At 46.6% G+C, this 114,691-nt stretch overlaps 5 protein-coding genes and 2 long non-coding RNA genes across 8 annotated transcripts; 1 reads left to right on the forward strand and 6 right to left on the reverse strand.

Annotated features, from left to right (window-relative positions):
- Positions 1 to 26,929: 26,929 nt before the first annotated feature.
- Positions 26,930 to 29,845, reverse strand: LOC146759300 (uncharacterized). The gene is made up of 8 exons (XM_085510346.1): positions 29,751 to 29,845; positions 29,450 to 29,569; positions 28,800 to 28,923; positions 28,386 to 28,472; positions 28,198 to 28,302; positions 27,747 to 27,886; positions 27,502 to 27,569; positions 26,930 to 27,023 (listed from the first exon to the last, which is right to left on the reverse strand). Exons 1-8 carry the CDS (start codon positions 29,802 to 29,804, stop codon positions 26,930 to 26,932), a joined length of 792 nt encoding a protein of 263 aa, XP_085366472.1. The 5' UTR covers positions 29,805 to 29,845.
- A 10,965-nt stretch (positions 29,846 to 40,810) lies between these two features.
- LOC146759301 (uncharacterized) lies at positions 40,811 to 41,847 on the forward strand. The gene is made up of 3 exons (XR_014932250.1): positions 40,811 to 40,959; positions 41,235 to 41,305; positions 41,719 to 41,847. It is a non-coding gene; the product is annotated as an uncharacterized LOC146759301 (long non-coding RNA).
- A 4,303-nt stretch (positions 41,848 to 46,150) lies between these two features.
- Positions 46,151 to 52,241, reverse strand: LOC146759302 (kinesin-like protein KIF20B). 2 transcript variants are annotated; one of them, XM_085510199.1, is made up of 4 exons: positions 51,783 to 52,241; positions 51,219 to 51,280; positions 50,004 to 50,199; positions 46,151 to 47,549 (listed from the first exon to the last, which is right to left on the reverse strand). In XM_085510199.1, exons 1-4 carry the CDS (start codon positions 51,973 to 51,975, stop codon positions 46,798 to 46,800), a joined length of 1,203 nt encoding a protein of 400 aa, XP_085366325.1. In that variant the 5' UTR covers positions 51,976 to 52,241; the 3' UTR covers positions 46,151 to 46,797. The 2 variants fall into 2 exon arrangements, with proteins under 2 accessions (XP_085366325.1, XP_085366324.1); XM_085510198.1 differs by having other exon boundaries at positions 46,151 to 47,552; positions 51,783 to 52,232.
- Positions 52,242 to 55,510: 3,269 nt separating this feature from the next.
- LOC146759303 (obscurin-like protein 1) lies at positions 55,511 to 56,834 on the reverse strand. Its single transcript, XM_085510202.1, has 2 exons — positions 56,504 to 56,834; positions 55,511 to 55,860 (listed from the first exon to the last, which is right to left on the reverse strand). Exons 1-2 carry the CDS (start codon positions 56,751 to 56,753, stop codon positions 55,715 to 55,717), a joined length of 396 nt encoding a protein of 131 aa, XP_085366328.1. The 5' UTR covers positions 56,754 to 56,834; the 3' UTR covers positions 55,511 to 55,714.
- Positions 56,835 to 58,237: 1,403 nt separating this feature from the next.
- Positions 58,238 to 81,953, reverse strand: LOC146759304 (muscle M-line assembly protein unc-89-like). Its single transcript, XM_085510347.1, has 8 exons — positions 81,836 to 81,953; positions 81,610 to 81,671; positions 81,407 to 81,490; positions 80,109 to 80,208; positions 61,106 to 61,267; positions 60,368 to 60,481; positions 59,194 to 59,465; positions 58,238 to 58,511 (listed from the first exon to the last, which is right to left on the reverse strand). Exons 1-7 carry the CDS (start codon positions 81,951 to 81,953, stop codon positions 59,314 to 59,316), a joined length of 792 nt encoding a protein of 263 aa, XP_085366473.1. The 3' UTR covers positions 58,238 to 58,511; positions 59,194 to 59,313.
- Positions 79,700 to 83,431, reverse strand: LOC146759305 (uncharacterized). Its single transcript, XM_085510348.1, has 3 exons — positions 83,409 to 83,431; positions 82,852 to 83,365; positions 79,700 to 82,018 (listed from the first exon to the last, which is right to left on the reverse strand). The coding sequence occupies exons 1-3, from the start codon at positions 83,429 to 83,431 to the stop codon at positions 81,953 to 81,955; spliced, it is 603 nt and encodes a 200-aa protein (XP_085366474.1). The 3' UTR covers positions 79,700 to 81,952.
- Positions 83,432 to 109,672: 26,241 nt separating this feature from the next.
- LOC146759306 (uncharacterized) lies at positions 109,673 to 112,426 on the reverse strand. The gene is made up of 3 exons (XR_014932254.1): positions 112,361 to 112,426; positions 110,817 to 110,891; positions 109,673 to 109,905 (listed from the first exon to the last, which is right to left on the reverse strand). It is a non-coding gene; the product is annotated as an uncharacterized LOC146759306 (long non-coding RNA).
- Between the last annotated feature and the right edge of the window lie 2,265 nt (positions 112,427 to 114,691).

Raw genomic sequence — 114,691 nt, forward strand, 5'->3', positions numbered from 1 at the left:
AGGTCATTACCAGGACTCACGTCAGTCCATGGGATGCAATTTCAGGTGTTTGGTACAGTCAGTGAATGCCTACAGCCCCACTTCTAATCATCAGATCACAGCAACTATGCCTTGACTGTAAGAGGAAAGGAGAAGGATCAAAGCAAATACCTCTCACTCTCATCTTGCTGCTGACATCAACATTTTTGGCAACAAATTTCACTTCTGCTCCATCATCGTTCTTGGTGACGTTCTTTATGATTAGGCTGTGAGTAGTTTGGGTTCGCTTGATGATGCAGGTCTCGCTTTCCTGTAAGACTTTACCATTGAGGCATCAAGTGCCGCAACACATTGTTGTAAGGTCAATAGTAAACATGGCATCCCCTCCAGGTACAGCTTCACCAGCTGTTAGGGGGGATTTCACAGCCAGGACTGGGTCTGAGGAAGAACAACGTTTGTCTTAATGCTCTTTAGATGCAAGTCTGGTATCTCATTTAGAGATGGAAGATTAAATCATAGGTGCATTTCTACTTCTCCCTTTGCATGAGTGCTGGAAGAAGCACTTCTGTGCTTAAGATCTGTTACAGAAAGTTCTGCCTCTTGCACATGTGACATATCAAAAGATAAGGATATTCATCTCTCTGTCACAGAAACATAACTCGTATCACTTTAGTGGTATCTGGAGATTGATAGGAGATAGGAGAACTGGGAATAAAGGAAAGCCTTTGGTGTGTTAATGCACTACTGTCCTTAAAGTCAAAGGAAACATCTTTAGGGAACCAACACAGCTGCTCAGCACACACTGACCCATTTCCATTGGGGTTTTTGTGCTTACCAAGGTGCACGCTCCCTGGGAATTCCAGAGACGGGCTCTGTGCATGCGCATTGACTGCAGACACTCGGAACTGATCATCAGCCTCTTCAGACAGATTGCTCACCGTGAACTCTGGGACGGGGACATGAGACTCGTGGCACTCACCCACGTGAAGCCAGTTAGTTTATTGGGTTCCACAATGTAGCCATGGATTGGAATGGGGAGGTGCATCTTCGGAGGGGACCATGCCAGCGTCACTGAGGTTTCTGTTTTATTTTTCACCACGGGGTCAGCTGGGGGCTGGGTGGGAGGTTTTCTGGGAGCTGAACAGAAATAAATACAGAAATATTAGCAGAAGGTCATGTAGGCTGGAAAAGACCTTCAAGATCAGCAGACTCAACTTGCAGCATGACCTACTGAGTCCCACCATTAACTACTGTGCTACCTGAGAACATACATGACAAGCTTATTCCTGCAGGTATTTGCATAGTGAATATATTGACCCTCTGGTTGCTTTGGAACATTTTATAGGTTAAAATCCCATCAGACTTTTTCACTGTGTGCAGCCACTGATACAGGCAGGAGGCTGGGAATTACCTGATAAGCTCTAGTTACAGACTACTGACACAGTAAAGGATTGATTTCATTTCATTTTGGCCATCAGAAAGTTTGGTGTCTGGTTTAAGTCATTCATCTAGACTCCAATTATAATCATATGGAGAACAGCACATTTAGAAGAACTCATCTCATCTTAATAAACCTGAATGAAATCACAGAATCATAGGATCACAGGAGGGCTTGGGTTGGAAGAAAACAACAAGATCATTAAGTTCTAAACACCCTGCCATGGGCTGGCTGCCCACTAACCAGCTCAGGCTGCCCATCACCCATCCAACCTCGCCTTCAACACCAAGGACAGGCATCCACCGCTTCTCTGGGCAGCCTGAAATGGAAGCAATGAGCCACATGTTGAAGATACTCAAATATTCATGACTGTAGAGAGAGCCAAATACTCCATACATATTGCCTGCCTGGTAAATGGCATTAAAATGCCAACAACAGACTCATCCAGCTCATTGAAAATGGTGTGAACATGGCGTACAGGATTCTTCCAGCAGCTAGTTAGACCTGCAAAGTGTAAAAACATGAAATCTCAATGCGATACCATTTTCCCTCATAACATAAACAGACACATAACTGCTTTGGGGTGCACTGTTACCAGCCTGTCAGTTGCTGTTGGTCAGTGCTAGATGCCAAAGGTCCCACTAACACAGCATGAAGCCGAAAGCTAGACGCTGGAATCAGATCTCCTGACCTTACCATCAGAAACTGAGATGTCATATTTTGCTCAGAGGTGCCTGCTTGTAGGAGGGACAGCTTCCGAGCTTTTTCTGCTCCAGGAACCAGCTCGAGCTTCAGAATTTAAACAGCAGTCAGAAATTAAACTGAGCTTTGTCACCTCCATCAAATAGAAGGAGTGGTTGGGTGGTACAGCTTTCCAAATCACTTAGAAACTGGCACAACAATCAGATGCCTACCTTTTCTTTTTGAACTTGTTAATACATAGAGCTTAATAGCATCAGAATGCCCCAAGCACTTCAGATAACACGACAGCTGTAAACCCTTCTTTAAGGATTCCTTTGTTTAACCACTGAGTAACTGTAATTCAGTGGTGCTGGTGGGAGAAGGGAAGTCCTAATCTTCCCAGATGGTGAATGGAGTTGATGTTCACATGCAGACTGGTGCTGCAGCAGAGCCAGAAACCACTCATTTGGGAAACACAGCACCAAGAAAATAATGGGAATAGCTTCATAAAATCAGGCAGCTTCACCCAAATTTCATGTCAGGTCCATTATTCTTCCTATTTTCAGGAAGAAATATTTTCCCTTTTTCTTGTAGTTTTATTTTCTTTTCCTTTCCAGCAAGCAGCTTTGTAGCTTACAAATTGTTTTCTAATCACCTCCTGGTGTGGACAAATCACACAGGTTTGACTCCATGTTTTACATAGTTAGCATTTTATATTTGTTCCAGTATGGGACTGTACAGTCATAGAATGGCCTGGGTTGAAAAGGATCCCAAAGATCATCCAGTTCCAACCCCCTGCGATGTGCAGGGATGCCAACCACCAGACCAGGCTGCCCAGAGCCACATGCAGCCTTTCCTCACAGGAGAGCTGCTCCAGCCCTCTGATCATCACAGTGGCCCTCCTCTGGACCCACCCCAACAGCTCCACATCCTTCCCCGGCCTGGACACAGTGCTGCAAATGGGGCCTCACAAGAGCTGAGCAGGAGGGGACAATCCCCCTCTGCCCCCCCACAGCCCCACACCCCCCTGTCCTCCCCGCACTCCCCATCAGCCCATCCCACCTCAGTGCTGCCTCTGTCTCTTCTCTCCTCTCCCCGTCCCAGCGCCGGCCTCCCCCGGCCTCCCATTGGGCAGCGGCAGCTATGCCGGCTCCGATTGGCTGAGCTGCAGTGCGCGGGAGTGGCCGTTGTGGGGGGGGCAGAGGGGGATGTGGGGCTGCAGTGTGTCAGCGTCAGGAGCGCAGGTGAAGGCAGCTGAGCTGTGTGAGCAGTTGTGTTTGAGTCTGGCTGCAGCTCTCTTAGACCCCACTGAAGGGCTGAGTGCCACTGGGAAAGGATCTCTGTGTGGAGATTGCTTCTACTAGAGGTAGTTCTGTAAGACTGTTCTATAGAGCTGTGCAGGGGCTGTAAAGGGAGTTGAGGGGGACTCTAGGGTGGATATAGGGCTGTGGTGGGCCATAGGAGGACTAGGGGCTCTAGGGGGCTCTGAGGGTGTGTAGGGGTTGTGGGGAGCTATTGGAGGATATGGGCAGGTCTGGGGCTTTAAGGGGTGGTGTATGGAGAGATAGAGGGTTGTGGGGGCCTTAGGGTGATATGGGGCTACTGGGGGCTGTTGGGGGCAAATATGGGAAGGAATATGGATGAGTACTGCTGCCCTGCAGCCAACAATAGCCTGAATGAGATCCTGGAGTCCCAGACGCTGGAGGATGAGCTGGGAAAGAGCAGAGGCTCCCCACAGAAGGGCAAATCACGTCTGATAACGTGAGTGTGGAGCACAGCCAGCCCCTTCCTCACATGTGTGGGGCTTCCATGTTCCTCTGTGCCCATTGCAGTGTGCCACCCCAATCCTGCTGCCCAGCCAGGAGTGGATGGGATGAGCAGGTTGGGATGCACAGAGCAGTGCTCAGACATTGCTGGGACATTTGTGCACTGCTGTTGAGCTTCCCTTTGTGCAGCAGGGGAGAGGATGGAGGTTTACAGGTGGATGGTTGTTCTTTCTATGGCATTGCACAGGTGGTAGAACCTTGTCCATTCCCAAACTTATTCCAGGGCATGCGGGAATTTGTGCAGTTGTAGTTCCTGAATTGTGCTATTTAAAACCCTCCTGTAAATGGGGATGTTTTGTAATGCCTGCTGGGGCTGCAGGCAGCATTGCCTTCCTCCTTAGGGGGCAGGTTTAATCACAAACCTCCCTATTTCCTCTCACAAACATCCTACAAACCATGTCTGGGCATTGCTGTCTCGGCCTGGATCTCAGCTCCTGAGACTGTCAGATGTGAAGCAGCAGCAGCTGGGACAGGGCTGGCTCTGTGTGCCCTCTGTGGGTCTGTGGGCACAGAGTGGGGCAGAGGGATGACTGTGAGAGGGAGGAATTGCCCAGCCACTAGAAAGAGGAAATCAGCTGAAAAGGGGAGATTTGAGAAGCACTGAGGCTGTGGCTGCTTTGACAGTAAGAAGAAACCAAGCTGTCACTGTGCAGATGGGAACTCCAGTAGGAGAGCTGTGGTGGCTTTACAGATGGCAGACAGCAGCTGGAGTGTAGAGCCAAGGGTAGGGGGGGGATTTTCCTCTTAGCAATGCCATGCAAAGAATGACGCAGACTCCTGCAGGGTCGGCTTTGCTGTGTGACCCTGGGTGGAAGCAGCTGGAAGGTCTCAGCCCTTCTGCGTTATCCCAGGAGCTGGGGCAGTGCTCGGTCTCATCCCACCTCTGCTAATAGCAAATGCAGAATCCCTTATCTGAGTGCCCTTTTCTCTCATGTAGAGTCACCGACCCTGGGAAGTTCAAGAAAAGTTTGGATGTTGTGTTGAGGGATATGATTTAACTGGGAAGTATTGGTGATGGTTGGTCTGGATGATCTTATAGGTCTTTTCCAACCTTGATAATTCTATGGAGTTGTAGCAGATTGTGGGGGTGTAGGTGTGGTATGTATATGTACATCTATGGGAATATACGTATGAAAAAGATAGATCCATGCACATAGCAGGGGGTTGGAACTGGATGATCTTTGAGATCCTTTTCAAACCAGGCCATTCTATGACTGTACAGTTCCATACTGGAACAAATATAAAATGCTAACTATGTAAAGCATGGAGTCAAACCTGTGTGATTTGTCCACACCAGGAGGTGATTAGAAAACAATTTGTAAGCTACAAAGCTGCTTGCTGGAAAGGAAAAGAAAATAAAACTACAAGAAAAAGGGAAAATATTTCTTCCTGAAAATAGGAAGAATAATGGACCTGACATGAAATTTGGGTGAAGCTGCCTGATTTTATGAAGCTATTCCCATTATTTTCTTGGTGCTGTGTTTCCCAAATGAGTGGTTTCTGGCTCTGCTTCAGCACCAGTCTGCATGTGAACATCAACTCCATTCACCATCTGGGAAGATTAGGACTTCCCTTCTCCCACCAGCACCACTGAATTACAGTTACTCAGTGGTTAAACAAAGGAATCCTTAAAGAAGGGTTTACAGCTGTCGTGTTATCTGAAGTGCTTGGGGCATTCTGATGCTATTAAGCTCTATGTATTAACAAGTTCAAATAGAAAAGGTAGGCATCTGATTGTTGTGCCAGTTTCTAAGTGATTTGGAAAGCTGTACCACCCAACCACTCCTTCTATTTGATGGAGGTGACAAAGCTCAGTTTAATTTCTGACTGCTGTTTAAATTCTGAAGCTCGAGCTGGTTCCTGGAGCAGAAAAAGCTCGGAAGCTGTCCCTCCTACAAGCAGGCACCTCTGAGCAAAATATGACATCTCGATTTCTGATGGTAAGGTCAGGAGATCTGATTCCAGCATCTAGCTTTCGGCTTCATGCTATTTTAGTGGGACCTTTGGCATCTAGCACTTAATGATCTTGAAGGTTTCCTCCAACCCAAGCCCTCCCGTGATTCTATGATTCTGTGATTTCATTCAGGTTTATTAGGATGAGATGAGTTCTCCTGAATGCGCTGTTCTCTATATGCTTATAATTGGAGTCTAGATGGGTGACTCAAACCAACCACCAAACTTTCTGATGGCCAAAATGAAATGAAATCAATCCTTTACTGTGTCAGTAGTCTGTAACTAGAGCCCATCAGGTAATTCCCAGCCTCCTGCCTGTATCAGTGGCTGCACACAGTGAAAAAGTCTGATGGGATTTTAACCTGTAAAATGTTCCAAAGCAACCAGAGGGTGAATATATTCTCTATGCAAATACCTGCAGGAATAAGCTTGTCATGTATGTCCTCAGGTAGCACAGTAGTTAATGGTGGGACTCAGTAGGTCATGCTGAAAGTTGAGTCTGCTGATCTTGAAGGTCTTTTCCAGCCTAAATGACCTTATGCTAATATTTCTGTATTTCTTTCTGTTCAGCTCCCAGAAAACCTCCCACCCAGCCCCCAGCTGACCCCGTGGTGAAAAATAAAACAGAAAGCTCAGTAATGCTGGCATGGTCCCCTCTGAAGATGCACCGCCCCATTCCAATCGATGGCTACATTGTGGAACCCAATAAACTAACTGGCTTCACCTGGGTGAGGTGCCACGAGTCTCATGTCCCCATCCCAGAGTTCACGGTGAGCAATCTGTCTGAAGAGGCTGATGATCAGTTCCGAGTGTCTGCAGTCAATGCACATGGATAGAGCCTGTTTCTGGAATTCCCAGGGAGCGTGCACCTTGGTAAGCACAAAAACCCCAATGGAAATGGGTCAGTGTGAGCTGAGGAGCTGTGTATGTTCCCTTAAGATGTTTCCTTTGACTGTAAAGATAGTAGTGCATTAACACACCAAAGGCTTTCCTTTATTCCTAGTTCTCCTATCTCCTATCAACATCCAGCTACCACTAAAGTGATACAAGATATATTTCTGTGACAGAGACATGAATATCCTTATCTTTTGATATCTCACATGTGCAAGAGGCAGAACTTTCTGTAACAGATCTTAAGCATAGAAGTGCTTCTTCCAGCACTCATGCAAAGGGAGAAGTAGAAATGTACCTATGATTTAATCTTCCATCTCTAAATGAGATACCAGACTTGCATCTAAAGAGGATTAAGACATAGTAATAGTAATAGTAATAGTCTCGTGCGGGTTGGAAGGGACCTTAGAGATCATCGAGTCCAACCCCCGGGATTCGAGCCTCTGTGCTGCAGACCGGCACTTCTACCACTTGCGCCACAGGGGGGATTCGAACCCGGGGCCCTGGTGTTGCAAGGAAGCATTCCTACCACTTGCGCCACCGGGGCACACTACATGTTGTTCTTCCTCAGAACCAGTCCTGGCTGTGAAATCCCCCCTAACAACTGGTGAAGCTGTACCTGGAGGGGATGCCATGTTTACTATTGACCTTACAACAACGTGTTGCGGCATTTGGTACCTCAATGGTAAAATCTTACAGGAAAGTGAGACCTGCATCATCAAGAGAACCCAAACTACTCACAGCCTAATCATAAAGAACGTCACCAAGAACGATGATGGAGCAGAAGTGAAATTTGTTGCCAAAAATGTTGATGTCAGCACCAAGATGAGAGTGAGAGGTATTTGCTTTGATCCTTCTCCTTTCCTCTTACAGTCAAGGCATAGTTGCTGTGATCTGATGATTAGAAGTGGGGCTGCAGGCATTCACTGACTGTACCAAATACCTGAAACTGCATCACATGGACTGACGTGAGTCCCGGTAATGACCTAAACATGATAGCACTGAGTGTAGGGTAAGCCAATCTACCCAGCTGCTTGGTATCTGAACCAGATTGCTTCATGCCAGCTGATGAATGTCTGCAGTTCACAGCTATTGGCCAGTGCATTCAGTCACCATGTTTACCACTGCATCACCATAGGGCAGTACTTTCAGCTCCAGGTTCAGACAGCCTTTCTGATTGCACTGGAATAGTTTAGAAGTAGGGGAGCAATCATTCCAATAATATCTCTATCAATCAGCTTTGCATGACAAAATAGAACAAATAAACATTCATGATGGGAGGAGCTGTTTGTCATTGGGTGGAAACCTCTGCAGAAGCATGTTTAGAGCATTCTTAATCAGTAGAAGGAGATGTTTGGTTGATTTTTACTTAGTAAATCCGGCAAGAAGAGCAAATGAAATATCTTGAATTGCTCAGCAGTGACACAATGATGAGTGCAGGAACAGAAGGTGATACTTTTTCAGAGATGTTGCAGCAAACATTGACCACGTTAGCCTGATATCAATTGAAATAACGAGGCCTTTGCTCCTGACAGGTGCTGCAGTGAGATTTACCAATAAGAGCAAAGATGTAGAAAAGATCTGCGCTCGGCTGCGTGAGGAAGCCAAACTGCAGGCTGAGCTTTCAGACACAGGTGCTACTGTGGAGTGGATGAAGGATGGGAAGGAGCTCAAGGCCAGTGGAAAATATGAACTGCAAATTGTGGGGAAGAAACACACCCTGAAAATTCACAGCGTCTCAATGGATGATGCTGGAAGTTGTCAGTGCATCTGTGAGGGGGATAAAATGCTCTATCAGCTTTCAGTGAAAGGTATGTGACAGTCTGGGCTGTGCTCTTCCGGCCCAGGGCCAGCAGACTGCATTCACCTGACTCCCCGACAGTCCAGCTGTTGTCAGACAGCATCTAGGGTGTTTTCAGTGGCTGTTTTGACTTGAACTGGCCAATCTGCTTTGTAGAGCCATTTGATTTCTGTGCTCTGTCCTGTGATTCGTCCTTAAGATATAGAGGAAGTCAAGGGAAAGAGAGGAAAAAGAGCATCCCAGCCTTCCTGCTCTTCTCTCAGGGTGGCCACGAGAGATGATGTCCACAGCTCTTTTTGTAGCAGTGATCCCAAATGTAGAAGAGACCTGTGAAGTGTATACACTTTGGCATTGGAGAGCTTACTTAATTGCCTCTTCTCAAAGAACAAACTCCAGAGAGGCATGGAGACAGCTCCCAACAGAATTGAATAATGGGACTAAATTGATGGAGAGCAGAACTTCCTGCCAAGGCTTGTCAGCTAGTCTTAATTTTGCTTTTCTTCTCTCTCTTTGTCATGTTAGCATAATATTTCATACTGGCAGGTCTGCCCACAGAATTAACTGGCACAGGCTGCCCAGGTAGGTGGTGGGATCCCTGGAGGTGTTCAGAACTGTGGAGATGTGGCCCTGATGGATGTTATCAGGGGACATGGTGGGGTGGGTTGGGGTTGGAATCAAAGGAGGACCCCCATGTATTTCATCAGGAAGCACTACTGGTAATAAGACCTTTGGAGCAAATCCTGGTAGGGCCACGCTCAGCTGGTCCAGTCCGGAGGCTGTTCCTCCTTACTGCAGTATCTGCAGTGAAAACCAGCAGCTGCATTTGTGTGGCTGGGCTCACATCCAGCAGTGGTGAGGGGACTACAATGATAAGAGACAGTTCCTGAAAAAATGAATGAAATTTGACAGTATGATAGAATGGAGTTAAATGTATTGACAGGATCTCAGTCATCCCAGTGTCCATCAGCTGGCTCTCGAGCTCCTAAATACAGGCATTCTGTAGAACGTTGTTGAATTTGTATTATACATGCGTGTTCTTGGAACTGCAGAACAAATGCATGCATAATCCAGACTTTGATTTTAGCAGCTCTGACTGCGCTGTCTCAACAGACCCAACTCAGTTGTGTGCGCTGTTTTGAAATGATATGTTAACAAGAAGTTGGAAAACAAGCTCAATTACCCTCAGTAAAATAGGACCGTGGACTTAGGCTTATACTTTTGGCTAAGACAGTGGTGAGATTTTGAATCTTTGAAGTCAATTATTCCACTGTGTGTTAATAGGGGCCAGTTTTATCATCTAACTTTTGCGCTCCAATTAATTTCCATAAAGGAATTCTGTTTTTCTTTTCAGTCCTAAGTGATATCTCCATCTTTTAGGCTCGATTTGTTTGCCAGGGGGTTACAGTGCAGTAATAGATACCCCCTCCATTGATTTCCTTCTAGTTTGCTTGTTCCAGTTCTTTCCTCAGTTTTCCTATTTTAGACATTTTCTTGAAGCCTTGGGCTTCTTCCTTTGGCTCTGTCCCCTGTCCAGTGTATGTCCTTCAACTTGTGGAGATAAGGTAATCTGGTACGTGGTTTATAAAAGCTGCCAATTTGCCAGCTTCTGAATTAGAATCTAGCAATTAGAACTAGGATTAAACGTGCACGTTTGATCTTATGATAAATGAATGCCTCATGGTCACAAATGTCCCTGCAGTTCTTTACCATCATACATATTTTGTGTGTCCATATTTTGTTTCAGCACTGGCAAACTTTGTAATCAAAGAGACAACTGGAGGAGTAATCAGGGCCGTTGCTGGAAAGCAAGCTGAATTTGTTTCTGAGACCTCTGAAGCCAATGTCATGGTGAAGTGGTACAAAAATGGCAAAGAAATCACGACCAGTAAGAAATTCACAATGGAAGATAAAGGGAAACTGCATAAGCTTGTGGCTTCAGCTGTAACGAAAGAAGACGAGGGAACATACATCTGCAAAATTGGAGATGACACTCTGATTTTTGATTGGAAAGTCTCAGGTAAGTTTGTGAGGCAAACACAGGATCACAATCCATATAAAGCACTTCAGACTTAATTCATTTGATTTGTCCAACCCTGTGGGTTTCCAGTATTTAGGACAAAGATTGCATATCTCTATTGAAGTAATTCTGACCTTCCTGTTGTCCCTGTGCAAATCCACAGTATGAGCAAATCATGTAACTGTGTTGTGATGAATTCAGGACAGCCTTAGCTCCAGCTGGGGCTGGAGTCACGACTTGAGCCCTGACATCTGGGCTTCATTCTTCTAGTTCATGAATTGCCTCAGCACTTACATCATCTTTAAACCTATGACTGAAATGTTCCTAAGTTCTTAGCATGGGAATCCTGTCTCCTCTTTGGACAAATTAAACTCCACATTTGGAGAGTTGAGTGTCTCCTGCTGTACCCGAAGGACGTTGTGATCTCTGAGGTGTCTCCCTGAGGTGCTGTAAGCACAGCCATTAGCTCATAGTGCAAGTAAAGCACTGTCAGGTCAAGCCTGGAGGAGTAATGCTTGTCACTGACATGTTCCTGTTCAGGGTGGAGCTGGAGGGTAAAATAACACAAGAAATTGTCATTGAAATTCAATATCTGTGAAATTCAGCTGGCTGCATTCACAGAACCTGGTGTTAAGATCTGTTTTCTGTTTTATATCTTGAGCCTATTTTCCATAACCCAGTTTTCATTTATGAACTGAAGCTCTACTGAAAGCCTTTCGCTGTAATCTATCTATGTGATATTGATTGATGCTATTAGTTCTTAATAGCTTGACTCTAGAAGGACTGTTCTTCTTTGGTCACCTAGTTTTAAAAGAATAGATGGCTCCTGTCTATTACAATTTTTAATGCATTATTTGCATGCATTATTAACCTGGCGTTAAGATCTGTTTTCTGGTTTATTTTCCATAACCCAGTCCTCATTTATGAACTGAAGCTCTACTGAAAGCCTTTCGCTGTGTATGCTCATGCTGCAGTGCAGCTCTTGTGACCTTTAACAGCACATTCACGTTCCTCTGATCACAGGATCCTTAAGGTTGATTAAGACCCTCTAGTCCGACTGCTCACCCATCACCACCATGATGCTCACCATCAGCTAGCTAAAAACTCAGCAGAGATGATAGATCAAGCACAACACTGGATTTGGGATGGCTAGAGATTCCTAAGATATTGAAGGATTGCTTGCAGGTGGTGTTGGCTCAGGTATTCACCCTGCATCCCACCTCCCGTTCTGCTTGGTTGAGAATCATGCATTCTGCAATTTCACTTTGTAATTCAAAGACCCTGGCTTTACCTGTTGACAAACTGATCTAAAACAAGCCAAGAAGACTCCGTTGGAACTGGTTGATGCAGAACAAAGGCATCCCCAAAGGACAAGTTGCACTGTTTGATGAACATTATTGGATGAGAGCTAAGCTAAGATTTAAAAGGTTCTGGGGCTGTCTCTGAGCATCAAATACAGAGGAAGCCTGCATGATTCCCTGAGAATGGATACCTCCTACTTTGGTGTTGGGTTAAGGGAACACTAGCAGTAACTCCTATCACAAAATCTCACATGGCTCAGACAAAATGCCATCAAGAGTGCTTAATTAGAAGCACCAAATGGTCACAAGATGGTCTTAGGGCAGGGAAGTAATCTATCTATGTGATATTGATTGATGCTGTTAGTTCTTAACAGCTTGACTCTAGAGGGACTGTTCTTCTTTGGTCACCTAGTTTTAAAAGAATAGATGGCTCCTGTCTATTACAATTTTTAACGCATTATTTGTTCACTGATGCCATAAATGTGCCTGGCATAGTAATTGGCCTTGGTATATTCAGTGACTGAAAGCAACAGTTGTTGCTCTAAGAAATGCAATACTAAGCTAGGTCTGCCTGTAGCTGGCAGCCATCAGCTTGCTCCTCAGGCAGGTTCTGTGTGGATGGAATGAAGGGCATGAAATACTGATGTGCTCATCAAACGCTGCTTGTTAGCTTAGAGACAAGGTGTTGAATAGGTTTGTTCATGTATTGCAAACACGTTACTTAGCTGCCTTCATTTTAGCTTCAGAAGAACATGTGCAGAATACAGAATTGATTAAAAGAAATAAGAACTGTCTGCATAGAACTTACTCTTTCCTTACACAGGAGAATCAAGCAGATGTTTGTATGTGAGTACCCCCAGAGGTGAAACTCGATCCCCCAGATGTAATGAGCAGAGACATTACAATCAGCTCTAACTGTATCTTAATGCTATGCTCAGTAAGCCTGAGTCAGGATGTAAACCACTTTCTCTTTTTTTCTTCAGATGAAGCCATTAATTTTGTCAACAAGCCCAAAACGACTCCAGAAATATCAGTCAGTCCTTCTGAAGACCTGGAGCTGGTGTGTGAGGTGTCACCTGCAAGCGGAGCTGTCGTATGGAAGAAAGATCAAACAGAGGTGAAGCAGGACCAGAGGACAAGCATCATCTCCCAGGGGACGCACCGCAAGCTCATGGTCAAATATGTGACCCTGAAAGACCAAGGGAGCTACAGCTGTGAAACAAAAGATGACAAAGCAACATTCCAAGTGAAAGTCAGAGGTGAGAAAATGCTTGAAATCCCGGAGATAAAGGAATGCTTCATTTTGTGTGTCTTGCATTGGGAGGATCAACTGACAGCCTCTCTGGTGCAAAACATTTTGGCTATAGGACTTTCTTTGTCATCTAGTGTCATAGCAACACTTTTCTACATGTGCTTTTCCATCCAGGAATGAATTACTGCAACAAACAATAGGCAAGGAGGGTAACTTGTGCAGCTCTTGTAGTCAGCTTGTGTCTGCAGGGTTACAGTGCAAGAGCACACGAGGCATGCAAGGAGTGAGAAAAGGGGAGGTGTTTGAAGAGATCTGGTTACAAAATTTGAATGACACAATTAGGTGGAAAATGCCAATAATCAGACTCATAAATGGCCTGGGTTGCAAAGGCCCACAGCACTCATCCAGTTCCAACCCCCTTCTTCCTATGTGCAGGGTTGCCAAGCAGCAGCCCAGGCTGCCCAGAACCACATCCAGCCTGGCCTTGAATGCCTGCAGGGATGGAGCATCCACAGTCTCCTTGGGCAACCTGTTCTAGAGGGCCATTCCCATCTGATTTACTGGAAATGTAGAGAGACATCAGAAGAAAAAAAGAGAAGGGAGGAGGTTCAGCAGTGCATGCAGGTGTTCTAAATCTCATGTCCAAATCTGCTATCAGACTGCAAAATGTTTAGCTTTGTGATATGATGTGATATGATATGATATGATATGATATGCCTATCATTTCCCAAAGCAAAATAGAGGGGAAAGTGTTTTCCTGCCTTAATGAGGCATCACGATGCTCCCTGTGAAGGGCAAGTATAGTGAAAACGGGGAACTGGAGTAAGGTCTGCAGCAGACTACAGCAAAATGGTGTGACTGTTGTGATGTCCCTGCAGAGAAAGAAGACCTGTTTACAAACAAGGACAAGGTACAAAAGGAGGTGAAGGCTGTACTGACTCAAAATGCCACGCTGAGCTGCGAGGTGGCCCAGGAGAAGACGGAGGTGAAGTGGTACAAGGAGGGGAAACTGATCACCTCGAGCAAGAAGTTCAAGGTGGAGTCAGAGGGCAAACAGCGTCGGCTGGTGGTGAGCCAGGTGGAGAAGAAAGATGCAGGGGAGTACAGCTGCGAGGCTGCTGGCCAGAAACTCACCTTCATGATTCATGTCACAGGTGAGAGAAATTGTTTTGACTGTATTGAACCCCCCAACAAAGAAGGAGGGGAAATTTAAGTGGTTTGACACATTCAACCCCAGCATTCAGTGATGTAGACGGTGCTTAAATTCTGTTTAATTCGTGTGCTTTTCTGTTTGCCTTCTGTAGCTATGAACACAGAGGACTTGGGTAGCCTCAGCTTAAGACAGGCTGGAAATAATTTGGGAATTTCCCTGGGGATCTCATGTAGATGCAATGATAGCAAAATGAGAAGTCAATAATTACAAGGGAAATTAAAGGTTATTAAAGATATCTTCAGGGCACAAGCACACCCCTGCAAATGCTTCTTCCTAAATAGTCTCAGAGACAGCATTTGGTCACAATGCTAGACGGCAGCATTGGTGGTTTCTATTAAATTAAAGAAACCTGCAACTAAGAACGTTTACCCATATTGTCTTTTGTTTTCTTCTCTATAGCAGGTACAAAAGAAATGCTTAAAAATAGAAAGCCTTCAAGCTGGTGCTTTTCTTTCCAGAAATGGAGGAAGACAGGCGTTCTATTTATTATGAGAGTCTGATAAGAAAGTGGAAAAAGGCTTTTTACCAGGGTCTATAGCAACATAACAAGGGGCAATGGTTTCAAAAGTGAAGAGGGTAGACTCAGTTTGGACATGAGAAAAGTTCTTTATGATGAGGGTGGTGATACACTGGAACAGACTGTCCAGTGAAGGTTGTGGGTGACTCATCATTGGAGTGTCCAAGGCCAGGCTGGATGGGGACCCTGGGCAGCCTCATTTAGTGAATGATGTCCCTGACCACGGCAAGAGGTTGGATTGGATGATCTTTAAAGCTTCCTTCTATACCCAAACCATTCTATGATTCCATTGGGGTAACCATTTTATTACTGCAGCAAACAGCATGGGCTGGTGGTGAGCCAGGTGGAGAAGAAAGATGCAGGGGAGTACAGCTGCGAGGCTGCTGGCCAGAAACTCACCTTCAAGATTCGTGTCACAGGTAAGACAGGTGTTGTATGAAATACAGCAGAGAACAGTAAAGTAAAATCTAGTTTCTATTATACAGTAATCCAGGTGCAGTAGTCTGTGCTGAGGTTTTTTCCCTAGACTTGATTGCCTGGGTTTGTAGAAAGTATTTGGTTTCAGTATGAAACAAAGACCTGTTTCAGTCTGTCTGTAGAACAATAATTAGTAATATATGTACAGTGGAAGCAATATTTAAGATATTATTCAAATCTCTCCTGTGCCTGAGATCCCAAACTGTAATTCTTGTTCACCGAAACATTTGACTAAGATAAGTATGTGCAGTGAGGCTGGAGTGCATGTTGTACGTGCAGCCTTTCATGGCAGGAGAAGCAGGAACTTCTCCTAGTAGTACACTGCCTTTTTACTATGCCTTTATGTTGGAGGCTGCATCTGGATAGGTGAGTCTGCTACTCACAGTAAGAGACCTGGTAGAGCTGACTATTCCCAGAGCTCAAAGTAAGATAGATATCTGCAAATCACACACAAAGAACAAAGGACTGCGTTGGTGAGCATATTTCCTTTGTGCCTTTGACAATCACAGTTGTGGCAATGGTAGAGGCCATGAGGAGTCTGTTCAGGAAGCCAGGAGTACTGTTCTGGGTCATGAAAAGGCAGCCAGTGGTTTGACTATCACACGTTTATGTGTTTTGATGTTTCACAGTGGGTCTTAAGCAAAAGGAACTCAGGTTTTGGTTGCCTGCAGGACAGATGTTCTTTTGGGTTCAATATGTTTGCATAGTGACTTGCAACCATAGGACTGGTGTTCAGGACCCTCTTGGTTCCTTCAGTTCCTAGGTTCTTTCTTGCCTAGATTTGACAATTTGTTTCAACAGAAGAGCTGATATTCTCTAGTGAAGGCTATTAGTTTGGGCACAAGTGGTAACCTAAACCTGTTCCAATTTGTACATACAAACCAGCAAGATGGTTTCATTTCAGTCCCTCAGTCAATACTTTTTCTTTTCTTCCCTCAGAGCCAAAACCTGTGTTTATAAACCAGGAGAAGGTGCAGAAAGAGGTGAGTGATTTTGTTCATCTTCGCACGCCTAATCACCTGATCTGTGTCAGTGACCAGTAGCTGAAAGCAGGCATGGGACGTTCTAAAGAGCAGAGAAAGAGATAGGGAGGAAGGTGATTAAGACAATCCCCTCTGCTGCTGTGTGTCCCAGAACTGCCCAGTTCTGTGGCAAAGCGTTGTACAAGATGAGGAGGCCAAGAGAACGGGAGTAGAATGAATAGAAAATATGCCTTAGTTAGGCCATGCTCAGCATATTAATACATCTTATCTCTTCCTAAAGCATTTGGTAGGATGTGTTCAGAGCCTCAGCTCTTCCTGGCTCTGCTAAGACATTGGAAGGTAGTCTTTCAGACTCTTTAAGGCACTGTTCTTACATTGCAGAAATATGATAATATAATTCCATGCTGATAATATCTCCAGATTTCTGTCTTTTGGGTTTCTTTCAGCCTGCCCTGATCCCTGAGTCTGTCTGTTCATGGGGTTTTTTATTTGGTTTTGTAGAACATGTTTCTTAGCTTCTGCATTCTCATAGTTCCTTTCTTTTTTCTGCGTCTTTAGAAATCGCAGTAAAGTTCACTAAGAAGCTCGAAGCTGTTAATGCTGAGATTGGAGGCACAGTCACTTTAACCTACTCACTTTTTAAGTGAGCCATGCCAAAGGGAAGGTGGTGTGGAGCAAGAATGCAGTTGAGGGGGGTTGGACTCGATGATCTCTAGATGTCCCTTCCAACCCCTACAATTCTGTGATTCTGTGAGATCAAACCAAGCAAAGGTTTCCGGGTTGATGAGGAAGGGGTCAGAAGAACCCTGACAGTAACAGGGATCCGGGCTGAGGATGAGGGAGAGTACTTGTGTGAGTCCAGAGATGACAAGAGCAGCATTACCATCACCCCCAAAGGTATGTCTCTGGAAATGAAGGCTGACAGTGTGGAAGGATCCTTGGCTTTCCTCATCAGCCATTACAACACTGCAAAGCTGAGTTCATTTGTGTGTTTATGCTGTTCTTTGTGTTAACAACCAAGTACAAAACTTGTCTTTCTCTCTAAATAACTGTGGAACAACTGCTTCTGAAGAGCACAGCTGTTAAGTGGGCAAATCAGCCTTCAAGGCTGGAATTAAGCATCCCAAATGTAAGATGGGATTTATTTTACCCCTTCTTTGCCTCTTTTCTTCTTGCATCTTTGTAGATGCAAGGAGGATCTCCTCTACAGGCAGGAGATGTGAGTGTGAGTTATGGTGATCACTTCCTGCGAGTCATAAAATCTGATGCTTCCAATGAAATCATTGACTCTGTTGGCTCTTTGAAGGTGCTCATATATAATATGATAGCAGGCTTTGAGTATATAAAAGGCTCTTAGAAAGTGGAAGCAAACAATCTGTTCTCTGTGCAGAAATAAGGGACTTCAATTGCAATGACAAAGATGCAAGTTCTACAACAGAAAAGCTTTTTAATGGCTGGATGACTGGATAAGTCATTTGGAGGGGCTTTGAAGCCTTCACGGTGGATTTCAGAAAAGGTTAGTGAAATATCTGGGGCACAAAGAGCTGAGCATGTCCTGGAGCAATGGAGAAGGGCTGGATGATTTTTGCGGGTATTTTCAGCCATAGAATTTTGTGTTCTGGTGGTGTCAGTACATTCCTTCGAACTACATGGACGGGTTGGTTTGTTGCATTGGTTCAGACTTTTGTACTAGGAGCTCAGCAGTGGTTAAAGCTCACACTTCTGCAAAGTAAACAAGCTCCTGCAATTCGTCTCTACTCTGTTTTAGCTGTGGATTAGCTTGACAGTTCCCTTCCATAAGCTTTATGGTTCCCTTCTGTAAGTCTACTTACATAGAGTGAGTTGCTTAACTTGAAGTCTTGCTCCAGGACTTTAAGCATATTATTAGCAAAAAATATCGCAAATAATTTCACCAACAATTCTCCCCACCCATCTGTAGCTTTCTTTTTTTTCACTGGAAGGGTTTACACTGGCAGATAGGGTGGGCATGTAGAAACAACCGCATTAATTCTGACGAAGCTCTGATTTCTCTGACTGGCCTTTGTTTTGTGATTCTGCATGCATGCCCTGTAGCTAAAGCCTGGATGTCTTCCCCAACACCTTCAGTCTCCCATCCTTACTTAAGTTACTCCATTGTAAATCTCTCTGCTAGTCCAAGAGAGTTTTTATTTTACCCCTTCTGTGAGGCAGCAGCTGGATGGGAAGGATGAGATGAGGACTAGGTTGTTTGGGTGGCTTTTTTTTTTTTTTTGCCTAAGAGCCAACTGGGAATCAAAGATACCAAAAATTGAAGACAAACTGTGTCATACCGAGCAGGGTTTGTCAAATCACTGGCATGCACTGTTAGGACAACTTCATCATCAACATATTCCTGGCTGACAGTTGTCACAAAATTCTGCTTCTGTGTCCCAAAATGTGCACTTATCACTTCTATTGGCAGTTGCTCATCTTTTCTCCAAACTGAATGGTTGTAGGAAATAAAACAGACAAGCAAACAAACCAAACAACCCGCAGATATTAACTTGCAGCTGATTGTCAGTGCTGATCGTTGGGCCATGTGCATCACTTCACATACTTCTGCGGCCAACAGAGATTGGAAAATACAAAGACCTTCAGAGACTACTTGAATTTCTAGATGCACTGAATTACCCTCTAGAGTGTCTTTCTGAATATATAAGGAACCACGGGTGACTATGATCCTGATTTATATCTAGGTTCAGGCTTACTGTTTCAGTTAGGTTAGATGAATAATAGTTCCAGAGAAGATAGGGAAATACAGCACTTCATTGATACCACATGTCGGAAGAATGCAGCTCAGTGCTGGGCAGTTTGCTGCTTCATTCCCTCTTACAAGTTGGACCCAAGGCTGGAAAAGACCACTGAGATAGCTGAGCCCAACCCAGCCCACCCTCACTGGACTTACTAACCACGTCCCCAGTGCCACATACCCGTGGCTCTTGAGCACCTCCAGTGACTGCGGTATATCAGCGTGGTTGCTTCAGCTGTGTGAGTTTTCACCACTGGATGTTGTTCTAGCGAGGCAAAAAACCCAAACTGATGGAAAAGTGTCTATACAGGAAGCAACTGGCTGTCCTGATGGCTGCCAACAGTTTTGCACAAGGTGTGTCATGCAAGCTTGCATGAGTCTAGTTTAAAAACTTGCTGTTCTGATGGAAGGAGAGGATGTTGGTACAGGATAACTGCGGGATTTGTGCTCTCCCGACATCCAGTTGCAATCACAGCTTATTGTTGCTATAGAAAACAGCTTATCTGTAGACAAACTGAGTTAGTACCATTAAGTGGCTGAATCCCTAAGTGATCCAAGGTGAAGCATGATCCAAACTGGAATTTAGCTAATTGTAGTAGGAAATCCAAGCCTTAATGAGCTGAGTTATTTAAAGTATGAGTCTTCCATCTAAAACAGCATTGAACTGTTACCCTGGTTGATGATAGAAGTGAGAGTTCAACAGCAGAAGTCTGAAGTTATGCTCCATATTTCTCATCACTCAAGAGAATATTTGAATATGTGAATTCCTTTGGCTATGTTAGAGCTCATAATGAGGTAAGCTGATGTTCTTTAAATGCTCGGAGTCTAGCAATGTGGGCAAGTGGACTGCTATTTGCTGTTGAGCTTTAGGCTAAGAAGCCTGATTTTAGAGGACAGTGGACTTCCCCTTTCCCTTCCCCTCTCCTCCCCTTCTCCCTGGACTGATCCCGCATGGTTTGTGAATGAGTTCAGAGCAAGGTAAATGAGGAATAGCCATGTGAAAACCTGTTGTTTTACTGCACTGTAAAAGACACTTAGTCAAAAGACAAGTGTGTGTTCCAAGCTTGAGATTGCAGGAGATCCTAGAAACAACTCAGCTGCTCAAACCTGTAGTCTGGCTGAATATTTTATTGTCAGTTTTGGTCAGGAGGAGATGCTTGAGTAAGACAAATAAAAGGTCATGGGTAAGTTGGTCCTTCTTGTGATATACTTCTAGGCTTTCATCAGGGAAAAGCTTAATTAGTCCAAATAATTATAGCAGAAACATCACACCAAGAACATGTGAGTGATATTTCAAATTTCTTGACGTGACGGTAAATTTTACCCCATTCTGCCATTCCCCAAATGTTTGTTTCCTTATGACAAGAAGAACTTTGCAAAAGTAATTTATTTTCAGTCTTGTGTGCAACACAAAAAGGGGTAAAATCTAGGAGGCCACCTGAAATCTTTTTTCCATCTGGAAGAATCCATTTAAGAGCACCCATGGACCTGGTTATGAACAAGTTTTCTTCTTTGCAAAGGCTGTTGCTTAATTAGCAGATACTGTACCTGGGAGAGGAAGAGGGAAGTAACTTGTTTTGGAAGTCCTGATGCTATTCAAGCATTCAAGGCCAGGCTGGATGGGGCTTTGTGCAATCTGGTGTAGAGGGAAGCATCCCTGCCTAAAGCAGGGGGGGGTTGGATCTGGACGATCTCAAAGGTCCCTTCCAACCTAAACCTTTCTCTGATTCCTTTGATGATTCTATTTCTCAGCTGCTGGTGTGAGATCTCCAACCTGTCCCCATTGTCTTTCAGTGTGGCAGATGAAGCTGGTGAAAGGTCTGCAGCCCCTGGAATTCCCTGAGAAGGGAACTGTCACCTTTTCGGTGGAGGTGTCCCATGAGGATGTGGAAGGGACTTGGCAGAAGGACGGCGTGCGGCTGAAGCCTGCACCAAATATCACGATGGGTGTCCAGGGGAAGAAACATTCCTTGACACTTTCTTCTGTGACCCTTGAAGATGCAGGACTCATTTCCTTTAAAGCAGAAGGCATTAATTCATCGGGGAGGCTCACTGTGACCGGTATTGGTTGGTGCAAGGTGTCATTATCTGCTCCTGTCCCAGATTACTTGAACAGCAGAACCAGCTTTCCTTCCAGCTGCAAAGAATGTTATGCACTGGGCCATTGCCACCAGAATATCCCTCCAATATGAAGAGGATTGTTGTAACATGATTGTCCCTAGCACAAGTAATGATAATGGGCTCAGAACTGCAGGTTTTATTGTTGTGAATTACAAGTTCTAGTAAGCATGGAGAGTAGGCACTGCCTTTCATTATTCCTTATGCCAGATGCTCCTAGAGACCTCATTCCCAACTAAATCCACATCCTTCTTTCTACTTCTCAGAATTGCCTGTGAAAATCAGCAGACCATTGGCAGACATTAGCATCACTCAGAAGGACAAGGTCACATTTGAGTGTGAGCTGTCCAGGCCCAAGGTGGACATCAAGTGGTTCAAGGTATGGCATGTAATGGAATTTTCCTTTCTGACTTCTCTGGAAATGAATGAGAGCCTTTAATTTCACTTCCAAGGGATGCGAGTCTGAGCTTTTGCCTGATAGCTTTTGCACTGCTCTCTTTTCTCTATGGTCTTTTACTTGCCCAGATCAGCACTCTTAGTTATTATGTCCTGAGTTCATTTATCAAGTTTAAATTGAAGTTTGTGTTTGGTTTCTTGTGAACTCCTGAGGACTTGCTGTACAAAATATTGTTGGTTGGAGTACAGTCTTGAGCTTCATCTCTAACACAGAAATTGTCAGCCAGGATTTTGTAGCCTTGTTGTGAACTGGGTTTTAGGGTGAAATCTCAGTTTTCTTTGCACCTGACAGTGTGAGAATTTGCTCTGGCACTTTGTGTACCTCCCCGGTGCTCAGCTGTTCCTTCCCTTACTTGGGGATAACGTCATTTATTCAAGATGATGTCCAAACGAGTTTGTTAACAGTCCTCCGCAGTGCTTTAAGCTGTCATATGTCAGCCAGAATTTCTGAATTTTCTATAGCCATTCCTACATGTTGAAAACACTGCACTGTGCTTAAGCTTCAGCATATGTGCCAGTAAGCACAGTTCCATTAATTCTAGGGGAGTGGGTGAATTAAGCATAGATCTGAAGGCTGCCTTTGCTCAGTGCAGAGATGGAAGGACTCATGGAGATCTGACTTGATATTTTCCCTTCTAGGATAGGAAAGAGCTCCATCAAAGTAAAAAAGGGGGCATTACTTCCCAGGGAAATAAGAGAAGTCTCATTATTCACAAGTGGTGAACTCTCATTTTCTCTCTCAGTCTGCAACCAGGTTGGGTTGCTGTTTCAGTACTGGCTGTTTTATGCAGGAACTCTGCTCCTGAGGTTAATCCAAGTTGTATCCGAGCCCTTCAGAATGAAAGGGAAATAGCAGCACAGAAATATGGTCTGATTCTGACATAAATAAGTGCAGACCTGGAGATTTAAAATGGATTGTGTGATGTTCAAGGGATTTTGAAGCAAAGACGTCCCCTAGGTAAGATTTGTGGCTGACATTCCCCATACATTGTGGGCACACAAGCTAAGGAGAGACTAATGATGAGCATGCAGAGAAGCCAATGGTTCAGACAGGTTTGTTGTTTGGAAAATAAAGATGAGGTGATTGGTGGTAACCAATATGGCTTCATCGAGGTCAAGCCATGCCTGACAAACTTGGTGGCCTTTCATGATGGAGTAACAGCATCAGTGGATAATGGGAGAGCAACTGACATCATCTACTTGGACTTGTGCAGAGCATTTGATCCCGTCCTGCATGACATCCTGGTCACCAAACTGGAGAAAAATGGTTTTGATGGATGGACCAGTTGCAGGATAGGGAACTGTCTGGATGGTCACACTCAGAGAGCAGCAGTCAATAGCTCAGTGTCCAGGTGGAGGGTGGTGTTGGGACCAGTGTTATTTAACATTTTTGTAGGCAACATGGCCAGTAGAATCAAATGCAGCCTCAGCAAGTTTGCAGATGACACCAACCTGAGCGGTGCTGTTGATGTGCTAGAGGGAAGGGATGCTGCCCAGAGGGACCTGGACAGGCTGGAGAGGTGGGCCCTTGGCAGCCTCATGAACTTGAGTGTGGCCAAGTACAAGGCCCTGCACCTGGGTCAGGGCAATCCCAAGCACAGGCACAGGCTTAGAGGAGAATGATTTGAGAGAAGCCTTGACCCTGAGGAGAAGAGTTGGTGTGGAGGGAGATGTCCCTGCCTATAGCAGGGGCATTGGAACTAAATGACCTTAAAGATTCATTCCATCCTATTGTTTTTCTAACCTTAATTTTGCTTGAACAGTTTTAGAATAAATGAGATTCTGGTTTCCGTGAAAAGTGTTTGCAGGGAGCTCCATTGTAGCTAGTAAGTCTATCTTTAAGTTCAAAGGCAATAATGCATTGACTGTGTTGAAGAGAGAAATGAATCAGGAATGGATGATGGTTTAGAATAAAACATAATCCTACTTATTTTCCAAGCAAATATGTGTAAGGAAAAGATGCTGCACTCAGTTCTGGAAATACCCTGACAAATATATCTCTAGTGTTTCACAGCTGGAGATATCAAGATTGTTAAACCACTGGAAGATGTGGAAGTGAATGAATATGGGAGTGAATCTTATGTCTGTGAGATTTCACACGATGAGGTTCAGAGCCAGTGGTACAAAGATGACGACAAGCTGAAGGCTGATGACAACATCAGAATGCGGCAAGATGGTAGGGTGTAAGCGGGTGATCTTTCTCCTGAGTGGGGGGTGGGTTGGAGATCAAGCAGAAAGGACATCTGAAATGAAGAAAGTTCAGAAGGGAGTTCCCCTTTTGTTTTGGGACTGAGGTTATGGTGGAACAAGTGACATGGTGGGAAGCTTAGTGTGGGAAGTGTGATGCTATCCCACCATCCCACACTGCCAGGAGCAGGTAGGAAATGAGTGCAGTTCTTTCCAAAGTGGGGGTGAACAGAGCAGTCAGTTCACCTCTCCAAAGGGGTTTTGTCTGACAGTGAGTGTGATCCTTCTGTCTCAGGTACTTTAATGGTGACAGTGGCCGCATTCGGTCAGTCCTTGTAGAAGCCATGTTTAGATTACACTTTGGTGGGGATGTGGATGTGGGGGAATGGGTGGTTTCATTGACATGAGAGAACAGGCAGTGATGCTGTGAAACCAGATGGGTGATGCTCAGCCTGGCCATGTGCCTCAGAACTCTTTGCTCAAGGAAGCCAAGTATAGTTGTGGGTTTGCTCTCAAGAGCACAGTTTGGTAGGGATGAGTTGGAGGTTGGACTAGATGACCTTAGTGGTCTTTTCCAGCCTTAGTGACTCTGTGGTTCTCTGCTTCAGTAAAGACCTACTTGCTGACTTACACACGTGTCCAAGTCAATGATGCAGCAGAAATCGAATTTGTAGCATAAAGGGCAGAATCTCGTGCCCATCTTACTGTTAAAGGTAACTATGCTTCTGATGATGATTTCGCTTAAATTATGTTATAAACCAGCTAACATCCTTTGCTTTAATGTCAAGGAAGTTAAACACCACCAGGACCTTTGACAAAAATAAAAACTCCTACCTACCTACCTTTGTGCCCACAAAATCTCCAGCTTGTCTTTTGGGATTTACTTTTGCTAAGTAAAACAGATTATTTTCTTAGGAGGTTGATTTTCTACCTTTAGTCTTCAGATTTGTGTTTGAATGTTGAGGGATAAAAAACATAGCTTGACTTTTTCTTCATTTTCTCTGTCTGTTTCAGAAGAGCACAGGTTTTGGGTTTTTTTTAATATATACAATGTTAGGGTATATATATGATGTTAAGTGTGATAAAGAAAATGGAGACATTTGAGTTAGCACACTACTCAAGAGTTCAGTCCCCAGCTTTGCCACTGTTAGAATGGTAAGGGCAAGAACATCCTGGAAAAGGAATTTCTCCTAAGTTGAGTCATTACATTTGAGCTACAGAGACCTTTACTAGGAGAAAACTTGTTGTTCAGAGCTAAGTTGCTGTATTTAACCAAAGTATTTATCAGTGTTCGTGTTTCATTGAACCTCTTTTCCATTTTGTAATGCGAGGAGTTTGATATCGGGATGGGAAGGTCATGGTTTGATTTGGATGTTGAACTGGGAATCAGAAGATCTGGGCTCTCTTCAGGTTGTCAGTCTTATTGTCTGACTTCTTAACAACATTCCTTTCTTTCTATTATTTTTTAATGATTTTTTAAGGCATTTTGAGGTGATAGGTGTAGTGTTCATGTGCAGTAATGCTGACGTGAGTAAGTAGGGTGATAATGTAAGAGTTTTTTACATTCTTTCTAAATATCTGCTTTCTCTTGTTCCATCCTTCTTAAAGAGCAATCCATTAATCTAGTAAAGGAGCTGTGTGATGAGGATGTGACTGAGCCTGAAGAAGCCAAATTTGAATGCGAGATATCCATTCCTTCTGTGAAACCTCCCAAGTGGTTTCTACGTGGGGAAGTCTAACAGGCTGGCAGAAACTTGATTATGCAGCAAGAAGGACAGCCCTCCCGCCCACGTGACCGCTACTGTCCAATCACCGTCTCCGCCACCCCCGCCCCTCGTGGTGCTGTGCTGTCCTGTGGTGCATTGTGCGGTGTCGGTAAGATGGCGGCCGTGAGTCTGAGGCTCGGAGACCTGGTGTGGTGAGTTCAGTGCGCTGCGCTGCGGGCGGAGTGCGGTCCGATCCCATCCGATGGAGTAGAAGGACGCTAAAGCCAAACATGGGGCAAAGCAATGGCAATGGCACCTGCAGCACGGACACCCCGCAGCTCTGCCCGGCCCCGCACCTTCATAGATGATCCCGCATCCTCCCCGCTGGGTGGGCGGGGAGGAACGAAAAGGGACGGGATGGGGATGGGATGGGATGGGATGGGATGGGATGGGATGGGATGGGATGGGATGGGATGGGATGGGATGGATGGGGTGGGATGGGATGGGATGGGATGGATGGGGTGGGATGGGATGGGGATGGGGATGGGATGGGATGGGATAGAGATGGGATGGGGATGGGATGGGGTGGGATGGGATGGGATGGGGAACGGGAGGGAATGGAAAGGAACGTAAGGGCTGTGCCAGCAATGCCGCCGCCAGAGGCCGCCCAGGCCCCGACCACCGGGGTACCACGAAGCCACGGCGGCTGCTGGGGCCGCTCCCTGCACAGCGGCTTTGCCCCCAGCTCCTGAATCCCCCGTCGTTGTGTTCCCCCATGAGCCCCTGCCCTGAGTGCTGTGCTTCAGCCTCAGTTATTGAGCCCACTCTTACTGCCTTCTCAAAGGGTTGCCCAAGGAATCAGAACAGCAGAGCTCCCATTGGGCCCAAGGCAGAGTTTTGCTGAGGGTGAAGGAAGGAGGAAGTTTCAGCCCTGGATGGACGCCATTCTGTGCCCACAGAGGAGCTTTGTGCCCTCGATGCTGAAGCAGCACCCAGAGCTGGCGGCGGGTGCAGGACCTGAACTCAGAGCCACAAGGAAATCAGAACAGGATGCAGTCAGTGCTGATTGTCACTGCTTTGACTCGGCTTTAAGACTGTGCAGAGTCTCAGAAATACCCACAGAGTAACAACAAAAAGGAGCAGGGCTGGAAAGGAACAGGGCTGGTTTTAATTGTTGTTGTTTTAAACTGTCCAATCAGGCGATGGTGTTAAGCCGTCATGTCGGACAGGTCCAGAAGGAGCTCATCCACATCCTCAACGTCACATCAGTTTCTCCTTCCAGTTCTTCTGTGAGCTCCATCAGAAGCTCCTCAAGGTTGTTGTCTTCAGTGATGGCTGCTTCCCCCGCCCCTGTGCAGCTCAGCTGCTAATTTTCTGCCCCTTGTGAGGAACATGATGTAGTGTTGGATTCCTCTGGCTGTGCCATGGGGTCTGCATGGCTTCCTGGGAGCAGCTCCAGACTTGTGGGAAGGAAAAGAACAATCTACGTGACATTTCTGAGATGTGCTTTCAGCTCTGAGGTCTGTAGTTGACCCTCCCACCCCTCACACCCACATAGGGATGGTGATTCGATTAACCTGCGGCTGCCTTTGGAGTTAAGGAAACCAGCAGGTGCCTTTTTCATCTGTTCAAGTAGAGCAGTTTGAGTCTGGCAATCAGGGGCTGGGCTTTGTAGCAGAAACACATTGCCACCCTCAATGCTTTGTCTGTAAACATGTCAAGAAATCTTCCTCTGCAAAATCCTGCTTGCTGGCTGAGGTACTTTTCCCCATGAACTCAGCAGAGGTTTTGACAAAGCAGTTTCAATGATCTCAGATGACCTCTTCCTTTGTTGCATTATGCCATGACACATCTCAAACACCCCATTTTCCCCCAGTGTGAAAGAACTTCTGTCTGATGGGAAAAGGGCATTAAGGAAGAACAAGTTGTGGTCATCACCTGCTTGGAAGCTTTATGACTTCGGTGCTGAGCACGGTGTATTCGGGCGGGACTGAAGCAAGAGTCTCCTAGGAAGAAACAAGACAGAGTATGAAGCACAGGTCAGAGTTTCCACAAGTACCTTGTGAGACATCTGCTGCCTTCAAGGGAAACAGAAGAGCTGTAGAACACTTGGAATTTCTTCCTTTTCTTCAAGGGCAATGTAAACCTTTCATATCCACTACTGCTTTTTCCACTGCTCTTACCATTGGTAGTTTTTTAGCTGGGGGCTCATCCGCGTCCTCAGCAGCAGATGGATGAATTTCTGCTGCTTTTCGTTTCTGTCTCCGCGTTGGGGGGAAGGTGTTTTTCCAATCAATGGGCCTCACAGAGACCCTGCGCCCACCTAAAGTAAAAGGAAGAGAGAGCTGGTACTGTCTTGCTGCGCCTCAAGAGAGATCAAGTTCTCTTATCAGTCCCACCACCCTTCCACAAAGTTAAATACATTTGGCCAGTGGAATTGCAATGCCCTGTCCGGGATTCTCAGCCATGTTTTGCACACGGTCATCTCTGTGTACCAACAACGCGTACAAAGGAACAAAGAAACCCAATAGCTGCACTCAGTAATAATCCAGGGCAAGGAAAAGTCTGACAGAGAGCAATGCAAAATGACAGCACTGCTTTTCTGAGGCACCGTAACGAGTTCCTCGTGCTCACCTTTAACTCTTTTCTTGCAGGGTGATTCCCCGGCTTTTCCCTTCTCCTCCTCCGACCGTTTGCGTTTAAGTCCAGCCGGGCCATGGGAGGAAACTGGGATGTCAACTGCAAAGAGTCCCGGGAAAGAACAGTCAGATCTCAGTAGAAAAACAGAGCATCAAACCCAGGAGCCTGTTGAGTATCTGTACCTCTCTCTGGTGCCTTGTCAACCTCTGTCTGGTTCCCCAGACTTTTTGCAAGGCCGCTCTTTGGAGGAAGGCCACTGGTGTCAACTTCTGGCAGAAAAGAAACAAGGAATGATTGATGAGCGTCTCTTTGGAGGCAGGTTTGAGCACAGTCAACCACAAGCTTCACATTTTCAAGCACTGTTTGTTACATTTGCCTTCCGCTGCCCAAATGCTGTGCAGTCAGCACAGACCTGCAGTGCATCTTCCTCACTCCAGAAAAAGCCCAGCGCTGCTCTGACAGCCAAAGCACAGACGGATATTTCACTATCACGACTCTCCCCTGCCACCCCAATGAATGGTGACATGCATCCCGCACCCGCTCAGAACTGACATTCAGAATTGAGCCTTTCATGCTTCACGCCATCGGACACTCACTGTGGCTCAGCAGTGCAGTTGGTCTGTTCCCACCGCGTTCCTTCAGGTGACGAAAGGCGCAGTGTGGTTTCTGGCAGCCTCCGGGCTGGTTCTCCCAGAAGCAGGGAATCAAACTGCGCTGCTTCTGCAGAGAGAAGGAAAGAAAGGGCCATGGAAACGGGCACATCAGGTCTGCAGGGAGATGCTGCGCTCCAACAGCCATCAGAAACCATTGTGTGGAGCCTTAGCTCTGTACCCTCATTTCCTGCCCCTCCTTTCACTACTCCAAGCAGCCAGAATGAACTGCTCTGGAGAAATCCAGGATGGAGAAGGCCCGATAGGGCACAACCGAGCCCTGCTGGCAGGAGGGCAGTGCCACTCTCTCCTACCACCCAGCTCCAGCAGCTTTAGGAGGCTGAGCAATGCGAGCTTTTTGCATCTGGGGAGAAAATGCTTTTGGCTCCTAATGCAAACATCTCCCGCTGTGATATACCTAAGGCACTGGATTCTCTGCCTTCTTTACCTCCTCCCAGTCCCCTCTAGAAACAGAAACCAGTAAGATTTTCACAGCAAACATATCCAGCCTGCAGAAGTGCATTCAGCCCAACCACAGCCATGAAAAGTGGTGTTGTAGACTAAGCTGGAAAGCACATCTTTAGGCAAACACTCACATCAATCCTCATGTGACGGAACTTGCAGTTACTCCTCGAGCAGCCGCCCTCCATCCACAGTCTGCAGACTCGTTCGCTCCCCAGAGCCGCTTCACAGTGGCGGAAGGGGCAGCTGTCTCCCTGCAAGCACAAGGAAACCACAGGAAAATAAGAGCACAGCCTGAAACATGTCCATGCCATTAGCCCAGGCTGTTAGCAGCGCTATGAGGGTAACATCACCAGCAGGTCTCCCCTGCTCCACCACTTTCTCTTCAACATGAGGAAATGGAAGAAAACCCAGGCAGAAGAAAGTCAACCGTACCTTAGTGCAGGTGGAGTAGAAGTAGAAGTAGCAGTCGCCTCTTTGCTGAGACATGGTGAAATTCTTAGAGCCCGTCTGGGTTATCTCCAGAGGAATTCCCTGCTCTTGCAAAGAGACGGTTGTGCTCGAACTGCTTGGATCCCCAAAGAGTCCTCTCGGACCGGAACCCTACAGGAAGTGCCTACAAGGGAAGAATCATGAGGAATAAGCATTTTCCCAGCTTTCTTTTGATGCAGTTTGGGCTCTCGAGGAGGGCAATGCCTTGGAAGCAGCTGATTGCAAGAACTGTGCCAGCTCTGGAACCAATGTGTGTCTAAGTGCCATGACTTCCCCAGCAAGTGCTGTTCTCCATCCCACCAGCAGTTATATACCTTGCAGCATACATTTTGTGTTCCTGCCATGAGAAGGACTCCATCATCTACCCTTGCTGCAGCTGCAGTGGATGCAGCGCTACCACTCACACGTTTGAGAAACCTCCAGTTCTGGCTTACCCGGGCACAGCTGCAGTTCTCCTCCCTTCCAGCTAACACACCAGTGCAATGGCTGGGCAACACCGTCAGTGAGAGCAGGTAGCACCAGCAGCCACCACCACCGTCACTGCCAGCCGGGACGAGGGCTGACACAGCGTGTCCACACTCTGCGCAGCACTCACGGCTCTGGCACTCACTGGTGGCAGCCGTGGCCCCAGGCAGCGCTTGTGAGCTCACTGTGCTTGTGATGTCACTGCACAGCCCACGGCCCAGCTCAGCACCTGGATCTCACCAGGACTTCAGGGGGTTCTGTTAAAAATGTGCTGGATCCGGGGGTCAATAAAGCACAAGTTGCACTCCATGAAGTCTGTGCTCTCCTTCCCTTCTAATGTCTAAAACAAAGGCTGGGGACCAGCAGCAGTTCTGCAGGGCTGTAGCAGCGATGCTCAGTCACGGCTTGAAGCAGAGATTGAGCACCTGGTGGGATGGCAGGGCCAACCCAGGGCAGCTCAGGCACATGCAAACCCCTCCCAGACATCACTGAAAGGTTGGCAGTGCAGGTGAGGGTGTCTGACTGGAGATCACTGCCTGCCTGAGCCCTTCCAATGGTCAGCAGTTTTTTCCTTCCTTTCTGTGCCCCACAGCTGCTGCACTCGGGCTTATCCTCACCTGCTGCAGCCCAGGACTTTGATACCCCATTATCACTGCTGTGCTTTCCATTGCACTGCAGCATCACACAGGGCAGTAATGGCAGTTCATCATCCTCACCAAAACGTGTGACAGAATCTCACAAGGAATCAATTTCCCCTGCAAACAGCCACTCGGAAGGGCCTCCATTGAGCTGGGAGCTCCTCCCCAGCCCAGCTGTTCTGCTCAGACTCCTTCCAGCAGCCGCCCAGCACCAAACCCAGCTCACCTTATTGGCCTGGTCAGTCCGGGCTGTGCCCAGCTCACACACACGCCGCAGCGGTGCCTGCAGTGGGCTCCCAAAGGATGATCTCCAACAAGGAATGCTCACAGCTCAGTGTCTGTGTGCAGTACGCTCACCAGAGCACCAGCTCTGCTCGACAGCTGGGGGCCAAACCCTCCCAACCCAGCAATGACTGTGACCTCACACAGACCCACATCACTGCTGCTCTTTCATCATAAACACAGGCAGCCAGCACCTCCTAGATCCAATTGTAAGAGACCAACACAAGGGTCACCCAGTGGGGTTATCTGAAGTAAAGTAACAGAGAACTGAGGTGACTCTTGTCACAACACTGGGAATGGGGACCAAACCTTCAGGCCAGGTTTCTTGCAGTTAAGATTCCTCAGAGGGAGGTTTGCAGTCCCAGAGAAGCCCATGAGCTCCTCTGCACGATGCTCGGAGCAGAGCTGCCTCGTGATTCATCAGTGCTCCATTCCATAACTAAGTACATCTCAGATGAAATAATAATATTTCATGGTCACTTCTTCCTTTCTGTGAGACAAGCCTTAAATGTGTCTTTTTAAAGTCGTCGTGCACCGAATCTACAGCATGCTAGCAATATAGGTATAATGACATCACATAGAATGGAGTGTTTGCAGGGCTTAAGGCCGTGAATCACGGGTGAGATGTGATATTCCCACTGCAATGATGCTTTTAGGGCAGGTTTAAGTGCCTTCCGCTTTGTGTAACGTGGAGTCTGTAGGATGACAATAATGATTGTGGAATCACACTCATCTTTGAGCTCTAACTCACATCCACGTCAGGAGCCTTCCCAAAGATCAGGCCCTGGTTTGCCTGCCCTGCTGGGCCCAGCTCAGTGCAGGACAGGAGATGGATTTCTGCTGTCCCTGTGCTCAGACTCCAAAGCCCAAGATAAGCTGCAGCTGAGATCTCACAGAGCACTCTGAGGTTTCTCTGCAGCTGTTTTCTGCTGCTGTTACACAGCACGGAATAGCTGGGATCCCCCAGGCACTGCCCTCGCACCAATAACTCCATTGTGCTCAGGATGTGCCAATGTGCTGAAGTCAAACTGTGCCATGTGGGTTTCACACAGATCGAACGCAGGCTGCAGATCTGCTGGCAGCCCTCAGGAGCTCCCCTGCCCTAATCCCACTCTTGCACTCCTTCCCTTCGTGCTCTTGTGGCCTTTAATAACACCGTGACACCTGACAGCCTCCTCCTGTTTGTAAGCTGTCATTTTATGCAGCCGTTTCTCTTCCGTTTACCCCCCAAACTGAAGATGTTTCCCTGCAGTGAATAAGTGATGAGGTTCTTTTCACCTCTCCTTGGACAACTTCCTTTATTGTTTTTTCGGAGCATTAGGGACTCTGAGACCCTGGAGTGTGTCCAGAGAGGAGCAATGGAGCTGAGAAGGGCCTGGAGCTCAGTGGGGTCCTATGGGGGTGACCAAGGGGACGGCAGGCAGCCAGTTTTCCCTGTTTTTCTCTCTGGATCCATCCCCGCCTCAATGGGGCCATCAAACCCTTTTGCTGCAGAACCCGCAGGCACTTCACCTTGAAGGATCATTACCTACATTGAAACTACTGTTACATGCAGGCGCACAGGAGTGCCCTGGTTTTCACAGGCTCTGGGCAGAGACGTTCAGGTCTGGAGGCGTTTGGGGCATCACTAATTGAGCTGCAAAATGAGCTTATAGCTCCTGACTCCTCCCATCCAGAAATATCGCTCCTATATCGGCCCGCGCTGCCGGAGCTCACGGGACTCGGCTCCCCGCCGCCGGGATTGGGTGGTGCGTGCAGGGCTGGGGGTCGGGCTGTATTGTGCTGTTGTGTTGTGTTGTTGTGTTGTGTTATGTTGTGTGTTCCCGGTGTTCCCCTGCCGCTCTCCAGCTCGGCTCGTTCCGGCCCCGCATCGTTCTGTGACTCCCCCCCCCCGCCCCTTGGCGGCTCCATACATGCACACGGCGGCAGCACGGCCCGCACGGCGCACACGGGGATGCCGCAGCTCCACCCCACCCCGCCCGGCTGCAGCTCCGTCCGCTCAGCGCCGCGTCTCGGTGTCGGGGCGGCGCCGCGCGGCTCATTGGGTCCCGTTGGCGGGCAGAGCGCGGTGGGTCTCGGCAGCGGCGGATTGGAACGGAGCGGATCAGAACAGAACGGAGCGGATTGACGCGGGGCGCAGCGCATCGCTGTGGGGCTGGCACGATGCTGGAGATCCAGCTGGATGATGGCGGCGTGGGGGGGTACCCGGGCAACGACTATTGCTCGGGGTCGGTGATGTCGGAGCAGGTGTCGGGCCTGGCCAACAGCATCTACCGCGAGTTCCAGCGGCTCATCCACTGCTACAACGAGGAGGTGGTGAAGGAGCTGATGCCGCTGGTGGTGACGGTGCTGGAGAACCTGGACTCGGTGCTGACCGATAACCAGGAGCACGAGGTGGAGCTGGAGCTGCTGCAGGAGGACAATGAGCAGCTGCTCACACAGTACGAGTGGGAGAAGGTGCTGCGCAAACAGGCCGAGGAGGTGAGTGAGAGCGGCCCAGCGCCAACGGGGCCCGGCATCCATCTTGTGCGCGGCGCCAAAGGCCGGGGATGTGATGCAATGTGATGCGATGATATGATGCGATGCGATGTGATGATGTGATACGATGTGATGTGATGTGCTGCGGCGGTACCCGCATCGCAGGCCGCGCTCCCGGCCCCGCTCCATCTGCTCCGCACAGCCCGTGCGGAGGGGAAGGGGAATGGCTGGGAATGGCTGGGAATAGCTGGGAATGGCTGGGAATGGCTGGGAATAGCTGGGAATGGCTCCGCGTTGCTGCGCTGCCCCGAGCTCGAACACCGGCTGCACGGGGATGACTGGAGGATTCCTGCCGGTTTCGGGTTTAAACGCGGCCCTCAGATGGTTGATGTCTTCCCTGTACTTCCCCTGCCCTGGAGATGGTTCCCTGTCTGATCTCAGCGGCCTTTCCCCGGGTGCTGCGGGTCCCGGGTCCCCGGGGCTGCGGCAGGTGCTGGGAGCGGGCGGCATCGGGGCACAGCGCCTCATGCGGGGACAAAGGAGCTGAGCTGAGCGCGCTGCTCCGCACTGAGCGCTCGAGTCCGCCGACACCACCGGCATCTTTCTGGCCATAGGCACGGCCGGGCGGCTCCGGCCTCCAGCAGGGCCGGTCTGCGACGTGCCGGACACATTGGTACCGCTAGAAGTGTAATGCTGTCGTGTCATCAGCATGTCTTTGCAAAGCTGCTGGGAAAGGAATGTATGCGTCTGTATTGGCTGTGTTTTAACACTGGGAGAGTAGAGGGTTTTTTCCGTCCCAGGAGTCTTGCTCAGAGTCGGGTTTTGATTTGCTTAGATGTGGTAAATGAAATCCCTTCATGACTCCAGAGTAAAGCGCCGTGCAGTATTTCAATGGAGGTGCTCTGGGTGCTGGATGGTGAGGACGTGAGCCCAGGACATTTATCGCCCTGTACTAATGCTGGTCAATTTGGGTTGTAGCCTTAAGTTTTAAGTATGTGTTAATAAAACTTACAGCTGATCTTTTCAAATTCATATGAAGGCAGGGAGGGATTGAAAAGCAATTCCAAGTGTGGGACTTCATTCCACAAGCCGGTATTTTGTAGCTTCTGAGAATTAAATACTTGGAAATGTGCTGCTGCTGGGGAGGAGTGGGGCTCGGGGCGTGGGGTGGAACAGCCCCATGGATGGATCCTGCATCTTTGGACTCGTATCTTTCTGCTCTCAGTTTACCAGGTACAGGGGGTGCTGCTTCCTGCTGTGCCTGCTCCTGGAAGCAGATGTGGTGACAACATTTACGTCCTGCAGGGACGCTCAGACCCACAGCATGGTGCTGTTGGCAGATGTAAAAGCACTCTGTCATCCTCAGGTGCATCTGAGCTGAATGGGCAAAAAAGTATCTGCATAGGGCCTTGTTAGCAGAAAGGAATAGATAATGTGCTTCTATGAGAACAAATGGGTTTTGCCCCCTGTGTAGCCTCTGCTATCAGCTCACGTGTGTGAGATACAGCTGTCATTCCCTTTGTGTGTGACCAAAGCACACCATTACCTGCAGCAGTTTCCTGTGTGCCTCTTCCTGTGCAGTGGATTACGTGTTATGGAAGTGAAAATCTCTTATGCTACAGAGAATTCTGCTGTTCATCAGCTCATTGTAAGCAGAGAAATGCACCCCCCACCAGAGCACGCCTTGCACTTCTGTAGCAGGGGAAGCCCATCTCCGTCCCTGAGCAGCACTCGGCGCTGTGTGCTTTGCCTGTCCTGGGTCTGCAGCTTCCAGCCCCACCTTCAGTGGGGGTTCCACCTCCAGGAGCGATGTTCAATCCCTTGCTGTTGAGTTCTTTGCGTGTATCAATGATCATTTCAACAGCTGCAGCAATGCTGGGGAGCTGGGAGTCGGTGATCACAAAGTAATTTGTTCCTGTATTGCAATATCATGTCATGGGCGTCTGATTACATCGTTAGTTTATTGATGTTAAGTGAACTGAAACCAGCAGTGGATGTTATTCTCTGGCATAAAAGTTGTGTCGTATCCTCCTGTTCCCGCTACTGCAGAACCACCAGATCTTGTTTTACATAAGCGTGCACCCAGCCATGTCCTGCTCCATTGGGGCAGCTTGCACAGCCTTCATTTCCCTTCCTCTGAAGCAGAGGTTTCTGTCTCCATGTTCTGCCACTCATTTCCCCAGGATGGTTGCATTCAGTATCTTTCAAAATACTCTCAGCCAAAAGCGAAGCTTTTCTGGACACTTTGACTGCAGAGTGACTCAATATTTTCCACTTGCTCTAAAATAGGGCAGCAGAAGCACCCGGACAAGAGCACTGAAGTCAGAAGTCCCTTGAAATGAAGCAGTGCAGTCAGTCTGTGATTGCAGGGCTCAGAATGTCACATTTCTTTTCCTTGACCTCCTAAACACTGAAGCTGTGGAACAGCGTCAGCTTTTCAGTATTGCCGTGTTCTTCCACCTGCTTTGCATTGTGTGAGCGCAGGGTAATGGCTGCACCTCTCCTAGAGCCCATTTAGGGGCTGACTGCTGCTGGCAAGGGTCTCTTTCTGGAGATCCCCCCTTGGTGCAGCTTTCCCATGTGAATCCGAGATCTTCTGCTCCAGGTGAGCGATCTTCTTCCCTTCCTTTATAGCACCTCTGTTGTGCCGCTCCTGTCATTGCACAGAGCTGGGGCTGCCCTGTCCCAGTGCAGAGTACAGCACTTCCCTTGTTAATCCTCATGTGGAGCCTAATGCACATCCCACTAACTCGTCAAGCTCTCACTGCAAGGCCTCCCTACACTCCAGGGAGCCAGCAGCTCCCACTATTTAGTGACATCTGCAGCTTATGCATAGGACCTTGCATAGGAATTTTCTTCCTGCTCTGTAGCGGGTGTTAGGATGGCACCCACTTGTAGGAGCACAGAACTGGGAGGGACCTGCTGACTCAGCAGCCCATTCCTCAGCACTGCAGGCAGTTGCATTACAGAAGCTGCTTCATAAATGTATCAGGCTTTGTCTTAAAGCCATTACTTAAACCTCTTGCGTCTGCTCTTCTAAAAGTGACCTCCTCCTGAATTCCACTTTCTTTTTTTTTTTAACTTGCAGCCTGTTTTTACTGGTTTGTTCTTGTGCCAGCATTGACTTTTACTCCAAGTAACTTCTGCCTCCATGAGATATCTGTGCCTTTGAAGTATTAATAGAAACCAGTCCTGCCTTTGGTCTCCATTGTGTTGGTGGCACGAGCCAAGCTCTGCTCGCTGCCTGCTGGAGGAGGGTCAGGTTGGAGTGCCCCATGGAGGGATCTGTGTGCAGCTGGTTTGGGTGACACTTGGCTGTGCCTGGTTTGATCCCTGGGCGTGTGGGGCTGCAATAGCAGGTGGCTTTCCTGGAAGGCTTTAGCATGAATTGGAGTGTTGCACTGTTCAAAATGACAATGGTAGGATTTATCTGGTGTGATCACCCTGCGTGTTCACCTGTGTGACATCCTGTTGGCTGGAGATGGCAGCACGTCTGTCTGTCTCCTCACACTGTGTTGCAGCTGACCTGGGGCTCATCTTTGCTTTGTGCTCAGCTCCCTTCTCTCAAGTCTTCTCATTGCAGTCACGATGTTTGCATGCCCTTGCCCAGTCCCAGCTCCTCTCTGACCATCAGCATCGCTTCGTTCCTCCTGTGTGATGTTTTGATTCTCTTCATGAGTGGCATCTCCCAGTCCGGTCTCATCTGCTGCACTCGAGTAGCACCTCCTGCCCTGTCAGCCCCACTTACCACAAGGCTGCCTTGAAGAGCTCTGTTAGCTGCCCGTGCTCCCTTTGTGCTCCTCTACAGTGATCCATGGTGTGCGGGGGCAGAGCTGTGTCAGGGCTGAGAAGAGCCCATCTGCCTGCCCTGGCTCTGCCATAGCACCAGGCCTGCTTCATGGAGAGCATTTAAAGGGCAGAGCATCTCATTCTTAAAAAAAAAGGCTCAGATCCCTTGGAATAGGAATCCAGGAGATGGTTTTATTGATATATGCCAAAATAACAGCATTTGATTTCACAGAAGCATTTGAAGACCAATCTACAACTATAAAGTAGCTAACACATAAAAGATGTGCTTGTGAATCCTTGAAATTAGCAAGAGAAGCAAAAGCCCTTAAGGGCTGCAGTTGTCAAGGGGATGTTATTTCACTGAGGCTGTGTGCTCCTGTGCAGGTGGAGGTGTTCCTTCAGAGGAGTGTTTCTCTTTGGGGAGGATAGCAAAGATTTGAGCGTGGGGTGTAGCTCAAAGCATCTGCCCACCAGGCAGTACTGCGTCCTGCCACCAGTGGGTTCTGCCCTATTTCTTTGTCTTGGCCTCCTAAGACAGAATACTGTCAACGTAACTTCCCGAATTGCCAGTTAATTACTGCCCCAAATTGTGAGTTGGAGGCTGCACAGCCTGCATTGGCTCCCTGGCTGACAGCCTTCCTGCAGGTGGGGAGTGGAATGCGGTGTGAGTCCTTCCTGCCCTGCAGACAGCCCCCTCCTCACAGGCACCTGTGCATCCAGCTGTGCGTCCAGCTGTGCGTCCAGCTGTGCGTCCAGCTGTGCGTCCAGCTGTGTATCCAGCTGTGCATCCAGCTGTGCATCCTCCCTGTTCTCCCGGGCAGTGCATCCCAGCGCTGCTCTCTGCCCAGCCGCAGGGTAAGGTGACGACTGAGCTGCTGCTGTTACCGTCAGCATGTAATACGTGCTGCCAGCCAGCCCAGATTAAGACCTTATAATAAGATTTCTGCATATATGCACACCTAGCTCACTCTGCCTGATTTATTGTTAATATGATATGATGGTTTCTGACCGCATGCTACTATTTTTAGTCATTTTCTTCCTCTGAAAGCCAGTAATGCAGGAAGCTCAGCCATCTCCAGTGTACCGCTGCTTTGCAGAGGAATACTCGTTCTTTCACTTAAGATGATTTTGTGCTCGTTGTTTTCCATTTAACGATGAGCGTGTGAACCATGGTGCTGGTTGTAACCTTATCCTGAGATGTTAGAGACCAGCGATCCTGCTTGAAATCCAGGGAGAGGCTCCAGCAAGACTAATTTGTATGTGTACAGTAGCATCATGTTCCATCATTACAAACTGTTTAAAATATATCTGGCTCCTATAACTGCTGGAAAATTATCCTTTGAAAGCAAGTATGAAGGGATTGGAAAAAATAGTAATGTTGTGCTCGGCTTTGCTCTCCCAGGACAAGTGGGAGTGGGCTCTTTGTTCTTCCAGTTCACCCATTGATTTCATTGTAGTGGGGTAGAAAAGAAAGGAAGATTTTCCCTTCAACATCATTTGAATTACCTGTTCCTGAGGCCTCACTTCTTGAGCCTGTCCAGGCTCCATGGCATCCCTTCCTTCTGTTCTGGTGCAGTTTGTAAACATATGTGTGGAAAATAGATAGCTGTGTGTTACTGTCAGTTAACATCTGCAATGTTGAAGTCACCCATAAGGACCAGGGCAGCTGGATTTCAGGTCTCTCTCAGTTCCTTAGAGAACAGTGCCTCCATGTCCCCATGCTTGCTGGGTGGCCACTCCCACGGCACCCACTTTATTTGCTTGTCTTGACTTTCTGATGCAGGGGGAGACACTGGCTGGGAGATTCTGATGGAGGAACAGCCAAGAAGCGTTTTGGAGCCAGACAGAGTGAGGAGCCGTTGGGTCCCTGTGCCCAGAGCTGGTGTTCGATCTCCGTAGGAGATGGAGCAGGATATTGCTGCAGTGCACTCACCTGAGATGCTCTTCTTCCCTGAGAACACTTAGAGTGGCATTAATTTTTAATGCTGCTGTCTCTGTTTCTTCTCCACGTGGTCGGCTCATTGCTAGTTTGCAGTTTGTTTGAGTACTTTGAGGCTGCAAGACAGACAGGACTAAGAAGAGCCTTAGTGTGGAATGTTTAATCTTCCAATCGGTTTCACTAAACTAAACCAAAGCAACGGTAGCAAATCCAGGAATCCTATTAAAGTTGACCTACATAGTGGGAATAAAATTGGTCTCCTGCTTTCTTTTGCTTCCTGTTTTACTGTTGAGAGTTCTGTGAATGTTTTCCTTAGAGTCAGTTAAAGTTTATTGCTACTCCAAGCACAATTCCTGCCTGGCTGGGTGGCACACGCCTGGGTGGGGAGCTGGGAAGAGATGGGCACCTTGTGCCAGGAGAGCTGCACAAGAGTGAAAGCCAAGCAAGTGAGAACGGAGAGGGATTTAGCGCTGGGCTGTAATTGGAAGTTTGTCAACAGAGCATTAGCATGGAGTGCTTCCAGCAAACCCTGAGAGGGGGCAGAGGGAAATACTGCTTTTCTTAGCATAGCTTCAACCAGTCCAAACCAGTGAAATGGCTTCTTTAGGCCTGTTGCTCAGTGTGGCTGTCTTGGTTAGAACTTTTTCTTTTTTACTGATGCCCAGAGAAGACTGGCCGGGATTTTCTTGCTGTGAGGTCTCATCACTCACTGCTTCCATTCTGCACCAATTGAGGCATAACTCAACTTACAGAACTGAAAAAGTAAGACTCAAGTTTTTCTTAGCAGCTCTGGAGCTGAATGTGCCATCCTTATAGAATCACCTGTCAAAGTTGCTCTGGTTTTTACCATGTAACTCTCTACCCCTTCTCTGATGTGTGCCTGAAAAAACCTCTGGTCTGAGATCTGGGAAGTGGATTGCAAAGGAGACTGTGAGGTGTGACGGTTGTGGGTTGGTTTTCCACAAGGCTTTTATGTTTCCTGCAAAATTTAGATGCAACATCATTAATAGTGGGAACTTTCTGATGTCTGAAGGAGATTTCTGACGTAGGCACTTCTAAATGCGTGACCGTAGACACAGAATTTGGCTTTTCTGACATAAAACTAACAGGAATCCAAATTCAGCCTAGCATGATAAAGGTGTTGTTGAAGATGATGGAACCGTGTTGGTTTACATAACTTGCATTGGCCAGCAGATTATATCTTAATGATACACAAAGTACATCTTTTACTTTATTTTAGAAGATAAGTATTTCTAGCTTGAGTAAATGCTGTTTTAACTTAAAGCACATAGAAATTCTTATCTCTTGCTTTTTTTCTGTGTGTACATATATATATGTATATATACGCACACATAGTATAGGAGGAGAGAAGAGGAAAAGTCAAATACGTTTAGGTCTGTTCCTCATCCTTGCTTCCTTCTCTGGTTTTTCCCTGTACAGAAGTTCATAGAGTTTGAAGATGCACTGGAACAGCAGAAGAAAGAGCTACAAATCCAAGTGGAACACCTTGAATTTCAGACTCGACAGTTGGAGCTGAAGACCAAAAACTATGCAGATCAGAGTAAGCAAAGCTGTGCACCAGATACAATTATGTAGTTTGCTTTCCATGAGCATATACTTGCAGATATTCTTCATGTGCTGTTTTTTCTTGTTTGTTTTAATGTAGTTTGTGGAAAGCCTGAAATCTGTGGCTGTCCCTTTCTTTGGTATAAAAATCAGAGCAATCTACAGGGTGCGACATATCCACACTAGTGTAGTGCAGGTTTCATTGCTTCTCTTGCATGGAGCATGTCTAGATCTGTATGTTAGCTGATGGGTGGAATCTTTTCTTGGCAGTTTCACGGCTGGAGGAGCGTGAATCAGAAATGAAGAAAGAGTATAATGCTTTACATCAGCGTCACACAGAGGTAAGCTGTTGCCTGATTCCTTCCAAATAAACAAACTCTTACCTTACCCATAAAACCACATCAGAGAATTGGGTTTTTCATCCTGACAGTGACTAGAGCTTCAGAAACTTGAGAGCATCAACATTATCTGAAGGGAGGGTGCAAGGAGGATGAAGCCATGCTCTTTTCAGTGGTGCCCAGTGCCAGAACAAGAATCAGAGGGTGCAAACCGGAACACGGGAGGTTCTGTCTGAACATCAGATAGCACTTTTTTAAAGAAATTTTAAGTAATTGGAAGTAAATGCTGGAAAACAATATTCAAAAACCAGAAATAACAGAATATCCCAAGTTGGAAGGGACCCATAATGATCATGGAGTCCAATGGAGTCTTTTGTTTTATTCTGTTTGCCTCACGTATTTTTTCCTCTTCTCAGATGATCCAGACCTATGTGGAACACATCGAACGATCCAAGATGCAGCAGGTTGTGGGAAATAATCAAACTGAGGGCAGTGTACCTGGGAGAAGGTAGGGCCATAACCTCTCCATATAATGTTTGCCATCCAGGAACTTATCAAATGAGTGCATATTTGCAAGAGAAAGAAACCAAAGGATCTTTCCCTGTGGGCATGGATTGTACCTGAAGCTTTTTGTAATGGGTTGAGGGTGAGTTGTGGATAAGTTCTCTAAGGTTTGACAGAGAGGAGTTTTTTGTGTTCTGTTACAAAGCTTAGACTTCATTGTGCTGCTGCAGATGGACGTCTTCTGGAAAGCAACGTTGGTGTTCTCAGGTATCATGTATAAGACTGATCCATAAAATGGATGGGGATGGAAGAGAGTGTTCATTTGTGTGTGTCTGTGTGCATGTGTGATAGCCAGCGAAACTGGAGTAGTTAAACGCATTAGCCTTTATGTAACTTCTTCCCCAGTTTCTTAAGGGAAGATTTATCTGAGTCAGTCACTCAATAGATCTACTTATGCCCATGAAAGTGCTTTGTTTTTTTCCCCTCTGTTTTCATAGCACCAAAGTGATCAGAGCCAGCCTCTGTTTAAAGGAATGGCAGTAGCAGGAAATGAAGTGCAGTATATAAAACCACTCTATTAAAACCACATATAAAAAGATAATTTCAAATGAAGAAAAGAAGAAATATTCTTCCTATTTTATAAAAATAAGGTTATTTTAGTACCTTCTGTTTAGATCCGTAACATTTAAATACTAGTGTGTCCATTAGGTTTGGGATAAAGAAAGTGGAAGGAAGTGTCAGGTCTTGAAATAAACAATATAAGCTCTCTGGAAGCTGTGGCTTCCTTTTGCTGGGTTGGAGTGCCTGGGAAGGAATTCAGATCATCAAGGTTTTGGTTGTGTATTGTAAAACAGCAGAGGAGAGAGCAAGAGAGACACAAACTGCTCCCCGATTCCTTGCAGACGTGATGTTCCTTCCCCAGCCAGTGCTTGGCCTCCTGCCCGAGCATCGTGCTGTGAGGGGAAGGTTTGGGGGTCAGCCTCTGGTTCTGTGCTGGTGCCTTACTGGTGTGAACACAGGGCTGCTGGGGGGAACAGGAGTTTTGTTCACAGCTGTTGGTAACGTAACATTGTGTTAGAAGGAAGGGAGGATGCTGAAGGAAAATGGGCTCTGTAACTGCAGAACATCCATGTTTGAGACTTCTGCTGGGCTGTGTGCCTCTGCTGTCAGATGTCTCTGTACAAGCTCTTAGGCACACCCATGGTGAAGGAGAAACAGGGTGGATTAGGTCTTTGTTCAGTCCAACTCACCTCTCCCACCTACCTGAAAGGTATGAATGTTTGTAGGAAGAACAGCTGTGCTGATGTGTGCGTTTCTGTCTTGTTGCCATCTCCATGTCTCAGCTGGGAACAGGGGGAGCTGGGAATTGCTGAGCTGGCAGGGTGCAGCATTGCAGGAAGCCAAGTGTCAGTGTGTGGTCCTGTTTCTTTTGTTCTGCAGAGAGCAGCTCAGCTCTCCTGCCATGGAGAATATCCAGCAGTGTTTCAGGGGCAGCAATATAGCAGTTTGAAGCAGTTATACCCTAAACTCCAGAGGCAGAGAGACTTATCTAGGCTTTCTCCTGCACAAACTCTGAAGGACAGCACAAATCTGTAGCGGATCTAAAAGGAACTGGAATAGGAACATTCTGATCTGGCTGAGTTCTTTCCATATAGTAAGTTCTCAGTGCTGTGTTTTCTGCAGAGCAGTAAATTGGTGTCATGTCAGAGAGTGGCTTAGAAAAATAAAACTGATTACAGAATACAGTGTAACCCTTTCCCATCTGAAGGTAATGCTTTTCTAGCAGACCAGTGGAAAAATATAGAAATCTATACAAGGAAAGAAGAGCAGAAGCTGGATGGTGGCCTCTGTAGGTGAATGGAGGCAGGCATGATGGGTATGGAAAGAGAAGATATGGGGTGAAAAGAACCAGTAGGTTGTTAGGATTGTGAGAGTGTGTGTTCCTGACAGCTCCCTCAATAGGTTGTTTCTGTTTTCCTCTGCCCCAAACCAATCCTGATCACAGCTGTAATGGTTGGAGTGTGTTAGGCTGGTTGCCCCCCCACACCCCGTTCTCTGGTATGAAGGACAAACCTTGCACTGAGGATTGTCTCTGTGTTGGAGGGATGCTATTCCATGTAACGTGTTGCTAGTTCCTGGAAGAATGGGAAGAAAGAGCAGCTCTCTGTGTCTGTCACAGCCCTTGCCAGGCCTCCATCTGAATCTGTAGGAACAGCAGCTGGGAAGTGGGTCGTTTTCCTTCATTTCAAGCTTTGGGCTGTTCATGTGTGCTGTATTTGTGTATGTTTGTGCCTTTGAGGGTTGTGTGGTCCTGTGTCTGCACAGCTGCGTGTGGGTGAACACCAGCACTTGTGAGTTGGTACACTGATGTGTTTTGGGGGGGATATGGGTGTAATCTCTCAATGTCTTCCTACATGTTTGTGAGTGCATTTGGTTACCTTCACCTGTGGATGTGCTTGGGTGTGTTTTATATGGTAGACTGTGTAAATACATATTTGCATAAGGCTGTAAATGCACCAAGGGTGCTTCCTTGTCACTTGAGAGAAGATGGTGCAAGAACTGCTGGGGGGTGTGTGTGTCTGCTGCCATCTGAGGAGGGGAATGGGTACAGTGCACACCTCCAAGTAGTATGAATAAAAGTGCATGCATTCGCTGTCTCTGATAGGGCTGCATGTTTGCATGACCTTCATTCTCTAATAGTTGTTGTTGTGTTTTTTTGTTGTTTTTTTTTTGTCTTGCTTTTTGTGCAATTGCTGCTCTGTTTTGGCTGTTACGTTTGTCGCTGCAGTCATCGCCAGTCATGGAGGAAAAGGTAAATCCTACTGCTATTTGTTAATCATAGTTCTGGAGGTTGCTGTTGGGTGGTCGTGGTGTGATGCTGAAAGGTTCTGTGCTGGCCTATTTCCCCTCTTTGTGTACTGACATCTGCATTAGATTCACTCACATGGCACACTTCCCTTGGCTGGTGCAGAGGGAGCCAGCAAGCTGCTACATCAGGAAGGAGCTCATGCACCCAAAGCAGAAGGGGCAGAGGCTGGATTCCAAACTGGGATCATCCCTGTGTGATTGGACATTTGCACTTCACCTTCCAGATTACTTTAAAAAGTTGTCTTTTCTCCTTTAAATTAGAATCATCAAATCACCAAGGTTGGAAAAGATCCCCAATGATCCAAGTGTCCACCTACCACCAATATTTCTCTTCTAAACCATGCCCTGCCTACCGCATCTACACGTTTCTTGAGCACTTCCTATATGAGCACAAAATACACCTCTTTTCTAAGCAGGGCAGGAAATGCGTGTCACCAGTAACTGTCAGAATGCACATCTGACTTTGGCTGAGGCAGTGAGTTCTGCACCCTCAGCCTACAAAGAGGGCTGTTGCCACCTTGCAATGATGGCAAACCTAGTAGTTCTGTTACATTTTCTAAGCTTTAAGGTCTTACAGGAGGAGCATTCTGATCCAGGTTTTGGCTACTGCAAGCCCTTATAGAGGCTTTTGCTGTTTTCCTCACAACATGAGGTGGAACTAACCAAGTGCTCAGAGTCCCCCTGGACCAGAAGGACGTGGGTGTATGAAAGTCACTCCAAAGGGCTGTAGTCAGCACTGAAAATTTATAGCAACCCTGAGGATATTCTGAACTACTCTGGGGACTGGTAACACCAACATCAGGACTGTGAAACTGAAGTTATCTTTCCTGCAGTTTTTCCTTGATGGGGCACAGTAAGCAGCCATTCCAAGCAGGAGCCATGCTGGCACAGCGGTGCAGTGCGCCGTGTCAGCTGGACAGTGCTCAGAATGGAAAGGCTGAGCATTGGTCTCTTCCGTTAGACATTTTGCTTTCACTTTGTAAATGAACTCTTTTCTGCCCCTGCCATGTCAGTGTGTTTGAGTCAGTCCTGGGGCAGCCTCAGATGCAGCTGCAGTTGTTTTTCACCCGTGGTCACAGATCACAGGATCACAGAACAGGTTGGGTTGAAGGGACTGCTGGAGGCTGCCGGTCCCACTGTGTGATGGTGGTAGCTGAGCTGAGTCTTGGTGAAATGATTGCTGTGTCCAGGAGCAGTGCTGTACTGGGCTGGCATGGAGCCTGATGGAGCAGGGAAGCAGATCGGTGTCTTGCAAGGAGGTGTTGACTGCTGCCCTGTTTCTGGAGTGTTCATGCTGACAAGCTACTTTCTTTTTTGAGTTTCCACCTCCACTGCTTGCTCTACATTTTCTCCCACTGGAACTTGGTCCCCAAATCTGTGCCAGCTTCCATATTGAGAATCAAATCCACAGCTTGCTGGTCACCTGCACTTGCCAGAAAGGAGAGTGATAAAGAAAAAGTAATACAGACATCTGGCTTTATGAGTGATGCATTTATTTATAAGTTTGTATAAATTCTGAATTTTGAGAAGACTGTAGTTGGATATGGAGGAGGAATCACAGAATGCAAGTATTACTTCTCTTGCTTAGTATTAGAAGTGATCCAAAACCCACTGATTTCTGCTGTTGGTGCAAACCAGGTTTGGGGTGGAATGTGCAGAAGTGGCGTGTAGGTGACTCACTTCAGCCTCTTTCTTCGTTCAATGATGCCCATTTTGTTGTGGGATTGTCTGCTGTGGCGTTTTCCCACGGTGCACCCATTTCTCAAAGGACACATTGGTTTGAATTTGCTCGGTTTCTTTGCACTTTTGCTTTTCCTTCAAACACTGCATGGGGGTGCTGATGTCAGTTGTGCCTGTCCTGGTCACTTGACCCCCTTTGACTTTCTAGGCAGATGGTTGGCTCTACCTGTAGACACTCTGGGTCTGAACAAACAGCACCATGGAGCTGTGGGTTTGGGAATCCACACAACTGCTAAGCTGGGGCAAGGAGTGCGGTTCAGTTTCTAATGACTAACATTTTGCATGAGCTAGTGTGCTGTTTCTTTTGTGTATGAAGCTCGTAAACAGCTAACAGATTGGCTTTCCCTCTCTCTCTGTTTCTCTGTTTAGCAGGAAGGAGCGTCCTAACTCTCTAAATGACGATTATGATTTTCAGCATTATTCAGTCCCGCCTTTAGGTTTTCATTGTCTTGAAGCAGTGCTTTGATGTGCTGACTTTTTTGTGAGGAAACATCAACAATACTTCTGCATACTTCCCAAATCCTTTCAAGACTATAGTTAAAGGAGAGGTCCTGCACAAGATCTGAGATGGAAGAAGTCTGCGACTGAATGCATCCAGAACTAATTTGAGATGTCCCTGGCTCATCTTTTTCACAGTCTGAGGAATCCTTTACACTGACAAAGTCAGTACCGATGGCGTGAAACTCTAAGTGACATTTGTATAATTCATCTAATTTGGTCCGCATTTCTTTTACTTGTGACACTTTATCAATTATATATTCTTTGGCAACTTCTATGTTGTTAGTTAGTTGGGCATTTTTGTTTTCAAGTGTCATATTTATAGATTTCTGTTCATCCAGTTCAGAAGCAATTTCCCGATAGTCAGCTTGACCCTGCAGAATTTGTTCACGGAGGGCATCAGCTGTTTCTTCAGAAAAAGAAAGCTCAATACGCAGGCTTGTTACCTGCTTACTGAAATCTTCTTTTCTATTTTTTTCTCTTCTGCATTGTTCTTCAAGCAGAGCTAAATGACGTTCCAAGATTTCAGTTCTTTCCCTCAGTGCTAGTACTTCCTTTCGGTACATGGAGCACTTTTGCTTCATGTGTTCAATTTTCTTTTGCTCTACAGTGTTCTTTTTCTTTCTCTCATTTACAACTACTGTAAAACAAACAAACAAACAAACAAACAAACAAAAAAGGGAAAAGGAATGTAGCTCAGATTGATTAAAATCATTATTACATAGCAGTTCACAACACCAAGTAGCAACTTCTAAGTGAAAAACTGTCATAATATGCAAGCCATGCCCTCACATCACATAGTATTTGATACTAGTGAAGGAATTAAAGTTCTCTGAACACGTAATCAGGTGCCTCAGATTTCTATACAGAATTAACAGCAAAAGGTTTTCAGTCTGGAAGAACACTTTTACCATGGCACTACTCAAACCTTACACTCCACACCAGTAGAAAATCTAATTAGATTTAAGAAACATGGGAACGAGATAGATAATTCACAGCTATATTCTTTCTATCTTCCGTGCTTCAGCAATCCCTATAAGGCAGCCAGGAATCACTCCATCTACATCTAAATGGTAGATAAACAGTTCTCTAAGAAATTTCATTCCAACTCACAGTCCTCTTACTTTCAAAAGAAAGATAAAACCCTGGACAAGTTGATCACTTAAGTGTTGATATCTGTCTCTCTTATTCAGTTGATCTCTAAACAAAATATGAGGATTCCTACTTCTGTCCACACTTACTCTTTTGCATATAAAGTTCACTCATAAAGTTGTACAAATTTGCAGATTCAAGTTTCCATAAATATTCCATTAGCTTGGGGCTGTTTTTTTCTTTAACTGGTGAGCAATTAGCTAAAATCACATGCATTTTCTTTCTATCAAAAGCGACTTCTGCTGTATTTCATCATTGCTTTAGAATCCAGTTATGTCCATTCCATAATATGCATACTTTAAGTATTAGAAAAATAAATATAAGTCAAGACTTACTAGGGATTGTGTCACCACAACAATATATTCCATGGTGATTCTTGTACAGTCCTTTTATTACTACAACTACAGAAATGCAGAATTTTATAGCGCCCACGTGCAGCCTGCATTACATACAGATTCACATGTACTACATGGAAACAGCCTCTTAACTCATCTAAGGAGTTTTATATACAGCCCTCAACTGATTTAAAAGTCATACTGAAGAAACAGCAGTGGCATATTCCACCCCAAACCAGGTTTTGGGTTTTGACTGCTGCTCCCAGCAACACTAGTGAGGGGAATATGATTTATAAGTAATCTAAACACTTTATGCTGAAAACAACAAGCAAGTACTAAAGCAAGATAAATAAGACTAGGGAGAAGATGTGTAATGATCAGTCTTGAAGCTCCTTACACAGGAAGTAGGGAAAAAGCATTATTACAGAGCATAGGAAACAAGACCTAAAAGCTCAGAGAATGGTGTAAATACCCTGAACTTTAAGCTGAGATAACCTAGCATCTCCTAAAACACTTTTGCTCGTGCTACTTATATAACTAATTCTACAAAAGAACCAGCACAACATACCTGTGCTCATTGTTCTACTGTGTATATTTAACATAGCTAAAGAATATATATTAAGCAGTTTTTGAAATTGGACGCTATTAATACTCACAAATAGAAGAAAATTTTAACATGATTGAATACTCAGTACTTCTTAACAGAAAACTTCATGCTGACACTGTGACTATCAGCTACCCATTTTAATTCCTATGTGGAGCATTGCTGTCATTAATTTTTAAATGAGAGCTTTGGTCATATGATTAGAACAAACCCACTACTATTTGGAGTATGGAGGAGTCCACATCCCTCCCTCAGTCTCTGGTAAGATGCTTATATGTGATGCCATTCAGTGGTCACATTAGGATTCAATATTTATGCCAAATAAAGGCAGCAGGGACAAATCATCCAAGAACAGCATCTCATCCAAAGAAGGCCTTGACTTTCTCCCTTGCACATATTTTGCAAGAGGAATACAAGAAAGGAAGGGAATACAGCTAAGTTTTAGATTTTCCCGTCTACATTGTATATGCCTTCCGTAATTCTAGGAACACTGATGCTCAGCTGTGCCCAGAAGTGAAGTTAAGTGCATCAGAACTTATCCAAACCATTTTGCTCAAATATTGCCCATGAGCAAGCAATTAGCAGGTCGTCAACAATTTTGATAGTTGCTTCAGGAAAAACAAAACAAACAAACAAAAAAAAGCACTTGAGCAGCTGATGCTACTCAGAAGATCAGCAACAGCAGTTGAAACAATCCTAAAGAAACTGCTTTAAAAACTATTACCAAATCTGCAAGTGCATCAACAGATGAGGAAAAAGCAGCAAAAAGGAAAAAAATAGTGCAAAAAACTTTTATTCTTAAGCATTCAAAAATGAACAGCATAGGACCTTCTGAAAAAGGGATATTTACATAACAGTTACTTCTATTTACAGTTTAACACAGTGGCTTTTCTCCTTATACCATAAGGTACGCGCTTCACAGCCTTTTGCTTCCTATCCGGAATAGGAAGCAATTTATTGTTTTGGAAGACACCCTGTTCAAGGATGGAAGAAACTGTACCTTTCTTTGGAGGTGGCTCTTCCACAGTAGGCTTATCTTCATCACTACTGCGCTTTCTTCCCACTTCCAACTCAGTTTTCTCTTGTTTCAGTGCTTTAACTGAAAGCACTGAAAATTGGCTGCTTTCAGTTCCTTTATTAGTGTTCTCTTCTGCCGGTTCTGCTTTAATGGTAGTTAAATGGTAGGTAGTCTTTTCCTGTATTGATATAAGATCAGTTACATTGAAGCTTAACAAAAGGAGCACTTAAGTCTCAGTAATCTTCTGTAGGCAAATATTTACACAAAACCATACAGCTAAAATATTTACCCGGTGACTCTATAGACATCAGTTACAAATTTCAATAGCAGACACAACAAGTACACCTTCAGATAATGACAAGTGCAATACTCGGTAGAGTATACAAGGGAAAGCAAGAGCCTAGCAGGTTACAAAGTAAAAGACTTGCACACAATCAAGAGTTTACCAGTTTATCAAAGAATTTCCTGTTTCCAAGAAGTCAACAAAATTACAAACATGGTCAAAGAGCAAACGGTCAGCTCTCATACAAGTTCATCACATCACACTTCTGCTAAGCTGCTAAAATCACTTTCATCGTGACAGATATAATCCAACCTTAAAGCTTAGTCAGCTCTGTCACGCATAGTTTAGATTGTGTCCTTGACCACAAGTGAAGCTTCCTTACTTACAAGATGACGATTGTTAAGCCATGCTGGCACTGCCAAGGACTGATTATTCATCTTTAGTAACTTATGAAAAGAAAAGCCTCAGAAGTGTTCAGGCCACACAATCTCACAGATAGAGTTGGAGCCTTGTTCTTGGAAGAAGTAATAGGTGAGGACATGACTACTCATCACAGTCAGCTTTAATACCATGGAAATACTAAGTTGCAGTGATGCAGACAGTCAAAGACTAAGAAGGGTCAAGTTGCTAAGCTTACAAGGTTAGAGATCTGAGTGACAGAATTAACTATAAATGTTTTCAGAGCTACTTCAGGCTACCAAACATCAAAAAATGAACAAAAACCACCAGAAGTGGTATGCACACATACTTAATCAAGCTAGTCTTCACATATTCAGTAGCTCGCAGTACATTAGTCAGGATAAAGTTTTATGGACTGCATAGAACGTGTAGATATCCTGAGCATTCATAGCATTTTAAGCTACCACAAGTTGGTATTAAAACAATTTTACACAACATCTTCTTGATAAAGTTACCTCAGTTGCTTCTTTAAGTTGCTCAACAGACTCATCCAATTTAATCGCCTGCATTTCAAAGTCTGTAACACACAGAAAAGGTTGTATTACATAAGTAGCCAATAGATAGTTTATTAAGTAATCAATTTTTCCAGATATTCTAATGTTTAGGTAGCTTTTGAACAGATTAATTAATTTGCATGTGGTCTTCACTTATTGGGAGGGATTCAAAAGTTTTCTATATTTCTTGGAACGAAAACATTGCATCAACAAGACATAAAGAAGAGTAGAGATTACAATATAAAAGTAAAAATCAAGATATAGATATATAAGATATATTTAACCCCATACTTATGAAAGCGTAAAGCTGCTAGTTGCAGTTTAAAGGAGAGGGGGGAAAAAAGAAAAGAAATAACCAAAAACCGTGGAATTGCTGAACCTGAATATACACAAGGAACAAACTATCACTTATCTACAGGCTATGGTTCCAAAGGTAGAACATCTCCTCTAATTCCTACTCAAACTGGTTATTTCTATTTTAGATTAATGAACTATTTCTTCTACCTTTCACATCGCATAACTCACCTTTGTTCTTCTGCATCAGCTCTTCTTCAGTTTTAAGTAGTTTGGTGTTTTTCTCTGTTAGCTCTTCTTTGGTCTCCATCAGTTCAAAGTTAGTTTTCTCCAGCTGCTTTTCAAACCAGCCAGTATCTTCCTTCGGGTCCCCCAGGGATACAATGGAACTATGTGCTGCCTCAGCTTGCTCTTTAATATCCATGACATCATAATGCACAGAATCAAGAATGCCCTCAGGATCAACACAGGTGTCAGGCACTATGCTATGTTCTCCACCCTGAAACGTAATTTATAATCAGTTAAAACTGGAGAATAGCTGACTACATAATAGCTGTTATTTCTACAGATAGTCTGGATAGCCACTATGAAGACAGCCATACAAGAAGCTTTTAATTTCAGCTTCAAAACCCACCTCACAAATTCACATACAACATGACAGTGATTCATATGGGGGGAAGATAAGTGGCATTCTAGTAACAGCTAATATATTTTATAGTATTTGATGACCACACTCCCTTTTTTTTTTTTTTTTTTTTTTTTTTTTAAATATTACCCCAGATTGATCTCCTTCAAATTTAACGTACAAGTTTGGACTCCCCTTTTCTTTGTATACAGCATAAATTTTCATTTTGTGTTGCAGAAACAAGGAAAATGCCCAAATTCCCAAAGCTTTCTGAAACTGTTCTTAAGGCTCAGCAACTATTCCTGCTAGATGAAGAATAGATGTATCTTGCTCATCATACAGCAACACAGCATGCACTTCTTTGTAAACAGCCTTGTGTTTCTATAAGATGTGCCCATAACATTTAAATAGTAAAAAGGAAAATATTTAAGAAAAAAAAAAAGAAAAATACCAGGGTGTCATGGTTTAATAATTTTGTAATTTTGCTATCAGTATTCCACATCATAACATCATATAAAGCATGAATAATTTTACTGCTCCCGAACACTTGCAGTATATTGATGATATTGTCGTGTGGGGCCATACAGCAGCAGAGATTTTCAAGAAAAGAAAACAGATAATCCAAATTCTTTTGCAAGCTGGTTTTGCCATTAAGCGCAGCAAGGTGAAGGGGTCTGCACAGGAAATCCAGTTCTTAGGTGTAAAATGGCAAGATATGCATCGACACATCCCAGCAGATGTGATTGACAAAATCACTGCTATGTCTCCTCCCACCAACAAGACAGAGACCCAATCTTTTCTGGGAGTAGTGGGCTTTTGGAGAATGCATGTCCCAAACTACAGCCACATAGTGAGCCCCCTCTATCAGGTAACACAGAAGAAGAATAATTTCTCATGGGGTCCTGAGCAGCAGCAGGCTTTTGAGCAGAGAAAACAAGAGATAGCCCGTGCCGTGGCCTTGGGGCCAGTACGGACGGGACAGGATGTAAAGAACATCCTCTACACTGCTGCTGGAGAGAAAGGTCCCACTTGGAGTTTGTGGCAAAGAGCTTTAGGAGAAACCCAAGGCCAACCCCCGGGACTTTGGAGTCGAGCATATAAAGGGTCTGAGGAGTGCTACACTCCAACTGAGAAGGAGATCTTAGCCGTGTATGAGGGCGTTCGGGCTGCTTCTGAAGTAGTTGGGACAGAGGTTCAGCTCCTTCTAGCACCTCGCTTGCCTGTAGCCCCCCTGTCACGGACACAGGTAGATTTTTGTTTAAACCGTGACAACTACCCAGAATGCAGCATAAGGGAATTTTTGCCTAGAACTCCGGAGGACTATTTTTAACTCAGAAAGGTCAGAGATAGAAAGTTCACACTGATTTCTGGGTCACCAGCCTCACCGTACATCAGCATTTTTGGTTTTTAAATGATACATAAAGTTCTCAATGGCACTGCTCTAGTTGGTAGTTCTTTCCCTTTCCGTGCAGCTTGCTCTGTGCATGGCTTGTGAACCGCTATTCAGGCCAGACAGCTGCAGCCCCAAAGACCTGCCATAAATGTACAAATTCTACCAGGATAATGTCTTGGTAGTGGAGAAACAGGATGCGCAGTCATATGGCTCTCACACATACCTTGTACAACCAGCTTGGCTCTGGACTGGGCATCACCAATGTCACAGGTGTACACGTCACTGTCACTTTTCTCCAGATTTTTTATGCACAGCTGCAGGTCTCGTCCTTTCTGTGCCCTCTTGTATTTCCTGCCAGGCCTGAGCTCAGCAATGCCTTTCCTCCATATGACGAAGGATGCGGCTTTCTCGCTCTGACATGTAAAAAGTGCACTTCCACTTTCTTCAATTTTCACATCTGAAAGTTCCTTGATAAAGTAATTAGGTTTTTCTGGAAGGAAAAAAAAAAAAGGATGAGGGTGTAGGACAAAGGGATTTGTTACCCCAACAAGTCCCAAGCATACAGAGGTGTCCTGAATCTCCTTTGCCCTCATTTCAGAATATTACGTGGAGATGCAAAGAGTCTAAGAAGACCACAGAGTCCATCCATTTACATAGGTTTGATAATTCCAGTAGATATCTGGAAAGTTCAATACCATTATACATGTGCTGGTAGGATCTCATCTGATCAAGTGCATATAGTTTGGATTACACATATTCAATATAGACTAATTCAGATTGCCATCTTTTCTTGGCTCACTAACACCCAAGATCATAGAATCATAGAATGATCACAGAATCATAGAGTGGCCTGAGTAGAAAAGGACCTCAAAGATCATCTAGTTTCAAACCCCCTGCCAAGGGGTCACCAACCACCAGACCAGGCTGCCCAGATCCACATCACACTGGAGAATCATTCAGTTTCCAGATTATTTTAAGGAAAAGATTTTAATCCATCATATTTTCTGAAAACTAAGAATTGATCCTGCTCAAGGAAACAGAAGAGAAAAACATCACCCACAGGCTGCAGATATTTACCTCGACTTCTCTACATGCCATCCCCAGTGTGCTTTTCAACTCACCTTGCACAGTGACCCTGGCTTTTGTTATGGAGTCCTCTGTCTCACAGGGGTACTCCCCACTGTCCTTGGCAGTAGAGTCATGGATGATCAGAATGACCCCAGTTCCCTCCTGCTGCAAGTCGTACTTCTGGCTTTTTCTGATTGCTTTGCCATCCTTGTACCACCTGATGTTCAAATCCGGTTTTGACAGCTCACAGCTCAGGCTGATGTCCTGCCCTGCTGCTGCTGTCTTATCCTCCAGCTGTTTTGAAACCTCAGTAGGTTTTCCTGGAAGAAAACATTGCTTTTTGAGTAACATACACTTAGGGTAGGATGCCTCTCTCAAAATACATGCATCTACATGCTGGAGATAAGTTAGAGAGGCACTTGCAACAGACGCCATCCTACAGCCAGCAGTAATCTGCAAAGTACAGACAATAGAATTCCAGGCACCATTAATTCTCTCTTAAATCTACCCCATTGAGGATGATGAACCATGTCTGAAAACTGCCTCTTTCTTCTCTCCACTCATCACACTGGGAGCCTCGGATGATGCTCTCAGATGCACATGCTCTAGATAGGAATTTGTTGTACAGCTAGATGATGTGAAGGCCATCCCTTCAGCTTATACTTAGAGGATATTTGCTCCCACAGTTCCCTCAACAGAGCATTCCTGATTTACTGTTAATGGAACAAGCTGTAGTGAGATGCCCATTTCCAACACTACCCCAGTGCTTTGGGTAGTTCTCACATTTGTGTAAAATGTTTCCTCCTTTTACTTATTTTTAAGAGAAATTCTCAGTGCTTCGAGGTTCAAGTAGAAGGTTGCTATTCACTTTAACCATATTATGAGTTAGCTCTCACGACAATCTTATCAGAAGACAGTTGAAGGAATCAGACCCCAGAATCTCTCCCATCTCATTGCCTTTCACAGAGAGGCTTTGGAGGTTAGACCACGGGCAGTAAAAACGACTTCCCCAGCGTCAGTAGGAGTCACACTTTTGATAAGGAGAGTCTATTTCTGACTCACGTTAGAAGCTTTAAATCACCCACCACTTTCCACTCTGCTTCCATTCAGTGTCCAGTTGAACTCATCAATGCTTTCATGGGACGGAATGCATTCAAAAGTACAATCTTCTCCCTCCTGGATTTCAGTGGTTTTCAGCCGTTTGGTAATGCCACTATTCAGCTCTGGAAGGTAAGAGATACGTTAGTATGAGGTTTATATGGAGAAAAGGCATTTGTGACTGACATGAGTAGCAGCACTGGTGTTTTAACTCAGGATTTGCAGAACATGGCTGCATTCCTTACAGATGTATTCTCTAAGACATTCTCCACTCAGAATTACCAGAAAGCTATAAAAAAAAAGAGACGTGAATCTCTTGGCTTTGCTCTGGAAGAACTACAAGGCGAGCAGCTCAGCCCATGGAGCAGAATGAAGATTCAATGAGCCACAGAGGGAACAACCTAACAGAGAGGACAACTCTAGGATGCTGTGTGAGAAAAAGGGTTTTGCCTATGACAAGAAATCAAATGTTTCTATTAGCTAATTTGTTACCATCCTACCCTACTGGTGTTCAAACCATTTCTCCATTTTAGGGAAATTTAGAAAGGAAATATTTCCAGGACATTCTTGACGTGTTTGGTGATTTTCATGGCAAAATGAGATACATTTACATCAAAAGCAATGGGAATTTTCCAGACATCACTGCACTAAATTGCAGTAATACACTTCTATTGTAGAAACTATTAAGGCTCATGGGGGAATAGGTGTAAGACATAGTGACCACACTGAATGTGCTTTCAGCACTCCTTTACTTTCCACAGTACTTACCCTGAATGCCGACCTTTGACTTGGCAACATCAGTGCCAATATCACAGGTATAGAAACCTGCATCTGACTTCTCGAGGTCATGGATAAGGGGACATAGGGTCTTCCCAGACTGTACCAGCTCATACTTGTTGCCAGAAGAGAGCACAACACCGTCCTTCTTCCACACTGGTTTGACCTTCTCTTTAGAGACTTCGCATTCCAATTTAATCACACCCCGCTCCTCAACAAAAACATCATCCAAGGACTTCATGAAGACAGCAGGCTTCTCTGCAATTAAACAGGCAAAACAGAACAACGTGATACAGAAGTTGAGACATTTCCAGTTGCTTTCAGATTTTTAAATAGGGATCAATAAATCTTTACCAGCACTGACGACACCAGTATAGAACCTAAAGCGATTTCATGTCCGTTGACTGAATGCGCTTTATGGTATTCTGAACTAATCAGGAGGAGAATACAGGGAACAGGAGGGACAGCCTGCATTGCCGGTGGGTGGGACTGATATCATATGAAGTAATTGGGATGCAGCTCTTCTAAAGCTGGAGAGCTGGCATTGCCCTCACGTACAGCAGAGCTCATACAGCAGGCCTCAGGATTAAGAGGATAAGCTGCTGAACAATTTTGATTTTCCTGTTTTATTGACTCCTTTTATCTATCTTCTATTTCACACATCAGATGTTTATAATGGGGAAAAAACACCCACCAAATGCAAAAGAAAGGAGAAAAATGAAATCCTTCAAACTCTGGAGTGCATAGAGTAAAAGAGCTTAATTGCTGGGGAGATCAGATTAGAATCACAGTATCCTTAGAATTGGAAGAGACCCTTAAAGGCCATCTAGCCCAGCTCCCCTGCAATAAACAGGGACATTCACAGCTAGATCAGGTTACTCACAGCCTGGTCATTAGTCATTCCAGAGGCAAAACACACACTGAATGAGCTCTCCCTGCAGTCATAAATACTTGGAGACAACAGCATTGACACTGCATGTTACTGAAGCAGTAAAAGAAATTGCTCTTGTAACTCTTCTTGTGTTAAGTAAAATGATGATAAAAAGCAATGGAATGCTTTGGCAGGACACCAAAACCATCCTCATTCGTTGATATCTGCTGCAATGGAACCTTCCACTGGAAGAAAGCCTCTGATGACTTGTCACCCCAGAGAGGTGAGCTTTAGAAGCAGGACTGCTGCACAATAGAATGAACTGGGGCTCCTTAGCATCTCTTACATCCAGGAGGGGTGTGATCAGACCCACCTATCACCTTCAGGTGCGCTTTCTGACACCTTGTCTGACTTCACTGTCACTGTGCCAGCATCCTCAGGCTTAACCTGCTTCATTGTCAGTGTGCAGCAATTGCCAACGTTCTTGATGTCATTGTAATTGTTGGTGTAAAGGAGGTTGCCATTCAGGAACCATTCCACGTCCTCGTCATCATGGGACAGCTCGCAGGAGAAGACAGCAGAGCTCTCTTCTTCAATTTCTACATCCTGCAAGTGCTTCGTTACTTCTACATTGCGAGCTGTGGGGAAACAAGGTGAACTGTTACCACTGTTACTATAAATCATACTGGGATGTGGTAGAATGGTTGGACTAGATAATCTTTGTGTAATCTTCTCAGTGAAGATTATACATTTATAAAGTTAGCAGGAGAGAACGGCAGAAATCAACCAAGAGAAGAGAAATCTGAGGTGAAATAGGACATGGAAGAGGCTACCCTCCCTGCTCATACCTTCAGCTGTCAGCGTGGTTTCAGTCTCTGCAATTCCTGCCTTGCACTTGTACACACCAGCATCATCGGGCTTCAGCTTCAGAATCTTGAGCTCTGCTGAATGCTTATCCCTCTTGATCTTGTACTTCTCAGAGGGCACGATGGGTGTGTGGCCCTTGAACCATTTCACAAGCTTTGGAGAAGGCCTGAAGTCACAGGACAGGATGACAGAATGACGTTCCAAAGCTCTCTTGTCCTCCAGCTTCCTGGTGATTTGTATATGGTAATCTGCAAAGCAGGGCTGGAAGAGAAGAAAGGATGAGGACAATTGGAAGAAGAGGAAAGTCTCTTGCGTCTGCTCCATTTCAATTAATCTCATGTTCACAATGGTTTTTTGAACCACTCTAAAGATAAAAAAAACGATTGTCTATAGGGAATGCCATTGACTACATTTCTATAAAGTAATACTGTATAATATCTACCAAATGCAAGGTCCAGCTCTTGTTCTGTGCTTATTAAATTGCTCCCAAATGTTGAGGCTTTTATTCAAATAAGAGTGAGTTAAAAATATAACAAGTACTTTAGGATGTGAATGGATAATCTTACGCTGGGGACAACAGCGGACAAAAAGCCTGGAAGTTTCTTTCAGATGAAATCAATGAGAAATGGCATCAAACTTATGTGCTACCAAACTTCAACTTGTCTAGTTCTGAAATACAATTAATTTCACCTGATTTGACCTCTTTGCTATAGCCAAGGACAAAACGTCAGCTCTGTAGATCTGAATAGTAAGCACATCAAAACTATTCAAACAGATCTTTTACTGAGATGCATCTGTCTCATTTAGTGTCCAACGACTTTTAAATGGAAATGGAGCAGACCCTCCAGACACACACACAATATTTCAAAGACCCCAGTGAAGGAAGACTGTACGTTAATTAATTCTTCATCTTCATGATGTAAACCAAGCCTGGATATGTTACCTCTGACGAGCAGATTGGCTGTGGATTTTGATTTGCCAATTGAGAACTGAATGGTGCCTGTCATATCAGTGGTGGTTTTCAGTATGGTCAGCTGGTGGATGGTGCCTTCTTGCTGCATAATCAAGTTTCTGCCAGCCTGTAAGACTTCCCCACGTAGGAATACCACTTGGGAGGTTTCACAGAAGGAATGGATATCTCGCATTCAAATTTGGCTTCTTCAGGCTCAGTCACATAGTCATCACACAGCTCCTTTACTAGATTAATGGATTGCTCTTTAAGAAGGATGGAACAAGAGAAAGCAGAGATTTAGAAGGAATGTAAAAAACCCTTACATTATCACCCCACTTACTCACGTCAGCATTACTGCACATGAACACTACACCTATCAGCTCAGAATGCCTTGAAACATCATTAAAAAATAATAGAAAGAAAAGAATGTTGTTAAGAAGTCAGACAATAAGACTGACAACCTGAAGAGAGCCCAGATCTTCTGATTCCCAGTCCAACATCCAAATCAAAGCATGACCTTCCCATCCCGATATCAAACACCTCGCATTACAAAATGGAATACAGGTTCAATGAAACACAGACATTGATAATTACTTTGGTTAAGTACAGCAACTTAGCTCAGAACAACAAGTTTTCTCCTAGTAAAGGTCTCTGTAGCTCAAATGTAATGACTCTACTTAGGATAAATTCATTTTCCAGGATGTTCTTGCCCTTATAATGGTAACAGTGGCAAAGCTGGGGACTGAACTCTTGAGTAGTGTGCTAACTCAAATGTCTCCCCTTTCTTTATCACACTTAACATCATATATATACCCTAACATTGTATATATTAAAAAAACAAAAACAACCCTGTGCTCTTTTCAAACAGCAAGAGAAAATGAAGAAAAAGTCAAGCTATGTTTTTTATCCCTCAACGTTCAAACACAAATCTGAAGTCTAAACGTAGAAAATCAACCTCCTAAGAAAATAATCTGTTTTACTTTGCAAAAGTAAATCCCAAAAGAGAAGCTGGATATTTTGTGGGCAGAAAGGTAGGTAGGTAGGAGTTTTTATTTCTGTGAAAGGTCCTAGTGGTGTTTAACTTCCTTGACATTAAAGCAAAGGATGTTAGCTCGTTTATAACATAAGATAATTTAATCAAAATTGTCATGAGAAGCATAATTACCTTTAACTGTAAGATGGGCACAAGATTCACGAGATTCTGCCTTTTCTGCTACAGATTTGATTTCTGCTGCATCCTTGACTTGGACACGTGTGTAAGTCAGCGAGTAGCTCTTTCCTGAAGCAGAGAACCACAGAGTCACTAAGGCTGGAAAAGACCACTAAGGTCATCTAGTCCAACCGCCAGCTCATCCCTACCAAACTGTGCTCTTGAGAGCAAACCCACAACTACACTTGGCTTCCTTGAGCAAAGAGCTCTGAGGCACATGGCCAGGCTGAGCATCATCCATCTGGTTTCACAGCATCACTGCCTGTTCTCTCATGTCAATGAAACCACCCATTCCCCCACATCCACATCCCCACCAAAGCGGAATCTAAACATGGCTTCTAAAAGGACTGACCAAATGTGGCCGCCGTCACCTTCAAAGTACCTGATACAGAAGGATCACACTCACTGTCAGACAAAACCTCTTTGGAGAGGTGAACTGACTGCCCTGTTCACCCCCACTTTGGAAATAACTGCACTCATTTCCTACCTGCTCCCGGCAGTGTGGGATGGTGGGATAGCATCACACTTCCCACACTAAGCATCCCACCATGTCACTTGTTCCACCCTAACCTCAGTCCCAAAACAAAAGGGGAACTCCCTTCTGAACACTCTTCACTTCATTTCAGATGTCTTATATGCTTGATCTCCAACCCACCCCCCACTCAGGAGAAAGAACCCCCTCTTACACCCTACCATCTTGCTGCATTCTAATGTTGTCATCAGCCTTCAGCTTGTTGTCATCTTTGTACCACTGGGTCTGAACCTCATCGTGTGAAATCTCACAGACAAAAGATGCACTCCCATATTCATTCACTTCCACATCTTCCAGTGCTTTAACAATCTTGATATCTCCAGCTGTGAAACAGTAGAGACATATTTGTCAGGGTATTTCCAGAACTGAGTGCAGCATCTTTTCCTTACACATATTTGCATAGAAAATAAGTAGGATTATGTTTTATTCTAAACCATCATCCATTCCTGAGTCATTTCTCTCTTCAACACAGTCAATGCATTATTGCCCTTGAACTTAAAGATAGACTTACTAGCTACAATGGAGCTCCCTGCAAACAGTTTTCATGGAAACCAGAATCTCATTTATTCTGAAACATTTTAAGTAAAATTAAGGGTAGAAAAAGAATAGAACTGACTGAATCTTTAAGGTCATTTAGTTCCAGTCCCCCTGCTATTGGCAGGGACACCTTCCTCCAGACCAACTCTTCTCCTCAGGGTCAAGGCTTCTCTCAAATCATTCTCCTCTAAGCCTGTGCCTGTGCTTGGGATTGCCCTGACCCAGGTGCAGGGCCTTGTACTTGGCCACACTCAAGTTCATGAGGCTGCCAAGGGCCCACCTCTCCAGCCTGTCCAGGTCCCTCTGGGTAACATCCCTTCCCTCTAGCACATCAACAGCACTGCTCAGCTTGGGGTCATCTGCAAACTTGCTGAGGCTACATTTGATTCCACTGTCCATGTTGCCTACAAAAATGTTAAAGAACACTGGTCCCAACACCACCCTCCATCTGGACACTGAGCTATTGACTGCAGCTCTCTGAGTGTGACCATCCAGACAGTTCCCTATCCTGCAACTGGTCCATCCATCAAAACCATTTTTCTCCAGTTCGGTGACCAGGATGTCATGCAGGACGGGATCAAATGCTCTGCACAAGTCCAAGTAGATGATGTCAGTTGCTCTCCCATTGTCCACTGATGCTGTTAGTCCATCATGAAAGGCCACCAAGTTTGTCAGGCATGGCTTGACCTTGATGAAGCCATATTGGTTACCACCATCACCTCATCTTTATTTTCCAAACTATGCCAAGGAGAAATAGACAGAACTCTACAATGTCGTGTCACTACAAACCTGTCTGAACCATTGGCTTCTCTGCATGCTCATCACTAGTCTCTCCTTAGCTTGTGTGCCCACAATGTATGGGGAATGTCAGCCACAAATCTTACCTAGGGGACATCTTTGCTTCAAAGTCCCTTGAACATCACACAATCCCTTTTAACTCTCTAGGTCTGCACTTATTTATGTCAGAATCAGACCATATTTCTGTGCTGCTATTTCCCTTTCCTTCTGAAGGGCCTGGATACAACTTGGATTAACCTCAGGAGCAGAGTTCCTGCATAAAACAGCCAGTACTGAAACAGCAACCCAACCTGGTTGCAGACTGAGAGAGAAAATGAGAGTTCACCGCCTGTGAATAATGAGACTTCTCTTATTTCCCTGGGAAGTAATGCCCACTTTTTTACTTTGCCAGAGCTCCTTCCCATCCTAGAAGGGAAAATATCAAGTCAAATCTACATTAGTCCTTCCATCTCTGCACTGGGCAAAGGCAGCCTTCAGATCTATGCTTAATTCACCCAATTCCCTAGAATTAATGGAACTGTACTTACTGGAACATATGCTGAAGCTTAAGCACAGTGCAGTGTTTTCAACATGTAGGAATGGCTATAGAACATGCATAAATTCTGGCTGACCTATGACAGCTTAAAGCACTGCAGAGGACTGTTAACAAGCCCGTTTGGACATCACCTTGAATAAATGATGTTATCCCCAAGTAAGGGAAGGAACAGCTGAGCACCGGGGAGGTACACAAAGGGCCAGAGCAAATTCTCACACTGTCAGGTGCAAAGAAAACTGAGATTTCACCCTAAAACCCAGTTCACAACAAGGCTACAAAATCCTGGCTGAGAATTTCTGAATGCTCACCAGTTGTTTCCAGCTCGAAGGTCATCTTCTGGCCAGCAGCCTCGCAGATGTATTCTCCAGCATCTTTCCTCTCCAGCTGCTCCACAACCAGACGCCGTGTTTTGCCCACAGATTCCATTCTGAACTTTCTGGAGGAGGCAAGCAGTCTTCCATCCTTGTACCATTTTACTCCAGTTGGATCCTGTGCTACTTGACAGCTGAGGGAGGCACTTGCTGACAGGGCAGCACTCACCTCTTTCTGCACCTGCTCCTGGTTTATAAACACAGGTTTTGGCTCTGAGGGAAGAAAAGAAAAACAGAAGGACTGAAATGAGACCATCTTGCAGGTTTGTACGTACAGGTTGGAACAGGTTTAGGTTACCACTTGTGCCCAAACTAATAGCCTTCACTAGAGAATATCAGCTCTTCTGTTGAAACAAAGTGTCAAATCTAGGCAAGAAAGAACCCAGGAACTGAAGGAGCCAAGAGGGTCCTTGAACACCAGTCCCATGGTTGCAAGTCACTATGCAAACATATTGAACCCAAAAGAACATCTGACCTGCAGGCAACCAAAACCTGAGTTCCTTTTGCTTAAGACCCACTGTGAAACATCAAAACACATAAACATGTGATAGTCAAACCACTGGCTGCCTTTTCATGACCCAGAACAGTACTCCTGGCTTCCTGAACAGACTCCTCATGGCCTCTACCATTGCCACAACTGTGACTGTCGAAGGCACAAAGGAAATATGCTCACCAACGCAGTCCTTTGTTCTTTGTGTGTGATTTGCAGATATCTATCTTACTTTGAGCTCTGGCAATAGTCAGCTCTACCAGGTCTCTTACTGTGAGTAGCAGACTCACCTATCCAGATGCAGCCTCCAACATAAAGGCATAGTAAAAAGGCAGTGTACTACTAGGAGAAGTTCCTGCTTCTCCTGCCACGAAAGGCTGCACGTACAACATGCACTCCAGCCTCACTGCACATACTTCTCTTAGTCAAATATTTAGGTGAACAAGAATTACAGTTTGGGATCTCAGGCACAGGAGAGATTTGAATAATATCTTGAATATTGCTTCCACTGTACATATATTACTAATTATTATTCTACAGACAGACTGAAACAGGTCTTTGTGTCATACTGAAACCAAATACTTTCTACAAACCCAGGCAATCAAGTATAGGGAAAAAACCTCAGCACAGACTACTGCAACTGGATCACTGTATAATGGAAACTAGATTTTACTTTACTGTTCTCTGCTGTATTTCAGACAACACCTGTCTTACCTGTGACATGAATCTTGAAGGTGAGTTTCTGGCCAGCAGCCTCGCAGCTGTACTCCCCTGCATCTTTCTTCTCCACCTGGCTCACCACCAGCCGACGCTGTTTGCCCTCTGACTCCACCCTGAACTTCTTGCTCGAGGTGATCAGTTTCCCCTCCTTGTACCACTTCACCTCCGTCTTCTCCTGGGCCACCTCGCAGCACAGTGTGGCATTTTCTGTTGGTTCAGCCTTTACCTCCTTCTGCACCTTCTCCTTGTTGATAAAAGCATCTTCTGCTTCTGGAATTGAAGGCAAATGGGCACATTTAAGACATGAATCTTTTCTACACAGCCTTCCCCAAATGCCCAAATTAGTCTTTGGACTGTACCGTTGAGGACAGCTTTCCCACTCACATTTCCTGACAGTGCTATGAACTTGTATTGGCAGTAACTATGCTGGTACTAACAAGGATAGCAATTACAAGCAAAATGGTAGAAATACAGAAGATATAAGGAAAAGGGAACTCACCAGAGCTGAGGCAATCCTCCCTGGCGAGCGATCTCCAAGAGATGCTGCCTCAGTGAGGGTCAGCCCTTAAATGAGGTGTCAGAGGAGGTGGAGTTGAACTCCACCCCTCCAGGGAGCACAGCTACATAACTTTCACCTGTGCTCCCACAGCTGACCCCACACTTGCCTCAGCTGATCAATCAGTGGTTCACATTGTGATCTCCCATACACTCCACCCCTTCACAACGTGAACCAATGATTAGGTGAGTTCCCCTTACTACAGAGACCCAATCACGACGCTGATACAATCTCCCGTCGCATTAGATGTTGATATTATTCAAATGATGATGATTGGATGGGTGTTTATGATCTTCCATGGGCCAGTGCTTGATAGATGTTACCGGAGACAAATCATCTTGAAGTGCAGGTCCGTCTGCGTTTCATCAGTCCAGAGTAATGGTCCTAGAGGCTTAGAATCAATCTTAAGGGGAGTAATATAGATGTTTCAAGGGTACTAGGAGGGGAAGATCCGCCCTCCAGGGTAAGATACAGGCCGTATTCTTATCTTGGGTCAATACTTCTGCTTGTACTGGATTATGTCCCGGCCTCCGATACCATACCCTCTGGCCAGATATCTGTGGCTGTATAACTATATCTGGCACCAGAGGAGGAGTCTTGATCTGCCATAGGGACATAATAGGTGTTCCTTTAGCAATAAAGGCCGGAGTATTGACCACGATGTCAGTAGGCCATGTACCTATCACCGAGGGGGTGACTGAACCTCCCACCTCCAATAATCTCCCCCAAGGTGCAAGTAGGCCACACCATTTGGGTCCTACCTGCACCTTCCAAGGCCAATTTATCTTATGGATTCCCGGTTCTAAATTCTCAGGGGCAGGGAGCAGAAGATTATTTTCAGTACCAACCTGCGGTTTTACCTTATTATCGGTGCCTGTAATTTGGATCCTAAGAGGGGAGGCCCATATAGTTTGTAACATTTTCAGGGCACTGGGTCTGCCATCCCGAGGTCTTTCATTCAGGTCCCGCACGGTTTCATATAATCTTTTTGTCCACCCCTGCAGGGACTGAGAGTCTGTCTTCAGGGCAGCCTTAAGGATACCATTATAACGTTCAATAAGGCCTGCCCCTGTTGGGTTATATGGCAGGTGGAATCGCCATTCAATGTTGTTTTCTTCTGCCCAGCGCTGTATCATCGCTCCAGTGAAGTGAGTCCATTGGTCACTCTCGATAACTTGAGGTGTCCCGTATGCAGACATCAGTTTAGTAAGTGCCTTAATTCTGTATGCTTGATTTGCCTTTGGTACAGGATAGGCTTGCAGCAGTCCACTTACAGTGTCAACGCAGGTCAGGGCATATCTCGCCCCCTCAGACCGAGGGAGAGGCCCAATGTAGTCGACCTGCCATCTCTGAAGAGGACTATATCCTCTAGCAATGTGGGATGTTGTTTCAGGCAACGGTCTCGGTCTCATCTTTGAGCAAGCATCGCAATCCTGACATGCTTGAATGATATCAGATAGTTGTACAGGCAGCCCCCATGCTTTAGCGGCTGCCCACATTATCTTCTGTCCAGCATGCCGTAGCTTCTGATGTAACCAACGGGCAATATTTTCAGATTGTGAATTCTCAATCCATCGGATTCGGGCCAGTGTGTCAGCTTCATCATTTCCTGGTGACTGCAAGGGTTGATGACCAGAGACATGGTAGACAAATACTGTCCTGTGTTTGACCGTATTCCAAATGTCTACCCACATGTCTTTACCCCAAATCGGTCGGGCGTGGATAGTCCATTCCTGGGTAGCCCATTGCGTAATCCACAGAGTGAGCCCCCGGTACACAGCCCAACTATCTGTACAGATGTTCAGGACGCCGTCACCAGGTTCTTTAGTTATAACCATCCACACAGCTCGCAATTCTACCCATTGGCTGCTTTGACCATCCCCCTCATCAAACCAGATGGTCTCAGTAGAGGGATGGTATGCTATTGCTCGCCACTTGCTCGGGTTGCCTCTGCTGGACCCATCCGTATACCAGGCATCTTCAGGAATAGGATATCTTCCTTCCTGAATGAGACTCTTCTCTGGTGGAGCAACCATTGGTTCTTTTGATGTATCACTGTGATACGTCACTGGGCCTAGGATCTTCTGTAGTTCTTCTTTAAGTGGAGATGAAGACAGACTGCTTCTCTGGCTTAGATAGGCGACCCATCGTGCCACCGTTTGTGCTTGGGCCACCCCCGTCTTAGGAAGGTGAGTCAAATCTCTCACCCACCCCTGGATTGGTAATGAAGTCTTAACTATGACCTCTGCTGTTTGCGTTATCGGCTCTACTGCTTGTAATGCCGAATAGGCAGCCAATAACTGTTTCTCAATCATGCTATATCGTTCTTCTGCTCCGTGCCAAACCTGAGACCAGAATCCAATGGGGGTTCAAACAGAACTCTGGCGTTGCCACAGGCCCCAGCCAAAACCATCTTGAGTAACATGAACATCTAGTTCAGCTGGGAGGGTCGGATCAAATATACCCAACGCCTGAGCTTGTTTAACTGCCAGTTTTGCCTGTTGGAAAGCATCCTGTTCTATCTTTCCCCAATTCCATGATTGACCCTTCTTTGTAAGCTTATATAATGGCCTTAATAGCTGAGCTAAATGAGGTATAAAGGAGCGCCAATACCCCAATATACCCAAAAATTCTTGCAATTGTTTTGATGTTGTAGGGACTGGAAACGCTTGGACTTTATCTACTACCGCACTGGGTAGTACTTTGGTTTTCCCGGACCAAATTACTCCCAGGAATTTTACAGATAGCCCCGGACCTTGCACCTTCTGTGGGTTTATAGCCCACCCTCTTTTCTGCAGATAAGCTATCAACAAATCTGCTGCTTGTCTCACCGCCTCTGACGAATCGGATGTTAACAGGAGGTCATCAATATAATGATATAAATTGACATTATTTGGCTTTTCCCACTTAGCCAGATCACGTGCCACTAAATTATGACAAAAAGTGGGCGAATGTACGTACCCTTGGGGTAGGACCTGGAAAGTCCATTGCCTCCCTTCCCATGTAAATGCAAACTGATCTTGCGATTCTTCACTGATTGGAATACTGAAGAATGCATTCGCCAAATCCAAGACACAGTGATATGTTTTGATTTCCCTGCTTAGTGTGTCCATTAGGGAGGCAATATTGGGTAAAGCCGCATGAACAGGTGGTGTGACCTTATTTAATTCCCTATAGTCTACTGTCATCCTCCATGTTCCATCCGGTTTTCGCACTGGCCATATTGGGGAGTTATATGGGCTATGTGCAGGCCTTATAATACCCACTCTTTCTAATTCCTGCACCGTCTTTGTTATTTCATCCTGCCCACCCGGGAGTCTGTACTGTTTCACATTAGTAATCCGGCGTGGCTTCGGCAAACAAATAGGCTCATGTTTTGCATGGCCTCTCAATATTGTCTGGATTGCCCGGATACTAATGCATCTCTGCCGCAACCGGAACTCTCCCACTGTTGTATGGAGAGCCAGACCCCACAGGATATCAATTCCTAATATATACTCTGGAATTGGGGCAATGGATACCTTGTACTCCCATGGTGGAAGACGCCCGACCCCCAATTTTACCCAGGTTTGGGTGACCGGAATGGTTTGTCCCCCAAAACCTCCAATCATCACTCTATTACCTTTAAATTTAGTTGGGTCTCCATATATTATAGATGTCTCTGCCCCGGTATCAACTAGGGCCATAACCTTCTGTATATTCTTTCAGGACCAGTATATCGTCAGTTCCACATAGGGCCTCCGGTCCCGTCTAGAGGCCCTAGGGGGACTGACATCCCTCGTCATGCCATGAACTGAGCCAGATTCAAGTCTTTTACCTCTGATACCTCCGGTGTCATAACCCGAGGCACCTGAGGTGGCTTCTTTTTCCTATTTGGAACTATAAAATCTTCTAAATTCCATGTTGTTGTTGGTCGCCGCTCTATAAATCTTATCCCTGGCCTTTTGGGTTTATTCTGAAATTTTTGTTCATCCTTCATTTGCTTCCACAACTGAAGGAGAACCTGATTGGGCTGCCCATCAATTTTTGAAAACTGAACGCCTGCCCGGAGCAGATCATTAAACATTTGTTTCCGGGATACCCTAACAGGTCCTGCCCGAGAAGTTCCCGGGGCCGATCTTCTGGCTCGCACTATTGGAAAAGCCTCGGCATCCTCAGTCACCCTGATATTGCGCTTAGCTCGTAAACGCTCAGTTTCTCCGAGGTCTGCTACCAATTGGGCGGCTTGTTGGACTACTGCCTCTGCGGATACTACTGGATTAAGTATGGAAACCAAGGTTCCATACATATGAGAGGGTGCTTGCTGTAAAATTAGGTCCCTCATTCCCGCAGAAAATTTAACCATATCAGGGCTATCGAATGTGTCTTCGTAGATAGCCTCTCTCATACCTAATTCGCGTATATAATTTTGAAGGTCTTCCATAGAAGACCACATCCCTGTGTTTACTGGCATGTCAGTTTTATTTGTCCACACCATGCGGCAAGCAGCCATTATCCATTCTACAATTGAATGGTTTTCTTCAGGGAACTGAGTCCCAGCATACAGTCTCTGCTGAAGGGCAGGATGTATTGTTATTGTGGCCAACTTAGATACTTCGGGGCCACTAACCAGTACACTATCTGCCCCTGAATCCCATAACCGTAATAACCAAGCCGGAAGACTTTCCCTTGGCCTTTGCCTAAATCGTTGCACTAGGTCCATGAGTTCAGTAGGCGTATATGGACGGGCTGTTACATGTAAAACAGATTCGGCAGGGGGCCATTGATCAGGAGGCACTCCTGCTGGTTGATCTTGAATTTTCTTTGTTTTTTGAGTTATTACTGGACGGACTTCTAGTGAGTCCGTCTCAGATGGTTTTTCTAGATCAGATTTAGTGATCTTATTTTGATTCATTTCTTCAGGATCCTGATCGTCATTAAATGAAATGTATCTAATTTGAGGGTTGGAGGAAGAAAATGACGGTTTTTTTCCCGTCAATAGATTGATCTCACCCTCCAATTTTTCAATACGGGCCTTTAACAATTCATTTTCACATGCAATGTTGTTTGATTTTATCTCTGCCAGATTTAAGGCATTTAATAATGGCCAGGCTGCCATAGATGCAGCCATTCGCTTTTCTTTCGCAATTAAGATATCTTTTTGTAGTCCTAGAAAGTAATCAGTTAGACAATAGGCGTCCATGTTATTTGGTACTCTTAAAGGGCCCCATTGTTCAATAATTGTTGCTAATTGGTAATATGGGGATGCCTCAAAACCTGGAATTTGTCCAGGAAGGCATGTCCCTAAGGGGGTGGTCTTCTCCCCCTTGTACCAATTAAAGATTTTCCACACAAAGGACATTTTTTTTTTCCCTTATATTTCTAGATGCCAAGTCAGTGGCTCCTGGCTGGCTCGCCAAATGTATTGGCAGTAACTATGCTGGTACTAACAAGGATAGCAACTACAAGCAAAATGGTAGAAATACAGAAGATATAAGGAAAAGGGAACTCACCAGAGCTGAGGCAATCCTCCCTGGCGAGCGATCTCCAAGAGATGCTGCCTCAGTGAGGGTCAGCCCTTAAATGAGGTGTCAGAGGAGGTGGAGTTGAACTCCACCCCTCCAGGGAGCACAACTACATAAATTTCACCTGTGCTCCCACAGCTGACCCCACACTTGCCTCAGCTGATCAATCAGTGGTTCACATTGTGATCTCCCATACAGAACTGAATGCCAACATCTGAACTATATCAATTGCCAGTGAAGAACTTCCTCCCTGCCAGACCAAAACAGTTTAGATAGCCCTAAACTTGTTTTCATTTCCACCAGTATCATGTTCCAAAATCTTCAAAAATTAAAAAACACCCCTTTCCCCACTGTCCAGCAGCACACCAGCATACGCAGTCATTGAAAAGTCTGTTTCATACAAGGGGACAGGCATTAAATTGTCCAAACAAGCTGACAGCTGTAAGTTGCTTTGCCAGCAAAAGCCAGGTGAGGGTCAAGGTTAAATTCTGTTTGTGATTAAGTCATAGTGAGGAAATGTATTTTTCTCACCTACTTATTTCTGAAAACAGTTCTAATATCTCCTGAGTTTTCAGAGGCAGTAATAAAATGGTTTCCCCTATGGAATCATAGAACGGTTTGGGTATAGAAGGAAGCTTTAAAGATCATCCAGTCCAACCTCTTGCCGTGGTCAGGGACATCATTCACTAAATGAGGCTGCCCAGGGTCCCCATCCAGCCTGGCCTTGGACACTCCAATGATGACTCACCCACAACCTTCACTGGACAATCTGTTCCAGTGTATCACCACCCTCATCATAAAGAACTTTTCTCATGTCCAAACTGAGTCTACCCTCTTCACTTTTGAAACCATTGCCCCTTCTTATGTTGCTATAGACCCTGGTAAAAAGCCTTGTTCCACTTTCTTATCAGACTCTCCTAATAAATGAACGCCTGTCTTCCTCCATTTTGGAAAGAAAAGCACCAGCTTGAAGCCTTTCTATTTTTAAGCATTTCTTTTGTACCTGCTATAGAGAAGAAAACAAAAGAAAATACGGGAAAACCTTTTTAGTTGAAGGTTTCTTTAATTTAATAGAAACCTGTTATGGTTTTGCAATTTGGTTGGTGTTGGTATTCCACATCAGAACACCATGCTAATAATGGGAGTAAAGGGGACAAGTTTTTTTTCTGTGAACTGCCTTAATGGGCATGTGGGGTGGGGCACCGGAAGGGAAGTGAGGAAGGGGACGGCGTTGCTGGACCGGCTCCCTGCGAGGAGACAACGTGGTCAGACCTTCCTGCCTTCCACAGCTCCATCGGTGAGACTGGGGACTTGGTATTCTCTTTGTTGAAACTCTCTTGTTGTTGTTTAGTGTTATTAGGTTATTAAACGGCCATTCGTTCTCAGATCACCTTTTTCCTCCCTTATTTTTTGTTAGACCTAATCGCAATCTCCCTTCCCTTCCCCGTCTCCATAAACGCACGTGGCTGGGCCGCGCCGGGCCGCGCCGCCGTGCCGCTAGAGAAAAAGGGGGGGGGGGGCTTTTGTTCCTGCTGCCCCGGGTTTGTGCCCACTGTCCCGGAGTGAGCACTAGAGAGAACTCCGTGACATTTTTGGTGGAGGATGCGGGCAGAGCTCAGGGCAATGTTTTGGACAGTAATTAGGTGGTTTTTTTCAGCAGCCCTGTATGTAGGACTGGTAGTCCGTAGGTTCCTGTGGTCCTGGCTTAAGGACTTCCTGATGTTGGGGGTAGGGGTAGATTTATTAAGCCGATGGCTGGCAGGGATAGAGATATCTGCCTGGCTCCCTTCCAGACTAACGAACATCACAGGCACCGTGCTTGAACTGGCTCACGAATGCTCTGAATTCCTTAAGTATGACTGGGGTGTCAATTGGAATACTGTGTTGTTAGTCTCTCTGATTGTAGTAGTTTACTATAAATTGCAGAGAGACTTGCAAAGAATAGTGCAGAGAGACTCAGGAAAAGGGCCAGAAGCATCGGAACCCCCAGTATCAGGTAATCTCACCCCTGAACACCAGAGGGACCTTGGGAAATTAATAGAACCCCTGAGTGAGTGTGGGAGATCAGGGGGATCTCAGAACGAATGGCTTATGAAAAAGATAGAGAGTCTCGAGAATGAGATCCAAATCCTAAGGGGAAGGCAACAAGTTAATCCCAGCCCATCACAGGAAGCACAAGCATCAGTGTCAGTCGCCCCAGTGGAAGGCCAGAGATGGGAACGTGTGTCCTCACGTCTGGAACGGATGGAGGAAGTAGAGGAAGATCCGGGCGAGGGACCCTCCCCAAAACCACCAAGGAAGGCAACTCAGAAGACTAACAGACATGGAGAAGATAGTGACGATGAAGGCCAGAGATGGGAACGTGTGCCCTCACGTCTGGAACGGATGGAGGAAGTAGAGGAAGATCCTGTCGAGGGACCCTCCCCAAAACCACTGAGAAAGGCAACCCAGAAGACTAACAGACGCGGAGAAGATAGTGATGATGAGGGAAAAGTCACTGCTTCCTCTACTCGTAAACCTCTGAAAATTACTGAAATCCAAAGTGCGAGAAAGGAGTTTGCCCGACTCCCAGGTGAACGCCTTGTCACTTGGCTGCTCCGGTGTTGGGACAATGGGGCCTCCTGCATGTCCCTAAGCTGCGATGAGGCTCGTCAATTAGGAAACATTGCTCGAGACTCATCTATTGATAGAGGGATCAGCAGATGTCTTGATGGGGCCGCCAATCTCTGGGAGAGGATTCTATCAGCTGTAAAGGCAACCTGTCTTCTCAAAAGTGATTTGGAGCCTGTACTGGAAAAATGGAGTACAGCTGAGGAAGGTATCCAGTACCTGAGAGAAATGGCTGTGGCAGAAATGCTGTTCGATCCCACGTTTGTCCCTGGGGACCCAGAGGATTACCATGACCCAGAAAAGGTGAGCGGTACTCCAGAAATATGCAAGAAGCTCATACGGTCAGCACCAGGGAAGTATTCCAGTGTACTATTAACGAACTCTAACAGGTATGATGAGCTGGATAGGAGACCTGAAATTTTTGAGCTTATCCTTTCACTGCAAAATATCGAATACTCACTACTGCCACACCGTACCACCATCGCAGCCATCTGTAAAATGGTGGATAGAATGGACCAAATGGAGAGAAGACAGGACAACATGCAGAAGAGCTGGTCTGCGGCAAGGAACCACAGTGAACCTGTGGCAGTCTCAGCTGTCAGACGCAAACGCACACCTGTCCGAGTGAAGGACCGCAGTGAGCCTATGTCACGTGGTGCCATGTGGAACTACCTGCGTGACCATGGAGAGGATATGAAGAAGTGGCATGACAAACCCAATTTTGTACTGCGAGCACGGGTAAGAAAATTACAAAAGAGGTCAGCCACTACTGAGGTTGCCTCTACTGCTTCAGACAACCAATAGAGGGGCCCTGCCCTCAGCCAGGGGGGGGGAAAGGGATAATAGAGTGTATTGGACGGTGTGGATTTGGTGGCCTGGCACATCAGAACCACAAAAATATAAAGCACTGGTGGATACCGGTGCACAGTGCACTCTGATACCCTCAGGTTTCAAAGGGACAGAACGGATACATATACATGGGGTGACTGGGGGTTCGCAGGAACTGTCTGTATTGGAGGCCGAGATAAGCCTCACTGGTAGAGACTGGCAGAAACATCGTATAGTGACTGGCCAGGGGGCTCCTTGCATACTTGGAATAGATTACCTAAGAAGGGGACATTTCAAGGACCCCAAAGGATACAGATGGGCTTTTGGAATAGCTGCTATAGAAACAGACAATATTAAGCAGCTGTCTGATTTTCCTGGCCTATCAGGGGACCCGTCTGCTGTGGGGTTACTACAGGTGGAAGAACAACTGGTACCAATTGCCACGAGAACAGTACACAGACGACAGTACCGTACTAATAGGGATTCCTTGCTCCCTATCCATAAGCTCATTCAACAACTAGAAAGTCAGGGAGTAATTAGTAAGACCCATTCACCCTTCAATAGCCCCATATGGCCAGTGCGCAAAGCCAGTGGAGAATGGAGGCTGACAGTAGACTATCGTGGCCTTAATGAGGTCACACCCCCATTGAGTGCTGCAGTGCCAGACATGTTGGAACTCCAGTATGAACTGGAATCAAAAGAGGCAAAATGGTATGCCACCATTGATATTGCCAGTGCATTCTTCTCTGTCCCTTTGGCCACAGAGTGTAGGCCACAGTTTGCTTTTACTTGGAGGGGTGTTCAGTACACTTGGAATCGTTTGCCCCAGGGGTGGAAACACAGCCCGACCATCTGCCATGGGCTGATCCAAGCCACATTGGAACAGGGCGGTGCTCCAGAGCACCTGCAGTATATAGATGATATCGTTGTGTGGGGTGATACAGCGACGGAGGTTTTTAAAAAAGGAGAACGGATAATCCAGATCCTCCTGTCTGCTGGTTTCGCTATTAAGCGAGACAAAGTGAAGGGCCCTGCCCAAGAAATCCAGTTTCTTGGGGTGAAATGGCAAGATGGGCGTCGCCACATCCCAATAGACGTGATCAACAAAATTACTGCAATGTCTGCGCCCACTGACAAAAAAGAGACACAGTCCTTCCTGGGTGTGGTAGGCTTCTGGAGGATGCACATCCCAAATTATAGCCTCATTGTGAGCCCCCTCTATCAGGTGACCCGAAAGAAGAATAGCTTCGCGTGGGGCCCTGAACAGCAGCAGGCCTTTGAGCAAATCAAGCAAGAGATAGCCCGTGCTGTGGCCCTGGGGCCAGTACGGATGGGACAGGATGTGAAGAACATCCTTTACACGGCTGCTGGGGAGAAAGGTCCCACTTGGAGCTTGTGGCAGAGAACCTCAGATGAGACCCGAGGCCGACCCCTAGGATTCTGGAGTAGAGCATATAGGGGGTCGGAAGAGGGCTATACTCCAACTGAGAAGGAGATCCTAGCCGCATATGAAGGGGTCCGGGCTGCCTCTGAGGTAATTGGCACCGAAACGCAGCTTCTCCTGGCACCTCGACTTCCAGTGCTGAATTGGATGTTTAAAGGGCAGGTTCCCTCCACTCACCATGCCACAGATGCCACATGGAGTAAGTGGGTTGCACTAATCACACAGCGGGCCCGGATGGGGAACCTCAGCCGTCCAGGGATCCTAGAAGTGATCATGGACTGGCCCAAAGGTAAAAAGTTTGAAGCACCACCAGCAGAAGAGGTGTCACGTGCCAAAGAGGCTCCCCCGTACAATGAACTTCTGGAAAATGAAAAGAAGTTCGCCCTGTTCACTGATGGATCGTGCCGCATTGTTGGGAAACATCGCAGATGGAAGGCTGCAGTGTGGAGCCCCACACGACAAGTTGCAGAGGCCACGGAAGGAAGAGGAGAATCGAGTCAATTTGCGGAGGTAAAGGCTGTCCAGCTGGCCCTAGACATTGCTGAGTGGGAGAAATGGCCAGTGCTTTACCTCTATACTGACTCATGGATGGTGGCCAATGCCTTATGGGGGTGGTTGCAGCAATGGGAACAAAACAACTGGCAGCGGAAAGGTAAACCTATTTGGGCCGCTGAACTATGGAAGAACATTGCTGCCCGAATAAAGAACATGGTCCTAAAGGTGCGTCACGTAGATGCCCACGTGCCCAAGAGTCGAGCAACAGAGGAGCAACAAAATTAACCACCAGGTAGATCGAGCTGCCAGAATTGAGGTGGCTGAGATAGACCTGGATTGGCAGAATAAGAGAGAGTTATTCCTAGCTCGGTGGGCCCATGAGACCTCAGGCCATCAAGGCAGAGATGGAACACATAAGTGGGCTAGAGACCGAGGGGTGGACATAACTATGGATGCTATTGCGCAGATCATCCATGATTGTGACACCTGTGCCATGATCAAACAGGCCAAGAGGATGAGACCTCTCTGGGGGGAAGGGCGATGGGAAAAGTATAAATATGGGGAGGCATGGCAGATTGATTATATCACCCTGCCAAAGACTCGTAATGGTAAGCATTATGTACTTACCATGGTGGAGGTAACCACTGGGTGGCTTGAGACATATGCGGTACCCCATGCCACTGCCAGAAACACCATATTAGGCCTAGAGACACAAATCCTGTGGCGACATGGCACCCCAGAGAGGATCGAATCAGACAATGGGACTCATTTCAAAAATTCACTGGTGAGCACTTGGGCCAAAGAACATGGCATCGAGTGGATCTATCACATCCCCTATCACGCACCAGCCGCTGGTAAGATTGAGCGCCACAATGGTTTGCTGAAAACCACGCTGAAAGCGATGGGTGGTGGAACATTTAAGAACTGGGAGAAACATCTAGTAGAAGCCACCTGGCTGGTAAACACCCGAGGATCAGCCAACCAAGACGGCCCTACACAGTCCAACTCCCTGCGTACCGTGGAGGGAGACAAGGTTCCTGTGGTGCATGTAAAGAATATGCTGGGAAAAGCGGTTTGGGTCCTTCCAGCCTCTGGAAAAGGGAGGCCCCTCCGTGGAACTGTCTTTGCACAGGGACCTGGGTGCACCTGGTGGGTGATGCAGAAGGATGGGGATGTTCAGTGTGTGCCACAGGGAAATCTGATGCTGGGGGAGTGCAGCCTGTGATTCCATGTGTGTATATATATATATATATCTGTATGTACATATGTAATGCATGTTAACTACTGTTCTGTTTATATGTTGATAAAAGTTAGGCATGATGTGATGATGTGTAATAAGGGGTGGAATGTTATGGTTTTGCAATTTGGTTGGTGTTGGTATTCCACATCAGAACACCATGCCTCATAATGGGAGTAAAGGGGACAAGTTTTTTTTTCTGTGAACTGCCTTAATGAGCATGTGGGGTGGGGCACCGGAAGGGAAGTGAGGAAGGGGACGGCGTTGCTGGACCAGCTCCCTGCGAGGAGACAACGTGGTCAGACCTTCCTGCCTTCCACAGCTCCATCGGTGAGATTTGGGACTTGGTATTCTCTTTGTTGAAACTCTCTTGTTGCTGTTTAGCATTATTGGGTTATTAAACTGCCATTCGTTCTCAGATCACCTTTTTTTTCTCCCTTACTTTTTGTTAGACCTAATCGCAATCTCCCTTCCCTTCCCCGTCTCCCTAAACGCACGTGGCCGGGCCGCGCCGCATTGCCGCTAGAGAAAAGGGGGGGGGGCTTTTGTTCCTGCTGCCCCGGGTTGTGCCCACTGTCCTGGAGTGAGCTCTAGAGAGAACTCCGTGACAATGAGGAATTATAAACTGGAATACCAGATACCTGGCAACGTAACAATGCTTTGGCAATGAAAACAGCTTTATTCATCTCTGTAATAAACCAAACCAAACCAAAACAAAAACAACAATCCAACATGACATTGACAGAGAAACTTGAACAACAACAACAAAAAACTTCAAGGGAAAAAACAGGCATTCAACTTTCAAGTCAGCTAATCGTGTGTTCTCATGGAAATGATCTTATAGGAGTTCTTGTTGAGAAACTCAGCAGGAAGAGCAACCTCAAAAATAAAGCATGAGACACGGTTTTGCAGCACTGGGAACCAGATACAAGCACTCAATTTGCCAGTCCCATGCTATGGAATTAAAGAGGCCTTTACTGAGGTTTCCCATTAGCCACTGAATTAGCCATTTGACAAATCACCTTTTGCATTATTCAGCCTGCTCAGGACAAACATTATCTGTAGAGTGATTTAACCCACAAGAACATGAGAACTGCTACACTGGCTTAGGCCAGCAGAACAGCTCCAGCCCCAAGCCACAGGCAGCAGGCAGCCAGCAAGGCAGGCACGGGGGAATGGAGCCCTGAGGCCAGCGCTGCCACCCTCCTCTGCACCAGGCACTACGTCAATGTGCACTCAGACACAGACCTTCCCCTAGGTCTTACTCCCTTTAGGCATCACAGACTTCACTACACCCTTCTAAATGACAGGACTATTTGGCAGCTAGGACAGCTGTCACTGAAATCCATGACCCCAGTTCATGGCAGGGCAATGGACTCCTCTGACTAACAGTCTGGATCTCAGATTGTCCACCTATGATTGTAGTAAGGGCACTGCACAGGGTGTTCAGAGAAGCTATGGATGCCCCATCCCTGGAGTTGTTCAAGGCCAGGCTGGATGGGGCTTTGGGTAACCTGATCTAGAGAAAGATGTAAGCATTAGAACTAGATGATGACTAAGAGCTTTTCCAACCCATACCATCTTATGATTCAAGGAGCTGAAGATGGCACAGTACCTGTCCCTGAGCATCAGGGGACCAAATACCAGACTTGAGACCTTTTCTGAGAACCATACATTTAACTTCTCTGTGGCCCGTCTCAACATCCTACAGATACCAATTGCTCTCAATTCCTCTACAGGTTTTCTTACTTCAAGAACCATAAGCAAGAGATGCCACAGAAAATTACTATTATTACCATTCCATCATAGTCTGAAGGCCAGTCAGACACAGAATCACCAACGCAACCACTTTTGCAGCAGGGTTAACTGGGAACATTTATGAAAGCTTGGAACTAGAGTATCATCTTTTACCCCTGGATCTGTACTGCCAGTTCCAAAACACTACCTGGACAGCAATTACTATTGCACCACAGCATGCAGTGAGATCAGCCCCTCCACCTGCAATTACTTCCTGGTGTGTCCCTTTGGGGCAGCATACAGCACAGCTCCCACTCACCCAGAGCTCAGGAGCTGACAGATCAGTTAACCTGGTCAGGAGAACCTCATGCTCCTCTCTGTCAGCTCCCCTGCTGCCAAGCACAGGTGGGTACCCACATTAGCGCTGTTGTGGATGAGGGGTGGCCCCAGCAGGAGCACCACTGAAGAACATTGGCTGGCTGCCTGGGCCTGCTGCACACCTACAACAGACAAGAAGGTGCTTCTTCCAGGATTTGTTTCCAAAATGATGTCTCAAACTTCACAGTATTCAGCATGCAGGAACCATGTAGTCAGAAGGTATATCTGACTAATCAGAAGCAAATCTTCCCATTGTATCACAAAGTAAACAATTATTTTATATATATTTATGAAGGGAATGGCTCACTTTTAAGCAACAAAAGCCTGTAGTTGTTTGGATTTGGCCTTAGAGGCTTGAGTATGTCTCCAGTACTGCTTCAATTCAACCGTATTTCTTTTTGCTCTCCATCTGCACCATAACACGCTTTCACTTCCAAAGCATTTCAGGTAACAACTTGAAGAACAATTTTTATTTTAAACATACACACACATCTCTTAGCATAAAACCCATCAAGTAGTGTCAGCAAGCACATTTTAATAGCATAATATCGAAAAGTAATTTTACTACTATCTAAGAGTCTGAAGTCTGCAGAGGATATATTTAGATGCATATAAATAGACAACAGTCGGTGATGTCTGGTCAAAGGAGTACAAATCTTTCCTAATGCATGGAATTTGCCTGGCCCCAAACACTGCAACAGCACTTAGACAAGCCTTTTCTACTTGGCTCAAATTCTGCCAGGCCTGTTAATAACAAAGCTATTAGCATGATTTTCTGGATGGGTTGCTTGCTTAGAGAATATTCAAAGATTGTTCTAATAAACTAAACCCGTTCCCACATCTGAAAGCATAGGAAATATTGATCAACAATGGAAAGCCATTAGCCTTTCAGCATTTAACATATCCCCATGCGCCCCAACAGACCGACAAGCTCTCCAGGTACCTTCGGACGCTCCATCTCCCCACTGCTTGCAGGCACCTTTGCTTGCCCAGACCACACCAGCGGGAACACCATCCCCATCTTCTGAAATTTTTGGAAAAAATGTACACCAAGGCAGCTGCGTGGGGAGCTCAGTTACAGATTGGCCTGGGGAAGCTCCGTTTCCCTCTTTCTGTGCTGTTCTGACACATTTGTTTTTGGGTTCCCACCTGTTTTGCCCCACATACCTCATCAGTCCCTTTCTTAGGTTGGACAACACCTTACCTTCTTCCTCTACCTCATGGTCAACATCTACCAATGTTCATAATGATGCAGCCAAATACAAATCTCTTCAGGCAAAAGATTTGTACAACAAATTCAAAGACAGCACCCAAGAAACCATCTGAATAACACTGCACCTCCTTGAGCATAAACCAAAGATGAGATTGATGAGTGCAAGGAGTCCATTCCTGGACTTGTGTAGGTTTTAGTAAGCCACAAAACTGGTAGACCAGCTCAGCTTCTAACTCATGCGAGACGCTTCAAATAGCCAGGATTTATTTCCACTGACTGCATTGCCATGAGAAAACTGGTAACTGCTTTTTCTGAAAGAAGAAATGCAAGCTAATATACCATGGGAAGCTTCTTAGTAAGCTTTGTGACTGGAGGCCTAGCTGGCAAGCTTGGGTGTGCATTTTGATACAGCCTTAATGCATTAAAATGCATTTATTATGCATTTAAACAAATGCATAATCCCTTGAGAACAGCTTATATTTAGAAATGTAGATCAGAAAGGTGTTTGGGCACTGAGAGCATTCAGTTTCTGGTATGGTTCTTCCTGCAGAATTGAACCTGACTCTCAGACCAACAGAGAGGAATCGCTGCTCCACGTTTTGGAGCACAGCGGCTCCACCCCACCAGGACAGATTCCAGCAGTAAAACACAGCAGTGGGCTGACACCAAGGGGAGACCCACACACAGCCCACGGCTCCAGGGGATGACTCCAAGCTAATGGAACCAGGCAGAGGCCCCACCACACCACGAGGCACACACTGCCCCAACAGCCCTGGGCACTGTGCTCCTGCCGATGGCTGCAGCTAGGATGGGTGCTGCCAGAACCAGCCCAGCCCTCCCAAGGAAGTAGAAACCCTTTGACACACAGTTATCACCAAAAGGCTCCAACAACCCAGGGAGGATCCATCCATCCCACTGCCTTGTTGTCTGTCGACCTTCACTTGAAAAGGGCTGGACATGCAGCATTCAGACAAGGATTCTCAGAAGGAATGAGCAGACACCACCTTACTCTGGGGACATGTAAACGTGAATGGGAAAGATCAGTAACCAGCAACATGACGAGAAAGGCATAGGTATCCTGGGCTGTCAAGCTCTGTAGGAGACAGCCAGAGACCGTGCAGGGACAGCCCCAGCTAAAGGCTCCCAGCTTTCCCCTCCTTGGTTTGGGGGCTGGTCAGATGATGTTCACACCAGCAGCTAAGGCCAACACACCCTCCTGTTCCAGTTGCTCAATGCAATGAAAATTGCCTGCCCTGGAGACATGACAGACCAGGCTAGAGAGAGAAGACAACAGCACAGGAGAGGAAATACTGCTGCCCTGTATCACAGAAGAAAATGACAGAGGGCAGTGGCCGTGATCTGCAGATGCCATGCTGATGCCAAGCCAGCGCCTGGCAAGCAGCAACACCACGAAGGGCTGTGACAGCTCCTCGCCCACCTCTGCCCGTGCTCCCCAGGTGTGGCAGCACTGAACTGCCCCTCCGTGTAGCCGCCCTCCGTGGCTCCCTCCTCAGCTGCAGCCGATCCCTGCAGGGAGGTTTGTTTGTTCCTGACATCAACATGGCTGCAAGGTTTCGGCTGGCTCCTCAACAACTGCCGTGCTGTCTCCCCTAACGGGAACCTTCCATCAGAAAAAAAAAAAAAAAAAAAAAAGGTTGACTGTGTCCTACATTTGCTTTCCCGCAGACGAGGAGCGCTCACTACACACAAAAAGGAGGGGAGGGGAAGGGACGGCACTTAACACAAATCCTGGGATCCCGGGGACAAGCGACAGCCTCCCAGGACAGAGGTGCAATGAGAGGCGTGTGCCGGGCGAGGGCAGCGGGACGGCGCGGCTGACGGGAGCCTCCCGCGGTGAGGGCAGGCGGCAGGAGGGAGCCGGGAGCCGCATCTCCGCACACCCGGTGCGTTCCCTGCGGAGGAGCTCAGGAACCCCCCGCAGCCGGAGGAGCCGAGCCGTGCCCCCGAGCGAGCGCCCGGCAGGACCGCGGGCACGGCCGCGACCCCGGCAGCGCAGGGCTCGGGCGGCACCGCGCAGCCCCGGCCCGGCCCGGCGGTGCCGGCGCTCCCCAGGCGGCGGCAGCACCGCGCCAAGGAGCGGAGGGGGCGGCGGCCGCCGCGGTATCCGCGGCCCTGCAGCACCCCCAGCCGCGGGCGGCCGCCGGCGCCGTCCCGCGGGCAGCGATGGGAGCGCGGCCCGGCCCGGCCCGGCTCGTGGCGCCCACCCCACCCTCGCCCCGCGCGGCCCCGCGGCCGCCGCCCCCCCGGGAGGGGAGTCCCAGGCGCCGGCGGACACCCCGTCCCGTCCCGTCCCGGTGCGATGCGGGGCGAGCCCTGCACGGAGCCGGGCGGGACCCCGCCGCTGGCGCCCTCCCGCGCCCCTTCCCCCATGAATAAGTAACGGCGGCTGCAATGCGGCGGGAGCCGGGCGACGGCCGCCAGCTCCGCGATTACCTGGTGCCTCTCGGGGAAAGACGGCGTCCGGAGCGCTTCCCCTGCAGCGGCGGCCGCGGCCGGGCTCCGGCGGGGCTTCAGACTCTCGCAGCAGGCAGGCTGGCCGCCTCTCTGCCCTGTGCCATGGCTCAGCAGCCGCATCCTAGACCGGCTCCGCGGTGGCGGCTGCCGGCGGCCGCGGAGGGAAGGGCAGCCCGCACGGACGGCCCCATGGAGCGCGGCGGCTCGGCTCCGGCTCCGGCTCCGGCTCCGGCTCCGGCTCCGGCTCCGGCTCCGGCGCGGGCAGCGGCAGCGCACATGCACACACGCACACACCGCGCCGGGCGGGCGGGAGGCGGGGGGACGGCGCGGGCGCGGGGCACGCAGCGGCGCAGCCCTCCGAGCCCGCTCGCATCGCCCCGCCGCGGGCAGCCCGCGCCGCTCCGCTCCGCGCCCGCCGACCTCGCGGTGGAGCCGAGCCGGGTGAATCCTCGCCGAGCGCTGCGTGTCCGCGCTTCGCTGCGGAACGACGGAGCTTTGGGGGGGGGGGGGCGCGGAGCCTCCCCGGGGGCACCTACGGCGCGGCGGGCGGCAGGGCCATGCGGCTCCGCGCTCAGGCGGAGCAGCCGCGGCGCCGCGCGGTGCGGTGGGGCAGGACGGGGTGCTCGGCCCGGCCCTTCGCTGCGCCCATCCTCCGCACACAGCGCTGCCGCCCGGCCCCGGCCCCCGCCAGCGGCGCCGCGCGATGCAGCACGGAGGCGGCCGCCGCCTCCCCCGCGCCGCGCCGGGGCGGGCACGGGATGCGGGCGCTCCCCGCCCCGCACGCACGGCTGAGCCGCAGCCGCCCGACCGCGCGCAGACGTGTCGCGGGCCGGGCAGCCGCGCACCGGGCGGGGCAGCGCCGACAGGGAGCACGGAGCCACGAGTCTGACCAACGCTCGGGTCGGGATGCGGGAGGGACGCGGGACCCCGGGCCCCGTGGGGAGGCGGGTGCGTGAGGAGCGGAGCGGAGCGGAGAGGAGAGGAAAGGAGAGAAGAGAAAAGGAGAGGAATGCTGCTGCCACCGCTCAGGAGCGTGCTCGGCTTTCGAGCGGCTTTTCCGCTGAGGGAACCGGCAGAAACGGCTGCGGCGCCAGGAGGAGCCACGCACGGATTCGAGGCGGCGTTGGAAGCCGAACGCGGAGCTGCGCGGAGCGGAACCGTCTCCTGCCGGCCCGGCCCCGGCCCCGACACGCGGCTGGGTGGAGGAGATGAGCCCGGCGCGGAAATGAGAGGTTACGTTGTCTCCGGGGTCAATAAATTCTGTAGGCGTCAGGGGTTTAGAGGTTGTTTCCTGTCTCCAGGACTCCTAGCAGTGTGCAGCTCTGACATTCTGAAACCTTGGTCCGGTTTTCTCAGAAAATGACAGCGATGTTACAGCACGGCGAGCAGAGCACCGCGACAAACACTGCCTGCCCGGAGAGGAGCCGCCATACCTTGCCAACATGCAGCAACCCTGCGCCTGGAAAGAGGCCCCCACCACTGGCCATGAACCCTGGCCCCTCGGCCACCCTCCCGTGGGGACAGCAGTGGTGCCGCTTGGCTGGGGCTGTCCCCACTCTCATGCTGCCTGCAGCTGGAGGAGCGTGGGGCCAGGGTTACTGTGGAGCATGTGGGTACAGCCCATCGTTGTGCCGGGATGGATGCAATGCTTCTGGATACCTTGTGCTGGGCGTTGTGCTGGGTGCGCACGTGGGGGGGCACAGCCCCAGAAGAAGAAGAAAGCTGCAGCGCTGCACCTCACACCTTCCTCCTGGAAACCTTCCTGCCCTGGGATCCAGCGCCTGGGGTCAGTGTGAGCAAGGAAAGGGAATGCGGCTTTGCTCCCAGACCCATCTCTGTGCAGCCTGAGGACACAGTTCTTGCAACCTCTAAGGGGGAAAAGGAGCATTGTTTTGAGATCAGCACCACAGCTTGTGCCTGTGGACCATCAAAACTGCCCTTCCCAGAGCAGTGGCCACCTCTGCCCTATCAGCAACTGCTGCCTGGGGCTGGGAACTGAGGATTGGCACTGAGGGCAGCTCTCCTCTATCCATTTTCAAGCCCTCTGCTCCATGGATCAGGATCAGGCTGTTACAAGGGCAGAGAGGCCCAAGTGATGAAGGAAGGGAGCAACTGATTCCTCTGCTCCCCTAAGAGAAAAGCCACGTCAGAAAGTTGGCTTTGCCGGGGTTTTCTTGTGCATCCCTAATTTTCAGTTCTATCACTGCTGTCTTTTAGAACTGGAGGGAGTGTGTTTGGTGTTCCTCAGTCCCATGCTTGGCCCTGCTCAGCATTAGCAGTGTGCTCCCTGGAGGGAGCAGACAGACAGGAAGGCGCTCTGTGGTAATGCATCTGCAGTCTTGGCTGACCTCTGCCACATGGAGCAGCCTCCTCAGGCCTCTCATTCCCAGCATTTGCTGCCTTGGCACTCCGTTCTGGCCCAGGAGCAGCAGGGCGGGCACAGCAGCGGTGCCAGCTGTGTTCTGGTGCGAGGAAAGGAAGCAAATGTTTGGGTATGACTTTCTTGGTGACAGGAGAAGCTTGTTCCAAGTCAGGCTCATAGTGGAGGCTGCTCTGCTTTGCTGCCATCCAACACAAACACCAGGTCTGGGTCAGAATCACTCTAAACAGGTACTGTGACAGCACCTCCCAGCAGCTGCCTCCTCACAGGCAGGTTCAGGAACATCCTGCACCCTCTGCTCTCAGGGCTGTGCAGGGGCTACTGCCAGCTCAAAATTCATGCTGGGCATGGGCCTGAAATGGCCCTGCTGCTTTGGTAACATCCCCAGGGAAAAATGCTCTTTTCCAGAGGGTCTGAGAGCGCTGAGAGGCAGGTGGCCATGGGGAGCACCCGCTGTGCCACAGCTCAGCCACTGTACCTGCACTTCCACCCTTCCCCACGAGCCCTTGAGGGAGCTTTGTCTTACTGCAGCCTTCAGGAACAGGATAAATGCCTTCTTTCTGGCAGAAGACCACTTGTTACCCTATATTCTCCTTTCGTAGGTATCATTCAAGAATTATTTGATAGAATCACTGAGTGGCTTGAGTTGAAAGGAACCATTGAAAGTCATCCCATCCACCTCCCCTACAATGCACAGAGACACCCACAGCTCTGTCAGGAGCTCAGAACCCATTTCCTGACCTTAAGGGCCTGCAGGGATGGGACACCACCACCTCTTTGGGCAAATTGTGCAGTGCCAACACCACCCTTATTGTAAAAACTTCCTTATGTCCAATTTAAATATCCCATCTTTCAGTTTGAAATCATTTAACCATTTTCCTCTGGATGAACACACCATCAGGTCTGTGTCTCCCCTGAACTGAGGACTCCACATATGGAGCAGTGCTCCAGGTGACGTCTCACAGAGCAGAGCAGAGGGGTGGGATCACCTCCCTCAGTCTCTGACCACCCTGTTTTTTGTGCAGCCCAGGGTACAGTTGGACTCAATGATCTCTAGAGGTCCCTTCCAACCCCTACAGCTCTGTGATTCTGTGATACAGTTGTCTTTCTGGGCTGTGAGGGCACATTACTGGCTCACGGACATCACTTTGGTCTCTTTTGGCTGAAATAAAGATGGAAGGCTGCAGCTACGTGCTGTACCTGTCATGCTGCCCAAGTGCTTCCTGCCCCCCAGAGCCATGTGCCCCACTCAGCCCTAGGCACAGTGGCTGCTTGTCCCCACCTGCTTCACACCATAACCCCTTGCTGGCCTTGCAGCTGGGGAAGATGCCATCAGTTAGAAGTGCTGCCCAGCAGCTGGGAACGCAGGCGTTTTTCTTGGGGAAAGGAAGGAGAAATACTTTCCTAAGGTGTTGTGTGCAAGCCTGGGGAAGTGACAGATTAGGGAGATAGTCTGGATTGAGCAAAATGCTTAAAAACAAACCAAAACCACCTCTGAGTGCTAATGCAGTGTGCTATGTACACACCCTAAAGGAGACCAACAGCAGTGCAGGGAGGTAGAACAGCAATGGATGGGTGGCTGCAAGGTTTAGCATCCCTGTTGGAACTCTGAAGCAAGAGGGAGTAAATGCTTCTTTTTATGGTAGTCTGTTGTGGCTAATCAAGAAGCGTTTGGGAACTGCGGTTTTTACTCATTTTTACAAGAAGCTCAATGCCTCAGTGACGGAAATGTCGGGGCAGCGCTGCATGCAGTGTGTCCTCCCCTGAGGGCCGGGCAATGGGAGCACTGCGGTTATCGGGCACAGGGGACGCTCTGTCCGGCGGCAGCAGCGCGGTACGTCAGGTTCATCGCTGTTGGTTTCCCACGGTTTAAATTATTCTAGTTTCAGTTCTGCGGTCTGTAAGATGGGGGAGCTGTTGCATTGCACAAGAACCGCGCAGGCTGCTCCTCCCGGTTCCACGCGGTGAGAGCCTCCCGGGCCGGGCTCACCTGATCCATCACCAGCGATGACTCCGCGGGAGCCTGGCCCACGGAAGGGATTGCTGGATAAGCCTCTTCCTTACTTTAATAGCTCTAACGCTATGTAAAGTGGACTGGCGTTGCATTGAAGCCCACAGTGCACATGTTCGCGAGCAGCAGCACGGACTCATTTATTGCCCCTGGATGTGCTTCACTGCTGGGTGATGGTGAAGCAGGCTGGTCCTCAGGTCAGCTTGGTTCCCTGGCTGAAACTAAGCCAGGTGAAATAGATGCTTGGTTGCTGATGTGCACCTTGGGATTCTTAGTTTATGGGTTTGTAGGTTTGTTTGATTGTGGGTTGTTTTGGGCTTTTTTGTTGTTGTTTTGTTTTGTTTTTTAATCTTTTACAAATCTTTTCAGCCTAGATTTACATTCATGATTACAGTATTATACTGTTTGTTCTCTAACAGCCTCGCTTTCTGAGAAAGAAGTAAAACAAAGCACTGTCACCTTTTGGGTTGATTTCTAAATCTCGTCTGCGATAAAATGATTTCTACCAATTGGCACCTGACTTTCAAAATGGTGGTTTATATCTCTCTTTTATCTAACAAATGCCACCCAGCAGATCACTACCAGCACAAGGCCTGTTGGACAGCAGCGTGGCCCCAGCACCAGGCTGCATGGGGGACGGGGAGGATAGGGAGGAACACAGAGCACCACTCCAAGTGCCTCCATCAGCACTGTCCATCTTTCCAGCCTGCTCACCACAGGGTCAGTGCACTCCCACTGCATTCAGGCAGGCAGAGCTGCTGGGTGAGGAGTGCATGGGATGGGACGGGCTGCACCCAGCTGTAGTGAAGTGCCTCTGTCCCACACACTGCAGCGACCCCTGTGCTCATGAAATAAAACCAAGCATCTGGGTTAAGGATGTGCTCCATTGCCCATCTCCTTTTCCCTTCTTCTGGCAGTACTTAGGTGTGCCCTTGGCAGTTATTAATGAGCTCCCTTAACACTTGCACTCTTTTCATGTTGCTGTTTGCTTGGTTGTTTTTATTTTTTTAATGCTTTCTTATTCACATTATTCCATATGTGACTTATCCTTGTGGAGATGACATCTCTATAGGAAGTAGCAAAGTCAGCATCATCAGCCTGCATGAATTGCCTGAGCATCCTTGCTGCTTCTGAAGCAGCCAGGTGAAGGGCTGGTTTACAGCATGAACTGAAAATGGTTTGCTTGTCTCCCAGCTGCTGATTCAAGCATTTACCTTAGGCCAAGACATAAGTGGAGAAGAGAAATTTGAGCCGCTTGCTCCATCTTCCTTCTGCATGTCCTTTCTATTATACCCACCCAATCAGCTGAAGGCTCTCAATTAGCTGATGAGTGGGAGGATGAAGAACCATTTATGCACACAAGTTTAAAAAAAATAAATAATAATCACTCAGTTTACAGTCTTTGTGGTCACAGCTTAAAGCAGAATTTCATTACAGAATTTCATCACTGGCATAACCACACTTCAGTGACAAAGTTGCATCAAAGCAAATCAATTGTTACTCCAAAATTTTACTCACAGGTACTGGCAGGGTCTAATTCTGTCTGATGATTTTCTGACCAGAGAAGGAATATTCCACTGGGCAGGAAAAGGAGTTAGATAGAATGACTTAGGCAGAAACATCCCAAACAAGTAGAAATGGAAAGATGCTGGGGTAACTAATATTGTCAGGAATTTGCCAATGGGGAAAAAAAAATAATGCAGAGGCACATGGGCAAAAGAAGTCTTGTAATAATTCTTCAAAAGAGAGGGAGCTGGAATCTGGCATGGATCCCCATAGCTTCCAAGCTTGTTCAATTAAAATCAACACTGAGTGGGTTTTCTTTCACTTCCATTACTCAAGCTGCATTCTTCAAAGGGATAGCAAATGAGTGATATGCATATGAAAGAACCATGGAGTATGAAATTACAAAATGATACAAGGTTTGGATATTTGCACTTTGAGATATTAAATCTTCTGAAGAAAAATATTTGAGCAAATTCTGAATAAAGGACCCTACAGAGGAGGAAGGAAGAGCTGTGAGATAAATCTAATAAAGATGATACTATGCAATTTCCGAACACTCTTGAATTACTGAGTTTAGCTGTGGCAGTGTTTCCAATGGAGGATTCACTCCCACGTAGTCAGGCAGCAAGCACATTTTAAAGCCCATTTGGAACTATTTTCTACTCATGGTGCCATGGGGCAGTCTATGGGGAATACGTATGTCACAAAATCAGAACCACAGGGGTGGAAAGGGACGTGTGAAGCTCCCTCAGCCCACCCTCTTGCTAAAACCCAGGTGACTTTATTATTTTTATTGTTAAAAGTGGACATCAGAAATTCACTTTTTTCTGCTGTAGCAGCACCAGCCCTTTGGTGCTGACCTGAAACATGTTCCCTAGCCCTCTTCCACTCCTGCTTTGCTGTTCCACTTCTCTCATAGTACTTCACACGCTCCATCAAAACCTCTTCTTACTTTTCTTTTAGAAACCTTTGTTTCCTCTGTGATTTTTATTGAATCCTGGATGCATTTCCCTATGGTCAATAAGCTTTTTTCCCCAGTTCTTGCAAGTTTTCTCATTTCTTATGGCCTCTTTAAAACATTCATCCATTTGAGGCACCATCACTCAAATTTTCCCTTTTGTGGAGGAGCCTAAATGCGCTGCACACAGCTACATGTTAGTAGGAAGGGATTTTTTTAAAATCAAAGTGGGGCTGTCTATGTGCAGTAAAGAAATAAGTACTACTGTCTCCATTTAGTCCATTCTCTTATGACTCCGCTCTCAGATTTCAGGCTGGATAGCAAAAGGGTGTGCTGCCAGAAAAGCTTTTCACCTCCTGGAGAAGTGCAGATACTCATGGACAAGATGTTCTCAGTCAGCACACCCAAAAATGTGTGTCCTGTGTAGTTGGTTCAGAGCCCATCCCCAAGGCTCTGAGCATGTGGGCCCCACTCACTGCAGGCAAAGCCTTTCCTGCTCCCTGCTGCAGAGCCACACATCACCCAGGGACTGATCCACACAGCTGTTTGCTTTCTCAAAAACAAACAACAACAAGAAGAGAAGAAAGAAGTACCTTTAAACACATTCCTAGAAATTTTATTAGCTCTATCCGATTTTAGAATCATTTTTAAAAATAAATTTACCATGGCAATTCGGTAAGCCTGTGTATATTTCCAGCAGAAAAGCAGAGGAGAGTTTTGACATTCCTGGTTTTATCTTCAAACATGATGGGCACCAAAACACACAAAAGAGCACCCACACAAAACACCTGGTCTCATTTCTGATATAGTTCCATACCAAACATGGATTTCACACAAAACATGTACAGGTGCCCTGCTGGGAGACATGCGGCTGCCCCATCCTGCTGTGCAGCACAGACTGTGCGTGAGTGGGCTGAGAAAGAGGAGGGTGAGGAAGGATTCTTAGTTCAGCACGGATCCACTTCATCTTGACTTCACCTGCAGAGTCTGCTGGGATGCTGAGCCGTGCTCTTCCGCAGCTCTGGTGTTATTACAAGCCTGCATTATGTTGAAAGCCAGTAATTAGATGTGTTCTTTAAATTGCTCAAGTGTTTGTATAGTAAGCAATTACCAAATTCTACATCACAATTCTACAATTAGCAATTCTACATTGTTAATAATGAATTTTAGGCTTGTGCAATAGCTCTCAAGTGCTTGGATTCCTCCTGGAAGGATCATGTCTGCTCTCTAAGCACAGGCTGCACACCAGCCTGCCATCAGCAACCAGGTTGTTTGGACAGCGTTGGTCCCTCTGCCCAGCCCAAGGGCCAAGCAGGTAAAGGCCAGGAAACAGCAGCTCCAGCTGCAGCTGTGAAAGTGGGGGCAAAGGGGAAGCTGTGTGAGTCTCTGGTACCTGAGTACGGCCAGGAGGATAGGATCTCCTTCTGTAGGGGAGGGATGTGGGGAGATGCTGCAGAAAACAAGCAGCCTCAGGAGTTTCCTATCCTCCCTGCTCTCCATCTGACTCATATGAGGGGAATGTGCCCCTTTCCACAGTCCCCAGCACCCAATTCCCAGACAGAGCTGGCACTGCTTGCTGAGTGTGGCACCCACATTCTGGGAGGTGGTGAGAACACCTGAAGTCATTTTCTGGTTGTTTTCTCAGATACAGTTTGAAAAATCTTCAAGGTTGAAAAAGCCAGTCACAAGTGGCATCCCTCAGGGGTCAGTCCTGGGACTGGTGCTCTTCAACACCTCAATGACAGACGGTGGCATCAAGTGCAACCTCAGCAAGTTTGCAGATGATACCAAGCTGAGTGGTGCCATCGATACATTGGAAGGAAAGGAAGCCATCCAGAAGGACCTGGACAGGCTGGAGAAGTGGGCCTGTGTAAAATTAATGAAGTTCAATAAGGCCAAGTGCAGGGTGCTGCACTTGGGTCAGGGCAGCCCCAGGTATTTATACAAACTGAGGTAAAATCTCCTTGAGAGCAGCCCTGCGGAGAGGGACCTGGGGGTCCTGGTGGATAAGAAGCTGGATATGAGCCAGCAGTGTGCACTTGCAGCCCAGAAGGCCAGCTGTATTTTGGGCTGCATTAAAAAAGGGGTGGCCAGAAGGGAGAGGGAGGTGATTGTCCCCCCTCTGCTTGGCACTTGTGAGGCCCCCATCTGCAGTACTGTGTCCAGACCTGGGGCCCTCAATACAGGAAGGACATGGAGCTCTTGGAGCAGGTCCAGAGGAGGCCACTAAGATGGTCAGAGGGCTGGAGCACCTCTTCTATGAGGAAAGGTTGGGGGAACTGGGCTTGTTTAGCTTAGAGAAGAGAAGGCTCCAGGGAGACCTCATTGCAGTCTTCCAGTACTAGAAGGGAGCACTTAGGAGGGGGAATGCCTGTTTATGAGGATGAATAGGGATAGGGCAAGAGGGAATGTTTTTAAACTAAGACAGGGGAGGTTTAGATTAGAGATTAGGAGAAAGTTTTTCACCCAGAGGGTGGTGATGCACTGGAACAGGTTGCCCATGGAGGTCGTGGATGCCCCATCCCTGGATGTGGCTCTGGGCAGCCTGGTTTAGAGGCTGGCGGCTCTGCATGTGGTGGGGGGATTGAAACTAGATAATCATTATGGTCCTTTCAAACCCAGGCCTTTCTGTGACTTTGTTATTCTACGATTCAGACTCAGCTCACAGTAGATAGATGTTAGTGGGCTTTTGATTAGAACCAATTGCATCATCTGCTGCATTTCGCAACACATAAAATGTGATTAGTTTTCCATGTTGCAGAGGTAAAGCAATGGCAGCCCTCATCTAAACACTAAAGATGATAAAGGATGTGTTGAGAGATTTTATTTCTTAATAGAACCACTGATACGGTTGGTGAAGTTTCAGATCTGAAGAGCTTTTTTTTCTGAAACATTGCCAGTGTTCTTCCAGTGCATTAGGCAGCAAAGCACAGGATCCTGCCTCTGCTGTGAACATTCAGCGCCTCTGTCCTCATAGCACCACAGCCCCAGTGCTGTGCTTCACATGGGCAGCGGTGCTTCTGTCCTGAGGAAGGGCACAGCCAGTGGGGAATCCCAGTCAATGGTTTCTACAACTGCCTCACAAAGCTGACTCTTCTGCAAGTGTCAATTTGATTAAAAAATATAATAATAATAAAAATCCTTTGTAAGACAGAAACATTTGTGTTCTCTTGCTTTAGAATTGCAAAACAATGCATCCAGGAAGAAGTTCCTTTCACCCTGAGCTGAGCTGCTGATAATGCATCTAAGCCTTAAACATGTAAGGGATTGCTCTGGCTAATTACGTGTTTCACACTTTTTAATTGCAAGACAGAATGAAAAGTAAAAAGGCCAAAAATACAAAATGTTCCTGTGATTTTCAGAACAGCTCCATAAGCAGAGCTTTGCTGTGCTCTAACATAGGGTGTGCCAAATGAAAACAGCAGCACATTGCACACAGAATGGCAGAGTGGCTGTGGGTGAAGCTCAGGGAGCATCATGGCCCAGGAACCAACACTTACTGCTGCACAGGTGTTAATTCAAGCTTTCGGTTGTGGGTACAGTTAATAATGCATCAAAGAAGATCTGATGTATTACAGACATCGTATAAACTATTACTGAAAACTTGTCCTCCATATTTTCCCAAGGCTCACAATCCACTTTATGAACCATGTTTGTATCCTGTAAAGTCTCGCTTTTGCAAACAAGATTTACTTGCAGGTGCTAAGCTAGCATCTCCTGCCATATATTTACAAGATAAGATTGCTTAACCAGATCCTTGGGGCTGAAATTCTTCTTTTCAGCTTTTTCTATGTCTTGTTTTGAGGGGACCCCATATCCTTCCCAAATTTTATTTTGCAAGGACACTTCATTCTTGTTTCTCCTTCAATAGATAACCTGGAAAACTCAGTACATAGTGGGAACACAAAGCCTGCAGATGATTCAGCCTATGCTGAAAAACTTCCATTGCTAGTGGACTTCATCACTTTCTCTCTTGATACTTAGTTGTGTGAGGTCCTTCTTTCATGCCTTTGGTGTCGGCTTTAAATAATCAGGTATAAAATCACTGATGAAGTTTATACTGCTGAAACAAAAGGCAGGGGTTTATAGTGAACTGTACACAGTGCATAACTAGGTATCTGGTATTTCTGCAGCAAGCAAATGAAATGTCATCACTGCAAATATTTGATACTGAATCAGGTCTTGGAGACAGCAAGAGGCAAATTGAATACTCAGAGTTTGAGGCAGCGCTGTCTGGTTTGGCCTCTGCCCTGCTCTGTGCAGCCATGATCCTGCCAAGCTGGAAAATGTGGTGGTGAACTTCACAAAGGACATAACCAAATGTAATGGAGTTCTTCAGCACAAGGAAGAGGTGTCTATGCAAAAGATAAGGTATGGGAAGAGGGAAGGAAAACAATTGAGAAACATTCTGCACTGCATCTTGCAGCACATGAACAAAGCAGACCAGCAGCAGCACTTCTTGAAGCAGTCTCTGCTGCTTGCCTGGAAATTCACTGTTAGAAATACAGATTGCTCCTCTTCTGGGCAGGGCTGATAAACAATCTCAGTGCGGATTCCTTTTCTCTCATTAGGCCTCGTTCCTTCTGCTATATTATTTATGACTTATCTGAAAGAACAGTAATTGCAGGATTGTTCAGTGATTTATGTGTCACGAGTAGTGCACATTTACTGTTTCCTTTGTACTTCCCTCTTGCTTCACTGGGAGAGCAAGATGTTGATTGCATTTCAAATGGAAAGGACGTTGTGCAGCAGCACAGCGCATAGAGGCCTGTTGGCTGAGCATGTCCCGATGTCACTCCAGGACAGCAGCCCCCAGCCTTGCAAAACTCATCTGAGCACTGAAACACCTGGTGGGGCAACCCAAGGACTCCTGTGGAACTTTTCTGCAGAGGCAATGGGGGGAGGGGGTGAAGATTGAGTTGGGGTCCTGTGGCACAAGCGGGGGGACTGGGGGTAGACCTCTGCCTTCCCTGAGCTGCCTTGTTCCTTCTCCTAGACCTTGTAGGGGGTTGGGTCTGGGCAGTGCTGGGGGCTGCCCTTCCTGCCACCTCCCACTGCTTCTCTGTGAGCGTTCTGTGGTGCAGTCCACAGGTGATCAGCTTAATGAAGGAGATGCGTGTTGCTCTTGGCAGGTACCACTAAGCAGTTACTAGGAACCCAAACCTGCCATTATGGTGGGTCTTTTTATTTGGTTGGTTAGTTTTTTGTTTTGTTTTTAATTTATTTTTATCTCACATCTTTCTCACTGAAAGACTGAGCCTGGGCTGAGAATACGATGATTTCCCTGTGATTAACTGCCTTCAGGCAATGGGACCTCAGCCCCTGGCCTGGTCCTGGCTCCCATTTCCCACCCCTCAAATGACCCTCTGGTTCAGTGCTGATCCCCAACTCCAGTGCAGTCACTCTCCATTGGTGTTTTCATTTTTTTTTTCTATTTCAGAGACTTCATAAAGATGGACTGAGGCTTTTGTAGCATGACAAAGACAGAAAGAAATGTGGGTAATAGGAAATAGGAGCGTGTGAATGGAGAAAGCTTGATTTCACAAACTTTGAGATAATTAGAGAATGCATGAATAAAGTCTTAGGCCCAGAATGCGGTTTGCAACTAAATTCATTTTTTCTGAAAAAGAGGCAAAATTGGATGACTTTTCTCTGTGTGGCATCATTAATACTTGAATGTTACACAAGTCTGTAAGCATCATCCTCTAATAATGGCTTTTCAATTGCTGTAGCAATGCAACAAACTGCCTGTTGCTGAGAAGTGGGTCTCTGACTGTGCTTTCCCATCCCATCAGCTGTGTGTTGTTTCGGCACTGGCTTTGTGCATTCAGCTCCCACAGCCCGTTAGTGTCTGTCACACCCTCCCCACCACCTCGCAGCCCCATCTGTGTGCTGGCAGCACTTACTCCCTTCCACTGTTGTGTAACTGCAGACCTCTGCGTTCAGAGGTGATGAAGTCACAGAGTCACCCGCACAGAGTGCAATTGGTTTTCATAAATACCATTCATTATGCAAATTCTGTATTTACAGACAGCATTAAGGTAAAGTGAATGTGAGGAGCAGAGTAATAGAAACTGTGCTTTTGACATCAGGCAAGAATATTTGACAGAAATGGATTAGTAAATGAGTACAAAGATGTTTAGAGAATGGTTGCATGGCCCTTTTTGGCTGAGAAGTGCCACAGCCTGAGCAGAGCAGAGTGGCAGTGGGTGGGTGTGCAGGTTCTGCTGAGGAGGGTCTGTCCCCCCCCACTCCACTGCTGAGCTGCAGGATCCAGATCTTCCTTCATCCTTCCGGAGTCACACATGTCAGTACCCACCCAAATGTATGAACCATTCAACTAATGTCATTGCAAGCATCCTGTAGCTTCATAGTCTAGAATCTTAACCATGGTCTCCATTCTTTAAAGCAAACAAATCTACTGCTCTGGCTGTGCATATTTGTTTTGATTTTGTTTGTCTCCTTATCTGCTCCTTCCTGTGGAGGAATCAAACATACCAATTTACTCAGTGTAAAGGGATCAGCTGGAGCCTTGTAAAAGTGAGGCAAACGCTCCATTTCCCTCTCTTCATGGCTGCATTAGGTATGGCTCTGCGTCCCATGGCACCTGTACCTCTACACACTGTTGGTGTTAGGGCAGGATGTGATACAGATGTGGTGCAGGTGCTTGGTGGTCAGTGCAGGGGGTCCCACAGAGCCATGTCAGTGGGGTTCTTGTCCTGGCAGCCCCCCAAAGGGCCATCAGTGGAGGAGAGATGTCAGAGCCATCCCTCCCTCAAAGAAGTGCCTCCACTCCAGGCCCTCCCCATGGGACACTGCAGCCCTGGCCAGAGCTCTGGGCCAGAATGGGGTGGGGGCCCCGATGCTCCAGTTGTGCCCCAGGGGGCTGCCAGGGCTCTGCTCCCCACTCTCGGAAACCATGTGGAGCTGCCCATAAATCCTGCTATGGCTGCAATGGTGCTGCACCATCACCTTCAAGCCTCTGTGGCCTCGAAGGACCGTGGCTGGTGATTAAAGCTACATAGAAATCTGCTTCCCGTGCTCACGTATTTTTTGCCTGCAATTATAACTTCAGGCCTGACGTATAAATTACTTTTTACTGCTGGAGCAGAAAATGTCTCCATTAATTTTGATATAGTATAAGTGCAGGCAAGGCGGATGTGATTTACAAAATGTGATTTTGTCTATGAGGTTTAAAACTATAGTGTCATCTCTGGGTTTTATTTAGCAGCACTGAAGTCAGAGTGTGATGGAGGTGAGCATTATCTTTTCCTCTATCAGCGATTGTGCAGCCTATGAGTGCATTCCTTATCAACCTTACCTAATTTTATTTTAGGAATCCAAAAATACCAAACTGAAAGTACCATTAGAAATAACAGTAGTTTTAAAATGAGAGTAGGGTTATTCTCTTCACAGTTACTGACCTTATTTCTTGCTGACACCTGACAAAGGTGGGACTAAGAGAATCTTCTCATCACCTTTGTGGGGGATGTAGGAGTTGAGAGCATATAGAATCTTCTGTCCTTCTGACATTGAAACTGCCCGCAGTTTAATAAAACTATTAGAAGTTACACCAGAAATCATAAAATTTCCCTTCTCCTTTGCGTTATTGACCTGGCTTTACCAATCTCCAGAAGAGGGTTCTGGGCTTTAGCATCTGCCAGGCTCTGCCTCAACCCCCACCACTGTGCAGGATCTGTACCAACATCCGAGGTGACAGTGTTTTTGTATGGAACCATCATGGTCTTTGGTCAGACAGGAAGATGTGAAATGACTGATGACTCAGAAATGTACATGCTCATCATGCAAAATTACCTCGCAGCCACCTGTGTAGGGCACATTTCCTTTTCCCTGGGGCTCTACATGTAATATCCTATTACAAGGAAGCAGTAAGAGAACAGAGCATGCTATCTATAAAATCTCTAAATATAGTTCAGCAATAATGCTGCTGCTTTCTGCAGATTAAAAAATGGACTGTTCAATCTGTAACACTAATACAATCAAGCACAATCACGAGCAGCATCATTCACACTGACTTGATTAGTGAAAAACAAAGCAGAGTGCTAATGAAGGCTCTGACAGCATTTGTCTCTGTGTTAGGATGGGATGATGTGTCTCTTCTGCAAGGCTGTTTAACTCTTATGGACTTCCTGATCTTAGGAAAATTTTCTTCTCTTTGTTTGAAGAACAGTGGAAAGATGTTATGAGCAGCCCGAAAGACTTCTGCAGATCAAAACATGGAACAGTTTAAGGGAATCCTGTTCTGCTTTATGGTTCTGGAGCAGGGTGGATTTGGGACAGTTTGGGAGGATTGGGTGGGATGGCTGCATGTGTGATCCATGAGCACCCTGGAAACAGCTTGCACTGATAAAACTGGTAAACAAATCCAACTGTGAGAAAAAAAAAATTAAAAAGTTAAAATCATAGAATCATGGAACCACCAAGGCTGGAAAAGACCTCCAAGATCATCCAGCCCAAACATCCATCCACCACCAATATTTCCCCACCGAACTATGTCCATTAGTGATGCACTACATGTTGCCTCCAGGCAAGGTAACTCCATCACCCTGGCAGTCAATTCCAGTGCCACTCATTCAGAGAATATTTTTTTCCTGACATCCAACCTGAACCTGCCCTGGTGCAACTTGAGGCCAGCCCCTCTTGTCCTATTGCTAGTTATGTGGGAGAAGAGGCCAACCCTCACCTGAATCAACTAAGTTAGTTGATAAATCAATTAAGTCAATTGACAAGATGTACTAGAACATGACAATGAGTAGTTACCCCCAGAAATAATTCACCTGCTGTAACAAGCCCAGCAAAGGAAGTACCTGCTTGGGACTGATGACAAAAAGGACAAGACAGACCTCTCCCCAACCTGCAGAGCACTGCCTGCACAGCTCTGCTGTAGGGCACAGCTCCTTGGGTCGCTCCTGCACAGTGCCATCCCCACTCACTGCTCTGCCCACTCAATGCAAGGATCACACCATGCACCACCACTGTCACAGCAGGGTCAGGCTTCAGGACTGGTTTTGTGGTGAGGAAGCACATCACTGTGATGATGACTCCTTGCACATATGAGTGGCATTTCCCTGTGCATTCAGTGCCTCAAGACATGGCTGTTATCCTTCCCCCGGCTCCCTGAAATGTGTTTGCTCACCTGGCTACAAGAGGTGAGTTCCTTCATGGCTCACAGCTGTTGGCTGCTGAGGGCACAGCACTGCCTCACATCTGACGTGCCTTCCCCTCAGCAGTTTGTGAGCAATAATGTGAGTGCTGTATCAGCCCAGCTGTGTGCTTGACATAAGCAATGAGATACGGGGGGGCCACAGCTGAGGGTGCAAACTGCGTAACCTTTGTGTGTTTTCCAGAAAAAACAGCTGTCCTGTGCAAGATCTGCACACGATGCTCTGAGCTGGAACTGGGCCCTGAGCAGTGCAACGTGGGCATGCCCTGTAACCAGCTGACACTGCCCGGCTCCATGCGTGGTGTTTGTCCTGGCAGAGCTCATCTCTAAACTCTCACCAGTGCCTGGTCCTCAGCTGAGGGTGGTTCTGTTTACCCACCTACAAACTTCATCTTAAGCCCAGTCTGAGCACACATCAAGCTGCCAACAACCCTCACATTGGCTTCAGACTGTTTATTGGACCAGGTGTGATTTTTTTCCCTTTTCTGTAGTATCCACCCAATTTTGTCTGCCCAAAGTCTTGATACTAGTGCAGATCAGGGGCACACTCTTTCCCCGTTGGAGAGGTTTTTGCCTAGATACATACATCAGGATCAGTTCTTTTTGTCCCATCGTGTGTTGTATTTTTCAGTCCTCAGAGAATTTACTATTTCTCCTGGCTTGTTTGAAATATTCAGTTTGTGCTGTTTTCCCTTCACTTGATTGTGCTCCTCTGGTGCTGCCTTTGCTCCATTATCTGTCTGATGCAGAGACACAAGGCACTGGACAGTGGTTTCCCTCAGCCTTTGAACCCTTCACTCAAATACCCGTCTGCGTTTGTCAGACACCTCCATCGCACCACTCACAGGTGCAGTAATAACAGTCTGGATCCTTTCAAGTATCAAAACTGACTCCCACTGAAAATCAGTCATCAGACAGACAAGAGACAGGCAGGATAGCAGAGAGCTGCCTGCCAACATTTTTTTCTATAAAAGCTCATGGAAGCAGGCAAAATATAAATGACTTGTCAAAGACAGCTTAAGGAGAGATACTGAGAATATAATTATGGCCACACAAATTGCAAAGATTGCTGCTGTGTGCTCAGAGAAGGATGTGTGTGAGGTACATGCTGGGGGTCAGAGCTCTGCTTTGCTCCCATGTCATGCCCACAGTACTATCTTTTCATTTATACATGAATGACTGAAGTCTTTCCTTATTAATATTTCAATTAACATTTATTATATATATGTATATATATATTAATCATCTTTTTCTCCCAATCTTAGGCTATCTTCATAAGGTGTTTGACTACCTATTTCCTTTCCTGTCACTTGCATGAAGAGAGGAAAAAACACGTGGGGATGTCCTCAGAACAGCCACTGCTGGAAAACAGGGCACTGACTTTTCCTTAAAGTTCTCCTACACTGGTGACTTCTGCCACCACTAAGTTCTCTGTTGGGAAGCTTAGTGCACTTTGTCCTGTCTTGCTGCAGCGCCTCCCATCTCTTATAGCCATCTCTTGCCTGAGGGACTCAGATCTCTTCCCTTGGCTCTAAATGAGAAACACCAGGAAACAAGCCCTCCTCTGGGGCAGGCCAGGTGAGAGCCAGTGGGTGCCTCCCTGCTGCTAAGTAGTTCAGGACATTGTTCTCCCAGCACAGACCTCCAAACAGTGATAACGTGTGGAAGATAAGGCTGAAGGACTTTGTCAAGGCAAGCTTGGATTACTACATTTTTTCTGAGGGGGAAATAAACCACCACCACCACCAACAATAACAACAACAACAAAGCTTTATGACTGAGAGGACGTAAATGAGCTTCTGTCATGCTGCTGCTCCCTGAGCTGGGGTGCTGTGCAGCACTCTTACATCCATCACCATAATCATGCAACACCTGACCTCCTGCTTAGAAAAGCCACCTGATTACCAGGTGAGGCATTCCAGGTTTTATCTGTTGTAGCTCTGGCCTCCAGTTAGTACTTGTGGGTAACCTCTGCTCCTTCTTCAGGAAGGTGCAGCCAGAGCTGCCCACAGACAATAGTTGTGATCCATACTCCTTGTCTCTCATCAGGGTGTCATCAGCACTCTCTATGCCTGCTTTGGAGAAGTGGTTTGCATGTACTTGATAAGAGCCCTATAATCATCCCCAGTGGTGAAACTGGCTCCAGTGGGGATGAGGCAGCTCCTGCAGGTGATGCAAATGAAAGCAATGAGAAGAGGTAAGATGGAAAGGTGTAAACATCTGCTCCAAAGTAATCCCCTCTTCTCTGCTCTCTACATTACCGATGACCCTCCTACCAACCCTGGGGTGTGTCAGCCAGACAACCACTGGTGTGGGTACATCTGGCAGCCCTGCTGCCCAGCAGAGCAGTGGGGCTTTGCTGGCACCTTCTGTTTGCAAGGCAGGAGCACAAGCTCACCCACCCTTCCCCCTTCTAATCTCTTTCACATCTGTTCTATCGTGGGCTGTGTTGCAACAAGCAGAAGCTACACTTACCTTCGCCTTATGTACCAAAACCTGCCTGTGTGCAGTCACAAAATTCAGCAGTGTGAGGAAATGAGAAAATTGACACCAAAGAAAACAAGTGCAATCACGGAACTTCCCTTTGCCTATCTGGCTGCAAATGTTCCAGCTGGTATGAAGCTTCAGACAGTGACGTGGGCCCAAGATTGTGGTGTTTTTCAGTTTTTCAGTGGTTTTCTTTCTTTTGTTTGGTTGCTTGGTTGTTTTTTTCTTTTTAATTATTATCTTATTAGAGACTCCATGCATTTCAGTTCTCCCTTCTATACACTGACTTCTGCCTGGAGCAGTGTAGGTGTGCCTCATGCAGCTGACAGGGACTCCCTTACACACCTTTGTAGCTGCTCCATCAAGCAGTGGGCTCCCTTACCCCATGTTGTTTGCAGTGAAGGACCTACCCTGGGCTGCTGGTGGCTTTTATTCATTTCAAACACTTTAATGACTACAGAAAGTACCAGGTAAAAATTAGGTGACTGCCACCTCCACTAAAGCAGTTTTTTGCATACAAATTAAATGTTGACAAGTGATAATGGCAGGCTTGCTTCTGGACTCAGAGCCAAAGGCAGAAGACTACTGCCTAATTGGGAAAAACAGCAGAAAATGAATTAAATAATAGGGATGAGGAAGATATTTCATTAGCTGATCACATATGCCAAGCAATTCATCTTCAACATTTGTCACTTTTCCAACATGAATTTTAAAAGTACGGTGCTTTATCAAATGTGTGAGGCTCTTCCAGAGTGAGTGGTGTCTGACCACTCACAATGAGTTCATTAAAGCAGTTTCACACTAAAAAGAACAAATATTGGTGGAGATTAATTGATTTCCTGTTATCATACATTCAGTCTGAATGATGTAGCTGAGATGCTTTAGTTACATCCACTTCATCTAAGTCAAGTGCAGCCTTCAGTGTGCTATTCATTTAAGTTTTCCATGAGTAATGAGTGTTAGAATAAAGTTAAATACTATAACTGTCCAAGCTGTCGTTCCAGCTTTTCCTCAGCTTGCCCTGCATTCTTTGGCTAAGAGCAGATCTTACACCAAGCCACTCTTGCTGGAAAGTACTGAAGGTTCATTCACATTTCTCTGTCCCCTCAGCTCTGCCAATTACATTTTCTACATGCACCATGTCATCCTCATTACTTGCACTCACTGGATGATTTCTGATGGCTGAAGAATGAGAGAAAGCTTTACAGATGCTTTCCTCAGAGCACAAGACCTCTCCATCCCCAAGTATAGCAAGTCAGGAAAGGAAGGTAAGAGACCAGCATAGCTGTACTGGGACCTGCTTGTCAAACTGGAGAACAAGAAGAAAATGCACAGGCAGTAAAAACTGGGACAGGTCCTGTATGAGGAGTATGAGGATGCTTGTGTAGGGATGTAGTCAGGAAAGCCAAGGCCCAGCTTGAACTAAACTTGATGAGAAGAACAAGAAAGTCTTCTACAGGTACCTCAATAAGAAAAGGAAAGTCCACAAAGGTGTACCACCCCCCCCCCCCCCCCCGCCTCCTCCCTCTCCCCCTTCCACCCCCCCCCCCCCCCCAAGTAGTGAGTGACACAGGCAAGCTGGTAACAACAGGCAAGGAGAAGGCTGAGGTGCAGTGAAATGGCATGTAAATTCAGGTCCAATATAGCAGTGAGCTTTCTGTATGGGAGAGGAGCATGCTCTTGCAGTGCTTCTCTATTCTCCTTGCAGCTGGATCTGAAATGTGCTGCTTGCAGCTTGCATTCACATCTGTCTGCTGTGGTTCTGTGCCTCTGTGTCTGCACTTTGCACTCTTGGTAGGGATGGCCTTTGGGCTGTTCTGTTACATTTTCATTTGAAGAGAGAAGTGCAAATGTTTAATCTCAGAGATCCAGCCCTCAGGGAGCGCGCAAAAGGGCAAGAGTTTGAGCAGCATGTCTTCCCATCCCACATAGCCATGTGCCAGTCTGAAAGAACACAGACACAGCAAGCAGTGCAGCTCCAGTGACCCTTCTGTGTGGCTGTCCCAGGGTCCTTTCTCCTTTGGTTTCTGATCCCAAGAACTTTACACGGCATGCCTGGCATGAATCTGATATCTTAAAGATTATTAGGGACCCTTCAGTCACCAGCTCAGTTCTTAACTCTGGGTTACATCATCTGAAGGGGGAAAGTTCTCCATTGTAAGCTCTGGTATCTAAAGGCCAGTTTGGAGGGGAGGCAACACAGCCTGCATCTCTGGTACAAACTAATTTTGTTTTGGATTTTAGTGTGCAGGATTGTAAATATTTTAATTGCATTAAATTTCTCCTTTAATGAACAAACAGCTATATAATTACAGGAGCATATTCACATCTCTGCTGTAATGGTTGTTTAAGCATTTTAATTCTGCACTATGTTTGCAGGGTTGGACTCCTCTCTGAGAAAGTAATTTTGGGTGCAGAACAGTTCACAAGCCCTTACCTTAGGAGTGTATTTTCCCTTTAATTTACCCAGGAATATTGTGAAAGTTTGGGTATGTGCCCAAAGCCAAGCTTTGTCTTTCTGTCCTTTGATTACCTTGTCTGCACCTCCCTAAAGCCCAGCAGCCTTTGCAGATGGTCAAAAGCAAATTTCCAGCCTTCCACAGAAGGCCTGTGGCTGTAAGTTCCCTGCTATTCCTTGGTAGATCACATTATTTGGTTTTATAAACACTGAAGTAGAAAGCACTCAGATGCTGCACTTAGCAGCGCTGGTGTCTGGCACAAGATGGGCTGTATGATTTTGTACTGACACACACACCCACTACCACTTCCACTCAATGCAACTTCCTTGTGTCTCACCAAGTAACAGCCTGTTCTTGTCCAGTAATGTCTTCATCTTCCTTTTCTCCTGCTGCCCTTCCAGCAGTGACCATTACACATAGCTTTGCCTATGAGGGTCTGCTGCATCTTCAGTCCTGCAGTGTGCTACAAACTGCACTTTGTTAAGAATGGTCTCAGGATGTGTATCCTTTCATGCCAAAATCAGTTTTATAGTTTTCTTTTGTTGTTTCTTTAAATACTACATATGATTTCTTTAGATACAATATTAGCCTAATTAATGAGTGTGAGAAGAGAAACATTTATCCAGTGCCCCTTACTACCATAACATACACCTTTCAGCAGTTTTAACATTCTTGGCACAACACATATGGAGCTGGAAGGAATCAGTGGCCTGAGAGCAACTCACATCATATTGCTCCATAGGTTTGCATATAGAGCAGTGAAACAAAAACACAGGAGCTAAAGCACTGAGGTATTTTTTTCCTGGGCTTGATAGCTTAAAAAATGAATGAATAAATCACCGCATTGTTGAATGAAATGATGCAAGTATTGTGCCATCTGGCTCAGCAAGGAAGTTACTCACAACAACTGTTTTAAAGTGAAAATTGCAGTGACTGTCCACAAGCAGTAGCAGTAGACAGTTTCAGAAACAGTTTGTATCTTTAGTTATAAAAAAGATGTTAGCCCTTCATCCTACTGAAAATGTCAGACATGTATGTGTTGAATTTCTTGTTCTGTGAATCTAATGTGACCTACCAGGCTGTCACGGACTGAAGCTTGTACAGATGGAATCCCTTGCTGTCAGGCCCAGTTATTGTCAAGTCCACCAAAAAACCTTGCTGGTCATTCTCTTGTACTTCTTCCAAAACACAGGAATTCCCAGTTTCCTCAGGTCCTGCCCAAAGCACCTGGCACAGTTTAACTGCGATGGGCTTTGCCCAGTGCCAGGGGATCTTGTAGGCACGAGGAGCAGATGGATGTTGAAACTGGAAGGGACAAAGGAAATAGCCCCTGGTCTCCTGTTAGCACACTGGAGTAACCATTTATACTGTCAAATACTGCTGAGATTTAGTAAGTGCTTCAATAAGCAAATGATGGGAGGCACCTGTTAATTCTTCTTCTAAAGCAGAATTATTTTCCTTCTGACTTGGGAAACAGACATATGAGCCCAACTTTTCCCTCATAACTGTCAGTTTCATCAGATTCATTTTGGAATAACAGATCTAGCTGAAATCAGAAATAGAAAGCACCAGCCATATTTCAGACAGTGGATCCTATGTTAATTCTTTGTTGTTGCTTTGTTTTTTATTTTTGAAAAACAGAAGTTAATTTACTTATTTGGCTTTTAGATTCACAGTCGATATAACAGAAGATGGATAGGAGATTAAGTGTGGATTCCAAGGGGAGTTTTTCAGAGATTTTCATATGAGCAGTTTCTGTGGCTAATGGAGTTACTAACAGTACATTTAGGACTTGGTTAGTGTAGGCATTATAAAAAATCAAAGTGTGAAAGTTGAGCAGAGACCATAGGGCAAATGGGAATTAACTTGCTCAGGTAGACAGTTGTAAGATGAAAATTCAAGGCAGTAGCTGGATCTAAACACATTCAGGCAATGACAGAGTGCAGAGGTGAGTACGGAAATAGGGAGATGTAAATAGCTGATGGCATAAACAGTGCCAAGCTTGATTATTAGTTGAGAAATACATGGAAGAGATGGGCTGGCAGGGAATCAATTGCCCATTCATTCCTTATGCTGATGAGCTGATTACTCAGTGGGCTTTTGTGAGAGGAATCCATCGCTCTCCACTGTGCTGTGTTTTTGGGGAATCAAACTAACTGGGAACAGCTGGGACAAAGTTTTCAAGTGTTTGGTCATTGGTATAAAACAGATGAAAGTCAGTCTGTATTGCTTGTAAAGTAATTTTCCAGCTGGTGGAAGTATGAATTATGATAGGAAAGGCAAATAGGATCAGTTATAGGATTATATTTAGAATAAGAGGGATTAATGCATGTAATTTTGATGCAAAATAATGAACCAGACAAATGTGAGGAGCAAAGGGGGAATGGCAGAGGAGCAGTGAAAGCAAACCAAGATCATAGAGGGTACATACAGATGTGGCCGAGTAGACGGAAGGGAGGAAAGTAGATGAGAAATTTACTGAGGGTCATAACAAAATGAGACTTTTACAAGAGGTGGTGAAGTCCTGTGCTCCAGTTTTGGCTTCTATTGACTCCATGTGAAGATGAAGGCAGTGAAATGTCTCTGATAGGCACAGCAGGTCTCCCATTGGCATGAGGGGTTCCCTTGTTGTGAGGGAAAGGTTTGCGATCAAAGAGTTTGCCTGCCTGAATTCTTTTGAACTTATCTGTTGCCTGTAGCCTTGCCAAATTAGGCAACACCATGGTTAGCCTGTGCAGGCAGTTCTACCCCACTGTCAGAAGCTTCTTATGAATGAGATCAGAGACAAAAATTTCAGTAGGTCTTCTCACAACAAAGTGGGAACCCTAAACAGAGCCTATAACACTGGGGAGGCAAGAATTCTGGCTCATGTGAGGGCTGAGCCCCATAATTTGCCAGACTGGACATACTGTAACTCTAAACCCATTTCCAGATTAATTACACAAAATCTGCAAACCACTGTAAAATCATTTTCATCTGCAGAAAATATATTATGGTATTTCCTCTTCTTCTCAGATTCAGTGAAAGCAAATTTTCACATTCTCCTCTGAACAGACATTGCCAGGAAAACACTTTTGAATGTGATGTGTGTTATTCTCCCATAATTCAATCCTGTACTCTGAATGCCACAAGTGTCTCTGTTATTTTGTCTTTCATTAGGCTGCGAACTCAGATCAGGAACAGTGTCTCCCCATGCACTTGCAAAGTACCAGGAAAACCAATGACTGTGTGCTGTGAATGATGAATGTGAAGCTCACTTGACCGCAGACAGTGTAGGCCAAGGGCAGTTCTAAAAAACAACTGCCTGATGAAATACTTGTGTTTCTTTGTGACGCTGAGTTCAAAATGCTGTATAAGAACCAACAGCTTGAAAGAAAATAAATATTTCTATTCTTCATTTGCTTCAGGTTTAGGAGAGGGTGACCCAAGACTTCAATTAGGGTTACATCTATTCCAGAGTGAAGAACAAGCAAAGCAAATAAGCAGGCAGGCCTGGGAACAGACTTCTCAGAATGATGCAAAGATGATACACAAAAAACTTACAGGAACAATGTGTCCTAAGACACCTTCTATTTCTATGAATGTAGATCAAGTATAATAATGTGAGATTTTTAAATGAGTTAGTCTGATGGAGACCTTTATATTGCACATCTTTACTTCCATATTCCTTGCTCTCGGATTTCTGGTTATATACTGCTGGTTAAATGCTGCTAGCATTCTTCTTCTTGATATTTCTCTGGCTTGAATAACTTCTGCCATTACAGAATCAGTCTTGTCTGGAATAGAGGAGTCCTATTTCTATGATTTCACTATGTGTCTTTATGAAAGAAACATGTACCAGTCTTCAATTTGTTTTTGTTTCAATCTATATAGGACTTTCAGGACCCATTCCCAGATACAAATATTTGAGATTTTCAGTTCTGAATATCCTGTCTCAAAATACCCTGCAATATTAACTTAAAATTCCGTGCTTCAGTAGGAAGCCTCATGAATACCTGAATTAACTGAATACTTATAGAAAGCTGATACATGCAAAACTCATCCTATGAATTACACAAATGTTACCTAAAAGTGATCCTCACATGGTGCTTTCCCAGATTTTTACATGTATGTTACCAGTGCATCCAATGATGTGATTTACGTTGGAATGGTTTTATTGGTCAGTTTTTGCAACTTTGGTCTTTTTTCTTGATCAAAGAATTTCCATTCTTCTCCACTAGAAAACAGACACATTGAAGACTGCTTCAGTGTCCTAAAGATGTATTGAATCGAGCTAACACAGTATTTTCTGGGTAAACTAAGCACGTGAAAAGTGATCTTGCTTTTTTATTTAAAATTAGACAAATGCTCATGAGCTCTGGGTCTGCTTCCAAGTTGAAGAGAAATAGTTTTATTGATTTTAGTGCTCTCGATAAATTAGGAACGTGCTGAGAAAAATGCTCCACTCCCATGAGTTTGGAATTTATTTTCAAACTGAAGGGAATGTTTGCTGTGTTTACTGTGGTATTCAGGCACTGGGTTCCTTTCATCTTTCTCAAGATGCAGCTATATACAACTAGAGGATGCAAAGACTGTGAAGCATTTGTTGCTTTGTTTGTTTTGTTTTTGCATATACTGAAGGTTTTATTTCATCACCCACTTTCATGGAAGAATAATTCAGAATTAGTTCAAAGTAAAGGAGGCCTGAACTCCTTCCTTCCTCTAGCTCAGCAGAAACCAACATTTTTGGAAGATTTGCAGAGGAAGGAGCGCAATGAAAAATGATCCCACTGAGTCTGGAGTCCAACCTGTCATTGATGCAATCCACACAAAAAATCAAAGCCAACCTTCCACAGACATTCTTTGACTGAGATGAGCACCACATGCAGATTGAGGAGCAGACCTCGGTGATTACATTGCTCTGGTTGTGATAAAAGAAGGCAGCACTGGGAGGGATTCCCTCTGCTGGTCCTGGGGGGCCACAGTGATTCTTAGAAGGTCATCCTGCCTCTCTGGCCTGGGCTTGAGGGTGAAGGAGAGCAGTGTTGTGTAGATGAGCAAATCTATCTCATTTACCATTTCATGTTTTGAGAATGAATGAAAACAACTGAAAATCTGTCTCCACAACATTCTCATATAAATTATTTATATCAGGATTGTTTTCAGCCCATAGAGACTGCAAAGCAGTGAAGGTTCATCCGATCCCACAGGGATGGGCTGGCTGCTCTGATGGGGCACTGCCTGGGCTCAGCTCCATGCTCCCCCAGCAGCCCGTGCAGGCAGGCAGCAGCCAGTGCCTGCAGTCCATGCAGCCCCAGCACAGCACAGCCGGCGCACAGAAGGCTCAGCAGGTGCCGTTTCCCCCTCCTCCTCCTCCCAGCTCAGCACCCCGCAGTTGTCTCCACCAACTCTCCCGTGCAGCGTTAATGTGAGGGAAAACTGTGGCATCACCATGGTGCAACTCTGACTTCCCCTCATCCCTGATCAGTTCTCAGACAGGTGTCAAAAGAAACATGATTTCAGGAAAAAAGGGCATTAAGATGTCAGTATAGAGACAAACTCAACTTAGACTGTGAGCACATCTGTATATTCTTGATTATCTTTTTAAGAAAACTAAAAGAAATATTCCTGAGTGCTCCACTGGAAATAGTCAGCAAATAAGATTCAGTGTTCATGGAAGAAACCTCTATTATCTCTGAAACAAGTTAGCATAGCACGGGCAGTCAGCAGCCAGTGCTGCATTTACACACTTAGAATGAGAAAAGGAAAACCTGAAATTTCAGGTGAAATTTGATTTCACCTGAAATCAAAACTACTTTTGATATCTTAAGGCAGATGCTGGGTCGTGGTCTGATGTGTTGTGGTTCAGAAATAAAATAGGTCTTTAAAAGGAACAACAGCTCTCTTTTCTCTGGAGGAGAAGTTCAGTGAATCCTTTCAATTTCCAAAGGCGTAGAGGTCAGACTGCCCCGTGCCCTCACTGTGTGCTTTCTGCATGAGGCTGAGATGACTTGTGTGATCTCATAGGCATGGGCTGCTTTAAAGACTGCTTTATGCAGTACATTCTGCCTGGAAAAGCAAACTTACTTTTAGTATTCCTTCACACATGATTTTGCACAGACGGCTTCCCAGGGAGTTGAACTCAGCCTGCACTGTGACTGGTTTGAAAAATGTCTATTATTTAAAATTTTCATTGTTAGAACTAAACCCGAACTGTTAAGAAGGAGCCTCAGCCACAACCAAGAACAAGTTCAAACTCAACAAAAAGAATTCCTGGCCATCTCTCCCGTTCTTGTCTTTTAAAGCTACAATAACAACAGAAAAACAATAAAACACTTTCCAAGCTTGGGAGCACTTTAGCATCAGTCTTGCTGACAGGAGCACCTTCCTCAATTATATTTTCATCATCAGAGAAACTATGAGCCCACTGTAACTGGATAAAAGCCCTTCAAAATGAGAGCTTCCTTCAGTGTCTCACTCCCAATCAGAGGTGCTTCCACGTGGCAGCCTCCAGACCTCACAGTTTATAACAACACAATGACACTTAATGACATTTCTCATCGCATTTCTGTCTCACATGGGGAGTGCACCACTGGAGGGGATGCACTAGGCCATGTGTGAACTGACTGGAGAAGAACTGGAAATACGTCATCACTGTTTTGTTTAGAAAAGTACTTCTGACAAAAAATCACAGGTTTTTTGTGACTTCATAGAAAGATTTCTTTCAAAAATATGAAGTAAGACCTGCATAAAAACTTGAACAAGATAAGCATGATTTTCAGGTTAGTGAAAATCAAGCACATTAATAGACAGCTCCTGGTTTCTGCATACAGAGCTGATTTTCTCTCCGTTGTCTCACTTGAGGGAAATTGAGCAATAAATGATGGGAACCAGTGGAGAGCATCCTCCTTCCAGGGCTGCAAACTACATTTGTCTCAGTTGTGCACACAGTCTGCATTCACACTGTGGTGAGTGCTCACCTGTGAGTGTGCAGTTCAAGTGCTTGTCCGGATTTATTTCTTGGTTGTTAATGAGTATTCAGTTTAGTTGTTTACCTGAAATGCAAAAAGTAGAGATTGGAAGTTTATTGTCATGTGCAAAATTATTGAGGGTGCACTGGATAGATGCATAATGCAAGGGGCTTTGACTGGTTTGCCTACAGAGGAACCCACATTGGTGATTCTCTGAGCAGCAGCAGCAAAGCCTCACATGTGGAGGCTGACCAGATTGCAGAAGGGGAACAGGATACAAACAGTTTGAGGAGCTGCTTCACTGACATTTCCAACACTGTTTTGGTAAAGGCCTTCGCTAAGCACAGTGACCTGAGATAAGCACAGAGTCAAGTTTAACATGCCTGAGAGGAGGATCTGGAGAGGAGGATGTCAGAAGTGCTCCAGTGTTACCATGATGACTGGCTTCCCACTTGCCCCCCATTGTAGTTGCACTGCTTGGCACTGGAAGGCACCAGCCTGGAGCTCCGGCTGCAAGGCTCCGCCAAATGCAGGAAACAACAGACACCCAGAGACTGGTGAAGTACAGAAATCTGAATGCTGAATTCAGATTCAGGAAAGAATAGGTCCTGTTTCACTGGGTTACACAGCTTCTGTTGGTTAATAATATTTATTGATGTCCTTGTTACCGGAAACAGAGAAGAAGAGTGATTATCTTCTGTGGAGAAACCTACACTAGGGAACCTGCTGTAGCAGGGGATTTGGTCTAGGGGATCTCGTGAGGTTCAAATGACTTCCAACCCTGTTGATCTGGGATCTCCCCTGGCTTCAGGAGGTGACTCTGGCCTTACCTCCCAGAAGTCAATACAGCCATGGCTGGGAGCCTTGTGCTGCAGGCAGCAAGGTATGCAGGTGAAGCACAGCTGGTCTGACAGCTGCCATCACGCTCCTGTCCTACAGGGCTGTCTCCTTACCTACCAGACCACTCTGTGCCTGCAGGGCTGCCTTGGTTCAACACCCACAGGCTCCCAGCCAAGCCTTTCTCTGTTGGCCTTTGAGAAATATTCCTGCCTCGTGCACATGTGATTTTGCAACATGGGGTAGACAGCAGTTGCTCCTGCTGTTTTCTCTACAGCATAAGCTCACCCAAAGGAGCCAGAGCCCATGCAGCTGAAGAGGCTGCTGCACATGTGGGCATCCTAATCATCATTGTTAGAGCCCCTTTGAGCTGCTTGGATCGAGCCATCTGGCCTTTTGCTCAGAGGACGTTCAGACCACCGGTGGCTGAGGGAGCAATCAGCAAAGGGCTGTGTGATGTCAGGTGCTGAGACTTTGACATGACCGGCACTGATCTTCAGCTTTGTGGCATTTCAGCACTAAAATGAGTTTCTGCATATGCTGCAAATTCTTATGTTTCCTCAGGAGCAGTAGTTTTGATTTTCCTTTTCTGTCCAAATGATTTTCCAGGGACAGTGTGTTTGGAACATAACCTGTGGGGTGGCACATGAGGAGCACAGCATCCATGGGAAATACCACCCCATTTTATTTTAAAGAAAGGCCCGGGCAGCTCCCACCTGCTTAGTAAAGAGCGTCCCCAGGAGCTCTGTCCAGAGATATGCCTCCAAATTGAGGCAGTGCCGTGGCTCAGTGGCCATGTGCCCACCCTGGGCAGCTGAGAAGGGTGGAGTCGGGCAGCCCATTTGTGACATCAGCAGGAATGCATTGCATGACAATGCAGGGGATGGGTTTAGGGCCACAGGCAGGCAGCGCTGCTGCATTTTTGACCTGGGCCAATGGTGAGTGCAGCAGCAGGGGAAGGTCGGGCTGGACGAGGGATGTGGTGCAAACACCGGCCCCTGTGGGAGCACCACGGGCAGTGCTTGGAACTGTCCCTGCCAGCGCTGGCCTCGGTCCCTGCTGCCACCCAGCTCCCTCGTACCCACTGCTCCTACCTGAGCACAGGGCCACGCGGCTCCTGGCCCCGCTCCCTCCCAGCCCCACTGAGCCCCTCTCTCCCATCTCTTGCAGATCATGGCTTTGGTGTTTGTTCTCGCATTGTTGGTGCGGGCGCTAAGTGTCAGTGTCAATACTGATGTGCTCATGCTCGAGAACGTGCAGCGGCGCGAGGTTGATCTGCAAAAGCACATGATACCTCCGCAGCACGAGATTGAGCAGAGGAATGAGCAGCAGAGCTGGGTGGACATGTCATCTCTGCTCTTTGCTCTGCTGCAGCACTGGAAGATCTGTTTCAGTATGGGACTGATTCTGTTGCTCTTTTGGAACATGGTGCAGTCCCTAAAAATGAAAAAGCGTGATGAAAGCAGCAGTGAAAATGACAGCTCCAGTGGCAAGGAGGAGGCATCGGGAGTGAAGGAAGAGGAAGAGGAAGAGGTGGAAAAGGAGGAACAGGAGGAACATCAGGAGGAACAGGTGGAACAGCAGGTGCAGGAGGAAGAGGAACAGGTGGAACAGGAGGAACAGCAGGTGCAGGAGGAACAGGAACGGGTGCAGGAGGAACAGGTGGAACAGGAGGAACAGCAGGTGCAGGAGGAGCAGGTGGAACAGGGCGGACAGCAGGAGCAGGTAGAACAGCAGGAGCAGGTGGAATTGGTGGAAAAGGAGGAACAGGAAGAAGAGGAGGATGACGAGGAAGAAGACTTCAAAGATTCAGCACTGACAAAATTTCTCACAAGGCGTGCCCTGGAAAAGGTGGAAGGAAGGGCCACCAGGTGCCCTATAGTGGAGGAGCTGATGAACGAGCTCGTGCAGACCTTCAGATTCATCTGGTCCAACAGCTTCTTCCCGGTGCTGCAGCCTGCCATTGGGGTGGGCAGTGCCTTTGAAGGCTGGAGTCCCCAGGAGTGGGACAATGTGTACTGCCTGCTCGTGCCCATAGAGCCTCCCCCCGGGCACACCTTCCTCCTGGAGCTGGGAGATGAAGGGCACGGGCTGGCAAGGAACTCCCGCGTCCGCGTGGAGCTTCAGTGCATGTGCCAAAGGGAGAAGCAGCTGGGGAATGTGCTGTGCTTCCTCCACCACCATGAGGAAGAGCTGAGCCAAAATCAGGACCCCAGCCTGCTACAGACTCTCTGCACTGACTCCTACCTGGATGTGGAGAGAACTGTCACCTGGTTCACCGTACAGGTGGCAGCAATCTGGAAGACCACCCACCACGCGCACGCCTACAGCCTGAAGGTGCTGCCTTCCAGACGCTCCTGCAAGCTCCAGCTGACAGAAGCCTACAGCGGGGAAAAAGTCCTCGTCGAGCTGCTGTTCGGGGTGCAGCAAGAATACTCGGACATCTACCTGACCAGCCAGAACACAGACGCCGGCTTTACGCCCAGCACAACATGGCCACAGAGCTGTGCTGTGGCAGAAAAGAAGTTCTTCCAGCACACGGCCAGGAGTACCGGACAGGACAGCTCCCACCTGCACTGCCTGACGTTGCTTGCCAGCATCTTAGTGGGCATGGGCTTTTCCACCTATGTCATCAAGACTCTTGTCCTCCACAGTTTGGTCATCATCCCTTTGAAGAAGTGGCGCAGGAAGTATTTCCTGAATCGGATGGAGAATCTCCTGCGGTACCTGCGCTTCTGCCTGGATGAGAAATGCCTGAACCACTTCTTCCTTGGCAGCAAGTCGGTGCACAGCACGATTGTCCTGCCGCAGTCCTTCCGATCCGCCAAGCCGCTCAACCTCTTCCAGCACCTGGAGGAGGACCCGGACGCCCACTCCATAGCGCTGCGTGAGTTCAGGGAGCTGAAAGATCGCTACATCAGACTGCTGCTGTTCGGACGCTGAGAGAGACCTTTGTCCGAACCCTTCTCTTGTTTTGGCTGCAAGCTCACATCCTGTGAGCAATAAGACTCTGAGACCTATTTAGGAGGCCAGAGGTGGCTGTGTCC

Source organism: Coturnix japonica, chromosome 10, assembly GCF_054131305.1.
Source record: "Coturnix japonica strain WE chromosome 10, WE-NBRP24, whole genome shotgun sequence".
Classification (NCBI taxonomy): domain Eukaryota; kingdom Metazoa; phylum Chordata; class Aves; order Galliformes; family Phasianidae; genus Coturnix; species Coturnix japonica.

Excerpts from the sequence above, each read along its gene's own strand:
- LOC146759300 (XM_085510346.1), bottom strand. The coding sequence starts at position 29,804 with ATGTCTCAGCAAAGAGGCGACTGCTACTTCTACTTCTACTCCACCTGC. Across the intron at positions 28,924-29,449 it reads TCCGTCACATGAGGATTGAT|AAGCAGCGCAGTTTGATTCC; the intron begins GTGAGTGTTTGC and ends TTCTCTCTGCAG. Across the intron at positions 27,887-28,197 it reads CTGCAAGAAAAGAGTTAAAG|GTGGGCGCAGGGTCTCTGTG; the intron begins GTGAGCACGAGG and ends CTTTTACTTTAG.
- LOC146759302 (XM_085510198.1), bottom strand. The coding sequence starts at position 51,975 with ATGGATATTAAAGAGCAAGCTGAGGCAGCACATAGTTCCATTGTATCC. Across the intron at positions 50,200-51,218 it reads AACTTAAAGAAGCAACTGAG|GAAAAGACTACCTACCATTT; the intron begins GTAACTTTATCA and ends ATATCAATACAG. Across the intron at positions 47,553-50,003 it reads AGAGCCACCTCCAAAGAAAG|TAGTTGTAAATGAGAGAAAG; the intron begins GTACAGTTTCTT and ends TTTGTTTTACAG.
- LOC146759303 (XM_085510202.1), bottom strand. The coding sequence starts at position 56,753 with ATGAAGTCCTTGGATGATGTTTTTGTTGAGGAGCGGGGTGTGATTAAA. Across the intron at positions 55,861-56,503 it reads GTCAAAGGTCGGCATTCAGG|AGCTGAATAGTGGCATTACC; the intron begins GTAAGTACTGTG and ends CTTACCTTCCAG.
- LOC146759304 (XM_085510347.1), bottom strand. The coding sequence starts at position 81,953 with ATGTCAGGAACAAACAAACCTCCCTGCAGGGATCGGCTGCAGCTGAGG. Across the intron at positions 61,268-80,108 it reads GGTACCTGGAGAGCTTGTCG|CTGGAGATATCAAGATTGTT; the intron begins GTCTGTTGGGGC and ends ACTGTTTCACAG. Across the intron at positions 60,482-61,105 it reads CATTAGAATGCAGCAAGATG|GAAAGAGCTACTCGCTGACT; the intron begins GTAGGGTGTAAG and ends TCTCTGCTTCAG.
- LOC146759305 (XM_085510348.1), bottom strand. The coding sequence starts at position 83,431 with ATGGCCCTGCCGCCCGCCGCGCC. Across the intron at positions 83,366-83,408 it reads GCCCTGCCGCCCGCCGCGCC|CTCCGTCGTTCCGCAGCGAA; the intron begins GTAGGTGCCCCC and ends CCCCCCCCAAAG. Across the intron at positions 82,019-82,851 it reads CTTTCCCCGAGAGGCACCAG|GTTCCCGTTAGGGGAGACAG; the intron begins GTAATCGCGGAG and ends TTCTGATGGAAG.